The 144,179-nt window shown below is 40.3% G+C and overlaps 2 protein-coding genes across 10 annotated transcripts; one reads left to right on the forward strand and one right to left on the reverse strand.

Moving 5' to 3' along the window:
* Positions 1–13,853: 13,853 nt before the first annotated feature.
* Positions 13,854–23,758, reverse strand: LOC124615280 (homocysteine-responsive endoplasmic reticulum-resident ubiquitin-like domain member 2 protein). Of its 6 annotated transcripts, none has more exons than XM_047143036.1 (7): positions 23,580–23,758; positions 17,652–17,837; positions 17,341–17,539; positions 16,755–17,082; positions 15,610–15,761; positions 15,284–15,431; positions 13,854–15,126 (listed from the first exon to the last, which is right to left on the reverse strand). In XM_047143036.1, exons 2-7 carry the CDS (start codon positions 17,790–17,792, stop codon positions 14,826–14,828), a joined length of 1,269 nt encoding a protein of 422 aa, XP_046998992.1. In that variant the 5' UTR covers positions 17,793–17,837; positions 23,580–23,758; the 3' UTR covers positions 13,854–14,825. The 6 variants fall into 6 exon arrangements, with proteins under 6 accessions (XP_046998992.1, XP_046998996.1, XP_046998990.1 ...); XM_047143040.1 differs by lacking the exon at positions 23,580–23,758 and adding an exon at positions 22,618–22,941 and having other exon boundaries at positions 15,622–15,761; XM_047143034.1 differs by lacking the exon at positions 23,580–23,758 and adding an exon at positions 22,618–22,931.
* LOC124615281 (acyl-coenzyme A diphosphatase NUDT19) lies at positions 23,209–107,468 on the forward strand. Of its 4 annotated transcripts, none has more exons than XM_047143043.1 (7): positions 23,239–23,298; positions 32,398–32,457; positions 41,750–41,976; positions 72,578–73,212; positions 73,307–73,514; positions 106,441–106,642; positions 107,097–107,468. In XM_047143043.1, the coding sequence occupies exons 4-7, from the start codon at positions 72,580–72,582 to the stop codon at positions 107,107–107,109; spliced, it is 1,056 nt and encodes a 351-aa protein (XP_046998999.1). In that variant the 5' UTR covers positions 23,239–23,298; positions 32,398–32,457; positions 41,750–41,976; positions 72,578–72,579; the 3' UTR covers positions 107,110–107,468. The 4 variants fall into 4 exon arrangements, with proteins under 4 accessions (XP_046998997.1, XP_046998999.1, XP_046999000.1 ...); XM_047143044.1 differs by lacking the exon at positions 23,239–23,298 and adding an exon at positions 23,540–23,688; XM_047143041.1 differs by lacking the exon at positions 41,750–41,976 and having other exon boundaries at positions 23,209–23,298.
* Positions 107,469–144,179: the final 36,711 nt, after the last annotated feature.

The raw sequence follows: 144,179 nt of genomic DNA on the forward strand, positions 1-144,179 counted from the left end.
TCTGAGGTTCATCTTCAATTTCTACTGGTTGTACAGTCGGAGTAGAATGTAGGGCTCTCTGAATGTGCCACTTTGTGTAGCTGTTCTTCTGGAACACCATTCTCAAGTGGTGATGTTCTTGGTTGAGACTCTCATTGTTGGAGATGGTGCAAGCCTAGAGACTCTCATTGTTGGAGATGGTGCAAGCGTAACATGTGTCGTCTTACAGTACATGCTGTGGCCTAATGCTTTCTTTTTACCAAAACATCCAGAAAGGGGCACACTCCATCCACTTCCATAGTAAAATCAATGTTCTATTGTGTGGAACTGGGATGAGCAACATTTCCAAATACATAAAGTGAAGATGGTCTTCTGCCCACTAGCTAAAACACAGGCACTGCTTGGTAATGTCAAGTATGACCTTGAACTTCTGAAGTCTGAGGTCTATCAGATCCCCTGTCAAAGTGACATGACATACAAAGGTCGGAGAGTGCAGACTGTCAAAGATCACTGCCAAGAACACCAATGGCACACCACACTGCACCAGCCCAACAAGTCAGCAGTAGTGGAACATTGCCTATCAGAATTACACACAATGGATTACCACTATACTGAGGATCAGACACAGATGTCTAACATCTGGGATTGTCATTAAAAAATCTATCGAGATTTGAGTACGATAACTGCTCAACAATAATGATAGTGGCCACATCCTTAATAAGGCCTGGGAACCTACACTTAGTCTGGTTAAGAAGAAGAAAAAGGAGATATCCCACAATGAATTGACTTCAGGGGCAAGCAGAGCAACAGCAGAGATGCTAACAGCACTCGTCTATGGGTGCGAACCGTGGATGATGCAATGTGTCAGTAGGAGATGCTGGACACAAACTGCACCAGGGCATGGACCATGGACAAAGTGCCAAATCGGATTGAGGAAGGAGGGTGGGGTGGGCGGGGGGGGGGGGGGGGGGGGGGGGGGGGGGCTATGAGGTAAAAGCCCTGCATGAGCTCCTAGGCAATCAATTCTTAAGTGCACCCGAAAATGGCAACATGGTCACTTGCCAAACTACTGTGCTGTTGGATACTGACATCTGGCCATTCACCAGTCAACTACCTGCTTGACTGTAAGGAACAGACACACTGTTGGACAGGAATAATCACAAGCAATGATGGGTGACATGAAAATCAGTAAGTATGTAATAAAGGTGGAGCAGTTTACTTATATTGAAAAATGGTGAAGCCTTCACCACATGGGAAAGAAAGTATTAAAAATAAATAACGTTCATGTTCGATACAGGTCAGATAGCTAATATAAAGGTCTATATTGGGCTCTCAATATGGAATACTCCCTCCTCAGGCACTAATGCACATTTTACACTTGTTATTTATGCTAGCTACCAAACTGTTGAGAAGTCTTTTGGGGACAGTGTCCCATTCCTCTCTCGGGGTGGTTTTCAGTTCTTGCACAGTTTGGGGAGCGAGTGTTTGTTGAGAAACATGTCTGATGAGAGCATCTCAGGCATGACCTATAGGGTTTAGGTCCGGGGAGTACACAGGCTATTCCGTACGTTCAATATCTTCACTTAGGAGCGTGTCTGACACCTCAGTTGGCTGTGTGGGTGGGCATTCTCATCCACAGACAGAATGTTTGGGCCTACCACACCCCTAAACAGGTGTACATGATCCAGAATAATCTCCCTGCAATACCGCTGTGCTGTAATGGTACCTCACACAAAGATAAGCAGTTGTGTTCAGTTGTTGTGGATAATGCCTGCCCACACCATAATGGAGACGTTCATGAACATTCTGTGATATTTAATGTGTTCCCCTCTCTCCACACTAGCCGCTGGCCAGATTCAGTTGCCATAGTGAAACAACATTTGTCAGAGAACATCATTGTGGATCACTGTTGTTGACCCCAACCAATATGCTCCCTACACCAATGATCTCATACTCAATGATTTGGTTGAAGTGAGGTGCATTTAACAGTCCTATATCCATACAAACCAGCCTGATTTACTGCTGTGAAATAGTTCTGGTAGAGGCACATGTACCAGTAGTGGTTCCAAGGTCTCTAGCGACCTGCCTGGGACTGAGAAGTCTGCCCCTTTTCGCCACTGGGGCTATGTATTGATCCTCTTGCAGTGTGGCGGGCCATTTATGCCCAACGGCTTGCTTTTGCACAGCATACCCAACTTCAGCAGCGTCTTTTAACCACAAGGTGGAACTTTTGGACACATCCATTACTGTGGCCACAGTGGTGACACTCTGACAAGCTTCGAGCCGTCCAACTGCTTGTTCATGATCGTAAGCACATGTTGCCATACCACATGGAATGTCGCACTAATCAGTTCCACATCTGTCATCAAACAACATACTGCATGAACTGTCAAATGCATACAGGGCATTTGTGCACAGGTTTCTCTGCAATCGACATACTGCCCTCTACATTTCCTTTTATTATCACTGGTCGGGCATTCCATAGCAGTTGCTGATTGTTCCGGAGCAACAAAGGGAGAAGTTGAAGTATCACAGTTTACATTCTGCCTGTGTACTACACAACACACTCCAATTGTTCTCTTTCTAAGGAAGTGGCACTGCTGAGGTATGTGCCGCAGAGGGAATCAGTTTTGCTTCTGCCTCTTTTGAACATTTGTATACTCTATTGCTTGTTAAACAGGGTGGCCCATGAGAAACCAGCCCTGTGTACCAGGCTGCTCATTGTCACCCACCAATTGTCATCTACTGTTTGAAGCTATTGCAACTATGGTTTGTGTTGTCAGTATCAAAGTCTAATTATTATGTGTTTTTCAATTTTTTGCTGTTGTTGTTGCTGTTGTTGTATCTGCTTGTGGCGGGCAACAATTTGTGTGTAATTGGTGAGCAGCCTGTGCTCAGGACTGGTTTTTGATGCATCACCATATATACAGTAGAGCCCTTCTATTTCAAGGTTCCACATAATTTGAACTGGTCTTAAGAAAATTAAAATTTTACATAAAACTAGAGTAAAAACCCATTTTCATATGTTATCTGTTTGTACATTTTGTGCACTTTCAAATGTGTTACATTTTAAATTTTCTTTCAATTTCCCATGCACAATACAGGTAAAGCTGTCCCACTTAGGGTTTTCGTTCATAATGCTCAGAAATAACCTTAGCTTCAGACTACTAATGCATTCCTATTCCACAGGGACAGGTGTTTCGAGGAGGTGTGCACGTGTTCTTTCTTGTCGGCCCTTCACTAATCGGGACGACTGACAATCAGTTGTAGATTGTTACCCCTATTGTTGTGGCTACTCAGCAACAGTGGTCATTAAAATACAGTATTCCTAAGTAACAATACAGTGCACATTTTACAACATTGGCTGTCCACTGTTTTATGTACTGTAGTTGCTTGTTTAGTTACATCTGTGCTGTAGTGAGCCCACCGGTGTTACATTAATTTTGAAGTGTTTTATGTATGTATAGTGTACTGTACATTACTTAACTCTGTGTTTCTTAATGTTTTAATTAAAATGTTACAATGAGTGGTAGGAGTAGAGAAAATTTGTGGCATTCAATGTGAAACTGGAGGCTTTGAAAAGACTGGACAAAGGAGAAACATTAAAAAAAAAAGCTTGCTGCTGAGAATGGAGTGCATGAAGTGAGAGTTGGAGAGTGGCATAAAAACAGAGACAAAATTGAAAAGTTTTCATTAACAAGTGTTCTGTTTCATCCTTTGAACAGAAGCCAGTGAAGAAATCTGACTATGAAATAAGGAGTGAAGCTTCCTTTGGTTTAGTCAACAAAGACAAAAAGGAAATCCAATTTCAGGGCCTATTCTGCAATAAAAAGCTGTATTTTTTAGAAATGAGTTACAGGAAGGTGAGGACAATTTTACTGCAAGTTCAGGATGATTGGGTAGGTGGAAGGAGCGGTACAGTGTAAGGCAGCTTGAAATTTGTGATGAAAAACTTTCCGCTGTTTCTCAAGTTGTAACACACTTTTGTGAGAAATTAAAAAAAAATTATACAAAAAGAAAATCTTACTCCTGATCAGCTGTATAACTGTGATGAAACAGGGCTAAATTATGAGGCTGGTTTGAAAAGTTCTCGGAATCACCACGAGAGGTCAGCACTAGCGAAACAAGTTGTTCCCGTGGTATTCATTGCACTGTTGCCTGTAAACAGGTGCCACGTCACTCCTCTTGGAAGAGAGCTTTGGCAGTGACTGGCTCTTTTGTTGTTTCCGCGTAGTGATTTGCGAAAATGGTGGGGGGGAATCGAGATTTGAGCACTGATTACGTACTTTGTAAAGAAAGGTATGAAAGCAAAGGACTTTCATGCTGATTCCCAGAATACACTGGGGGACTCTGCTCCTTCATATTCAACTATTGCCAAGTGGACAAATGAATTTAAATTTGGTCGGGACAGCTAAGATGATGATCCACACAGTGGTCGGTCAAGATGTGTCACTGCTCCAGAAATCATTGCAAAAGTGCACAAAATGGTCATGGAGGATTGCTGATTGAAAGTGCATGAAATTGCTCATGCTTGCCTGGCATCATATCGCAGGGTAAATCACTTTTTAACCGAAGAATTGGAAATGAAAAAACTATCTGCAAGATGGGTGCCCCGACTCTTGACGCTGGATCAGAGACGTACAAGAATGGACATATCGGGACAATGTTTGGCCCGTTTTAGAAGAAACAAACAAGATTTTTTGCACCGGTTTGTGACCACAGATGAAACTTTGGTGCACTACTATGCTCCAAAGACAAAACAACAGTCAAAGCACTAGAAACATGCCGATTCTCTGCCACCAAAGAATGCAAAGAAAATTCCTTAAGTGGGAAAGGTCATGGCACGAGTGTTCTGGGATGTGAAGGGGATTCTGTTTGTAGATTATCTCCCCACTGGGCAAACAATTACTGGAGAATACTATGCTAACCTCTAAACAAATTGCAACAAAAGATACGCGAAAAAAGGCCAGGTTTAGCATGGAACAAAGTCATCTTCCATCAAGATGACGCGCGCCCGCACACGTGCCGTCGCCATGGCAAAATTACAAGAACTAAAGTATGAATTGTTGCCACTACCACCTTATTCATCTGATATGGCTTGGTCAGACTTCCATCTCTTCCCAACTGAAAATTTTTCTTGGTGGGTGAGATTCACTTCAAACGAAGAACTGATAGCCGGAGTTGACAACTATTTTGCAGGCCTGGAGGAAACTCATTTTCGAGATGGGATCAAGGCATTGGAACATTGTTGGACCAAGTGCATTAATCTACAAGGTGACTAAAATGAAAAATAAAGAGTTTCACTGATGTAAGTACTTTTTTTCTATTCTGTTCCGAGAACCCTTCAAACCACCCTAGTATAAGATGCTTTCTCCTAAAACTCTAGCGTCAAAAGAAGAAATGGCTGCCCCAGGCTGCAAAAAACTTAAAGAGAGGTTAACAGTTCTTGCAAGTGGAGATCTGCTTCTTGAAAAAAATCTGCTTGAATGGACAAAAAAGTAGTAGTAGTTATTTGAAGATTTTGTTGCAGACACCAAAAGATACCTAACGAAAAAATGCTTCCAAAGCAATCTTAACGCTTGACAACGCAATTGCAATGTGCTGGTATTCCCGCAACGCCAAATCTGAAAAGTTCAATATAGTCTATGGACCAAAGAGTTTTACAATGCTAGTAAGAAAAAAGGGTATTGTTTGCTTCAGATGGTTCTACAAACATTTGATTCAGATGCTTCTGAAATCAACAGAAAGTGAAGGAACCATTAAAGAGTTTCTAAAAAGAACTACAATAAAAAGATGTAGCTTACTGGATAGCCAATTCATAGTCTGAAATAAAGCTGGAGACACTAAAAAAGTTTTTGGACCAGATTTCACAGAATGAAACGGATGCCTACAGTACACACAAAGATGACCTACATTGGCAGAACTGTGGAAAATTGTTGCTGGATGTGAAAAAGTGAATGCGAGTGATGTTCCAGAATGGATGAACAGTTTGAAGTGACTGGTCTTGCAATTGTTGAAATGGTTCGTGAAACTGCTAAAGACAGTGACAATGAGGAATTGGCTGAAAAAATTGTACTAATGATCACTCACACCGAGGGTTCGGCAGTGCTAGGTGCGGCGTTGCATTATATCAAGCAGCAAGTGGTAGCTACTCCAGCTGACACTACGCTTCTTAGAAGACAATATGACATTGCTGCTAAAAAATTAGGTTATATTTTGAAACAAAGGACTATGGACAATGTCTTTAAAATGTATTTAAATTTTTGTAACTTGGAAATGTCTGCCCATGTATGAAAATATAACACAGGTATGTACTATATTTTTTTATTTGTTTTTAAATCATTATTGTGCTGATTGAACATTTAATCATGATTTACCCATTGATTCAGTGATATTTCCATATTATCCGAGTTTTTTTGTAATTCGAGGTAGCCTCAGCCACAGTTAGCTTGAATACTGGGGCTCTACTGTAATATTTGTTGTGTGTACTTTATTAGCAACATGAACATTGAAAAAGCGAAAGAGCTGACACTGTACATACACTAATGTGAAATATCATTAAATGTTTGATACACACCTCATACTTAGTAATACAGACAGATATCGTAGGATGCTGCTATGGTGCATTACAGGGGGCTCTGTCTCTCGCTGCTGTATGTCTAGCCATCGGCCACCTTCTTACCTACTGTGTACTCTTCTAGATGTTCTTCCTTGGCCAGTTTGAGAACAATATTCCAGACAAATAACTGGTCATTTGGCACTCCCCCCTTCTACACCCCCCCCCCCCTCTCTCCTCTATATATGTTCACCTGTGGCAGTTTTTGCTACTCATTGTGACACACACTGTATATAATCTTGCACTTGGATGCCCCTCTCAGCTTGGCACCCCAGTTGGCTGCAATTTTTGTGATAGATACTGTATAGAAATTGTACACCTGTGGTACCTCTGGTGCCCCTCTCAGCTTGGCACCCCAAGCAGTGGTATGTGTCACTTAGGCCTTAAACCAGCCCTGGTTGTGTCCAATTAAAATCTCATACGAAGTGCGAATAATATTATTTAGCATTTATTGAGAGCAGCTGGTTTTACTAGACAGCTGCAACAAAAATGTATTTGTTATTTGTTTACAACACATTTTAACTCAAGGTCCTAGAACTGCCCTTCCATTGTACATTTTTAATTTAGGATCCCAACCACCAGTAGACTGTGAGACCAGGATTAAATGACACATCTGGACATTCTATATAAAAGGTAGATTGATACTTGCCATAAACATGACATGTTTAGCTGCAGACAGGAACAACAAAAACACTGTTACACATTGACCTTAAAGTGATGTATTGTATTTTCTGCCAAGTACAGTATACAGTAATAAACTAAGTTGAGCCTCACTGGTCACAGAAATATCTGTTTGGAAATAATATAATATTTGAAAATAGAAACTGAACTCTGTAGAAGGCTTTCCGAGTCTGTTGATCTATCAGTGCTTCAAATGAGCAGTCCTGTCAAACAGCCTAACCTCTGACACAACCATAATAGTGACTATATCAGTGACAAGTTGCATACAATGAGTATTCTCTGTGCTTTCATTACTTAGAAACATTTATTCCTCCTCACTTCACCTGTTTCTATATGACCTAGTCAACACTTTTCGTACACCCCTTACTTTGGCAGCAATTCATTTCTGGACTATGATCTATGTTGATGATCTTCGTATTCTATGTGACGGAACATCCCTTTTAATCATTTTCCTCACTTGGCAACTGACTCTGCACTTTTTCGTTTATTACACATTACCTTCTTTAAGATCAGATCACCGTCATCCCCAATGATCCATAAAAGCTTACACTGAAAAGTGACACTCATCTTGTGTTTAACGGCTCAGAAGTAACTTCAGGTGTGCCCCAAAAAGTGTGTTTGGACCCTCGCAGCTCATGTTGTATATTAATGACCTCAAACTTTTTGCAGAGGACACAATTGTCTATAGTGAAGTAATGTCTGAAAGAAGCTGGATGAATATTCAGTCAGATTTTAATAAGATTTCAGAGTGGCGAAAAGATTGGAAATTTGCTTTAAAGTTAATAAATGTAAATTTGCGCACGTCAAAAAAGGAAAAAAAGATAGTATCCTATGACTCTACTATCAGAGTGTCTCTGTTGGATTCAGCCAAGTCTTACAAATACCAGGGCATAACAATTTGTAGGGATATGAAACGGAACGATCACATCAGTTTATTGGTAGAACACTGGGAAAATGCAATTATTCTAAAAGGAATTGCTTACAAATCACTTGTGCAACCCATTCTGTAATATTGTTCAAGTGTGTGGGACCCGTGCTAAATAAAGACTAACAGAGGTTATTGAAAATATAGAGAAAGCCAGCACAAACCGTCACTGGTTTGTTCAACCGATGGAAGATTGTCACAGAGATGCTGAAGAAACTGAACTGGCAGGTTCTTGAAGATAGATAAAGGAAGCCTATTACAAAGTTCCAAAAAAAATGCCTTTGAATTATGACTAAGAACATACTGCAACCCATAATTATCACTCACATAGGAATCACAAATACATGATTAGATTAATTACAACATACTCACAGAAGTATTTAATCAATCATTCTTCCCACATTCCATATGTGACTGGAATGGGATGAAACCCTAATAACTGTACAATGGAACATACCCTTTGCCATTCAGTTCACAGTGGTTTGCAGAGTACAGAGGTAAATGCAAATAAATATGTGAAATGGGCAGTTCGCACTTAGCTGATTTAGCAACAACTTGTGCACAAGTACACCAAGGATGAAAACTGTAGCATTGGTTTATCCTGTTCAAAACAGTGAGCTGCAAAGGTACTAAACAAGTTAAATTATGTTACTGAAAAAAGTTAAGTTTAACACTGGTTAAATTTTGTTTCTTTTCCTTTACTGGAAACACTAAGTTTCCTTAGAACATAACAGAGCTTGTCTTCACCTCCACATTATGAAAATAAGTCTAGGTTGAAGCAGAAATACTTTCAAAGGAAAGTAAACAATACCATGAACTCTCTTATCTAAAAGCGTACTTAATGCAATATTTTCCAGTTACATTATACTACCATCAGTGGTGTCCCATATTACCCAGCCTGTTGGCATGGTGTCATTGTTTGGTTCATTTGATCACCTTACTTGCCAACTCGTTTTGAATCCACACGGGCACTCATCGCGTGTTGCCAGTCTGTGTTAGCCTATCCGTCTCAGCCAGACTGGTCCGCATAGTAGGACTAGTCTGACCTGATGTTGCCACATCTCACTCTCCCTGCCCTGCTGGGCTCTGCTGTAATGGACTGGGCTGTCAATACCTCACATATTGTAGTCCAGGATGAACTCACCAATCGGGCCTCTAGCCTACAAAGCAACAGTAACCATCACCTCCAAATGGCGTGATCTTTAACAAGTGTACTGGATCGTAGTGTCATTTGGCTCAAATTTATAAGAAATACAAATAACTGATAATCAAAAATTGTTTTCTTTGTTTCTTTATTATAATCTGTTATCACACTTTTTTTTTTCTTGCAGTTTCTTATGACAAAGAAGATGTGGCGATCCAGTGAGTATTTCATTGTGTGTGTCATCTCTAAGTGAAACACATGCGAGATTCTTATTAAATGCATCCACTTTTTCCATCAGATCAGAAATAAGCTGCTTCTCACCTTGCAAAGTCTTATTGAGAGCATTCAAGTGTGCAGTCAGATCAACTAAAAAGGCAAGGTCTGCAATCCATTTCAGATCTTCTAATTTTGGCTCTGCCTTTCCTTTTTCCTTCAGGAACTCAACTATAACGCGTCTTAAATTGAAAAATCTTTCGAGGCATGCACCTCGACTTAACCAACATATTTTGCAGTGGTAAATAACATCTCCGTACTCTTCATTCAGTTTCATGAGAAACTGTTGAAACTGACGGTGTACTAAGCCATGAGACTTCAAAAAATTTACTATGGTGACTACCAACTTCATCACGTGCTCCAAATTTGCATATTTAGCACAAAGAGATTCTTGGTGTACAAAACAATGAATTCCGTACAAATCTTCTGTCAATTATCCTAGTTTTTTACGCAACAATGCTAGAAGCCCATTTTGGGCCCCTCGCATTGCTGGCACTCCATCCGTGGTGACTGAAACCAACATTTTCCAATTCAGGCCAATGGCTATCAACTGCCTCTTCAACTGCTTTTAGCAAGTCGGTACCCCTCGTTGTGTCTTTCATTGGTACTAAATCTAACAGTTCTTCCGTCACGTGCAAATTTATGTGGACTCCACGAACATAAATCACTAGTTTTGCCGTGTCCGAAATGTCGGTCGACTCGTCCAAAGCAATCGAGAATGCAATAAACTTGCAGGCACTATCAATTAACCGCCTGTAGACATCCGCTACCATACCAGCTATGCAGTGAGCTATTGTCTGTCTGGAAAGACTAATTTCACTAAACTTCTTTACTTCCAGTGGCGTCAAGAGTTCTGCCACCACAACAATACACTCCTTGATGAAATCACCATCACTGAAAGACTTATTCGCTCTTACAATTTTGAGCGCTATTTTGTAGCTTGCTCTTAAAGACAGGTCGCTATGTTCGGTTGCAGGCTAAAAAAAGGAAACAAAAACTGAGTGAATCTAAATTCGAATTCTAATAACAAATATGTACAAATACAAACATCAGAAACACAAAGATTTGTAAGGGGTACTCACATTCGGTCCGTCTTGCTGCATAACACTATGTCTTCTTAATTTCGCCAACTTGTTTGATCTATCAGCCCCAACTACATCATTAAGTTCTTTGTGTGTGGTGTTATAATTCCATTCTATTGCAAATTTGTGGTGCCTGGCGAGTATGAGACTGCATTCTAGACATTGAGAATTATCATCCTTCTCTTCGAAAAAATATTGCAATTCCCATTCACCTCTGAAAGCTCATGACGTTGTGTCACTACCCCGCCTCTTTGTGAGCGTGTGTTCCATTGCAACAGCCACTGTACAGTACTTATAAACTTCCTACGAATGCCTAACAAATAGCGAGGAATAAACACCGCTGCCACTGCGAATCAACTAACACACCATATGCCGGATGAAAAGATGTCACATCGCACAGCTAGTCTAAGGTCGCGCCGTGCCGAGCAGTGTCACGAAAGACTGAGGAAAGCAGAGTAGAAACTCAGTGCAGACTTCAATGTGAGAAGCTTAAACTGGTTTCACGAATTACTGCAACCAAACACCATTTTTTCTTCAATTTTTATTTATTCATGATCGGTTTTGAATCGCCTGGCGATTCATCATCAGATGATACATTTAGTTTGGAGCATTGTGGAGGTTGTGCATTGTTTTTATTCTTGTGGCAGGCACTACTCTGGAAAACATAATGTGCGCTTACCAGTATTGTTAAATATCAAGTGAAACAGGCACTTTTCCACTGATAGCGACTCCCACATACTTTACAAAATATAAACAAACCAGAGTGTCTTTGGTATGTTTATATTTTGTAACATCCAGATCAGTGCCTGCCACAAGAATAAGAACAATGCACAACCTCCACAATACTCCAAACAAAATTGTATCATCTGATGATGAATCGCCAGGCGATTCGAAACTGGTCATGAAAAAAATAAAAATTGAAGAAAAAACGGCGACAGGTTGCAGTAATTCCCGAAACCTTTAACAAGACAGTCGCAGTGTTCAAAATCCAGAATGGATAAAAGGCTTACAATGGTTTCCACAACGAAACCCTGTCTCAAAATCTGATAATCTCGAGAGAGATTCTGGTCAAATGTAAATTATAACAATGGCAAGACACAGTCAATACCATCACTGCAAGATAGCAATTCTACCGATAACAGCACCATAAAGTGGAGCTACTAAACACAGTTTTCCAAACTTTCTTGACCAAAGACAATGCAGAAAGTATTTCAGAATTCGAATCAAGAAGAGCTGCCAAAGTAAGTACTTTGGAAGTAGATACCCTTAGTGGAGTGAAGCAACATAATTTACTTAATATTGTTAAGTCTTCTGTTCCAGATTGGGTTCCTTTCAGAGTATGCAGATGAAATAGCTCCATTTTGAGCAATTATATACAATCACTTGATAGAAAAAAAAACCTACATCTAAAGACTGCACAGGTCACACTAAAGTAAAAGTAATATGTTGAAATACGGAACCATACCAGTGACATCAAATTGCAACATAAACTGTGTTCCAAAATTATGAAATACGTCGAAGAAACTGCTCTACTGACAAATAACCAGTATGGATTCAGAAAATATCATTCTTGGTAAACACAACTGGCTCTTTATCCATATGAGGTAATGAAAGCTATCAACTGGGGATTCAAAATTGATTCCACAGTTCTAGATTACTGGAAGGCTTTTGACACTTTTCCTCACAAGCAACTTCTAATCATATTGTGTGCATATGGTGCATTGTCTCAGTTGTGAGACTAGATTCATGATTGTCAGAAAGGTAACAGTTTGTCATCTAATGAAATCCAAGTAATGTATAGGGTTTCTCAAGGAAATCTTATAGATCCTCTGCTATTCTTAATCTATGCAAACTATTTAGCACACAATTCGAAGAGGCTTCAAGATATCTGCATGGTGTGAAAAGTAGCAACTGACGATAAGCAATTAAAAAAAAAAAGAGAGGTCCTCAACATCAGTACTAAAAAAATTCCTAAGTCTGGTTACGCAATAAATTACACAAATTGAAAGATAGCAGATTCAACTAAATACGGAGGTACTGCAATTACAAACAAGTGAAACTGGGATCATCACATGGAAACTGTTGTGATAAGAGGTGAACTAGAGACAGCATATTATTGGCAGGATTAGCACAAATCTACTAAAGAGACTGCCTCAACTACATCTGTCAGTCTTCTCCTGGAATGTTGCTGAATGGTATGGAATCCTTGCTCGAGAAGACAGGGAATACATCGAAAAAGCTCAAAACAAGAGCAGCTCGTTTTGTACTGTTGCTAAAGAGGTGCAAGAAATGAACATAAGGTAAATGATTTGGGGTGTCAATTGTTAAAACTAAGGTGTTTTTGTTGAGGCAAGATCTTTTTCACAAAATTTAAATCACCAACTTCCTCCTCTGAATATTTTGTGTTGCCTACTACTTACACAAGGAGAACGATCATTGTAATAAAGTAAGAGAAATCACAACTCCCATGTGCTATTTGAGAGTGCAATAGTTGAGAAACAATCATAACACGATTCCGTGAACCCTCTACCAAACACATAAGTATGAACTGCAGAGTAATCCTGTACACATAATGCCTCGGCAGAACGTGATTTCAGTTGTGCACGATTTGTTGATTCAGTGAAAATTGGTGCTCAAAAATCAAATGACATTTTAATTACACATAATTATTTGGCAAATTTACCATAAAACTGCATTGTTTTCTTTCGTTTAAGTACAGGATGAATATTCTCTCTTTTTTTCCCCCCCAGACTGAATAATACGCAGAGCGCTTACAATAAACAAGAGTTTCCTGCTTCTTGAGACAGTTACCTATAATGGATTTTTTACTGTATTTTGTTAAATCTCTTCTACGGAAATGTAAAAGTACACATGTAAAATATTTCTTCTGTGTTTTAATTTACATTCATTCTCTCCAAATTGGTATTTATTTCAGTTGCAGTCAGTTTATTAATTCTGATCAGCTCCACCTGTCATTCTGAATAAGCACAAAGTGAGCGATTCTGTGTGCCATGGTCAGATTGTTGTTTTATTGATTCCCAGAACTGAGAACATACTTGTAAAACAGTAAGACAGATTTGAGAAAAGAAGTTTCTTGTTGTGTCAGAATGACTTCAATTTAAAAAGGCAAATAACAATGAGAAAAGCCACAAATTTCAATAATAAGATAAGTATATATTTATAAACAATGTATATGTTGTACAAATATCAACATTTAAAGGCCTGATAAACCTATTTACGTCACTATGTATGTATGTACGTACAAAGATGTATCCTGGCACAATTTCAACAGCCCTACATCTTGTTAGGAGAAAAAAAATTGTTGCATGTATGCATATTCATACATTGGGTTTTAAATCTGTTGGTTTCTCAACACAAGTCGCTAAAGGAACAGAAATTTCAAATGGATTAAGGATACTGTGGCAGATATTGTCAGAAGCACTGTTATTAAATGCAACGACAGACTGGACAACGTAAATCTCCATTTAAGAGCTAGTAGCTTACAGTTTATTATACCAGGTATGTATCATAAAAATGAATGACTAAAGTTCGTCTTTCTACCACATGCATGAAGCAAAGTATCACACATATAAAATACTCTTTGGTTGAGTGGTATAATCACAATTAGATCTTCTTCAAACAGCATACTATCTTTCACAGTGTAAGCCAAGGAAAGGTGTAAAATCCCCATTAAAGGCATGGCTATTTGAAATTGCAATGAATTTAAGACATTGCAGTTTCACCATAATAGATCATTACCTTTCTTGCATATCTATGTATTACAAATTTCCTAGGTATGTACACCATGCATAAATTTCATTTGTACACAATTTCACTGTGATTTCCTGCATCATTTCAACGTGGGATTTAAATCCATCCCCTGGGGTTCTATCAGTAGACATTCTACAATCACAGATCAAGATACAGTGGAACATGTCTAAAGTGACTGCCCACATACACACAAATATGAAGCCAGTATTCATGTGTAATTCTTATCTTTTCAAGCCACGAAGTCACACCGACTCCTTAATAATTAAAGTTTTCATCATATAGAATCATTCTATATGCGCAATAGTACACCGGGTTAGGTCAGGTCACCGCAGAAAGGATCTGATTAGGACTGCCTCACAGAGGTCCAGGCTGTTCAGGTATAAGGGAGGCAAAGAAGCTTGAGAAGAATGTCCATGTGATGGCAAGGAGAGACGGCCTCTCGGGTTCTTGAACAGCACGCTCGTCTGTGTCGCTATCCCCATCCCTTTGAGGAGCAGGGGCTGCAGCTTCTTCTCCAAACTGGTGGACATTCCCATGCCTCACTATATCACGCCCTGCATGCACTACATTGTTATTCTCAGGTACGGGTGCTGGTGGTGGCGCTGGCTGTGGTATCGCTGCAGGAGCTTGTACACGAAAGAATCCAATCTGGTAGCTGCACACACACACACAAGACATAAAATTTTACAAACCAACAGATCCTGGAATGTAATTTAAATTAGATTAATTAAAAATATTTCTGGTGTGCGCTAATCTCTCAAGGACATTGAATTATTATACATATTGCTGTTAATTATGGAGCTCATACTCACAGGTACATTATTATTCCCAATGCAGACACTATGATGAATCTAGTGGGCGAGGAATAGAAATAAACTATGCTAAAGAGGACCATCACTCTACTCAAGAAATATATCCAATATAACCAGTCTCTGTTTGCTCTGTCATCATCATCACCACCTGGAATGCACAAGGATGCAAATAAAGTGAGCAGCGAGAAATGGAAGATAATTAACAGCTTCTAGATGAAATATTAATACCAATAGTCAAATATAATTTTTCTGCACTTGATGGGAAACAAATATACTTTTTGGTACATCTGAAGAAGTCAGTTTAAGTATAAAAACAATGCTTCTACCTATCAGATTACCGTCGATGGCTTGCTCCTGTTGGTTATTGGGCACTGCTGCTGCTGCTGGCTCTTCCGCAACAGGTTGTGTGTAAGCGTCAGTCTGTATTCCGTTAGGAGCCTGCCCATAATTATTCTGTACAGCAGGACCAGACGCCAGCCTACAGATGAACACAAAATTTATTGCATTTAGTACAAACAATATTTTTTTTTCCAATTCGTCATTTTCATGGTCATCTGTTACCCAGAAATGGCTAGTGGAATCTCAGTTTAGACAGAATCCCTTTCACGACTCAAATAATTGTTAGTGTGTTAAAGACACACGCAGAAGAAGAGAGAGGCACACAGTCAGTAGTGTAACCAATGAGAACATTGAACACAGGAGCAGTGCTAATTCGACTTTTCAGACAAATTCCAGTTCTGTGTACTGCATCAAAACCAATGTACCTGTTTGTAATGACTCCGAGGAGAACAAGTGTTGCCAGATTACATTTGTCATCATCATATGGGCCCAGCAACTGGTGTGATGGTATGGGGTGCCATTAGGTATACAACACAACCACCTCTGGCTCACATTGCAGATATTTTGGACAGCAGGTGTAACAGTTCAAAGGTGTTATGGTCTGTAGCTGTTCTGCACCTTCGAGATCACCATGATGTTACCTTTTAGCAAGACAAAGTGTTGCCATGCAGTCCTGACCACCCCCTCCCCCCTTGCAACAGAGGGTGTTATTCCATTGCCTTCACCAGCATGTCTTACAGATCCCTCATTCATTGGAAACATCTGGTCACTGGTTGCTGTGAGCCTGGCACATTACCACCTACCATCCACTCTGATTAATGAACTCCGTCAGAGTTAAAGCAGATATCCTTGCTACTTTACTGTATATGCACAAAAAACAATGTTTCCTTATCTTTCCTGGTGTTGCAATTTTACTCTATTTGTCTGACTTTTGCAGAAGTAGCATACTCCATACAATAACATTCTCCGTACGTATTAACTACAGAATATGCAACTGAATAGAGAAACTACCACTCTTCTGCACCTTCATCACGTGTTTGCCCTTACCTCTGGAACCAATTTGGAATAAATCATTAATGTAAATAATAATAATAATAATAATTCCTACCAGTTTTTGTTCACGGATACTTACATCTGCATGTACTGACTCATGTAGTACGCATATGCCTGCTGTACCCAAGCCATCTGTTGAACCATATTATTAGGGTCAAGTGCACCACCTGTTGCACTGAATGGAGCTGTACTGACATAAGGTTGTGCCATGGCAGCAGCCCAAGCAGCACGTGGATCCGGTGTTGGAATTTGAACATGACCCCTGTCATGCGCTGCTAGACCTGAGTTGCTTGAAGAGGTAGCAGCTTGAGGCAACGAAGTGTTAGACGCGGATCCAACTGATCTCTGCCTTAAGCCATCTGGTTCTACCATGGTACTGCTCGCACTGGTTCTCACATCTTCAGAACCTATAATTGGATGAAAGAAGATACAAATCCTAAATTTAATACTTTCTTATTGCCCCTTTCAATAGCATATTATCTGTTGGCTGTCTCAAGGATTGTATGTGCTTAACAGTACGCCAGCAGCATTTAAAATCTGATCGAGAGGGGGGGGGGGGGGGGGGGAGGGAAGAAGAAGAAGAAGAAGACAGGGAGAATCTTTGAAAGAAAATATTAACTGGTCTCTTAATAATTCACAATCATTTTTTTCTAATGTTTATTTACCTGAACTAGGAACAGTTGCTTGTTTACTACCACAATCACTCATTTTAGATTGTGTTTTACTATTCTGTTCTTTTGATGGGGTACACACTAAGTGAACTGTATGAGCTTCTTGTCCCTCATACCATCTAAGGATGTCCCTCAAGACAACACTATCAGACAGCAGCTGGCCCGAATAGATTAGTTTCTGGTCTTCAGTTCGCTAAAAATATAACATCATCATTATAGTCACCATAGTCAATTCATAAGCCTGACGTTTAATTACTGGTCGATATTATCTGGCTATGAGACTTATTTTTGATTACCATACTTACTGGTTTACTAGGGTAAACTTCTGAAAGATAGCCTTTCAATCGTTTTATTGTCCAAGTTGGTTCGCACTTTATTGTCTGATCTTCTATCTGCTGATTGGGTGCTTTAACTATCAATGTGACTGGCATATCAAGCATGTCCATCGCTGTTCAACTGCTCCGACAGCTGAAGTTATCTGGTAGAGCCACCTGAAATGTTTTTCAGTTGTTTGTAACAATGATCATATAATACAGGTAGGTATAGACATTATCACTGTATAGGATTGACTAATAGGCCCTCCCACTGTCCTAAACAAACTACAGCCCTCCAGAATTTTATATTTTACAACAAGGCAACCAGTTGCACTCCAAAACAGAAGTCTGGATGTCTACTATCCCCACTAATGAAACTCTCTGTAGCATCCAAAGAATTTCAGTCAAATGGACCTTTAAGGAAGAAGAAGCACATATAATAATAATAATTATAATAATAATAATAATAGTAATAATAATAAGACAACATTTGTTTTGCAGTGTGAGTTCATTAATTTTTTTTTACATATTAACAATAAGGTACTGGAAACCTGAAGCCTCATACCATAACGTTTTCATTTTAGCACAATGACAATAAAATTTATCCACTGAAACATTGCTCCAGTGTCTAGTGAAATATTAAATATCTCTACAACGTAAGAGAGAGAGAGTTTGGAGAAAATGCAGCTACAAGTAATAATACACAACTGAATGTTATCCACACTGCAGTTACTTTTTACTTACCTTCATATTTTTATAACTCTCCATTTTCACTCAGTCCATTTATTTTGCCTACTCAAAAAGATAATAACTGTTCTTGGAGTTAACTGACAATATTTTCAACTCTTATTAGACTATTATGTCCATAAGACTAGCATGCAATTAAAATCTGTTTTTACTCTCATCACTATCATACTGTTAAACCCCTTTCGTTTTTTAATTACAAGGCTCCATTTTACTTCATTAATTTTGACAACCTAGAATGAGAAGAAGAAACCAATAAATCTTAGCTTTTCTTAGTCTGGTGTTGGTGGTATATAAACATTGCAAAGTTAGGTGAAAGGAAAAATCACCACTTGAAAATTTTATCTCCGGCTATTTATACAAAGTTCTCACTGACTACAAAATCATTCTATTCTTACAGAGAGAAAACTCTCGCAGCAGCTATTTCTAAGAGTGTCATAACTATAAATAATTTAGGAGTAGAGGAGACCGCCTATCAAAAGAAGCATTGAGTCACACACACACACACACACACACACACACACACACACACACACACACACACACAGATATATATATATATATATATTTCTCTTCTGTGTGCACCTGTCGACAACTCAATGCTCCCACAAATTTCGTGAGGGGTCTGCTTTACTTCTATATTATTTACATTATGCCAGAACTTTCCTTACTAAATCGTACAATGAATTTCATGATGAACTTGTATCTGACTTGACTATAAAATCCATGTTTTAGTTATGATGTGAGTAATCCAACCAGTAGGAAAACAAATGAAAATCTGAGATTCCTAACTCAGCCCATTATTTTTTCAGGACATTTCTCTCAATGTGTCTCGAGAGAACTGAGCACTGGAAGGGCAGGTTTTGGGGAACAACTCATTTATACTTTAAAACCTGGAATTAAAATGACTAAAGTGAACTTTAATCAACTGGTTGTAGTGATAAGTTAAAACTGTGAAGTAGAAACAGACTTTAACTAGTACCATTGCCTTTAGGGGGTAGTACACTATCAGTTCTATTATGCGGCACTGCTAATGGGAAAGCTTCAACCTGTCACAGTCTTCTGCTCATTCACTCTTCTCTTTAAACAATAGTGTCAAAATGACAATCCAGACCTGACTAGCAATAGTTACAGCAATTTACTTGCTTAGTTCCATTTACAGATAGCGTATGTGATGTAAATACAGATGAAAAGCAATCCAGCAAGCATTGAAAGATAGTGTTGCAGATTACCCATATGTTGTGCATTCAATACCTCTTTAGTCTGATACTTGGTAAAATTATGAGAGTTAACCAGTTCTTACATTAACATATCACCATCATTATTGTCATCCTCGTTGATGGGGAAAGGGCTCCTCCACACATCGTCTGTTTCAGCATGGTTTCCCCCCACCCATGACCAGGACACTGTCTTGGTCTTTCTTAATCTCTTGGAATATAAGAAATAGCCTCCTCATTCTATTTCTCGGCTTACTTAATTTCCAAAATGTAGTATGGGATCATTTCTTTGGAGTAACTTATCTAGGCAACCTAAACTTTTCAGAGTCCAATAGTGTGTAACATGAATTATTTTTGCGGGATTCCAACTAAGTCCTGTAGAGGCCTGTTCAAGGAATTGTGGATACTAATTTCAAATGTTTACATACCACCGGCTCATGTGATGGAATTAACAATAAATTGATCCTCCCAAAGATTTTAAGTCACTTACTATGGTACGGAAAGGTATCCATCACACAGAAACACACGTTTTCAATAACTTCCCAGCAGCCAAAAAATTTTAACAACTTATACTAGTAAAGTTCACTTTAAGAGGAGATTAAACCATCTATTGGCAAATATTCCTGCTAAATTAATCAATTCTAAAACAAGATACTTGTCACTTCTCCCGTATTCCCTGACTTCTCTCAACTGGCTTAAATCTCTATCTGGAGAGGTAATCTTTCTCCACTCATTCTTTCAAGATTTCCATTCCAGTTTCTCCTATTTTCTTATGTTTTATTGAGGATATTAAATACATTTCTGAATCTGTTGACTCTTGTGCATCCCTTTACTACTCTTAAAAACCTCATCTCTGTTGCCTGCATGTGACTTTCTTGATGTTTACTTACATCCATAATTCACTTCATAAGCAAATTCTGGAATGTCATTATCTTATAAAATCTTTTTTTTTTTGTTTCCTCGTTTTGTTTTTCATTTTCAGATATCTGTTTTTTGTTCACCAAATAATCTCAAATTATCATCAATAAATATCATATACAGTTAATGTTTAAAAAAAAATCTGACTTCTGCAGATCATCTGTGCAGTGATGTGATCAATGTAAATAACTTTTCAACAGGTTTGTCTCTGATGATGTATGGCTTCAATAGCCTAAGAATCATGACAATATTATGAAAAGGATAGATTGCTGTTCACTGTATACAAGAGACAGTGAGCATTAGACAGACACAAAAAAACGGACTGCTATGCATGTAAGCTTTCAGCCTTTTGGTTGACAGCTCAAGTACAGCAAACTTTTTGTAGTGCTCGCCTGCGACTCAGCGTCTCCTCTATACGATGAGTAGCAATCAATCCCTTTCATAATATTATCGTTATTCTGTTGTTGTTGTTGTTGTTGTTATCGTCTATCTCTATCCTGTGCAAGCTGCTTCATCTCCCCGTAGCAACCTACAGCCTTCTGAATCTGCTTAGTGTATTCATATCTTTGTCTCCCTCTACGATTTTTACGCTCCACGCTGCCCTCCAATACTAAATTGGTGATCCCTTGATGCCTCACAACATGTCCTGCCAACCGATCCTATCTTCTAGTCCAGTTGTGCCACAAACTCCTGTTCTCCCCAATTCTATTCAATACCTCCTCATTAGTTATGCGATTTACCCATCTAATCTTCAGCATTATCGTTATTCTATCCTGGATTTTTCACTGTTTGATATAGCTTGAGAATTATTATGTGCACTCAGTTTATTGTACATTTGTGTGTTTGGTGACAAGTTTGTTATCACCTCTTAAATGAAACTATGTTTTATTATCATTCAACTTACACTATATTCATGAGGATAGTTTCACTTGGGGTTTGTGACAATCCAGTTTATTCCCTAGTCCATTTTTTTTCCCTCTCTCCCCTCGTACTAAATAAATTTATCTTTCAATTGCTCCTGACAAACCCTAAACTTCTGAATCTTTCGTACTGAATTCAAAACTGATAACACACACAGGTTGTACATCCTTTGCTCCATACACATCATAACTTGAATCCCAATTTAGCTTCCCGAAAGCACTTGAGGCAAGTTTTCCACTTGTTTATTCATTTTGCTATCCACTCATTTGTTTGAGTCTTAAACACAGAACTTCTACTATACTTCATTGTAAATTTTTACAATTTTCTGTGCATGTCGATCATGCATTATTTTGCACTTCTTATAAACGATTTAACAGTCTACTTTTAAAATAAATTTGTTAAGCAGTTCTACTTGTGCTTGACATCTACTGCAGTAGGGGCAACTAGTACAGTGTCAGGAAATCAAAGTGATTCATGTATCTACAGATAAATAGTCTACACACCGTACAAAGTGTGGTACGAGATAAAACGTAACTGCAGGTATTTTTATCAGGCGTTAATGCAATGTAAAAATAGGATCTAAATTCCTGAATTTGGGACAGTGACCCTATAGGACGCCTTTGGAATTAAATTACTAACCATGTACCTTGGCACAAATGAAACTGCAGGGCTGGTCTGAAAGCTGTCACTTACCACAACAAAGACATCAGATGACGACTTGACAAACACTGTCGGTGACGGATGATGAAAGGTTGTTTTAAACAAACTCGAGCTGTACGCTTAACTACGCACAGCAAAGATAGCCACTACGTGATGCTACTATCTCAAGATTAGGCAGTTAGTTTTACAAATATTCATTAATGAGTAAAAAATCTGTTTCTTCGACGGGCTAGAACCAAACAGCAAACGTTTTCTACAATACAATAACTTTGAGTTGTTTACTATTTACCGTCACTTACTTTAAAACATCAACAATCAGGCAAATTACGGTAGGCAATTGTAATCAGACGGCAGTGGTTTCCTGGATATGTAATCACGACAATCACTGAATAGCTTCATATGAGAAAATGTGCAGAAAGTTAAACCGATAATAATTACTATTGCAAAAGGCAAATGGGGGTCTCATTAACTGAAGTTCTTCCGTGAGATTAACTTACCACAAAAGATGAAATTTTCTTCCTTATGGGAACTCGCTATTGATGCCAGTTTTCATGTCAAATCACAGTATCGATGAAATACCAGAACTGTCAAGCTCACTCGCAAATTTATACACCAAATACGACGTACTACTTGATAGTCTCTCTCCAACTATTTGGCGGTATTTCATTGGCTGCTGCACAACACTTCTTCACTTGCTATTGGTTGATATGTAGGAACAGCTGACTGACGTAAATAATAGTAGGTTGTACTAGAGAGAAACAGAACAATTCGTGTGCAAGAGGCGAGAAAGAAGCGGTTCCAAAGTTTTAATATTCAGGGTGCATATTATTGGCACATGAACTTGTCGGTTTCTCTCTTTGATTTATAGACAATCCTAAGATCGTCCCATCTGATAAGCTATTTGGTATTATAATTAATACGAATTTACATGAAAGCTATTGTCTATTGCCAAGGTCAAATGTGTTACATGACAGAAATTTCATCAGCTTGATGTAATATGGGCAATTTAAAAATGTCAAAAGAATAATCTGCATAGAAGAACGAATAAAAATATGACTTTGTTCGTTACTAACACGTTTATCCGCTTAACTTCCCTATCTCGACATTGAAATGATTGGTGTCATCTGCTGAGTAAGATGCAGATTAATTTATTCTAGTTCAGAAGTTAGGACTTATTGGTAGGTATCATATGGATTTATCAAAATCTGATATTTCCGAGCAAATGCCAATTCCTTTAACCTTTAATGCCAGTTATATGTAAAGGAAATGCATAAAACTATGAAATTTTATCATATTGTAACGTTACACAAGAGCGATACGCTGGTCGGAAACTTAAGACCTAACCTTTTTATTGCAGCATGAATGGAACAGAATATAGAAACTGCTATTGTAACATTTATCGTATTGACGAAAGCAGTGTTGTTCAGACTTACGAAATACGTTAAAAAATGTAACTTACTACTTTTTCCAGCGCAAAGTACATGCTACTGACGAGGCTACTCCGTTTCAGAATTTATGAACTCTTATGCGAGGGACAGCACCAATATTCCATTTAGCAAAGCAGCTATGTAAGTTATTTGCCCCAGTTAATAACTTGAGACTTTTAATCCACTTTTATTCTTTTGATTACATTAGGTTTCCCCCCCTAGACAACTTATAAGCCCTGGACTTCATAAATCGGAAAAAATGACACTCACTCACTCTCTCTCTCTCTCTCTCTCTCTCCCTCTCTCTCTCTAGAACTTAACGCGTCAGGTGCTCCGCTTTCCACCTTGTAGACAATTTTTTCCTCGTAAATCAGTTAAGACGAATGATCAAATGTTACTTTAGAAAGGGCACGGCCCATTTACCGCACATCATTGGCAATCTGCGCTTGTAATGACTTTGATGTTAAATTGATTTTTTTTATCCCAAACTTAAAATGTACTATCTGCTTTAATATCACTGCCCAATAAAACATCCACCGCTTTGCAATCATCCATTCTCTCCATCAAACCACGTTAGCAGCATTCTAGCCATATGGTGAAGCACATCTAACTACAGACACACCGGTTATCAGTCCATCCCCTTAACTAATCTGCAATCTATTGCAATCCTACGATCTGTTTAAGGGAATTGGGCAGTCCAACTATTGCTTCACAGTATATGTAAAGTTTGTTGTAAATAATCCACTACCCTTCGAAAGAAACAATGATAACTTAATTACAATAACAGAATGGAAAATTACATTCATTACTCCACATTAAGGTTGTCTTCAACACAAAAAGGGGTGCATAATGCTTCAACAAAAATTTTTGATCACCTATGCAGTGATATAAAATTTGTGTCTGACAGGAAAGTAAAATTTGAAAACAAACTGAGAATGTTTCTCCTTGACAATTCCTTCTTTCCATAGTAGGAATTTTTATTACTGCAATTTTTAAAAGGAGGCGTGAATTGCTAACTCGAATCTATATGGTTTTTTTTGTAACATAAAAAAACAGAGAAATGCTCAGAATGTAACCATATGTACAAGTTAACCTGTGATGTGAATACAAAATGACTCATTTCACACCATCATGATCTATTGTGCAATATGAGCCATGGAACATGTAAATAACTAACTCCTTATTGGCCATACTGTTCCTTAACATAGTCTCCAACAATTGTAACAGCCACCTCTAAAGCATCCACATACACAATTTTTCCCACAGATCAGCACCCATATATCAACACTGCCCCTATTTCACCCACGCACAATCAACACATTGAGTTTGCAACACATTTCCAACAATTTTACTGGCTTTCATGTGGTGACCAATGTTTGCAACTTGTTGAAAACAGATTTTGAAACACAGACATACTATATGCGGAGAAATTATGTTGAAACCATGTGTATCATTGTCGGCAACAGCACTGCAGGCAGCACCACCACTACCACAACAGAGGAACAAAATATAATATGAAATAAAGAAGGTTTCAACATACTCTGCCATATAGCTTAAATGATATGCAGAATAGTTATTGAAACAGCGTTCTTCCACACTGTAGAGTAACATGTTTTGTATGTGGTAGCACACTAACTGAATAATTTGGAGGAAACAGAAGGGATTTTACAGTTTAGCACATAATCAACTATGGAACACAAAAATTAAAGGTATAACTCTACATTATGAATCTGGTAACACCATGTAAACATTGAGGAGGAGCATTTACTGCAAGTGGCAACTCGCAAAACATTTAACTATTATTTTTCTAACTACCCATCACAATGAGCTTTGCAAAGTGAGATGATATGAGAGATTATGTTCTTTGCTTAATAGGTAGTAATGTTTTCAAAACCAATTATCCTGTTTCATCCTCAAGACCATATGGTACTGTGCTGAGTTCTTGCCATAAGGACAAATATCCATAAAAAAGGAGTGTGAATACAAAAATGTACAAAATAATTAAATTCAGTAAAGCTCAAGCATGCGCTTGTTACAGTACACAGTTTGATAGTTTATTATGTTCTCTGCCAGACAGAAAGATGAGATTATTAATTTGTAATGATTTTAATTTAAATTTTTAATTTAAATTTAAACAAGTAGAAGTTTAAATACATGTCTAATGGATTGTAAGATCGCAATGCACAGTTAGTCACAATATGTAACTTAGTTCCATAAACAGTTCAAAAATACTCAAATAAAACAGTTAGGTCTATTAATGAAAAAAAAAAACACTGAAGATTTTAAAGACAATTCTAGCCTAATGCTAGATTGATATTCAACAATTTGTTTGTATCCAATTTTTAAAGCAATATTTTTAAGAAGGTAATTTAATTCAATACTCAGAAGAACCTGGAATTGCTATAAGTATCAGACAGTCTTCTCAAAAAAAAAAAAAAAAAAAAAAAAAAAAAAAAAAAAAAAAAAAAACCACCCTCACATGGAATATTGTAAAAAAAAAAGGAGAGAGAGAGAGAGAGGTGAGAAAATTAGAACAAATAATTTCAGAAGATAAAACAGTACACCAAAGAAGGGATACAGAGGACATTTAGTGAAATAAAAATTAATCTCCTTGTCTGAAATAAGGAAGATCATTAAATATTATATTATGAAATGAGTAATATCTCCAGTAAACCTGCCCAGGTAGCTGAGTACGTTAAGTTACGGCGTTCACTTCTGCAATGTGGGAGGTGCACTAGCCCTGGATTGAACTCACCTTGCAACCTCTTGCATGCTGCATCCGTCGAAGAGCCCATGGGCATCTGTCGTTCATCTTGTCAAGAAGTAGGAAGACTCCTAGCATGATTACTGGGCATTAAATGCTCCAACCATACCTGACCAGTACCTGGTACCATTCCTACGCAGCTACAACAATGCACTGGCTGGAGCTACAGTATCTAGGATGATCGAATGTGCCAAGTCTTTCACCCAGAGTCCTGTCACAGCTGAGGACATCCAGAAGACTACCATCATCACATGATTCAGCATGAGAGTGGCTTTATCTACGTCTACATGCATGCTCTGCAAACCACTGTGAAGTGCATGGCAGAAAGTACATCCCATTGCACCAGTTGTTAGGGCTTTTTTCCATTCCTTTCACTTATGGAGTACTGGAAGGATGATTGTTTAACTGCCTCTGTGCGCGCCATATTTAGTCCAATCTTGTCCTCACAATTCCTGTGGAAGCGATATGTATGGGGTCGTAGTACAGGGTTATTACAAATTATTGAAGCGATTTCACAGCTCTACAATAACTTTATTATTTGAGATATTTTCACAATGCTGTGCACACACATACAAAAACTCAAAAAGTTTTTTTAGGCATTCACAAATGTTCGATATGTGCCCCTTTAGTGATTCGGCAGACATCAAGCCGATAATCAAGTTCCTCCCACACTCGGCACAGCATGTCCCCACCAATGAGTTCGAAAGCATCGTTGATGCGAGCTCACAGTTCTGACACGTTTGTTGGTAGAGGAGGTTTAAACACTGAATCTTTCACATAACCCCACAGAAAGAAATCGCATGGGGTTAAGTCGGGAGAGCGTGGAGGCCATGACATGAATTGTTGATCATGATCTCCACCACGACCGATCCATCGGTTTTCCAATTTCTTGTTTAAGAAATGCTTCTGCTTTAGCCTTTTCCATAAGATTTTCCAAACCGTCGGCTGTGGTACGTTTAGCTCCCTGCTTGCTTTATTTGTCGACTTCCGCGGCTACGCGTGAAACTTGCCCGCACGCGTTCAACCGTTTCTTCGCTCACTGCAGGCCGACCCGTTGATTTCCCCTTACAGAGGCATCCAGAAGCTTTAAACTGTGCATGCCATCGCCGAATGGAGTTAGCAGTTGGTGGATCTTTGTTGAACTTCGTCCTGAAGTGTCGTTGCACTGTTATGACTGACTGATGTGAGTGCATTTCAAGCACGACATACGCTTTCTCGGCTCCTGTCGCCATTTTGTCTCACTGCGCTCTCGAGCGCTCTGGCGACAGAAACCTGAAGTGCGGCTTCAGCCGAACAAAACTTTATGAGTTTTTCTACGTATCTGTAGTGTGTCGTGACCATATGTCAATGAATGGAGCTACAGTGAATTTATGAAATCGCTTCAATCATTTGTAATAGCCCTGTATATTCCTAGAGTCATTGTTCAATCCCGGTCCCTGAAACTTTGTAAGCAAGCTTTCTCATGATAGTGTACATCTATCTTCAAGAGTCTACCAGCTCGGTTCTTTCAGCATCTTTGTGACTCTCCTGAATACAAACAAACGTGACCATTCATGCTACCCTTCACTGTATACGTTCAGTATCCGCAGTCAGTCCTATCTGGTATGGGTTTCACATACTTGAGCAATATTCTAAAATGAGTCATACGAGTGACTTTTAAGCAACCTTCTTTATAGACTGATTGCATTTCCCTAATATTTTACCAATACACCAAAGTCTGTTACTTACTTCACCCACGACTAAGCCTATGTGATTGTTCAATTTCATGTCCATACAAAATGTTACCCCCAGCTATTTGTATGAGTTTACTAATTCCAGTTGTGTCTCACTGATATTATAGTCATAGGATATAATACTTTTTATGTTTTGTGAAGTGCGCAATTTAACATTTCTGAAATTTAAAGCATGTTTCCAATATTGGCACCACTTTGAAATCTTATCGAGATCTGACTGAATATTTGTGGGAGTTCCTTTCAAATTGTACTTTATTATGCATGATGTTCATTTTAAATTGAGATGACAAAGTATCTCAAAAATGACTCATTGTAGGAAAAAAATGTGTTTTAGGTGAAAAGTTAATATTAGTCTGTGCTACAACTGGCCAACTCCTAACCATCCCTCCTGCATTGTATTTTCAAATGGAAACCCCACCATTTTTACTGCATATTTGGATTTTGCGCCAAAAACTGCATATGATAAACTCAAACCATTGTTTTCTGTTCCTGGTAGATGGTACTGTAGTCAGAAAGTATCAAGTGTGCCTGTTTTTGCAATTAAGAACCGACACATTTGATTCTACATTTCATTTATGATGTAATTGTAAACCTTTGATATTCATGTTTGAAGTTTACTTGAGTGTTGCAAATCTGATTTTACTGTACAATATGATTAACTGTTTTAATGTCTGGTTAGAAACTATGTTTAGCATGATCCAGATACAACGGAATGGAGGTAATAGTTTTCTGCTCCCATTTGGATGCTCGATATTGGTGGCTACCCTTGCCTCTTACCATTGAGGTACTTGAATTTGGTGATTCCTTTTGCCTCTCAGCATTGGGGTGCCTGATTTCAGTGAGCATGCAAGTGTTTACAGGATTTGTGCGTATATCTGTGGCAGGTGTGCCTGCAACTATCACTACATGGAAATTTTATTTTATTATTACAAGAGTTGTGGTTTGTATTCTGCCTGTAGCCACATAGAAGCCAGTGCAAGGGGTACAGTGGTTGGATGAAACACATCCTGAAGCAACCCAGCATGTGCGCTACCTCCACACTGGTAATGTGACAATTCGTTTGGCCAGGTATTCAGAGGGACTGCAAGACCTGGGTCTGCACATGCCTCAACTGTTGGTGTGCCAAGATTGGCTGCCATATACATGCCCCTGTCACCCCTGTCACCATCTTCCAGATGTCAGGTATTGCTTCACCTACATTCACGTGGACATTGTTGGCTCTCTACCATACTCTGACATCTGCCACTATCTTCTCACCATTGTGGACAGGTTCACCTACTGGCCTGAGACAATGTCAACAACTGACATCACTGCCACCACAGTAGCCATTGTCTTCGTCTCCAAGTGGATTTCCCATTTTAGTTGTCCATACCCTGTCACAATGGACTGTGGGCACCAATTTACATCTGCCCTCCTTCACACATTGACATGCCTCTATGGGGTTGACCTGCACTTGACATTGATGTACCATCCAGTTGCAAACGGTGTGGTGGAACAACTCCACCATATCTTGAAGGCCACCATCACCTGCCCCAACAACAGGTGGACCACTGTCCTGCCTCTGGTACTTTTCGGCCTCAGTGTCCCTCACGAGGCTGATCTGGATGTTGGCTGATGACCTTGTCTAAAGCCAGCCACTTGCTGTACTGAGCAACTTCCTGGAACCCGCTGACCCTCCCGCATGATGTCATGCTCGAGTTTGTTGCTGGCTTGCAGGCCTGCACGGCTCTCCTGCAACATCCTCCCTTTGCCCCCCTGCCCCCTCCCTCCATCCCATCCCTCCCCCCAGCAACATGGCATATGCAGGACATTCTTCGACCTCACTTCATGCACTCATGTCATACTTCGTATCAACATTCAATCAACCCCTGCTTTGCCAGCACTACTCTATCCCCCACTCGGACCTTCACCCTACATCTTTACAACACCCTTACCAGCATATTGATCGATAGGATGAGGCCCACATATATGGTGCCTGACTACACACCATGTAGCCCAACCACCATCCTTGTCAACATCACACAGGCGCCCGTGACTGGTGAAGCTGGCGCCACTGCTACATCGCTTGAAGCACTCCACAGCCAACTCCCCTGAGACACCAGCCAGCCACACCAATGCTGAGGACACCTCCAGAAACTCACCAAAGTACCCAGGTGCTGCACCCGATGCTTCCCCTGCACCATCAGCTGCCAACAACACAGGTTCCAGTATCCCAGAGGTCTGGGATGCTCACACCCCTGCCCCTCTACCTCTCCTGCAGCATATGCCCAATGGAACAAATTAACCTCCATTGCTCCAATAACCGATTAAACCCTGAAGTTGCACCACTACTTGATGCCTTCACCATATCTGCAGTGTGCTATTTCACAGCAGTTTGCCCCAGACCTGCCACCACCAATCCTCACACCAGAGACACCAGTGATTCACTCTCACACTGTCCAGAGCATGCATTTTCAGTTGTCAGATATAGCCATTTGGCTCCTGCCTCTGCTGCACTGCACTGGCAAACTCACCCAGAAACTGCTCACTGTGTGCACAGCCCCAGACACATGCCGCACTCCAGCCACCTTACCCTTGTTGCATTGCACCAGCTGATCTGGCTCTGCATCCATCACCCAGTGCACTGTCGGCTGACACATTGCGTGCACTCACTGCCAGCATCTCGCTGACCTACCTTGTCATGCAATGGCTTGGCACAACTGATAGTCATCCGCCTCACATCACTCACTTCCTTGACCAGTAACCGCAATGTCGATGCCACTGCACTCAGCGTCACTGCTGATGCAACACGTTCTTCCACCAGTATCAGCCTCCGTTATCACAACCTGGCTCCTCCTCCGCTTTTGTGGGAATTTGATCCTGTGAATGCACCGTAATGGATATACCACATGGCTACGGACTTCAAGTCTCAAATAGTGCTATAAATTGGACCAAGTCCATCCTCAAAAGCAGCATGTTACATAAAACAGTGCTCCACACTGCAAGACATTCTCTACGACTGTCTAGTGCATATGCTCATGTGGATACTAGTGAGATTCGAGCTCCTGCCCATCACGGCCAGTATGCTCATGTGAAGAATGTTTATCATTCTATTGAATCCCGGTTTAGTCTCTTCCCCATGAGAGGCATTAACCAGAATTTGTGTCAGTTCTGGCAGACACTGAGTGACTAATTAGGAATCGCCTCCAACATGATTTGTAAAGCTCCTATTTCAAACTCCTATAAGAGACATGATATTTTTTCTCTGCACTTCATGGTATGAAAACATTTGGGAGGGTGACCGCTCAGATCAACCTCTGGTCATCGAGATTTAGGTTTTCCATGATTTTCCTAAATTGCTAAAAGTAAATGGCAGGCTGGTTCCTGTAACAGGGCTCGGCCAATTTCCTTCCCTAATCTGAGTTTGTTCTCCATCTCTAATGACCTCATTAGTGGGGCATTAAATCCTTATGTTCCTTACTTCTTTTGAGAAGCCAGTTTACTCCAGGGCCATCACCCACCTGTGCAGCTACGGGATACTTAGTCAATTACAGTGTGGATTTCAAAAGGCCACTCTACTGAGACAGCTGTTTATACATTTACTGAGCACTAACAACATCTTGAAATGATAAAATAACACCTATTGAGATCTCTTGTGGCTTATGGAAGGCATTTGATTGTGTCAGTCATATTATTCTATTAAGGTAGTTAAGGTTTTTAAAGAATTTGCAGTTCAGCACATCCCTGGCTTAGTTTTTATTTAAGAAACAGAATGCAGAAAGTTACCCTTGGCCATTTGAGTAATGCAAAGGAGGATGCCACATCATCTGCTTGGGGAAAAACTACAAGGGGAGCCTCACACTTTGACAAATAAATAAAAAGGGTAGAAAGTTCTAAGCTCAAAGTGTGCATATTGATGAAAAATTAAACTGGAAAAACCATTTAATAGAAGAGCTAAAATATTTAGGTTTAGATACATTTGCCATAAGAAATAATTGCCAACTTTGGTGTTCTAGAAGTCAATAAGTTAACATATTTTACATATTTTCATTTACCGATACCTTGCGAGATAATATTCTGAGGGAATACCTCACATAAGTGACAGTATTTTCTGCACATTTATTTTGGATTTTGGACATATTTTAAACTTACTTCATATCTTTGTGGGCACAACTACAAATAATGAAAACAACACTATATTTATATTTGATATGTTCTTCAGATGCATCTACACGGTGCATAACAGTCGGCTACAGGTGAGTGATTGCCTTTCATAAATTTTGTTTATTGTTTTCATCCAGGAATTTCCAGTAGTGAAATATTGTGAAAAATTTTGCAGCTGTTTCATAAAGCCTTAAATATTTTCTGTTTCAGGTTGCACACTTGCAGAACCACTCGTTTGTTGCATTTTAAACTGACGGAAATTAGACAAAGGTTTGTGCAATTATTTATCTGTTAGAAAGGAGCAGCTTGTTATTCATTCTGCTTTTATACAATCATTTATCCCCACCTTAATGATCTTGACATTGGAGGTAGTGTTTGAATCCCTCTACCGCACCCTGTTTTAAGTTTTTTGTGAATTCTCCAAATCTCTACAGATGAATGCAAAAAAAGAAGAAACTATGACTGATTCCTTCTTTCTGTCCTCTCCAACTGAGCTGGTGCTCCATTGCTGGTGGCTTGATAGTCAGTGAGATGTTAAAATACAAACTGCCAACTTTCCTCATATTTCAGCTTTTTAATGTATTATAAGCTTGACTGTTAATGATTTAAGTATATATTTTCAAGTTACACGAATTCCAAATGATGCTCTTTTCATTCATTCACCTTGTTCTGTAGATCACAACAAGAAAGAGGACCTTCAAGGATGTGGAACCAGTCAATGTATACTTTAACAAAGAGGAGCAAACCTTAAAAACATAATTTGTTTAATGTAATGACAATAAACTATCTTTACATCACTTTTGCTATTCATGCTTACGTCAGCAAAACTGAATCAAGTAAATTAGAAAGGAATCTGATACTTTAAAAAACTGCTGCCTCCTCAGTTTACGAAGTACCTGGCTATTGCCTCCTATTGGTAGCTTAACATTTACTTTGTTGGGACATTTGTCCTAGAGTGACCAAACATATATGTCACGAGCAGTGTGGACACTCTTTGGGGCAGTAGAATGAGACTTAAGTGCTTATCTGGACAGTGCGATTGACTAGATGCTTTTTGCTGATTCTCCGTTTTAAGAGGATTCTTGTCATTCAAGTGTTCATCTCTATCGGTAGCTTACTACCATCATAGTGTCCCACTTCCTCCATTGGTGACCCCACATCAACCATGAATATGTGCAAATTTGTCTCCGAACTCAGTTGTGAATTTGTCTCCGAACTCAGTTGTGCTTGCTATGTTCTGACAATGTAGCTGTTGTACATCACATCACATCACATCACCAGGCACCATACCCACACCAATGGATGCCACCCACACGAATGCAGTGCAGGAGCAATATGGACAGTGTGTGAATCCGACTGTGAAAACTGAGTGTGCGAATAATCTGTTTTCATTATGGCTAGCAAGCAGTGGCATGGCACTGCAGCAACAATGGTGGCATATGATGAACCTGTTAATTGACTTAAATCCAGTGAATTTGACAGACTCCTTAGAGTACCTTCTCAATTGTAATCATCTCTCAACACCATGTTTGCATCACCCATGGCTTCCATGACTCACAATTTATTTCAACGTTTGCAATTTGTCACGCGACAACCAACTTAGCATGAACAATTGGCAGCCATCTTGCCTCACACACTTCACAGAAACAGTGCGACCATCAGTAAATTGACATGTTTGGGTGGCACTCAGCTCAAACTGCCACTCTTCAATTCCAAGAATCCGAGCTTGTGGTTCACAATCATTGAGTGCATTTTTCAGACAATGAGCATTTTTGACGAGCAACCATCAGACGCCTGGTGGGCCACTTGGAACTAATTTATGATATCATCAAGTTTCCTCTGGCGGAATATAGACAGTCACATCTCTGGCAGCACCTTCACACCCCTGCTGATCCAGCTCTTATATCAGATGCCATGTAGTTGATCAAGCTACCAACAGACCTACAGCTCACCATGATTGTGAATAAGACAGAGCCAATTGGATGGGGCTTGGTTATGGCTGACAGAATATTCACTCTCATTCGCCACAGCAAAAAGTAACAGTGTCCCAAGATTCGACTCAGTGACGCATGTGGCAGATCCCACACCTTGCACTGCATGAATGCAGCCAGCTGGACATAAAGAGACACAATCACTACAAACCACAGTGCTCCCTGCTGCCTACGCAGCAATGTTCACCAGCACCTGAAGTTATAAACGTAAAAGTGTCATGCATTCTGCACTGACTCCAGGTCCTGCTGTCTGCTGGTATCATATGCAATTTGGCAATGCTGCACACAAATATCAGGACCCTTGCGGGTACCAAAATTCCATGAGCAGGTCGCAATAAGCACTCCGACCCACAACACCTCACCAAATCACTTTCAGCCCATCAGAATATCTAACACACACATGCCTGTCTCAGCTGCTGCTCTTGGATATCTTCTCGGATAAAGCATCAAACCAGCATACACCATGCCAACACAGATGGCACCAACCACTGAACAGCCACCCCAAGGTCAGACAACTGCAGTGTGAAACTTCCTGGCAGATTAAAACTGTGTGCCCGACCGAGACTCGAACTCGGGACCTTTGCCTTTCGCGGGCAAGTGCTCTACCAACTGAGCTACCGAAGCATGACTCACGCTCGGTACTCACAGCTTTACTTCTGCCAGTACCTCGTCTCCTACCTTCCAAACTTTACAGAAGCACACTCCGCTGCAGAGTGAAAATCTCATTCTGGGAACTGCAGTGTGCTGTGTCTATTAACAATGCTCGTGACCTCGCCACCCTCATGCATACATGCATGCACATCTGTGCTGTTTGTGACAGAAAAATGCATCTCATAGCAACCACAGATGGACCCCAGTTAAAAAAAACCATGACAGTTAGCCACTGTAGATCTAAAACTTCCCAAATCTGTAGTTAATGAATTCCTTCAAATGGAATTGTTTGCCCTTCAGATTATCCCTGGGCCTCCAGAAATCAAGCTTATTCCTAGGAAGATGGTTCTACCAGATTGTGTGGTGGTTCAGGTTCTCACTTCTCAAACAGCTCATGACAGCTACCCCCTTCTCAAGGCACAGGATCTCATGCACACCCTCACAGCACTACAATTTTCAGCACAGTCGATTTCAAGCATGCCTACCCACAAATACCGATTCACCCCAATGACATCCAAAAGACTGCCATTATAACTCTGTTTGCACTATTGGGCATCTCTTTATGCCATATGGGCATAAAAAATGTTGCGCAGACTTAGCAGTGGTTCATTGATTGTCTCCTCTTCTGCTTCCCCTTCTGCTATAGTTATCTTGATGACATACTCACTTTTCACATTCCGGAGTTCTTATCACGCTGTAGAAGGGTGAAGTGGTCATTAATGAGCTGAGATAACAACTTCAGCAGATGGAAGTCATCATTCTCAGGCACACTCTTTAACACTCCTGGTATCAAACTGACAACTAAATGTATGCTGGTTGTGCCAGACCTTCCTTGCCTGGAAACATACCACAACCTATGGTGAGTCCTTGGGATTCTCAACTTTTACTGCCAACACCTCCCACTGGCAGCCAAGTTGCAGATCCCAGTAATAAATGTTTCGAAAAGCAGTGATAAACACGAGAAAAGGAAATTACCTTGGACCCCAGAAATGATGGAAACGTTTCGCCACTCTGATAATTGCCTCATTCAAGCTGTTGTATTGGCACACCGACAAATGACTGCACAACTGATACTTGAAATGATATGAGTGCACTGCAATTGGAGCAGTTCTTCAACAGATTGTTAATAGTGTGCCACAATCACTTTACTTTTCCTTCAAGAAACTATCAGCCATGCAATGGAAATAGTCAGAATTAATCCGTAAGCTGCTCATAATTTACTCAACTGTGGGTTTTTTCAATGAAGTCACTGAAGGCTGCCAGGTAACAATATTTACAGATCATAAGCCCTTGATCAATGCCATTTGTAACTCACAACAGACACCAGCCCCTGATGTTTCCATCATTTCAATCTTACCGGCCAATACACAACTGACAAATTAAACATGCATGGTGGTGGTAATACCATTGCCTATTATTTCTCATGTGGTTCTGCAATCTCCCTACAATATGAATATTAATATATAGCACAAGAATAAACAAATGATCCTGCCATCACTCAGCTACTCACTGATGGAAGTACTTTGCCTTCGACAACCACCATATTACTGTGTGACGTCCGTCCCTGTGGGGAAACTATGACCATCGGTCTCCCTCAACATGCGACACGTGGTATTTGGTGGATTTCACAACTTTAGTCACCCTGATGCCAGGGCAAGAAATGGCTGATTACAGACTGTTTTGTGTGGCATAGTAAAACAGGACTGTTGACTCTAGGCATGATGCTGTTTACCCTGCGAACAGAACAAAGCAGGGCGTAATGCTTAACCTCTATTAGGTAACTTTCTCATGTCAACAGGACATTACAAACATGTCCACATTGACATTGTCAGGCAACTCCCGAATTAAAAGGAGTTCGTTACATTCTCTTTACCATTGATAGAAAGACTCACTGGGGGAGGTGGCCTCCTCCTATGATATCAGGGCAGACATCCTCGCAGAGACTTTTGTCAGACAATAGATTGTATGCTTTTGTGTACCTGACCATATTATGACTGAGCAGGACAGACAGTTTGAGTCAGCCCTTTTCAACACTCTTTGCTGCCTCTGTGGTATCGACCATATGCACACCACTGCTTACCACTCATAAAGCAATGGCCTGGTGCAGAGCTGGCATAGAGCAATGAAAGCAGCTTCATGTGCCATAGGGTCTCATGGACTGAGGCACTTCCATGGCTCCTAATAGGCATGTGGGCTGCATATGAAGAAGACCTTCAGGTTTCGCTTGACAAAGCAGTGTATGGAGAACCCTTGTACTCCTTGCAGATTATACTCTGCGCACAGCTGACATCAGCGAGTTTAGTATTTCACAATGGGTAAGTGCATCAAAAATCACATCCACACAAACAGATCGCCCTGTTGATGCCACATTCTGCACTAAAGATAGTCATCAAAGAGATCTCAAACACTGTGACTGGGTGATCTTGCCTAATGACACAATACGTCCCATATTGCAACCTCCTTACTTGGGACCATAAAAAGTGCTCAAATCTGGAATGTATACCTCTGACATTTTGATTAGCATGAAACTTACCATTGTCCTCCTTGACTGCCTCAGACTGGCACAGATACTGGAAGATGGACCTCCTGCATTGTCGCTGGATGATGATGATCCTCACCTCAGCAACCACTACACCAACACATACTACACAACACTTCAGCTGCCACAAGAGTTATGAAATGCTGTTGCATCTCCACACAAGCTGACTGACCCATCCATACCTCCAATGTCATGGTACTGTTGCACCAGATGACCACCACAACACCTCATCTCCTGTCACCTGTACAGCATCTGCTGCGCTACTTCTTCCTCTGTGAGAAATGGTCCGATCATGCCAAGCTCAAGCACTAGCCACGATGTGATTGGTCACATATATTCCTGCATGCTCCATGACAAATGGACCGGTCAGGCCCTCTGCAGACATTACAAATAGCCCGACTGGTCCCACACATCTGTGCTACTGTAAACAACAGTAGTACACAGTCCTCCCATTCCTATTGATCCCCTTTGCGGCTCTCCTGCATCCTGTCAAAGAGGCTCACTCTTGGCGGATGTCTTCAACCATCTCAATCTTGTCTGCCTCAATACCGGCGCCCCGACTTTCCTCTCGGACTCTACTCATACCTACTCCCACTTGGACCTCTCGATCTGTTCTACCACTCTTGCCCGTCGGTTCGAGTGGTATGTCCTTTCTGACACCTATTCGAGCGACCACTTCCCCTGTGTCGTTCGTCTCCTGCACCACACCCCATCCCCACGTCCTTCGCGCTGGAACATACTGAAAGCTGACTGGGGACTTTACTCCTCCCTGGCGACCTTTCCGGACCACGATTTTCCCAGTTGTGACAGTCAGGTCGAATACCTCACGGCTGTTATTATCCATGCTGCCGAACGTTCCATACCTCGTACTACTTCTTCTTCTTCACGTCGCGTTTCCGTCCCCTGGTGGAACGAGGCTTGTAGGGACGCTATCCATGCTCGACGACGTGCTTTACGCACCTTTCGCCGCCATCCTACGTTGGCGAATTGTATTGAATACAAACGACTCCGAGCGCAATGCCGTAGAGTCATCAAAGACAGCAAAAAAGCTTGCTGGGCCTCTTTCACGAGCTCCTTTACCAGTTTTACTCCCTCTTCCGTTGTTTGGGGTAGCCTGCGCCGGCTGTCGGGCATTAAGGCCCACTCCTCAGTACCTGGCCTGACCTCAGGTAATGAGGTCCTTGTTGATCCTGTGGCTGTCTCCAACGCCTTTGGCCGCTTTTTCGCGGAGGTTTCAAGCTCCGCCCATTACCATCCTGCCTTCCTTCCCAGGAAAGAGGCAGACGAGGCTCGGCGACCTTCCTTCCACTCGCTGAATCTGGAAACTTACAATGCCCCCTTTACTATGCGGGAACTCGAACGTGCGCTTGCACTGTCCCGGTCCTCTGCTCCGGGGCCAGATGCCATTCACGTTCAGATGCTGGCACACCTTTCTCCGGCGGGCAAAAGCTTCCTTCTTCGTACCTACAATCACGTCTGGACCGAAGGTCAGGTCCCCATGCGTTGGCGTGACGCCGTTGTTGTTCCTATACCCAAACCCGGGAATGATAGACACCTTCCTTCTAGTTACCGCCCCATTTCTCTTACAAGCTGTGTCTGTAAGGTGATGGAGCGCATGGTTAATGCTCGGTTAGTTTGGATTCTTGAATCTCGACGACTACTTACTAATGTCCAATGCGGCTTTCGTCGCCGCCGCTCCGCTGTTGACCACCTTGTGACCTTGTCGACATTCATCATGAGCAACTTTTTGCGAAGGCGCCAAACGGTAGCCGTGTTCTTCGACTTGGAGAAGGCTTATGATACCTGTTGGAGAGGAGGTATCCTCCGCACTATGCACAAGTGGGGCCTACGCGGTCGTCTGCCCCTTTTTATTGATTCCTTTTTAACGGATCGAAAGTTTAGGGTACGTGTGGGTTCCGTATTGTCCGACGTCTTCCTCCAGGAGAACGGAGTGCCTCAGGGCTCCGTCTTGAGCGTAGCCCTTTTTGCCATCGCGATCAATCCAATTATGGATTGCATTCCACCTAATGTCTCAGGCTCTCTCTTTGTCGATGACTTCGCGATCTACTGCAGTGCCCAGAGAACATGCCTCCTGGAGCGCTGCCTTCAGCATTGTCTAGACAGCCTCTACTCATGGAGCGTGGCAAATGGCTTCCGGTTCTCTGAAGAGAAGACGGTTTGTATCAACTTTTGGCGATATAAAGCGTTCCTTCCGCCATCCTTACATCTCGGTCCCGTCGTTCTCCCATTCGTGGACACAACTAAGTTTCTAGGGCTCACGTTGGACCGGAAACTGTGTTGGTCTCCACATGTCTCTTATTTGGCGGCCCGTTGTACACGTTCCCTTAATGTCCTCAGAGTTCTTAGCGGTTCATCTTGGGGAGCGGATCGCACTGTCCTGCTTCGCTTGTATCGGTCCATAGTCCGATCGAAGCTGGATTATGGGAGCTTCGTCTACTCGTCCGCTCGGCCATCCCTCTTACGCCGGCTCAACTCCATCCACCATCGGGGGATACGTCTTGCGACCGGAGCCTTCTACACTAGTCCTGTCGAGAGTCTTTATGCTGAAGCTGCCGAGTTACCATTGACCTACCGGCACGACATACTGCTGTGTCGGTATGCCTGCCGGCTGTTTCTATGCCCGAACACCCCTCTTACAAGTCCTTCTTCGCCGATTCTCTCGACCGTCAGTACGGGTTGTATGTGTCTGCCCTGCTGCCCCCCGGAGTCCGCTTCCGTCGCCTGCTTCGACAATTGGATTTTGCCCTCCCTACCACCTTCAGAGAGGGTGAGAGCCCGACACCACCTTGGCTCCAGGCTCCGGTTCGTATTTATCTCGACCTCAGCTCACTCCCGAAGGAGGGTACTCCGGCTGCAGTGTATTGCTCACGGTTTGTCGAACTTCGTGCTCGACTTGCTGGTCACACCTTTATTTACACCGATGGCTCCAAAACTGACGATGGTGTCGGCTGTGCCTTTGTCATCGGGACCGCCACCTTTAAATACCGGCTCCTTGACCAATGTTCCAGCTTTACGGCCGAGCTTTTTGCTCTCCATCAGGCCATTCAGTATGCCCGCCGCCACCGCCATTCATCGTATGTACTCTGCACTGACTCACTCAGTGCTCTTCAGAGCCTTGGGGCTCCCTATCCGGTCCATCCCTTGATTCAACGAATACAGCAGTCCCTCCATTCTTTCGCTGATAATGGCGGTTCTGTCAGCTTTCTGTGGGTCCCCGGACATGTAGGAGTGCCTGGGAATGAGGCTGCGGATGCTGCAGCCAAGGCTGCAGTCCTCCAGCCTCGGCCAGCCTCCCATTGTGTCCCGTCATCTGACGTTTGTGGGGATGTATGTAAGAGGCTTGTGTCCTTGTGGTGGGATGCTTGGTCATCCCTCCAAGGAAACAAGCTCCAGGCAGTAAAACCGCTCCCAACTGCTTGGACAACTTCCTCCCGACCATCTCGGCGCGAGGAGGTCCTTCTGACCAGGTTGCGGATTGGGCATTGCCGGTTTAGCCACCGCTACCTGCTCTCTGGTGACCCAGCCCCGCAGTGCCCTTGTGGTCAGGCATTAACGGTGCGCCATGTTTTATTGTCGTGTCCCCGTTTTAGCCAATTTCGTGTTGTCCTGTCCCTGCCATCTACCTTACCGGATGTTTTAGCTGATGACGCTCGAGCAGCTGCTCGTCTTCTGCGTTTTATAACTTTAACTGGCTTGACCAAAGACATTTAACCTTTTTACTTATTTAATCTGCATCTTTGTCAGGTCCTTTTGATGTCCCCCCATCCCCTTGAGTTTTAGCAGGTTCCTTGTGCTCTAACACCAGTGACTGGGCGCTAATGACCTCAGCAGTTGAGCGCCCTTAAACCCTACCAAAAAAAAAAAAAACATTCCTATTGATGCAAACTGTCCACCACACCTCACTGTGCTCCATACTTCCAGTGGACTCTCTGTGTGGACATTTGTCCAATAGCGATCAAACATCTCTGGCAGTGTGAGAGTCTTTGTAACAGTGCTACATGACTTCAGTGCAAGCTGGACACACAGTTGACTAGATGCTCTGTACTAGTGCTCTGTTTAATGAGGAGTGTTCTTTTGATCAAAGTGTGTCATCTCTATTAGTGGTTTACTACCAGTGTAGTGCAACACTTCCTACAACTTGATTATACTAGAATTTTTCAGAGCATATAGCTATCTGCTTCTGTATGCAGTACATTACTGCTAGTCATACAGCTTTTCTTGCCACGCATCTAACAGAACTTTTTATTCCTTGAATCTAACTGAATGGTTAATCTGTAGAAAAATGGCTCTTGTTGTATGTTTTAATTTTTTTTGGAAAGGTTGGGATTGACAGTTTCTTAATTTATGTTGTGCTTGGAAGAAAATTCAAGAGACAAATCCAGAATACAAATGGGGCAAAGTCTCTTTGAAGGAGCAGTGAAGAAGGAATTGTCAGTGAGATAAGAAACATGATTTGAATGGCAAGACACTTGTACAAAATCTTCCAGAAGCTTCCAGGATTATAAAAAGAGGCATTATATACAGACGGTCAGAAAGCAAAATGTACATGGCAAGAATAAATTCCAGTATCAAGCAGCATTGCAATAGGTAAGGATCTGTATCCAGAGACCCTGATAAATTCTTAAGTAGTAAATGGAGAAAGTAGTAATGGAGAAAGAGGATTTACATCCTAAGAGATTTGGTTCCAAAACACGTAGCAAAATGTTCGTTTCAGACTAGATAAAATGTCTCAATGCTCCACAAAATAAAAGGGTGTCAGAAACAGAGGTAGGGAATATTATATTAACACCGAAAAACACAAATTCTGCAGGTTGGGGTGGGATGCCCAAAAAAGTCTCAAGTTTGTGCTTAAAATAATAGGAAACCCACAATTTATAATAATAAACCATTCTTTTGAACGTGGACATTTCCCAGAGGTGCTATACTGCTGTTCAAATAAGAGTCAAGAGAGGACATGGAAATTGTTGTCCCTCATCTGTTCTTCCAGTCCTGTCAAAAGTATTCAAAAAAGCTCTGCCATCCAGATTCAAAATTTTATTGAAAAATATGGGATTATTTTGAAGAATCAATTTGGCTTCCAATATAGAAAAAACTCTATAGATTCAATTAATAAGTTTGTTGACAAGATTAGTACATCATTAGACAATCAGAATGGAGTTGCAGGGATATTTTGTGACCTCGCAAAAGCCTTTGACTCAGTAAATCATGCACTTCATAACCATAAACTTGACAGTCATAGAATTAGTGGCAGTGTTCTGTATTGATTTACTGTGTACCTGCACAATAGGAAACATAGAGTGGTGTCTCTGCAAATGCAGGAAATTATTCTTCTAAATAGAAGACAGTAACACAATATGTCCTTCAAGGTTCTGTGCTAGGACCTATATTGTTTCTGTTCTAAATTAATGACCTGTCAATCAATATAAATGCCCCACTGGTTTTATCTGCAGATGAAACACCTGTATTGATTGAGGAGCATGAACCAGAAACTATCCTGTGTGCGTCATTAGTACAATAGATCATTTAGAAATATATTAACCCAGAACATCCCAAAACCCATGTGATCCATTTCAGAACAAAACAGTCAACACCCCAGGAAATTAAAAGAAACATAAAAATCAAATTCTAGAAGAAGTGGATTCTATGAAACTTTTAGGATTAAACCTAGACAAGAATTTAAATTGAAGTAAACATGTGAGATGTCTAGTTAAAACATGGCCATAGGGAAAATAGCACACTAGTCAATTATAAGGTACAATATAGTTTTTTAATGAAGTTTGAACAGCTTAATGCACATACTGAAATTATAGAAAAGAATTATTAGAAACATGTGTGCTGTGTATCCATTAAAAATCTTAAATTATTAACACTGCCCTCCCTGTATATCTATGATATTATCATTTTTTTAGGTAGGAATTTAGAATTATGCAACGAGAACTGCTTTGATCACATACACAATACAAGAAATAAAGAAAATTTTATGCTCTTGCTTGTTGTTTAAACTTATAGCCTCAGGCTCTCCAGTATATAGGAATGAAAATTTACAACAAACTAAAAGCAAAGAACATTCTAAGTCTGAACCTATATTCACTTTAATGAAAGCTACATAATATGCTACTTCAGCAATGCTAATATTCAGTTGAAGATTTCATGAAACATTATCTGAAATTTGAGGAGGATGTAGTTTATCAATTGTCTTGTTATGTAAATATGTAAAGGTATCTTTTCAAAAAAAAGTTGCTTAATGTTTAAATACTGCTCCATCTCATCACTATAATCTCACTAATCAGTGAAATTGTATTAACCATATTTTGACAAGTCTTCTGTACTCTAATTAAATGATTAGCATATGCTTGTTATGAGATGAATAAACCACAATTCACAATGTGTTAAATGCAATATTGTTGACTACCTTTCCATCACTCTGAATCCTAAACAAGGAGGCAACATCCACATGAAAATTATTGTTATTTAATTGTATTGTGGTTGTGTAGTCAACTACAGATCAGTGACAAAAATCATCAAATTGTATATGTGTTGAGAAGTGTGCTTAAGAATCCCAAGAGCCTTAAAGATGCTTATGTGAGATGTAAAGTTATATACAGTACACAATATTCTCACAGTTCATTTCAAATGAATGAACACTTTATTTACTTTATTGCACTGTCCCAGAAGATCATTCTAAATGACAAGGAGTGAAAATACGCAGAATAAGCTAACACTCTTGTCTTTAAGTCAGAAAAATGAGAGATGCTTCTAAGAGCTAAAAATACTGAACTGTATTCTTGATTAGCTTATATTGGTATTGACTGCATTTCAACTTACTGTCTAGTTAGATCTCAAAAGGAGTTTATACACAGCATACCATTAATGTCTACTTCTGGCACTATCAGGTCTGTGTAGCCATTATCAGAGTTGTTCGGAATGAATCTTTCATCCTGTAGTAGCGTGTGAATTGTTTTGAAACTTCACAGAAGCTACCAGAAGTTTTAAAACGTGGCACATTCCCACACCGAGTGAAAAATTCTTATTAGAAAAAAAATCTTTTAGGTTGTGGCTAAGCCATTCCTCTATAGTATCCTTTCTTCCAGGAGTGTTAGTCCAGTAAGGTATGCAGGAGAGCTTCTGTGAAATTTGGGAGGCAAGAGAGGAGGTACTGTTGTAGTAGAGCTGTGAGGGCAGGTCATGTCTGTGTAGTTCTGTCAGTCAGGGCAACTGTGAAAGGCAAGTTGGTGAATTTGAGTACCAGTTCAACAGCCATTTTTAATCTGCTAGGAAGTCTTTGGCAAGGTTGAGTTTGAACCCTTGTTCCATCAGCAAATATTAAAATTATTGAACTGTCTTTTAAAGTCACTGGAAGAAGAGTAGACCCAGTATTGATCCCACATACTTTGTTCCCCCATGTTGTAGTTGTATGTATGTATTGAACTGGGGACCTAGCAATGATGGAGAGGCTTTGTGCCCACTGTAGCCCTCAGTGGTATACAACCCCACAACAGTCTACAGCAGTCCACTCACCCCATCGCCGCCCCACACCGAACACAGGGTTATTGTGTAGTTCGGACCCCAGTGGACAGCCCCCCCCCCCCCCCCCCCCAAGGAAGGAACATCTCATTCCAGATGGGTGTAACCCCAGTGTCAGTGTTTGCTTGGTAGAGTAATTATAGTGTACGCTTACATGGAGACAGTGTTTGCGCAGCAATCGCCGACTTAGTATAACTAAGGCAGAATAAGGGGACCCAGCCCACATTTGTGAAGGCAGATGGAAAACCACTTTAAAAACCATCCACAGGCTGGCCGGCACACTGACTGGACCTCGACAGAAATCCGCCAGGTGGATTCGTGCTGGGGACCGGCATGCCTTCCCACTCAGGAAGCAGCGCGTTAGACCGCACTTCTAGCTGGGCGTGCATGTTGAGGTTACTTTCATACCTGTCAAACAGTCTGACAGTGAGACCATATACTTTCTGTTATGAAGGTATGACTCCATCCATGCAGGAGGGTTGCCATTAATGCCATTGTTTGCAAAGTAGAATTTTGTGGTCCACACAGTCGAAGGCTTTGGTGAGTGACAAAATACACTAGTAGGATAATTTTTGTTGTTTAAGTGTGCCAGGACTACATTTGTGAAGTTTTGTACTGCTTTCTCTGTGGAGAATTCCTTATGAAAACCAATCTGAGAGGCAGTTGACAAAGTCAGCTAAATTTCCTGTCTGGTATGCTCCACACCCATGAAAATCATCTCATTTTTGGGTATATGGAACAAAAACTGATTCTAATTTAATCTAAATGCATCAGTGTTACTTCATAGACCATATTCTCAAGTGCTTGTGACACAACTGGAAAGAATGGAGTAGTTCTGTAACTATAAATGGTTTGTTTACTTCAATTTTATAGATCGGTGTTACTACAGCATATTTAAGAGTGTCAGGAAATATGAATGGTAGGTTCCATGTGGTTCCCAAGTTGTGCAGTGACCATAAACCATAAAATTACCAAATAAGCAGCAATCAGTTGCAAAATCATGTTTTATTTATTCACTTTTGCAAATCGATTTCAACTGATTAACAGCCATCATTGGTGCTTTCAACCAATATGTGCCCTGAGTAGTAATACTGTCTTAAGCAGAGGTCAAACATGATTTGCAAAAGTGAATAAATAAAACATGATTTTGTGACTGATTGCTGCATATTTGGTAATTTAATGTCAGGAAATATGGCCCGAGTCATCGATTGGTTACAAAGATAGCTTAAGGATAATGGTATCAAGTCAGCACACGTTTTAAATATTCTACTAGAAACAACCAGCAGAATGTTTTGTTACCTGATGAAGTTTGTAATCTCCTTAGGGCAGGCTGTTCCAGCTCAAGTAACCACCTGTGGGCATTCAAATGCCTGCAGACACAGACAAACAGCTGACATGAGGGCAGTCAATGAACCAAGCTGTAGCCTGTGTGATCCTATTGCCCTGGCTAAGTGCCCACAGGCAGAGGAGACCAAGTGGCTTGTGCACAACAGAACATAGTGAAACCAGACTATGTGATGGGTAGCCTAGCCCACCTGCACCTGTCCATGGGAGAGCTGATGAGCATTTGTGGGCACCTGTATCCCATGGGACAGCACTGGACAGCCTGCCCAGGGGGTTGTATTTTGCAAACTAATATTGATAGTGCATGTAGTGTTTGCACAACTAAATCTAATGCATCTGTATTTAGTTGTTTATTAATGGATGCAACATTTGCTGCCATTGTGAGGAAGTGGCCAATAATCTGAAAGTGCCACAATTTCAACTAGAGCTATTTTCTGGGGTCCAGTTTCATTTGGGTTGCTATTTTTATTTGTTTCTTATTTAACAATGTTTCAAATTGTTTTTGTCTTACTATTTGAGTGTTTTGGATGTGTAGTCACTCCCTACCTCCTTGGGCTGGTTCAGCTTGTATCTGTGGAGACATACTCTGTTCTGTTAGAAATACTAAATGTACCAGTCTGAAATTTCACAGCATTGCAATGGGATTAACAATTCGCCCTTTTTACTTATGAGAGTTTTTGTATCTCTTCATTTAATACACTAAAAGAATAGTTATCTATACTTCCAGTATGGACCAAACTGAACAGTATTTGAATCATATTTGTACTAACTGATTCTGTAAGTATCCTGCTACTGTGCCTCTAATTTCAGACGCATTACACTCCTTCCAATCTTTTCAAAATGTTCTAAGAAAGTAGGCTAAGATGAAATACTGACCAACTTTTTCACATGAATTTGTTAACTCCCTCTCGCATTAGATTTTGTAAAGTTTTAACTACAGAGAAAGACATGCAATATCTCATAAACAGAATCCTAGTGGAGCTAAACTGATGATATATTTTGTAACATTACCTAAGCCTTTAATTGGCTAGACCACAAAACTGTAAATGGCAAACTAAAGGTTTCGTTATTAATAACATCTGTCTTGCATGGGTGAAATCTTACTTTCTTAACAGGAAGCAGTGCATCTTATTGAAAAACTGTCATGAAAATAACATCAAATCTGGGTGGAGGGGGGGAGTTGAAAGGCTTTGGAGGGGGATGGAAGGGGTCAAGACATTAGAGAGAAGAATGACTAATGGTTCCACTCTTGTTCTTCACTTATGTTAATGATTATCCAATGATTGCGAAGGGAGTTAAAAAACTGTAGTGTTCGCTGATCAGATACAGCTCAGATGATAACTGAACAAGCCTATAAGTGGTCCACAGCTAACAGTTAACATCTTAATCTCATAACAACTCTTAGTATATGATTTGAAATGAACAAAACTGAGGGCTAGCATCAGAAGCAGACACTAATGGCCACATACTAAATGAAACACTGTGTGTTAAATGTCTTGAGGTTTAAACCGGTAACAAGTTAAAATGGAGTCAACATGAATTTAAACTAATAGAGAAGCTCAGTTCAACATGTTTTGCCCTTAGAAGCATCTCTCATTTTGTTGAACCAAAGACAAGAGTGTTGATTTATTTTGTATATTTTCACAAGTTTTTGTCCCATGGAATGATATTCTGAGGCAGTGAAACTAAAATAAATAAAGTGTTTGTACAGCAGAAGTAAGATGTAAAAAAACCTGTGTAAAAAAGGATAATCATAAACCTTGCAAATGCCTTTTCAAGCAGCTTCAAATTCTTATACTCACTTCACAGTATATTTTCTCATTAAGGGGAGTTGGATGGTTCTATCTCGGCCATGTTAAATTATATGATTGTAGGAACATTTTTCTCTCTAACCAACTGACATACTACATGATTTGTTTTGTTGTGTTCCTTATATCTTTATCTTCATTTTAAACTGATAAGTCTTAAAAATAGCAAAAATTTATATTTAAAAAAAATGTTTTTTTAAAGTAGCCATAAAAACTGCAATTTTTTTTACTTTAATTAAATTTATACCATAGTTCTTTAAAAGATATTCATATTTCCTCAATTTAAATCAACAACTAACAAATAAGGAACAATTTTTAAAAAATCATGTTGATAACATTAATAGTAGCCAAGAAAAATGTTCCTAACCATTGAAAAACACAGTTGTCGGGGAAATGCAAATAAAGATAAGACTATTAAACAATGATTTTATTCTTACTTTATTGCATTCCAGCTTCGTATGAAGGTCTACCTGGATCTTCTAGTTCTTCAGACTGGTCCTCAATCTTTCTTCTTGCTTGCTGTGTGGCCTGGCAACACTTTTTCTCAATTTCTGTGACAGATTTGTCCGCTTTTTTAATCCGAAGTTCGTCTTCCTTTTTCAAATACTTGACACAGTTCTTGCCTGGAGATATGTCTAGATGACTCAAAATTTTACACTTTGCTAAATTTCTTTCATTGAAACTTGTAATAGCTTTGTACACTCCCAACTGAAATGTAGTCATCAAAATAAAAGTTGCTTTTGGTAGCCCTGACCATACAACATTGTTGAACGACTCTGACGGATTTTGCTTTCCACCATGTAGGCACTTTCTCAAGAGGTCAGGATGGGCCAAGTCTCTAAATATGGTTTTTATTTGTTCCATGACAGCGAAAGGAAGATGAGTGTGGTCATTGTGGTCATAAGGCTCATTTTTCTCTTGGGCTTTTTGGAATTTGCATCTACTTGTCTCACCTGTGAGGCATAGTCTGTGTCCAGATGTGTCTTCGTTGGTAGCCATCAAATAAAAAAATTCTGCCCAGACCGCTGCTTTCATGTCCTTTAGAGTTTTTGTAGCATTCCTTCTTATAGCTAGGCCATAATATAGTTGTATTTGATTTATAGCCTCACCAGTAAGGCAGCCACGACCCCCGATGGTTTTGCCATTCAGAAGTTTTGTTTTCCCAAGTTTCTGTTTCAATTTCCTGAGGCGACTACCAATCCGCTACTGGACGTGACCATAACATTCCAATTTCTCAATTGAGAAGTTGTGACCATATGGTTTGGCCTCACAAACCTTGGGGTAAGAAGCACTGTCCCTGTCTCCTAAATAATACTTGTACCGCACTCCGTATTTCGGCAGCGATTATTGGAACATTTCCACAATCCTTTTACCTCCATTCCTCCACTTACTCCAGAGTAGTTAGCTAGGCAATCAGCATCATGATTGTTGGTCATTCTATTTTCGCATCTGCAATACTTGGATAAAATTTAAACACCAATTACCTTGCCTGTATTTTCTGCTGTTGCAGTTACAATTCCATTGAGTGAAGTGTGGCCCCTACATTGCCACGGTCCATCAAATATTGCTGTCAAGTCTCTATTACCATTGTTTTCACCAACACTTTCTTCAACAGCAGCCTTCATACTCTCTTCACAGACCTCCTTTGCAGCATCTCAAAGCATCTTATTGTAATATTTGAAAGCTGGCGGAGTCGGAAAGTTCATTACACCGCAGAAAGTTTTCGCCGCTTCTTCACCTTTTCCAATATATCAGGATGTGTAGGCTAATCGAACACTCACTTCTGATTGTTTAGTGTCTGGTAAGCATGGAGAAATAGTAGTGGACACTTCGAAAGAACAGTCACTGCACATTATTACTATTGGTACTTGTAAGCCTAGCCTGGTTCCAGTAGAGACGGTAAGGGATCCTTTACATTTTACGCACACCGCAATTTGGCTAACTAGGCTACCTAATCTGTTGATATTAAAGATATCATAGCAACCTTCTTCTTTTCCATATATCACATATTTAGCCAAGTTATGGGTAAGCTTCTTAGAAGAAGAGCTTGTTTTAGAAGCACAAGCAGCTTCAGTACTAGTACTAGGCCTAGGCTCACCTTCACAATGAACTTCCACTTCAGATTCACCACGATGCAAAAACTGTTTTTGGCTACATCTCCCCCCACCAAAAACTGTATTTGGTTACATCTCCCCCCCACCCACCCCCACTGAACTCACGTTTTCTTTTCTTGTTTTGTATTCATGGCATTTTTACATAATATAAACTTATTTGCTGGGATCTAAACACTGAAATATGAATATCGTAAACAAACTTCACGAAACAAAGAACTGAAAACAGCAAAGTAGACTGGCAGCTGTTTTCATCATTGTTGCCAACAGTATTTAATCAGTGTTACCAACTATGATTTCAAACAGCTGTACTATAACAAGTAGTCACTAGCAAGTAAAAAGAAGGTTGAGTTTATGAAAAGTGTGTGTTGTAGGGCGTTACTAAAATGCTTGTAAAATGAAACCACTCAACATAAATTAATAAATTTGGTATCAATTTAAACCCAAATATATGTGTAACAAAAAAGGTGCAAAAAATAAAAATCAAAAATTTTGAACCCAACAACCATCTGACTCCCCTTAATGGTTTATGTAAATGACAATAAAAATCAGTTTCAAATCATCTGTGATCTATATAACCACAGTGTAAGGCGTAAAAATAATTTTCTAGTAGCCTTTGCCTCCTCCTCTTGGTACAGAGTAGAGGTATGCACTCTGGTACAAATGTATTTGTCAGGTTCTTGATGTAAAACAAAAGAAAACTGGGATTACCAACTAATTTAGAAGAAAATAAAAAACACTCTCTGTTAACTGCTCTTTCCAAAAATTATCTGAATACATAGATTCAAGGATTGAAAAGTTCTTTTAACTACATGGTAAGTAGTGGATTTTGTTGTGTAGTTAACACTCACTATTTACAAGTGAAGTTACCTATTTTGTGTAATCAAGTAACTATTAAGTTACCAACAGCAGATAAACAGCAACAATTTAAGATAACTGAAGATGCAGCAGCATTTGTCAAAATATCGTTTTCTGTACTTGCTTAATATTACCCAATATGTGTGAATAGCATTAAGGAGAATAGTGATAGCTTACTTTTAATACAGTGAATAGATTAAGTTTCTATGACTGCATTGTCTTTTGTTAATGTATAGCTTGAGTCATTTTACATCCCTGAAGGTTCATCTTCATGTTGGGGTCCATGGTACATGGTGAACAGTTGAATAAATATGTCTGCCTAACTGTCTGTCATAACTGTTAATACTACTCTCAAACTAAAGGAAAAGCAATGTTTTAAACTATGTTGAGCACTCCCACATGAACACAGTATTATTCCTGAAAGAGGACGTATTTACTTCAAATTGCTCTTGATAGGAATGTTACAATATTATAATATTGTTCCTGAAACAGAACACTTATATACACTTACACATGCTATTAATACCTCTGCCACCCTGATTATAGTATTGTTCCCAAAGCAAACCACATATACTTGCAGTTGATTTTTTAATACTTCTACCATGTTTATATTATTATTCCTGAAATAGAACGCACTAAAATTAAAGTCTGGCACAAGCCTGACCGGGCTGTTGGCTTGAGTGTAAGTAATGTGTACAGCCTTTCTTTGCCACAGCACTAGAAGGGGATAGGGTGTAAGTCCAGTGGCCCGACTGCCTTTTACCCTCAGGAAAGATCCCTGGTGCTCATTTGATACAGGTTGAGTGGACTTGGGCAGTCCTATCTGGGATTGAACTCAGGATCTCCAGGGCTGGAGTCTAGTGCTCTGCCCACCAAATATTGTTCGTGAAAGTGTTCTACTGATTACTGTCTTCTTTTTATAACCCTCTATGCAACTGTTCATAATACTGTGGCAGGCGAGTGGAATTTTCCTTTGCTTTCCACATAAATGATGACCGAGTTTCCTGTCTCAAAAATAATTTCATTACTTGATTGTGACAGCCTTTGCTTGAACTGTTACTTGTTCACTTGTGTCAACTCCATGCCCAGGAATTGGATTGGTACTCTGTTTCTCAAAAAAAATTTGTCTATGTAACTCATTACCCATACTTCTGAACAAGATCTAGAAATCTTTACAATATCTTCAGGGGCAGAACATTAATCACAATCACAGTGCCGGATCCCATCAACTAATAACTGAAAAATTGTTCATGTAAAATTTTTCATCTGCATTTCTTTGCTGTTAGTTTGCTCTGTTTTCTAACTCATCTAGTTTGTGCCTATAACCATTAGTTGTCACACCATGTGTTCTTTAGGAAGCCTCAACTTCATCTCAATAATGTTCCAGTTTTAATTATCTGCAACACCATGAACACAACATGCAACAAACATCAAGCTGACATGAAGTGTACTACATGTTTGTATAAGCAAATATGTTTCATAGCAACAACACAAGGTAGATAGGAATTACATCACTTACGTTCTGTGTATAGGAACAATTATGCTTTGTTGTTGTTGTTGTTGTTGTTGTTGTGGTCTTCAGTCCTGAGACTGGTTTGGTGCAGCTCTCCATGCTACTCTATCCTGTGCAAGCTTCTTCATCTCCCAGTACTTACTGCAACCTACATCCTTCTGAATCTGCTTAGTGTATTCATCTCTTGGTCTCCCTCTACGATTTTTACCTTCCACGCTGCCCTCCAATGCTAAATTTGTGATTCCTTGATGCCTCAAAACATGTCCTACCAACCGATCCCTTCTTCTACTCAAGTTGTGCCACAAACTTCTCTTCTCCCCAATCCTATTCAATACCTCCTCATTAGTTACGTGATCTACCCATCTAATCTTCAGCATTCTTCTGTAGCACCACATTTCGAAAGCTTCTATTCTCTTCTTGTCTAAACTATTTATCGTCCATGTTTCACCTCCATACATGGCTACACTCCATACAAATACTTTCAGAAACGACTTCCTGACACTTAAATCTATACTCGATGTTAACAAATTTCTCTTCTTCAGAAATGCTTTCTTTCCCATTGCCAGTCTACATTTTATATCCTCTCTACTTCGACCATCATCAGTTATTTTACTCCCTAAATAGCAAAACTCCTTTACTACTTTAAGTGTCTCATTTCCTAATCTAATTCCCTCAGCATCACCCGATTTAATTTGACTACATTCCATTATCCTTGTTTTGCTTTTGTTGATGTTCATCTTATATCCTCCTTTCAAGACACTGTCCATTCCGTTCAACAGCTCTTCCAAGTCCTTTGCTGTCTCTGTCAGAATTACAATGTCATCGGCGAACCTCAAAGTTTTTACTTCTTCTCCATGAATTTTAATACCTACTCCAAATTTTTCTTTTGTTTCCTTTACTGCCTGCTCTATATACAGATTGAATAACATCGGGGAGAGGCTACAACCCTGTCTCACTCCTTTCCCAACCACTGCTTCCCTTTCATGCCCCTCGACTCTTATAACTGCCATCTGGTTTCTGTACAAATTGTAAATAGCCTTTTGCTCCCTGTATTTTACCCCTGCCACCTTCAGAATTTGAAAGAGAGTATTCCAGTCAACATTGTCAAAAGCTTTCTCTAAGTCTACAAATGCTAGAAACGTAGGTTTGCCTTTTCTTAATCTTTCTTCTAAGATAAGTCGTAAGGTTAGTATTGCCTCACGTGTTCCAACATTTCTACGGAATCCAAACTGATCTTCCCCGAGGTCCGCTTCTACCAGTTTTTCCATTCGTCGGTAAAGAATTCGCGTTAGTATTTTGCAGCTGTGACTTATTAAACTGATAGTTCGGTAATTTTCACATCTGTCAACACCTGCTTTCTTTGGGATTGGAATTATTATATTCTTCTTGAAGTCTGAGGGTAGTCCGCCTGTCTCATACATCTTGCTCACCAGATGGTAGAGTTTTGTCATGACTGGCTCTCCCAAGGCCATCAGTAGTTCTAATGGAATGTTGTCTACTCCCTAGGTGTTGTGACTCATAATTCACAAGTTGTGAGTATGTTTTACAATCACTTTGTAAAAGTAGCAGCAAAAATAGGATTAAATTGTTTAGCTGTAGGAGCAAGAGAATGTATTAAAAATGCTATTCCCTGAAATTTTAAGCTACAGTAAGTAGAACTAACATCCTTTTTAATAGAATTATTATTATTATTATTTTTTAAAAAAAAGCTCGTGTGGTACTGATGAAATTTCTTACAGAATTCTGCAAAGTTGTTCTGCCTTAATAAGTAATGTTCTTAGTGTTGTATGTAATGCATCACTGGCATGAGGTATTTTTCTGGATAGATAACCATATGTAATAAGGTTACAAGAATGACTTAAATTTTCAATTTTTCACCCTTAAATAACACTTACAGACTATTATTAGTCAGTTTTATTACATTGAAAAATAACTAAAGATAACTGAGCACAGAATAACACTGGCAGCACCTTTTTTTTTATCTTTTATCTATTTTACGTAAATCATAGATATAATTATTGAAATTGCACTCTCAGTACCCTTCCTCAATTCAGAGTTTTACATTTAACATTAACAAATATTCATATTGACCCAACAAGTTTCTCAAAGCAATGAGTCTAGGAGCTGGTAAGCCTTTAGTAAAGATGTCTGCAATCCTGTCCTCCAAACATAAATGCTCGGCAGTGATTATTTTGTGGTGGTGAAGCTGATGCACAAAGTTATATTTAACATTGACTTGCCTCAGCCGATGATGTTTCCATTTCTTCAGTAAGCGCATAGAGGACTGACTGTCCTCGAATATATGAACTTGTACCTGCAGAGTGGAATTTGAATATCCTGCAGCAAATATTTCAGCCCAAGTGACACAGCAGCAGCTATTGCCAGAGCTACATTTTCTGCCTCTGTAGAAGACAATGCAATACTAGTCTGTCTTTTCATTGCCCAACAGACAGTATTTCTAAACAATTGTAACAGATAACCAGAGGTAGATCTTGGGTCTTCCTTTTTGTTCCAGTTTGTTTCAACATAGGCCAGTAGAGCTTCTTGATTCCCTTTTTGATAATGCAGTTTCATATCAGTGGTTCCTTTGATAAATCTCAAAACTCTTTTCAAGCATCCCAGAGTTCTTCTGATGGATTGTTTTGGTGTCTACTTAAGAAGTTGACCACAGCATTCTCCTAGGTCCTTTACTTTAAACTCTTCTTTAACTTAAATTTCACTCTGTTCATTACATCTCTGTTATTTCCTCCTATCAGAATGTCATCAACATAGAACATAACATAAATGACAACTTCCTTTAAAATCATGTAATAAAGACATTTATCTGCTTCTGACTGAGTGAATCTTATAGAGATAAGAAATATATGAATAGTGGTGCTTACTTTAAGCCATATAAAGACTTTTGTGACCTGCAAACCAAACCAGCTGTATCTTTCAATTCTTCAGGAATAGCTATTCCTTCAGCAATAACTACCTATATTTCTTCCTTGAGTAATCCATGAAGAAAAGCTCTGGCAACATTAAATTTTTCCAGACCCAGTCCTTGTTAGATTGCAATAACTAGCATTATTCTAACAGTTGCAAGTCAAGCCACTGGTGCATATGCTTCTTCGTAGTCAGATCCTTTTGTCTGTGAACGTCCTTTAGTCCGAAGTCTAGCCTTGTATCTTATGATATTTCCATTCTTGTCCTCCTTCAATTTGAATACTGACTTACTGCTGATGGCCTTCCTTCCAGGGGGTAATTTAACAAAAATCCAAGTCTTGTTTGCCTTTATAGAGTCAGTTTCATCCAGCACAGCTTTATACCAGTATTCCTTATCCTCAAGAGTTGCAATTTCCTTGTAGCTTATCAGTGTATTATTGACAAATGATTCAGCATTCAGTGCGAGAACAGCATAGTCATATATGTATTTGGGAGGGTTGCCCTTCCTGGTAGGATGTCAAACAGCTTCATTTTCAGTTTCCACTTCATCACTGGTCAATTCTGCTATGATAATTCTTTCATGACCTCCATCATTTGATTTAACATTGTCTTCAGTGAGTTCTTCTTCATTATCATCTTTGTGTTCCTTCTCTGATGATTCCTGTGCAGATTCCGGAATCCAGTCCTCAATTGGTATATGTTCAAAGTCAAATCTTCCTTTGTAGGAAACAATGTTCCTCCCTGTGATTATTTTGCCTTCCTCTGCACACCGAAGTCTGTAGCCTAATGGCTACAGTAGCCAGTGAAGTAGCACTTCAAAGATTTTCTGTCAAACTACCCTGTTCTCAATTCCTTTTGTACCAGTAGATAAGCAATACATCCAAATACTCTCAGCTTACTCAAGTTAGGTTTCTCATTGTAACACAAAGCTGTTCCTTCCAAAGCTGCAGTAGAACTTCTATATAGTAGGTACACAGCAGTACGAGCAGCTTCTGACCAGAAAGTTTCATTAAATTTACATTGAAGTACCATACAATGAGCTTTCTCAATATGAGTTCTGTTCAATCGCTCCAAGACACCATTTTGCTGTGGAGTATACCTAATTGTAAACTCAAACTGGATTCTGTCTTCTTCAAAAAATTAGTTCAACTCTTTCGACGCGTATTCATGACTATTATCATGCTGCAACATGCTGATCTTCAAGTTGAAATGAGCTGTGCCATGATGTGAAACATCTTGAGGTAGTGAATTATCTCTGATTTTGATTCCAGTGCATAGGTCACTGTGAAACGTGTAAAGTCATTGACGAACATGAGCACATACTGGTAAGATTGGCTCATACAGGTCACTGTGGGTCAACTCACATGGTCTGGTGGCGTGTTTCCTAGTGTGATTATAAGGCAGCTATAATTGTTTTCTTTTGACACATTCTGAGCATCTGTGGAGATTGTTGCAGTGTCCAGTCCTAACCATCAGCTTGTGACTGACGGCATTTAACACTATCGTAACTCAAATGGCCTAATCTGCTGTGCTACAGCATCACATTAGCTTCAGTTGAAGCTGCTGACAGGGCTTTATGTTGCAAAAAATTTAAAACATATAGCTGAGATTCATTCCTATTTGCAGTGGCAATGATTTATTTTCCCTTTTTAATTAAACCTTGAGCTGTTCAAATGTGATACTAAAACCATTCATTTCCAATTTTCCAACTGACAGCAAATTATATTTAAGATCAGGCACAGATAAAAAATTTTTGATCATTGTCTGAATTTCCTTTCCTTTTACAACTCTAGTGACTTTAATTTCTCCTTTTACTTTAGCCTCATGAAAAATGCCTGACTTAGTTATTCTAACTTTAATCGGTGGTTCCAGTTTCTTTAAATCAGTGAGAGGTGTCTTACTGTAAATGAAATGTTCTGTTGCTCCAGAGTCCAAGGACCAGTTCAAGTTGTTCACTGATTGAGCTTCACTTGCTGCTGCAAAACAAAAACCACCTTCATCTGTGACATTAGCCACAACCTCTGAATTTCTGGTTTCCAAGTTCCTGTTTGGAAATTTAATTTTGTAGTTAGCCCTTTTTTATGACCAGGCTTTCCACACTAATGACAAGTAAAATTGAATGAATTCCTGGAAGTACTTGCTGATTTCTTGTTTTACTGGTGTCTGAAGAACCTTTTTTCTGATACCATTTAGTTTGGAAAGCTGTAGGAGGCGATGTATCTTCATTTGTGTTTTTCCTGATGACTCCCTTCCACTTTGACTCTTCATCCAGTAACCTGTTTTTCACAAAGTCCAGCTTCAAGTCTTTCATTGAGAGTGTTTTGATTGCAGCGACCACTACATTGTATTCTGCAGGCATTGTTAAAAGTAGATGGCATACAATGCCAGTTTCTTCGACAGTAACTCCAGTCGAAAGTAAATCTCTAATCAGTTCATCAAACTTAAGAAAGTGATAAACTAACATATCATTTGTTGCATTGAATTTCATACTTAACAACTGTTTTCTCAGTGGAAGTTGTCTCTCAAATGTATTGCCCAGAGATGTCCCTAAATCAAAAGAGGTTACCTTATCTGTTGCATATTTCAAGTGACTGTTGGCTATCTGTTGAATAAGGTGAGACTTACATTTCCAATCTTATTTAGTCAATTCAGCCAGTCGTGTTTCCTTTGCGACATGCTGTGTATCTGCCTCACCGCCCACTTTGTGAGATAATTTGCTTGAACAAACAGTAAAAGTTCCCATTCCTCAGGAAGAGTTTCCATCATGAATTCTCAGTTGTTGAAATTTGTTCCCTCAAATAAAGGAATATGATATTTCACCACTTCAGCTGCCATCTTGAAAAGTTTACATGAGCGTCCACTCATAGCCAGGTATTTTATTACAAATTCCATTTTAAAACAAACCTGGGCCCACAACCTGATAAATTTTCAGTTTCTCACCCTTAAATAACACTCACAAAATGTTAAAGACTATTATTAGTTAGTTTTATTAAATTAAAAAATAACTGAAGACAGCTGAGTACAGAATAATGACAGCAGCAGATGTGCTTTTTCTATCTTTGAAGTTATTTTACGTGAATCATAGATATAATCATTTAAATTGCACACTCAACAATTATTATCCATAATCTTTCTTCAAAATATTTGAAAAAGTAATGTACTTACGACTAGTCTCACATTTAAGTAGAAGCAATTTACTTAGCATACCACACTTAGATTCCAGAAGGGTTGCTTGACTGAGATTGCTATTTATACATTTACTCACCAAATATTACAAGCCTTAAATAATAAAATATTGCCAGCTGGTATTTTTGGGATCTTTCAAAGGCATTTGATTGCATGGTCATGCTACTCTTTTAGAAGAACTTAAGTTTTATGGAACTAATGGCTTTACACACAATTGGTTTAACTCATACATAACAAACAGAATGTGAAACATTATGGTGAATAATTCAAACAATGTTGAAAAGAGAGAAAATTTTAGCAACTGAGGAGAAATCATGAAGGAAGTCCTAGAGTGTTCAATTTTGGATCTTCTACTATTCCTTATATATGTTAATGACTTTCCAGTTAAAATTCATCAAACAGAAATGGTACTTTTTGCAGATGACGTTGTTGTTGTGGTCTTCAGTCCAGAGACTGGTTTGATGCAGCTCTCCATGCTACTCCATCCTGTGCAACCTTCTTCATCTCTGAGTAACTACTGCAACCTACATCCTTCTGAATCTGTTTAGTGTATTCATGCCTTGGTCTCCCTCTATGATTTTTACCCTCTTTGCTTCCCTTCATTACTAAATTGATGATCCCTTGATGCCTCAGAATGTGTCCTACCGACCGATACCTTCTTCTAGTCAAGTTGTGCCACAAATTCCTGTTTTCTGCAATTATATTTAGTACCTCCTCATTAGTTATGTGCTCTACTCATCTAATCTTCAGCATTCTTCTGTCGCACCATATTTTGAAAGCTTCTGCTCTCTTCTTGTCTAAACTAGTTATCGCTCATGTTTCACTTCCATACATAGCTACACTGCATACAAATACTTTCAGAAAAGACTTCCTGACTTTGATGTTAACAAATCTCTCTTCTTCAGAAATGCTTTCCTTGCCATTGCCAGTCTACATTTTAGTTCCTCTCTACTTCAACCATCATCAATTATTTTGCTCCCCAAACAGCAAAATTCATTTACTACTTTAAGTGTCTCATTTCCTAATCTAATTCCCTCAGCATCACCTGATTTATTTAGAATACATTCCACTATCCTCGTTTTGCTTTTGTTGATGCTCATCTTATATCCTCCTTTCAAGACACTGTCGATTCTGTTCAACTGCTCTTCCAGGTCCTTTGCTGTCTTTGACAGAATTACAATGTCATCGGCAAACCTCAAAGTTTTTATTTCTTCTCCATGGATTTTAATTCCTACTACAAATTTTTCTTTTGTTTCCTTTAGTCCTTATTCAATATACAGATTGAATAACTTTGGAGATAGGCTACAACCCTGTCTCACTCCCCTCTCAAACACTGTTTCCCTTTCATGCCCTTCGACTCTTATAACTGCCATCTGGTTTCTGTACAAATTGTAAATACCCTTTTGCTCCCTGTATTTGACCCCTGCCAACTTCAGAATTTGAAAGTGAGTATTCCAGTCAACATTGTCAAAAGCTTTCTCTAAGTCTACAAATGCTAGAAACATAGGTTTGCCTTTCCTCAGTCTATCTTCTAAGGTAATTTGGAGGGTCAGTTTTGCCTCACGTGTTTCTACGGAATAAACTGATCTTCCTTGAGGTCGGCTTCTACCAGTTTTTCCATTCGTCTGTAAAGAATTTGTGTTAGTATTTTGCAGGTGTAACTTATTAAATGTGTGATATTAGTGCTATAATAAATCCCATTAAAGAGAAAGCAGCAGAAGACATTGTTGCTGACATTTTTCAAGGCATTATTAAGTTCTCTTAAAATGATTTCTCTCAAAATTTTGAGACGACACACTATATTCAGTTCTGTATATAAATGTATAGCACATGAACAGAAGTCAGTACACATTGTTGAATGCTCCAAATTTTTGGGTGTACCTACTGATGAAAGCTTTAATTGGAAAACATGTTACTGAGCTGCTCAATCAGTTAAGTTTAACTACTTTTGCTCTTCGCATAATTGATAGTTTTGGAAAGAAATGAATCAACCTTCTGACATATTTTACATATTTCCACTCAGTAATGTCTAATGAAATAATTTTCTGGGGCAGCTTGTCACTTAGAAAGCACAGATTGCAAAAACGCAAACAGTATTGACCTGCTGCACCAGCACATTACATGCATTTGTAATAATATTCTATATAAGGAATGTCTGCCCCCAGTAGCTCACTGGTTAGTGCGACAGAATGTCAATCCTAAGGCCTCAGGTTTGATTCCCGTCTGGGTCAGAGATTTTCTCCACTCAGGTACTGGGTGTTGTGTTGTCCTAATCATCGTCATTTCATCCACATCGACGCGCAAGTCGCTGAAGTGGCATCAAATCCAAAGACTTGTACCTGGCGAACGGTCTACCCAACGGGAGGCCCTAGTCACACGACAAATTTTTACCATAAGGAATCCATAATACTTTGAAAAGAATAGTGATGTCCACATGTACAACTCTAGAGGAAAAAAGGCCTGTATTACACATTACTGAAGCTGTCAATGAGTCAGAAAGGGGTTCAATATGCACCAACAAAAGTTTTTGATTATTTGACCAGTAACCTAAAATGTCTCGCAGGTAGCAAAACAAGTGTTAAATCTAATCTAAAATCACTTCTCCAGGGCAACTCCTCCTAATCCATGGATGAATTTTTATTTAAAAACTTGTAGCCTGTAAAAATTTAGTTTTTAATGAAAAGTTCAGTGTTACGTTTGATATACCATTTGTGAAATACATTTTTGGTCACTATTGTTAATTTACTCTGGCTGAATGTATTGCATTTCACCAACAAAATTAACCTTCAATTTTACCATGTATCTTCAGACTCCCTCTGTTGCAACTTTTTTGAGAAACCAAGTTCTACCAAATGGTATCAGTTCTTGTTTCTAAATAAGGTATGCATAAAGTATGCTTTTGAATACAACACAGAATCACACCATATATTATACATTTACAGAACTTTCTTTGATGGTGCTCATCTGTACAAATCATCTGCCTCAATACATAGTTGTCAGACTTAACCAAACAAACATCATCTACACTGATCAGCCACAACATTATGACTTCATATCTAGTAGCCAGTATGTCCATATTGGCACAGGTAATGGCAGTCACGCATCATGGTATGGAAGCAGTGAGGCCTTGGTAGGGCACTGGAGGGAGTTGACATCTGCACACACAAGTCACCTAATGCCCGTAAATTGCTGGGACAGGCTGAAGAGGTCAGGTGCTACGTTCAATCACATCCGAGATGTGTTCAATCAGATTCAGATCTGGAGAGTTGGGGAATCAGCACATCAATTGGAACTTGCCACTGCATTCCTTGTCCAATAATAGTCATGTGACCATTTCAGTCATAGTTGCCGATGTCGTGGTGTTAACATTGGCACATGCATGGGTCATCGGCTGCGCAGGCCGATCATTAGGAGTGTTGGTTCACTGTGTGTTGAGACACACTTTTACTCTGCCCACACTTTTACTCTGCGCAGGATTAAAGTCTAATTGTAGTTCCGCCACAGTTCACCACCTGTCCTGTTTTACCAGTGTGCCCAGCCTGTGATGTCAAACATAAGTAATGAGGGGTTGCTACCCAACCCCACGACATCTGGACATGGGTTCACCAAGTGTTGAAGACACTCACCACAGCACTCCTCAAACACCAGCTAAGTCATGCAGTTTCTGAAATGCTTGCGCTGAGCCTCCAGGTCATGAAAATCTGCCCTCGGTCAAACTTGGATTGATTGCCCGCCTTCCCTATTCTACACACATTCTACACTTATTGATACTAAACGCACAACGCACGTGTCTCACTAGCAATCATTCCTCGCCACGTGACGTTGCTATTGTCTGGATGGGTTTATATTGATAGGTCAGTGGTCATAATTTTCTGCCTGATAAGTGTATTCTGGCTACATAATGAGGTATCTTGAACAGAATGACATCCTCAGTGCCAATGAGCATGGATTTCAAAAACATCAATCATATGAAACCCAACTCACATTTTTCTCACATGACATACTGAAAGCTTTGGATCAATGCAGCCAGTTATGTGCAGTATTTTATGATTTCTGAAAAGCATTTGACTCAGTGCTGCACCTATGTTTAGTGTCAAAAGTACGATCATATGGGGTATCAAGTGAAATTTGTGACTGGATTGAGGACTTTTTGGCAGGGAGGACACAGCATGTTATCTTGGATGGGGAGCCATCATCAGCTGCAGAAGTAACTTCGAGTGTGCTCCAGGGAAGTGTGTTGGGACCCTTGCTGTTCATATCGTATATTAATGACCTTGCAGACAATATTAACAGTAATATCAGGCTCTTTGGGGATGATGCATTTATCTATAATGAAATATTATCTGAAAGAAGCTGCATAAATAATCTTTAACATCTTGATGAGATGTCAACATAGCGCAGAGATTGGCAATTTGCTTTACATGTTCAGAAATGTAAAATTTTGCACGTCACAAAATGAAAAAAAAAGAAAAAAAATATTAGCCTATGACCATAATATTAATGAGTCACTATTTGAATTGGCCAGCTCATGCAAATACCTGGTTGTAACACTTTGTAAGGATGTGAAATGGAATGATCACATAGGTTCAATCACTGGTAAAGCAGATGGTAGACTTCAGTGTATTGGTACAATAATGGGGAAGCACAACCAGTCTACAAAGGAGATTGCTTACAAATCACTTGTGTGACCAATTCTAGAACATTGCTCATGTGTGTGGGATCTGTACCAGATAGGATTAACTGGGGATATCGAACATATACAGAGGAGGATAGCATGAATGTTAATAAGCTTGTTTACTCTGTAGGAGAGTCTCACAGAGATACTGAAAGGACTGAACTGGAAAATTCTTGAAGATAGAAAACAACTATTCTCAGAAAGTCTACTAATAAAGTTTCAAGAACCTCCTTTAAATGATTACTCTAGGAATATACCGCAACACCCTACATATCACTCACATAGGGATTGCAAGGATAAGATAAGAATAATTACTGCACACACAGAGGCATTCAAACAATCATTCTTACTGCACTCCGCATATGAATGGAAAAGGAAGAAACCCTAATAACAGGTACAATGAGACATACCCCTGCCATGCACCTCACGGTGGTTTGCAGAGTACAGATGTAGACGTACAAGATGTCATGATTTTCTCTTCTATGGCCTGCAGTGCACTTCTACACAGGATGACGGTGCTATTGAGCAACTGCCAAATAAGCAAGTGCTGCAACTGATGGAAGGACTGCCATCATCACCCAATCTGGCATATACGCTATGCCCATATTCCAATTTGTGGACAAGCACATAGAAATAAAAATTCTTCCCACAATATGTAGACTGCAGTTGGCTACTTAACTAACATGCAGATTCCCCCAAAGGTCACAATCATAATTCATTGCTCATATAGCCATGATGCAACACATCACTTTCCCTGAAGCGTTGTTACACCACATCAAATGTAGTTGCATGAGTAGGACGTGAAATAATATGTTAATTAATGTTGACACTAATCATGCTTACATATTGTATAAACTGATTCATTACACATCATTTCAGTAAATGTATCATTCAACTAATCTATGGAGATGCTCAGCTGACACCAGTGGCTGATGTGCAAGAGAGATGTTCTGCATAATGTTGTGGTCTGCTGTTAAAAGTTCTGCTAGAAGAGTCAGCAAATATATTGCTTCAAACCAAAGAATATCCCACAAAAGAACCATCAAGATAAAATTAGCCTTACCAGCAGTTATTCTTCCCCCAAAACATATGCAACTGAAACAACAAAATTGGGATGTATCAGTGTTGCACAAAGTACCCTCCATTACACACTGCAGAGTATAGATGTAGATGGAACATGAAAGAATAACCAACTAAATGTATTCAGATGATAACACAATGCTTGATACAATGTGTTGAGTAATACCTTAAAATCTGTGTATCGCATACTCCTACATGAAATTTAAGACTTACATTACAAACTGCAAGTTTGATCACTTTGAGGTGTATACTTTTAATTCATTAATTGACAGATCATGGCCTGAACAAGTCACCTCTTTGTGCTTAAACGCATTTGTCAACTTGCAACTAAAAATTATGCATTTCAAGTCTCTCCAGGAATTTGGCCAGTCTCATATTGGGCTCTTCTAGTGACAATTGTGTGTCACCACACCATTAAGATAATTGAACAGTTATCTGTCTGCAGATCTGTCAGAACCAAGCTGATGAGCTTTTTAAACATGATCAGTGCTGACTTTCATGCAATTGACATTCTTTTGTACCCTTAATGTCTGTTGAACTTGCTTGAAGCTGACTTTTCTCAGTCCTTCTCATCTAAGTGGCACTTGTAACAGCTCTTGTATAAATCCAAGGTAAGGAATATTTTGCTTTCTGAAAGTCATCTGAGACCTCATCTAACTGTGGCAAAGGGTAAACTGAATTAAGGGAGAGTTCATTTAGGCAATGGTATGTGCTACTTCATTCTGCTGCTAGCATCCATTTTCATGAGAATGATTAATAGTGGAAAGTTCCTTTCGTTTGTATTTGTTACTATAACATGATCTTCTAATGTGTCTAATTTACGTTGCAGGACTGATTTCTGTTTGTATGGAATCCAATTGGGCCATGAACAAATTGCTCATCCCTCTGATTTCAGTAACAATTTTATTTCAGGCATTAAACTATGAGTGTGTCATAGTTTATATCCTGGCAGATGGAACGTGTCACTATGTTGTTGTTGTGGTATTCAGTCCAGAGACTGGTTTGATGCAGCTCTCCATGCTACTCCTCCATCCTGTTCAAGCTTCATCATCTCCCAGTACTTACTGCAACCTACATCCTTCTGAATCTGTTTAGTGTACTCATCTCTTGGTCTCCCTCTACGATTTTTACCCTCCACGCTGCCATCCGATACTAAATTGGTGATCCCTTGATGCCTCAGAATATGTCCTACCAAGTGATCCCTTCTTCTAGTCAAGTTGTGCCACAAATTTCTCTTCTCCCCAATTCTGTTCAATACCTCCTCATTTGTTTGTGATCTACCCATCTAATTTTCAGCATTCTTCTGTAGCACCACATTTCAAAAGCTTCTATTCTCTTCTTGTTTAAACTACTTATCATCCACATTTCACTTCCATACATAGCTACACTCCATACAAATATTTTCAGAAAAGAATTCCTGACACTTAAATCTATACTCGATGTTAACAAATTTCTCTTCTTCAGAAACGCTTTCCTTGCCACTGCCCGTCTACATTTTATATCCTCTCTACTTTGATCATCATCAGTTATTTTGCTCCCCAAATAGCAAAACTCATTTACTACTTTAAGCGTCTCATTTCCTAATCCAATTCCCTCAGCATCACCTGATTTAATTTGACTACATTCCATGCTCCTTTCAAGACACTGTCCATTCCGTTCAGCTGCTCTTCCAGGTACTTTGCTGCCTCTAACAGATTTACAATGTCATTGGCGAACCTCAAAGTTTTTATTTCTTCTCCATGAATTTTAATACCTACTCCAAATTTTTCTTTTGTTTCCTTTACTGCTTGCTCAATACACAGATTGAATAACATCGGGAATAGGCTACAACCCTGTCTCACACCCTCCCAACCACTGCTTCCCTTTCAAGCCCCTCTTCTCTTATAATTGCCATCTGGTTTCTGTACAAATTGTAAATAGCCTTTCGCTCCCTGTATTTTACCCCTGCCACCTTCAGAATTTGAAAGACAGTATTCCAGTCAACATTGTCAAAAGCTTTCTCTAAGTCTACAAATGCTAGAAACGTGGGTTTGCCTTTCCTTAATCTATTTTCTAAGATAAGTCATAGGGTCAGTATTGCCTCACGTGTTCCACCATTTCTACGGAATCCAAATTAATGTTCCCCGAGGTCGGCTACCAGTTTTTCCATTTGTCTGTAAAGAATTCGTATTTTGCAGCCGTGGCTTATTAAACTGATAGTTCGGTAATTTTCACATCTGTCAGCACCTGCTTTCTTTGGGATTGGAATCATTATATTCTTCTTGAAGTTTAAGGGTATTTCACCTATCTCATATATCTTGCTCACCAGATGAAAGAGTTTTGTCAGGGCTGGCTCTCCAAAGGCTATCAGTAGTTCTAATGGAATGTTGTCTACTCCTGGGGCCTTGTTTCGACTTAGGTCTTTCAGTGCTCTGTCAAACTCTTTACGCAGTATCATATCTCCCATTTCATCTTTATCTACATCCTCTTCCATTTCCATAATACTGTCCTCAAGAACATCACCCTTGTATAGACCCTCTATATACTCCTTCCACCTTTCTGCTTTCCCATCTTTGCTTAGAACTGGGCTTTCATTTTCAGCTCTTAATACTCATGCAAGTGGTTCTCTTTTCTCCAAAGGTCTCTTTAATTTTCCTGTAGGCAGTATCTATCTTACCCCTAGTGATATACATCTCTACATGCTTACATTTGTCCTCTAGCCATCCCTTCTTAGCCATTTTGCACTTCCTGTCAATCTCATTTTTGATACGTTTGTATTCCTTTTTGCCTGCTTCATTTACCGCATTTTTATATTTTCTCCTTTCATCAATTAAATTCAATATCTCTTTTGTTATCTAAGGATTTCTATTGGCCTTCATCTTTTTACCCACTTGATCCTGTGCTGCCTTCACTATTTCATCTCTCAAAGCTACCCATTCTTGTTCTACTGTATTTCTTTCCCCCATTCTTGTCAATCGTTCCCTAATGCTCTCCCTGAAACTCTCTACAACCTCTGGTTCTGTCAGTTTATCCAGGTCCCATCTCCTTAAATTCCCACCTTTTTGCAATTTCTTCAGTTTTAATCTACAGTTCATAACCAATAGACTGTGGTCAGAATCCACATCTGCCCCTGGAAATTTCTTACAATTTAAAACCTGGTCCCTAAATCTCTGTCTTACCATTATATAATCTATCTGAAACCTTCCAGTATTTCCAGGCTTCTTCCATGTGTACAACCTTCTTTCATGATTTTTGAACCAGGTGTTAGCTATGATTAAGTTATGCTCTGTGCAAAATGCTACCAGGCGGTTTCCTCTTTCATTCTTTACCACCATTCCATATTCACATAACATGTTTCCTTCTCTTCTTTTCCCTACAATTAAATTCCAATCACCCATAACTATTAAATTTTCGTCTCCCTTCATTATCTGAATAATTTATTTTATCTCATCATATATTTTGTTATAACCTTTAATCCTAATAAATTGCGTGGATATACGACGTAGAGCAATAGCGAGTTACATGCTTCCAACTCCGAATCTGTCATTCAACTGCCGTGCTGTGACATGCGGCCGGCGCCGTTCATAGCCAGGTGGCGCTCCCGCGCTCGGCCGAGCTGCGGAGCGCCTCTATAGCCGTGTTCGCGTACTGACGTAGCGGCACTTTTAAATCTCGTGGCACTGTCACAACATATTTCATCAATCTCTTTGTCATCTGTGGAGCTAATTGGCATATAAACTTGTACTACTGTGGTAGGCGTGGGCTTCATATCTATCTTGGCCACAGTAATGTGTTCACTATGCTGTTTGTAGTAGCTTACCCACATTCCTATTTTGTTATTCATTATTAAACCTTCTTCAGCATTACCCCTATTTGATTTTCCATTTATAACCCTGTATTCACCTGATCAGAAGTCTTGTTCCTCTTGCCACCGAACTTCACTAATTCCACTATATCTAACTTTAACCTATCCATTTCCCTTTTAAAATTTTCTAACCTACCTGCCTGATTACGGGATCTGACATTCCACGCTCCGACCCGTAGAATATCATTTTTCTTTTTCCTGAAAACAACATTCTGCTGAGTAGTCCTCACCCCGAGATCTGAATGGTATACTATTTTACCTCCATAATATTTTATCCAAGAGGACACCATCATCATTTAACCATACAGTAAAGCTGCATGGCCTCAGGAAAAATCATGGCTGTAGTTTCCCCTTGCTTTCAGCTATTCACAGTACCAGCACAGCAAGGTCGTTTTGGTTAGTGTAACATGGCCAGATCAGTCAATCATCCAGACTGTTGCCCCTGCAACTACTGATAAGGCTCCTGCCCCTCTTCAGGAACCACACGTTTGTCTGGCCTCTCAACAGATGCCCCTCCATTGTGGTTACATCTACAGTATGCAAGTCTCCCCATCAACGGCAAGGTCCATGGTTCGTGGGCGGGGGTCACTACATATCACATATAAAATTCAAATGTCTCATCTGGAAATTCTCTTTTAATTTACTCTCTTTAAATTTATAATTTTCTCTTTTAATTTACAGATTGACCTCTGGCGATGCAACATAATGAGGAAAAAAGTTTGCACAAATATTTCTGTGTCTTTCAGAAATGAGAATGAAAAATGACATAATAGGATGTATGATCCATAGGAAAACTTGTATGTGGCAAGTCGAGGACAGAACAGCCTGTTCCAGAGTATGTTAATTGCACGTTACTGGCATCAGCCTCACCTCTACTGTAAGCATCAGGCAGTCCATGGAAATAAACTTGCTCATTGTATTTGACATGCTCATTACACACATTCTCTGTTCTGTAGTCACCAAGCTTTGTCTCAATTCCTGTCTTGGTACTATAACCTCTTTTAGATCTTTAGCATCAACTTTTACTTGTAGTGTTCTTTATTGATGAGAGTCTGTTCTGATTCTCAGCATCTTTACTTCTTTTACAATTCCTGGACTGTTCTGTTTTGACTTGCCACATACAGATTTTCCTGTGAACCCTACAGCTTACTCTGTACCTTTTCACTTTTGTTTCAGAAAGACTCAAAAATATTTGTGCAACCTTTTTTCTCAATCTGTTTGTATGGAAGTACACTTATCCTTTATCATTATAAATCAATAGCGTAATTTATCACAGCTCTGTGTTTTGTGAAGAATTCATGACCAACCAAACTGTCAAACAAAAGATCTAAAGGTCTCCTGATAATGTGGAACCATTGCCAAACTCGCAAATTCTTAATGATTTGCATCAAAATGGTCACTATCTTCTCTGTTTTTCAATTGCCCAAGTCCTAATACTTTCTGATGGATTGCATTTTCATGGATTCTTTTGAATTCCCAGTCAAGTCAGACTTATTAGCTTGCCACTTTCTATTGAGGCTGCATTGTATTCCATTTTCGTTCTTGGCTCCTGTATTTGATACACTCATTTTTAATCTTGTGGTCATCTTTCCAAATCTTTCCCTCTGAGACATAATGCAACTGCCTGATTACGCATCAGCTTAGTCTCCCACTGCATTACTCGAGTGCTATGCCAGCAACTTGCACTCATTGTAGTCTATAATGTAATGCCCAGCAACTTGCATTTGAAAAATGTCACCACTTTACTCTGCCTGCAGGGTCCTCTGTGTACCACTAGATTACACACTGTACAATTTCAATTTGCAAGCCATGACCAACCTGTCTCTACATCTTCCTTAAAAATTGCTGTGTTGTATTTCCATAGTTTTTATTGACTTTCTTGGTATGGAATTGAACTTGCTGACTTCTAACATTTTTTCATTCTTATTGACACTCATGCTATAATGTTGTATTTCCATTTTTAATAGCATCTTTTCCTTGCAGAAACTGTGACACTCTCTTCTTCTACAGCCATCTCTATAATTTTGGCTAACATTAATTATTTACCCTGAGAGTGAACTATCATTTCTGTTCTGCCATCAGAGAGATCCCTGAATAAATATTGCACTGCTTAATTTTCATAACATGCTGTCAGTTCTGTTATTATATCCCATATTGCTATCCCAGAATGATGCTTAAGAGTTCCATTCCACAATGAGCTTGTCTTACTCCTGCTGGCCTTTGAAATCTTGCGTGTTATTTTAGCTTCACAATTGTCAACTAAAATTGCCCATCCATTCTTCTAAGTAGGCAACAAATCCATCACTAGTAATATACTGCAGGCTGAAGCCAATACTCTAGTCTTCACAAACTTGAGTGGTGTCTCCTGCTGTACTGAAGCAACAAATTTAAAGGCAGTTTCACAGTTATGTAGAAATTCACTTACATGTGCTTTATTACTACCAAAAGCTGGCTTATAAACTGATGTGCTGCCTACTGGTGATGATTACTGTGCATTGCTGCTACCCATAGTACCTTCCATTTCAGTTTTATTTGCTGCTTCTTTCTCCTTCACTCTGCTGCAGTTGCTGCCCTGCCTCATTGGTTGCCAACCCCATTCTGTCCACAACATTGCTACCTTGGCCAGCTGCAGACATGTCAGATTTCATCTGACTTGTGTGGTGGCCTGTTTGCTGTTCCATTTGACTTGTGTGAGCCTGTTTGCCTTCTTCCCCATTCTTCTTGTCTCTCTCTCTCTCTCTCTCTCTCTCTCTCTCTCTCTCTCTCTCTCTCTCCCTCCCTCCCTCCCTCCCCTTCTTGTTCGTCTAGTGTCTTGCAGAAGGAATGTCAAAGATGTGCCATTACAGCTTCACATCAGATTCAATAAGTCCTAAGTTCAGGGGCTCTGCACTTTTTCTGCTATTCAAATTAGTGACACCAAGATAATTTGTACCTCACGCCTGGCACAAAAATTTAATAACTGACTGTTGTGTCTGTAGGTAGTCTGGACGTTAAGTAACAGAACTGTGGTGGCTGTTCATATCAGAGGATAATGGGAAAGCTAACTGACTGCCATTTCTTTCTTTTTTAAAATGTGGAACTTGGTGACTTACAAATTCTGATAAAATTAGTAAAGAATAACTCCTCACTTCTGTGATGCTAAGAAAACTATGTGACCAGAAGTCAGCACTATGTCTGACAGTATACAAAAACTAAGAAGACTACAAGACATCTCCGAGTGTGTTCAGAAACTAAGTACACAGTTGAGCAGATGGTTTGCAGACTAACTTCAAGAGTTACAGCTGCCTTGGATTTCCTTTTCTGGTTAAATTAAACTGTCATGCTTGTCATACATCTGGTACTAACTGAACAGTGTCTCACTGCCCTAGCATTCACACAGTGTATACTGGGCCAAAACACACAAGCAACCCCAATATTATCTTTGTCTACTGTGTATGTGTGTGAACATAACAAGATTTAGATAATGATAATAATATAATAGTCACTGTCAATAATTTTTTGACCCTTTCGTATATTAAATATACCATTCTACCCATTTTTAATTAGCAGTATTTCTGTGTATATAATCAACAACACTTTTCCACTAAAAGCCATGACATTTATAGAATCTAAGCAGTTTCAGTTTTGTTGCTGTACAAACATTGTGGTCTTCTTTTTAATGCAATTGAAAAATATTCTCTCTACATCAGCCAACTGTAACATATTTATATTATGGGCTCTCTCACTCATTATTGATAATGTGCTTATACTAAGCAATTAACATAGAAAATTCTCATAATCGTGGTGAGTGAAGTATCATGCAGATCACATCTTTAATGCTTAGAAATGTTTCCAATCTGCCAACTAGTAACTGCAGTCATTCAACACTCATAATACCCAAATTAACATGTTTAATCAAACAATGGAAAATCTGCGCTGGAATGACGACAAAATTATGAAAAGGAAAGATTGCTACTCCTCATATGGAGGAGATACTGAATCACAGACATATAACAATGAAAAGAATGCCATACATTTTTTGGTCAAAACATCTCTTTTTATAAAGTAGACAACACACACATTCATGCAAGCACAAGTCAAAGACAAAGACAAAGACAGTGGTCATATGTGTGTGAGTTGTACTTGTGTGAATGTGTGTTTATGTTGTCTACTATAGAAAAAGGGCTTTTGGCCAAAACCTCAACTTGTATGGCCATCCTTTTGTTGTGTCTATCTGCGACTCAACATCTCATCTATATGGAAATTAACAGGTCTTTATATGTTATGATATAGTTTATATAAAGAAAATCCTGATTTCTCTTTTTTCTCACCGTGTTCCAGAGATGTCTACAAAAAGCTGGAGAGAAGCAGCAAGTATTATGATAGCTGCACGAACTTCATTCCAGCAAATCCCTAAATCCACTGCCAACTACAAGATCCTTATGCTAAAAAGGGGTAAGACCAGTCCTTTCATGCCAGGAAGTTATGTGTTTCCTGGTGGAGTAGCAGAGTCTTCAGATGGTTCTAAGGAGTGGTTGCAGTTGTATAAAGACAATGGATACACCATCACAGAAGAAAACGCAGGAGGTAGAACACAAAACATGAACATTTCACAATATATCCCAGAGATTCTGCCACTAAAGATTGCAGCTATCAGAGAAACATTTGAAGAAGCAGGAATTCTTTTGTGCAAAAATAAGCATGTCCATTTTCAGTCTCCAGTGTCATACTGGGCTTCATATATTTCAAGCTATGAAACAGAAACCTGGCAGAATAAGGTGAAAAAAGATCCAAGTCAGTTTTTGGACCTGTGTAAACATTTTGAATGTGTTCCAGATATTTGGGCACTTCATCTGTGGAGCAACTGGCTCACACCAACACACAATACACGAAGATTTAATACAACCTTTCTCTTAGCAGTCTTAGACCAGATGCCTCCAGCAATATGTGATAAAACTGAAATGGACGAAATGCAGGTATTTTATATAAATTTTTTACTGCTGTAACTTATAGTGTCTGAATTTATTTCCAAAGAGCAGCATAAAGTATTTGCATGTTCTTTATTACCAGTGGTCATCTGTGAGTGAGTTGCTGTCTATGAGCAACATCTGCAAAATATGGTTGCCACCCCCTCAGGTTTATGAACTAGCTAGACTATACAATTTTAATGATGTGGAAACTTTAGTTAATTTTGCACACGAAAGAGTCAAATCTGGATGTCCTTTCTGGATGCCTGTGCACATGAAAACAACAGATGGACTACTCTTCATACTTCCAGGTACTTGTTTTTACATTTTATCTTCAACTGTACTTCCCACATTTGCTAAAACAAATATGTAGCAAGACAGCAATATGAGAACTAGAACAGGTAGAAAAGAAAAGTTACATTTTAGAAAGTTATAAGGTTGTTGATGTAGCCAGCTAAATGTAGAAAACTGCCAGACAGGCCTCATTTGTAAGAAATTATAACTTTCTATACCACTAGCTGCAGTTTTGTAGATATAATTTGTAACACTTTAAAAAACATTTTTTTTCCTGTGTGTGATTATTGAAAGCAAACCATCAGCAGCTTCTGGAGGATATAAATACTTACTGCTTTTGTTTTCAGTAAGATATTCACTTCTTTGGAGCAGGGTGGCAAAATCCTTTACTTTTTTCCTTGTGCATGGATACCTTTTAAGCCTGTCGTACTTACAGCGAGATGGGTCATTGCATGGATAAGGAATCTCACCATTTTATTGTACAATAATATTGCTCCATATTTTTATATAGCTTCAGCACTATTCTACCTTGACCAGTAAATGAAATTAAATTTATCAGGGAGAAAATTGGTTCTTTCACAGTCTAGAAACTGGAGTTTATTTCAGAGGACTGAGCTTAAACTTTCATTCCAGCCACCTTACTTATATGTCATATTAAAAAAAAATAATGGAAATTCTAGGTTGGAAATCAATAATATTATGAAAAGGATAAATTGCTACTCACCATAAAGGTAACATGTTGAGTCGCAGACAAGCACAACAAAAACACTGTTATACATCGAGCCAGGGCCTTCTTCAGAAAAAAAAAGAAACACACTCACATTCGTGCAAGTAAACACATCTCATGTGCACATTATTGCTATCTCCAGCCACTGCACCCAGAATGCAGCTTTTGAAATTAAATCATTCTGCTTCTTGCTGTTAAAACATTATTTGTTGCAACTGCAGTTTCAACATGTGGTCTTTTTCAAGCATTCTGAAAACAAAATTTTTAGGTTACTGATGTGGAATGTTGTAACCCTTCCAATAATATACAGGTGTGACATGCTGTGTATGAGCAGTTGCATGTGAATGTATTCTTACTTTGGTGTTATGAAATCTTTCAGAGACAGATCTGCTATGTGGTAGGGATAAATATTTAGTTTTAGCTTCTTCCTCTTTCTGCAGCATTATGTCATCAGTAGCACTGTGACAGCATAATTTTGCACCAAACATTTTGTCAATCATTTGTGCAGGAATTATTGTGGATGACATTTTCAGTGGAAATGGGCTTACAATAGATGCCAAATCTATGAGCACCATTGTTGTTTTTTATAGTCAGTGTTCATAGTGTGTTGTTTTTCTAACTCCATAGTTGAAATTAATGTTAGTGTGCATACTACTGTGTTGTGCTAACATGATGTCAGTACCACTGAGTGATCCTGTAAACAGTACTAATGTGTCATCCATGTATCTATTATAGAATTAAATTTTATTAACTGTGGTGGGTAATTTCTTAAAGAATTGACTTTCAAGGTGGTTAACAAAAATGTCAGCTAGTGCACTCATTATACAACTACCCATAGTGATGCCCTTCAGTTGTGAAAAAATTTCATCATTGAACTTGGAATAGTTATAGGAGAGTATTAGACATAATAAGCTAATGATCTTATTAATTTCTTGTACACTGACTTTCTGGTGTTTGAGAAGATTCTGTTCAATGAGATCAATATTGTCTTCAATCAGAATGTTAGTAAATAAATTATCTATATCAAAAGATACAAATTTAGCATTAGTAGGAAAGGAGATGTCTTTAATTTTGGCTGTTAGTTCAACTGAAGTTTTAACAGTATAGTTTTCTTTAAAATGTAATATTCTTTATATAGTATATCTAATTTTTACTGACTTTACAGGCAAGGCTATCTATATAATTGACAATTGTACAAATCAGGATACCACTTTTATGGATCTTGGGTTGAGTATGTAAGACACAGACGCACAGGTTCATAACAGAAATTTGTTGTACATCTTTTTGAGAAAATATGAAATCACACTTTTTTACTGTTTTTCTAATTAAGGTATTAAATTTGTTACTTGGATCATTATTTAAATTTACAGTACCATTGGCAGAAAAAAATCATGTACTTTGTTAATGTAATTGTCTCGATTGATAAAAACCAAACTGTTCCCTTTATCTACCTTGAAAGCGATGGCATTGTTCTCAATTAATGTCTTGTTAATTTTGTGAGCTGTCTGGTTTTTTGAGCTTGTGTGGTTGTTATTCTCTCTCTCTCTCTCTCTCGGTTTATATGAGCACCAATAATCTTTGCAACTTTAACTGTGGCTCTAGTCTGTTATAAGAGAGGTAACTAGGCCATGTATATGGCAGATTGACTGGCATTGTTTTTACCAAAAGTGAGATGGAGACTTTAAATATGGATTTACAATGTCTAAGGCAATTTTACAGTTGACAGTTACATTCCTAAACATGCTACCTTTCATATTGTAGGTTAGATTATATTTTAAACCTGAGGATTTTGGTGAAAAGTTTATCAACAGTATTCTGGGATTGTTTTGGCTCTGGATTTAGTGGAGTATTGGAAGGGAGTTTCGGGGGCTGTGGCCAATTGAAAAAGCCAGCTAGGTAAGGCCTGGGTGCTATGAGGTGTTGGCACAGTGGAACACTGTGGGAAGTAGGGACTGGACAATGGTGCCCCAAGGCAATTGTAAGACGTCAGCAGATTATATAACTTATGGAGGTTGTGTCTGGTAAGCTCTTCCACTTGCTGAAGGGAAAGGGATTCAGTTTCAGAAATGTTATGTTTGTTGCAGGGAGTGCACAATAACAGTATCTTGTGGAGGGTACAGAGTTGGTTCTGTGATACCTCTGTGATGGAGATGTGTTTTAGCAGTACGAGGTTTGTGAGGGACAGGGTCTGGCAGAATCTGAAGAGGTGATGGTGTGATCCAGAGAAAGGAATTTTAGTGAGAAGGGAGGGAGGAGGGAGGGGGGATAGATTCCATGTTTTAGGCAGCATTTAAGGAGTAGGATGTGGGACAGGGTTTCAGCCAGGGAAAGAAATACTTTTTTGAACTGGTGCAGAAAGATGGAGCAGGATTCTAATTATGCAAAGGTGGCTTTGGGGAAACAGGAAATCATGCAGGAAATTGGCAAATGAAAGCATTAGGTGATTGTGAGGGGAGCTGGATAATAGAAAAGGAAGTGTAAAAAGACATACATACATGCAAAAATACACACAAATATGTAAAATTGCACAAATACTTTAAAATATGTAAAATTACACACAAACATGCACAAACAGGTAAAAAATGTACCAAAATGTTGGAAAAAAGAATAAAACAAATGAGGTATGGGAGTATGTGTTTGTTGGGATAAGTGATGAGAGAGAGAAGGAAGCGGAGGTGGTCAAGGTTCACAAGTTAATGTGGTACAGGGAGGTGTGGAAAATAATGAGTGAAAATATGCGAGAATAAGGAAGGAAATGTGATTGATAGGAATAATTACATTATCAGTGGGAAGAATTTGGGGTATGAGATGCTGCAGCAACAATACGCACAGGCACATAGCTCTGTGTTGTGCATGGATGCGACCACTGATACAGTCACTCTGACTGTTGACACCACTACCCTACACACCAACATCCCTCATGCCCATGATCTTCCTTGCATAGAACACTACTTCCCCCAACATCTTTCAGACTCCAAACCCACAACCTTATTCCTTAGGCACCTTATTAAACTTATACTAGCACTAAACTACCGCTCCTTTGAAGGGAAAGTATGCAAACAAATCCACAGAACAGCCATGAGCACCTGCATGGTAGCCTTCTTTGCCAACCTGTTTATGAGTTATCTAGAGACCTTCCTAGCCTCACAAAACCCCAAACCCCTGGTTGGATTTAGTTTCACTGATGATATCTTCATGATCTGGACTCAGGGACAAAACACCTTATCATCATTCCTTCAAAACCTTCTCTTGCATCCATTTCACCTGGTCCTCCACAGTGTAACGTGCCACCTTTCTGGATGTTGACTTCCTCTTCTCTGACACCTCTGTCCACATTAAACCCACCCATCATTAACATTACATGCATTTTGATGGCTGCTATCACTTCCACACCAAAAAATCCCTCCAAGGGATAGTGAATTTGCAGTGACAAGAAGTTCCTCACCCCATATGCTGAAGGTCTCACAAAGGCCTTCAAGATGGGCACTACCCCCCAGACTTAGTCAGCGGACAGATTTCCTGTGCAGTATACTCCCCCCCCCTTCCCCCTCCCCCCCCCCCCCCCCCAATCCTTCCAACACCCCCAAGAACCAGCTACAAAGGAGTATCCCCCTTCATCACCAAATACCACCCCAAACTAGAACATCTAAAGTACATCCTTTGTGAAGACTTTGATTATCTATCACCATTACATGTAATGAAGAATTATCCTACCCAAATTCATTCCACCACCCCCCCTCCTAAAGTGGTCTTTCATTGCCCACCGAACCTCCATGACATCCCAGTCCATCTCTATGCCACTTACAATTGCAATGGCTTGCCACAGGAATCATATCCCTGTGCAAGATTGGGATGCAAGACCTACTAGTCCATCCATCCAGCACTTCCTGTTCCAGTCTGGCCTGTCACAGGATTAACCTAATCAATCAGAGACCAGGCCACATGTGAAAGCAGCTGTGTCGTATACCAGTTCTGCTGTAATCATTCCATAGCTTTTTATGTTGTTACAACTACGACCCAGCTGTCCATGAGGATGAACAGCCACTGTCGTACTGTGACCAAAAGCAAAGTGGACCATCCTGTGGCACAATATGTAACTGAATATAACATGCTTTATTTCAATGGCTGATTCACAGACTAGATCATCTGGATCCTCCCTTCCACTACCAGCTTTTTGGAACTGTGCAGATGAAAGTTATCCTTACAACACATTCTCCACATCTGAAATTACCCCGGTCTCTACATACTGTCCCCACACCCTCCACCCAACAGTTTCTGCCCCTCCTCCCAGTTCATGTCTCCTCCCTCTTACTGTGCCCCACTGTCTGCCAATGCACCCACTGGTCCTTTTCCTTTCTCTGCTCCTCTCCTTTTGCGCTCCATGTTTCCTCTACCCCTTCCCTCCCTCACAGATTCCCAATGTTGCACCTGGCAGTCTTGTCCTGCCATCATCTAATCCCTGCACACTCCATCAGACAGTGCTCTTCTCTGCTCCCATCTGTACCTTGCTGTCCGTCTCTCTTCCCTACCTCACTCTGGACTGCTGCTTTCATTCAATGTGATAGCTGCATTCTGGATGCAGCGGCCGGAAACAGTGGCCATGTTTGTGTGAAGTGTGCTTGTTTGTGTGAATGTGTGTGTGTGGTGTTATTTCTGAAGATGGCTTTGGCTGGAAGCTCAGTGTGTAACAGAGTTTTTGTTGTGCTTGTCTGCAACCCAGAGTGTCATCTTTATGCTGAGTATCAATCTATTATTTTCATAATATTATTCATATTAAAAGCACATTGTTAGTGGTCCCCATTTATTGACATACTTATCAGAGAACATTTTGGAAAATGTGGAATGAATGCTATAGTTTGCTGTTTATTTATTGACAATGGTTTCAAGTTTTCAATTATTTATCACAGTGCTTCAAAATATCTACAGGTTACAGTGTGTCTGATGTTGGTACTTAAGTGTCTAGTTTCTGGAAAAATAATCTTGATGAAGGAAATATATCATAAGCTGAGAAAAAGAAAGAAAGAAAGAAAGAAAGAAAAGGAAATATCAAGTTAATGTTTATCATTTGTTCTTCTGACACAAAGATTTTATGTGGTATAGTGTATGACATTATGGAATATCAATATGAATTAGGACAGATTGCCATTGACCACATAGAGAAGGAGATGTGTATTGTGTTTCTTCCTCTGATGATGGAGTTTGTCTGATAGCTAAATAACATCCCACACTTCTACTTTTAAATGTGCCTGTCCATCATTCCATGCCTTCTCTATGTGGTGAGTAGCAATCTATCCAAATTCATATTGTTGTTGTTATTTCATCCCAGATTTTTAATTTTTAATTTAATCTCTGTTGTAGTGTCACTAATTCTATTCTTAGCATGCCAAGTGAGAAACAGTTGATAGACTTGTGCCAGTACAGTGTGTTTCCTGACTTAATATTGGTGTTTGCCTTTCGACAGAAAGACCTTTACTGCTTTATTCATGGAGCTTATCAAATGAAATACAGGGTGTGGCCAATAATGGCCTTGCCATAGTAGTAACACCGGTTCCTGTTATATCACCAAAGTGAAGGCTGTCTGGCTTGGGTAGCATTTGGATGGGTGGCCATCCAGTCTACCAAGTGCTGTTGGCAAGTTGGGTGCACTCAGCCCTTGAGAGGCAAATTGAGGAGCTACTTGACTGAGAAATAGTGGCTCTGGTCTTGTAAACTGACAATGGCTGGGAGATCAGTGTGCTGAGCACACACTCCTCCATATCTGCATCCAGTGATGCCTATAGGTTGAGGATGACATGGCGGTCAGTCAGTACTGTTGGGCCTTCCGAGGCCCATTTGGATGGAGTTTTGTTTAGTTTTATATAGGGTTGTAATGGGTATAAGTACAGATATTTTTATATGTGATATCTTAATATGTACACACATCAGTCTCCCCACAAACACGTCAAAAACGTAATGACTTGATGTTTTCTGCATGTCCGTAACTTCACCACTAAGTGGACTGTGCCTGTCAACATAGACTAATCATATTGTGTCCCTGCATTCATACTTCAACACCTGACCTGCTGCTCAGAGGAAAATAAGCATTAACAACTTTCTCTGTCACGTACTTGGAGGTACTAACCAGCCTAAAAACACACAGCTCGTAAGAGCTATAATTATTAATCTGAAAATGATGTAAATATTCAGCTCAGCATCCTCAGTCACAAACAGAAATATATATGCTTATAGCAGTTACACCCTGTATATGCTACGTAAACACTATTCCAAACTTCTTTATACTCTGACATGAGAATTAACAGTCAGCAATACAGTTAAGTTCAAAGTATTATGTGAAGAAGCCTATTGTGTGTGGGGGGTGGGATACCAGATATTACTGCATAGTAGTTAGCTTTATGCAACTGCAGGTGCACCCTATATTTAACGTTTTTCCATCTGTTGTTTGTAAGGTAATGAAAGACATTAGAATCAAGGTAAGTATAAACATGGAAACCAACAAAATAATCAATTCACCTAAACAGATGCAATCAGTTAATCTTTGGAATTATTAAAAGATGGTAGGTTATATCTAATACAACATTCTTAGCCCATAAGCTATGTGAAATTAAAACCCAAGCTTTTGAGTATCACAACGAGCGTGTCTATGGCTATTGAACGCTAGAGCTTTAACTTTAATATAATTTAGACACCACAAACTTTCTACTATTAATACGTAAACCTGTCATCAACCCAAAAGTTGGTTTGAACACAATGGTTCTTTACTAGGCAAAAAAGTGCTGTGAGGTGGTATGTTGTTGCCTTCGTCTGACCCTTTGAACCATATTAAACTACAGTTTAATATGGACCCCAGATGGTGGTGCAGTTCAGTATTTTTCACATAAAAAAAATTAGCAGAAGCGAAGTGATAGATAAAAATCATACAATTAGCCAGGGATTGAACCTGAGGCCTTTGGATCCATGCTCTGGGACTTTATCAATGAAGGACTGAAGCTCATTTATTAATAGTAACTATTGTGGAATACCCTGTTAACATATCTACCTTTTATATAGACAAGGAATCAGATGAGCATACAGTGCTGAAATTTAGAAGAAACAGTTAGCATACAAACTATTAATCACCAACAGAACCATGAGAACAAAATCATATAATAAATCAAGAGTAAGGACAGAGTTGCCTCAGACTGCAATTATATGATCTTCAGTTTTACTTCAACATGACTGATTTCAAGATTTCTAGCCTCATCTTCAGCTGTACCTGAAACAAATACAAGGTATCCGTAATTAAAATTCCAGTTTCAAAATGCTATAGAAAGAGAACCACTGCTCAGAATGACACCAGATTTGAACAGCATATTATTGATGCAAGGGGGAAATACCAAGCAACAAAAAAGTTTTACAAAAATTTTACCAGTCAATGGCACTGTAAATGTCAGAATATGCACACCAATAGATGCACAGCACATGGCTGTTCCTCAGTTTGCATCTGAGATGCCCAAAATGATTGTCTCCACGAAGGATCACACACAGCTAGTAAAACTCTTTAACAAGAACAGTGACCATGTGCTAGTAGCCCTGCAGAAGTTCTAGACACTCGAGGATATGAAGAAAGGCATTGGTCGAATGTCTGCTAAGGGTATGGAAAAGATGATTGCAAAATTTGAAAATGCAGTTCCTTTTGAAGTGCTATGTGACTGTGAGAGGAAAACAGTAGATCTCACATTGCAGGAGGTATCAATCAGCGATGTGCTCACATGCAATGCACAGGAAATTTCCAGAACATTGGACATGCTTGTGAGCACAGTGCATAAAATCCTGTGAAACACCCTGCATTGCTATCGATACCACCCATGTTAAGGAGTTGCTTCCTGCTGACCTGCCAGCAAGACAATAGTTCGCTCTGGAATTTCTTGCTTACATGGAAGTGGACAATGAATGGCCCATAAGCAACATTCTGCAGACAGACAGAGCCCATTTACATCTCCAAGGACATATCAATGTGCAGAATTGCAGAATATGAGCAATGGAAAATCTGCACTGACATCAACTGATACCACTTCATTCTGCAAAGGTGACTTGTGGTGCAGGTTAATGGCATCCTTTATCATAGGCCCATATTTTTTCGTGGAGGTGACTCCTTTGGGTCCTGTTATCTGTACGTCACTGTGTACAAAATCCAGTGTCAATGTGGGAAAGCTTACGTTGGCCGTTCTATTCGTACAGTGCATGATAGGTATGTGGAACATCGCCGTCACATGAGGCTACAACAGCCGGAAAAATCGGTGGTAGCAGAACGCTGCCTAAATGAGGGACACAAAATGAAATTTCAGGAAACTGTTGTGGTTGCCAACATTTTCGGTTTTTGGAACAGTGTCTATAAAGAGGTGATTGAAATTAGGTTGGCTGATAATTTAATCAACAGAGACAATGGGTTTCCTCTTAGCAAAACATGGAATCCTGTATTATCTCACATCAAAACTGAACGTTCTTCGGTGCGGCCTTGATTGCGATATATCGTTGTCAGCAGTGTTTCACTAAGGGTGGCGCCACCTCCCTGTTTTGGAAGGCAGAAACCATGATGGGCGGCGCATGCGCCGTGTACTGAACGGTGGCCTATATAGGACGTTGATTTGCAACCTGGCGTCAGTTCTCAGCAGGACTCATCAGCAGAAGCAGCATTTCCTGAAGATGGTGAACAGTTGGATCGCCAAAATATCGAGTCAAGTTGATTTTAGGATCCGGCAGCAAACCCGAAGAGACTTTCAAGACAGATATTTGTTAATAGCTACAATTTCATAGCAGATGCTTGTATTTACAATAGCAAATGAGAGTTGTGTATGCCACTGGATATGTGAGTCTAGCCATGCAGTGCTCAGATTAAAGTGCAAACTGGTGTGGAATATCTTTACAAACATTATAAATTGGGGTACAGCAATGCGTGAGCTCACACGGCGATTTGAAAGCTAACAAATTCCAACTCCATCATAATCAATGCACAAATTGTTTCAGTTGTATCCAAATCAAAGTCCTCATCCACAAAGTGGTAATCAACACAGCACTATAATGGTGTGTGAAGGAGTGCTCCATGCACAATATGTGAATTGTTTCTCAGCCACATTGAGCACTTTTTTAAAGTGGCCGAGAAACCAAAGGGTTTGCCCATCTATGTAGTGCCTCCTGCTATCCTCTGGTGCTGTGTGGCTCAATGTCCATGTGCTGCCCTCTATGGAGGTGACTAACTGATTCCACCTATATGTTGAAGTCCACTGGTGGGATATCCTTGTCACTACTATGCAGATATACAATAAAAAAATGTACCCTTCTTGCCTGATGAGATCATAAATTACTGATTTCATGTTTAGGCATTACCTTTGCACAGTCACTCAATCCACTGACATTTGCTGCTACTTTTTCTGTGCAACAGACATTTCCCCTTTATCTAAGAATATAAATTTTGCTTTGACAAATATTCTTTGTACTTTGCTTCAAAAAATATTTATTAACTTTCACTAGCAGATAAACAGTACATAAATGAACAGTAGGAAAATCAGCTTCTTTTAAAATTCGAAATTGTGAGAAAATAGAATATTTGAGATTAAGATACTGTTACAATGAAATCTTTAGAGACAGACCTTTGCAGAAAAATGGGAAAGAAATCAGATGTGACCTTGTTAACAAACTGTTCAAGCATTTTAAAGTGATAGCACATAAAACCTAAATCACTATGGCTACACAAATATAACTACTAGTTGGATCAAAAAGTGGAAGGGATACACAAAATAAGTTGTAGGAAATCAGATGCCAGGTTCATTGAAAAGGTTGTGCAGATACAGCTTAAACGTAATTAATACTGTTTCTAAAACTTGGAAATAATGTTCAGACACGCGGGATCCATCTCAAATTGGATGAAAGAAAAGGATTAAAAAGATAATACACTCTTAAGTCTGTAATTAAATAATTTAATATTTGCAATAATATAACTTTTTTTTTTCAGTGCACAAAATTGAACAGAGCAAAAGATTTTAAGAGCACATACCTCAGAAAACATCCGAAACAATTCTGTCACCTCCACTGTATTTTCCCTTACCTTAGGAAATAAAGTTCAGTGTAGATAGTCTTACTAGAAAGTAATACATACAGATGTTTGAGACTAACAATGAATTTGCTGCAATTAAGTGATCTTCCATTTTATTTTATTTTAACGATATTATTGAGTCAACTCATCAACCAGCATTACTGCTCTCTTCAAGTACTGCTATTTATGGAATAGTACAAAAATTTCATCCATTACTAGACACTTCTGAGCTACATTTCTCTAACATCAGCAATTTGTTGTCCGCACATTATGCACAACAAATGCACGTCTTAGAGACTTGACTGCAGCTAAATCAGTGTCAAAAATACCCTGATCAATCTTAAGCAGCCTAAATTGCAGATGTGCAGAGCCTCAGTGGAAAATGCCAGCTCGTGTGTCCCAGCTGTAAGGTTTCATATGCATGTGTTGATTCAAGACTTTTAGTGCAGCTCTGGATGAAGACATATGCACTGAAGCTTTAAGCGTTTTAGATCCCATTTGTTAACATCTTTTCATACTGGCCATCAACACAACAGGCATCTGATGGTGAGGTTTGTGGGGTGAATAGTTTCTGTTGCAGGTTGCAGATAGCTGAGGACAGTCACTCCCTGTCTTCCAAATGTAAAAAAAGACCCACATTGTTAGTTGCTGTTCCAATTAAGGAGTGGGTAGAACAACATTGCTCCCATTCTAGCCAGTGAACATTAACTCAAAGTCATCAACATTACCATCAAAGACCTGTAGTTTAAGTGAAACAAGTCATGTGCTAAATGCCACATGTAGCTCAGCAGATGCATTGGGACAAGCTGTAGTATACACAAAATAAGTCAGGCTGCCTGGCAGCAGTCTACGTGAGCCATTGGTCTGCAGCCCCAGGTGGCAACACACCGGTTCTTGCCATATCACTGAGGGCTGTACCAACATGAAATTCACCAAACAAGCTGTGCATATGGTGTGTTTATGCTGTTCAAAATTGACATTGTGGTGTCACCGCCAGACACCACACTTGCTAGGTGGTAGCCTTTAAATCGGCCGCGGTCCACTAGTATACGTCGGACCCGCGTGTTGCCACTATCAGTGATTGCAGACCGAGCACCGCCACACGGAAGGTCTAGAGAGACTTCCTAGCACTCACCCCAGTTGTACAACCGACTTTGCTAGCGATGGTTCATTGACAAATTACGCTCTCATTTACCGAGACGGTAGTTTAACATAGCCTTCAGCTACATCACTTGCTACGACCTAGTAAGGCGCCATTGCCAGTTACTATGGATCTTTTGAATCATGTACCGTCAGACCAATGTTCACCATTAATGGATTAAAGTTAAGTATTCCACCAACTACGTCCATTTTTATAAATTCTAATTTCCTTGTCCTGTTCCAGACCTCACGCCAGCCTGCGTGAGCTAAAACGCGTGCCTTTCGGCCTCCTCTAGTAACACGGTGTTGGCTCTCCTGCCAACCAAAACAGACATCAAGGCTGTGGTGTTACCGATAGATAGGGACACCTACAGGCATATTGGGGTGCTACTGCTGCAACTTTTCCAGCAGCAGGCTGTCATGCATAGTAAAGAAGTCATACCACTATGGATGTAGGCAACACTTCAAGTGAGGAACAAAAATGTAGCTTGTGTTCTAACATTTTTAGCAGTATCATCATTGAGAGCTACTAACAGTTTTGGTCTTGATATGTTCACTAGTTATGAGTTCATTATCCAAGACAATATTACCCTGTTGTTTTAAAGCACTCGATATAGGGAGTTGGAACAATTGTGCAAGAACTATAGCAATTATTTGAACTAGGATTAGGTTGGATAACTGACTTCCATGCACACATCTTGCTCAAGCAATAGGCAAGTCTACATTTTAGCAGAACTTGTCCAATCATGTTTGCCACAAAAGAAGTGATAAAATCACAACATGACAATTTACAGGAGTCAGGGTTAGTCACTCCAATCACATCAAGTTAATGGGCCATGGCAATTATCATTGTTGGTTAACCCTCTGGAGCCATAAGTATATATCAAAATTTGAAGGTCACCATTAACTGCTCAGTATCCTATATCACACCTGGTTGGACTACTGGTAAATTTAGCAGGTGGTCACTGTTTTTTCTAAAATAGACCTTTCTGATTCATACCAGACCCTTAGATGTCAGAACAGCAGGTATGCTAGTGATAAACATGTGTGTTAGATTAAATCATTACAACTGATTACCATTCAGCATCGCAAGTGCGTGTATGATTTTCCAACAGTATTTGCAACATCACGTGCACATTATTCCATGATGCATTAACTACTTACAAGGGAAATTACCTACCACACAACCCTCAGATTTAGTGGTAAAATGACCCAACAGATAGCCTGTCAAAAACTGAACACAGATCAAGCGTGAAAAAAGGAAGAAGGTGTACTGAACTGTCAAAAAAGAAGCAAAATAAAAACAGTGATTGGTCCAAGCTCATGATGTGCAACACTGAGTGCATTGCAAGAATCACGGTGTTGTGGTTGTGTGGTCACAGTGTTGGATTGCAAAGCAGGAGATATGTGTTCATATCCCCCTCATGGCCCTCCACCCCCACCCCTTTTCTTCACAAAATTATGAGTTTTCTATCTGATCACTGACCTGTCTGTTCTCCTTCTGTAATCTTGGCAATTGTCATACTGCACATTGGTTATAGAATATGAGTCTTGTGGTAAGAATATATTACCATCACAAGTAAAGGTGATGAATAGTGGGAGCAGGCGAGATGCCGCATAGACCTCTCACAGAAATAAAAGCAACAAATAAAAGGGTGTGAACTATGTTACAACAAAGGAATTCATGAGTCAAAACTTCCAAAATGGAATGCGAATGAGGGCGATTTGAACATGGATCTCCTCTTCGCAGTCCAACACCATGACCACATAATCACCATGCCTTTGTTACTCAAGCTTGTGCAATGTTGCACATCATGAGCTTGGACCATTCACTGTTTTGATTTTGTTTTCTTTTTCACAGTTCAGTTCAGTTCACCTTCTTCCTGTTTTTATGCTTGATGTGTGCTCAGTTTTTGACGGGCTATCCTCTGGGTTATCTTACCACTCAATCTGAGGATGTTGTGATGGGGAGTTTATCTTGTTAGGTGACATAATCATGATAAAAGCCATCAAGGGGCAACACCTTGCCAAAGTATATGAATTGGTTGATAGGCTCCAGAATGGCTGCATTTAGGGGAGGGCAACTGGGGCTACAGCCCAGGGGCCTGCACAAGAGAGGACCCCCCCACAACACACACATATTCTAATGAAAAAAAAAAAAAAAAACCTCTTTATTCATTTGACCTACACCACTGCATTAATACTACAGCTACTTCATCAATTTTTATATTAATACGACTAATAAAGTTTTATTTTACAAACTGTGTAAAGAAAAGATAAATTGCTATTTACCAAAAAGATGACACGTTAAGTTGCAGACAGGCACAACTAAAAAGACACTTACACATAGCTTTTAGCCACAGCCTTTGTCAGAAAAGGAAACACACACCAGATCCCAGTCCGAGCTGCTGGAGATGACAGTTGTGTGCATGACGTGTGCTTGCTTGTGTGTGTGTGTGTGTGTGTGTGTGTGTGTGTGTGTGTGTGTGTGTTACCTTATCTGATGAAGGCTGTGGCCAAAGCTAATGTGTAAGTGTCTTTTAGTTGTGCTTTTCTGTAACTTAACGTGTCATCTTTATGGTAAGTAGCAATCTATTTTTTCCTTACATTATTGATATACCAACCTGGAATTTCCATTGTTTGGTTTTTCATTTTATAGTTTATTGTAAGTGTGACTCAGATCAGATGAAAAAACAATTTAACTACAGTTGTCTAACTAATGTACTCCATAAACCTTTAGTATGCCAAGTAGCCCTGATAAGCAGGCACCATTTTCCACTGACATTTCCATGAGTATGCCAGTGGCAAATTGGTATAGCACTCTACTCCCAGCTCGAAGGTATTGTTGAAAGGAATATGAATCTACTTTGTAGATATGCAAATAATTATTTTTTTGAACCAATTGAATTCAAACCATTATTCACGTATCTTACTGCATAAAATAAATACAAAATAAATTATTTCTTTAATAATCCAAGAATATCAGTTGATCAAATATTATTATTTATAAGTGTCCATCATTTTATAATGAGAGAAAAAAATCACAATGAGGAATCAAACACTGAATGCCTGTCTACACCTGCTTTTCGCCATTTATGCCTGTACGTTCAGTTGTGGCATTAAGTGTCTGCCTTGTGGTGTGCTTGTAGCAGTGAATACCCAAAATCTGAGACCTTCACATTGCATTGTTTTAAGTCTAAGAGTCTATGAACATTGTGCAACCAATCACATCCTTCTAAATTTGTATGGACACACTTAAGTGTTTTCATATTCATATTGTGGTCTCTAATATAAATCCCATAATGGAACAGGTTTTAGTACACAGCTTTTCTATTCTTCTCATTTTCTATGTGCACTCATAACACCTTTGTGTGTTCTCACAATCTCATATATCATCTTGTTTAATTTTGCTAATTTTTGGTTTCTGCTCAGTTATTGATTTTCCCCAACTATTTCTGTACTGGTTAATGGCTTTCCTTTTGCATTTGCATGTTTTCTTAATGGCCAATATTAATCTTTGTTTTATGGTGGAATCATGGGTGATCATTGCTAAACTCTTGAGTATTCACTAGTGGTTCCCAGAAGAGGAAATTGCAGGCAGCATGTGAGAAGAAAACTGAAGAAACTTTAGATAAAATACCCAAATTTACCAATTATTTTATCGTGTCAACCAAGCAAGAAGTCCATAAGATCCTAAAAACATGAGAGGACATTAGACAGTAAATGGGGATTTGGTGTATAGTATTCAATATAATGCAGCTTTTGCATCAGGTGGCATCACAGAATTATTGAAAATTTGTAATAAGAATCAAGAGCAAGCAGAATTATTGCAGGAAAAAAAAGACAGACAGTTTTATGCATTGAAAAAGCTTAGCAGTATTGCTGGTCTTGTCAAGCTGTGAAAGCCATGGTCAATGGTTATTCTGAAATCAAAGCAGCTCTAATAAGCATATCTTCCAATATAGAGCAAAAAGGCATTGTGATAAGTGAAGCAATACATTTTTTTTTGGAAATATGACTGGCCTCAAAACTACTTTATTTGCCATTTTTTGGAGCAATTCAATGCTACAAACAAGAGTTGCAGGACTCGAAAATGATTGTAGAATCTCTCAGCTGTACATTGTGATCATTGAAACCATTCATTGATTACAAGAGAGACAAGTTTGCTAAATACAAAGCAGCAGCTAAAGGATTATCAAATACTGACCAGTACATAAAATAATGCAGCAGAACAAGAAATGTGAGGTTGAATCTGCTCAATAATATGAAAGCAAATGAGGCTAATGCTACCCTGTCACCAGAAGAGATATTTAAAGTGTCATGGTTTAGCCCAATGATTGATCTGCTATGTGTTTCTCTCACTGAAAGATTTCATGCATACAGTGTTGTCCATTCAAGATTTGGATTTCTGAATCATTTAGAGGTCATGGATGCTGCAAATTTGTATGCTGCTGCAGAAGAATGGGTAAAAGTTTACAAAGACAATTTAGAACATCGTCAATATATTTTTATGAAAAGGAGTATCAAAAAGACCAATTTAAAGAGCTGTTCTACTATCAAATTCTTGACAGTCAATATTTCAGAGCTACATTCCCAAACACTGAAATTACACAGAGAACATACTTGGTTTTGATGGGCTCAAATTGCACTGGAGAATGTTCATTTTCAAACATGAAAATTGTATAAAATGGGCTGAGAACAACAATGAAGCAAAACTGCATATCAGAATTGTCACTACTCAGCATTGAGAGTGTTTTACTACAGAAGGTGGATTTCAGTAAAATCACCAATAATTTTTCATTGAAAAAAGCTCAGTATGTCATATCAGAAGGTGGATTTCAGTAAAATCACTAATAATTTTTCATTGAAAAAAGCTCAGTATGTCATAATTTGATTTATTTCTTGTATTTTATTTTGTACATTTTATTATTTTTTCTCATAATAAATTATTGAAACAGTCAAGAGACAAAATTATTTAATTGAAACAAATGATTGTAGCTCCATCATAAGTTGCATTAAGAAATATCTTTTTTATTTCCTGGTGGTGACTAGTTCTGGACACCTATGTCCATTCAGTGTCTTTCCTACATGGTCTGTTTACTGTTGTTGAGTCGACAATAGTGCCACTTTGATCATCACTGTGGGGGCAAACTCTTTACATAGGCTTTCATCTGTATTGTCACACTTACAATATGGATGTATCTAAAAACAAAGATGATGTGACTTACCAAATGAAAGTGCTGGCAGGTCGACGGACACACAAATAAACACAAACATACACACAAAATTCAAGCTTTCGCAACAAACTGTTGCCTCATCAGGAAAGAAGGAAGGAGAGGGAAAGACAAAAGGATGTGGGTATCAGGAAAGAACGAAGGAAGGAGAGGGAAAGACGAAAGGATGTGGATTCCGATACAGAGAGCTATTAACAGATTCAATTCTATTGGGTTCTAGATATACGTGTTGATCAGTTCTCAGTAAAAGTTCTTTAGTGCTTCACCCTACGTAAAAGACTTGTCTTTGCTCTACAGCAAGGTTTTTTTTTTTTTTGTTTTTTTTTTTTTTTGTAAAACCCACATCCTTTCGTCTTTCCCTCTCCTTCCTTCTTTCCTGATGAGGCAACAGTTTGTTGCGAGAGCTTGAATTTTGTGTGTATGTTTGTGTTTGTTTGTGTGTCTGTCGACCTGCCAGCACTTTCATTTGGTAAGTCACATCATCTTTGTTTTTAGATATATTTTTCCTACGTGGAATGTTTCCCTCTATTATTACAATATGGATGGTTTGAAAATGGCGATAGGTGTCCAAAACTAGTCACCATCAAGAAATAAAAAAAGATTTTCTTAATGCTACTTATGACAGAGTTATAATCATTTATTTCAATTATAAAACAAGTCGTGGACCTATTTTTCCCCTGCAGCATGCTACAAGTTCATAAAAATTATTTAACCTATTTAAAAAATGATAAGGGTCTCCATTCCTTTGTTGGCCCAGCACCTCCACACCTCTAAATCGGGCCCTGGGTTCCAGGCTGATGGTATTAAATGCACTTTCTTTGAACCTACTGTCAAATACTTGGGACATGTATTAAACAAAGATGATCTTCGACCAATGGCAGTTCCCTGGAACCTTGAATAACTCCAAGCTATTCTCAGGAAAACTGATTAAATAAAATTCATACTCATAGCAGTCCACATATGTCATCCACTAAATCATTTGCTAAACAAAGGGCACTAAATCTGTATGTTCTCAAGTCTGTCCAAGAAGCCTTTACTACTTTAAGACTGCTTCAAATCCACTCTATGTTATAGACTTTTATACCCCAAAAATGAATTATATAGGCCTCAGAGACACTGCAGTATGATACTGATGTTGTGCTGTCACACAGACACTGATGGGACAGAGCATCCTATAACATTCATGTCCGAAATTTTCTCCCTGGTGCAGAGCAGCTATTAAACTGTTCACATATAGAGAAAGAAACCTTTGCCATAATTTATGGGATAATAAAGTCCCACATATTTCAGTGTAGTACCATGTTCCATTTACTATCAGTCCACAGGCTGCTGATCACCCTGTTTCATCTAAAATCAAAACTCCAGCGTGAACAGCACAGTGGCTTCAGAGATGGCTCGTTCTGAGCAGTTGTAATTATGACATTCGTTACAGGCCCATCTCATGATGTGCCAACTATGATACCTTATTCTGTCTGCTGATGGAGCCCAGTGTGGATTTCAATAAGGAGGAGGTTGTTTACTTTGTCTTCAATGAAAACATAAGGCATATCCTTAGTGAGAGCAACACACACAGATCTGCTTCTTTGCAGGGTGTAATTACCAGTTCAGCTGAGTTGCCCAGATCATACTTTCAGAGGCTCAGACACTGCTTTTAAAACTTATTTCTCCTTGCCTTACTGCTGCTGCTGCCAATGAAGCAGAGCGCAGAGTCGTCAAGCCACACGTTTTGAGTTCATATCCCCTGCCTGCTGCATTGTTAGTACTGGCAAATGACTCATATGAATGGTGTGTAAAAACATCATGTTTACTAGCTGCAGATAGATGCACAGCTAAAATGGACAGTCTAACACTGTAGTGCATGCCTGCAAAATCAGTCTGTCCAAGCACAGTGTTTGCTGCCACGGCCCACTCCGGAACACCCATGAGAAGAGGCACATCTAGACTTTGCCAGACTGTTCAAAGGCATAATACGGCTTCTGATGGTAGACCCTATCTACATTTTTCTCTTGTGGCCTGGATATCATCCACAACCACTGCTGCAACAATCTGGGCTCAGTCTAATACTTTTGAAATAAAATATGTGCCACATAGGATAGTCTCCAACTATGGTCTTGAGTTTGGAACATCAGGATTCCACCAGTTTTGAGAACATAACTGAACTGATCATCTCACCATCACTCCCTAACATCTGGCATCAAACTTGGAAATTCAGCTCCTGGTAGGGACTCTCAAACTTCAGGTGCAAACACCATGCTAACAGCACTCTCCGAGGGGGCCATTTCCTGTTTCCTGGCATCTTATAGGTCCACTCTGATTGGCAGTCAATGCCTGGCTGTATTATGACATGGGTGATGAGCATGAGCATTAATGACCTGTCGCACCCAGCATCATGAACTCAACCTGACCAAGTGCACCCTTATTATCGCTCAGGCTCCCTTGTCTGAACTCACAAATTCAGTAGAAAACCAGGGTGGATGGCAGGCATTATTGTTAGCCGTAATGGGCATCACATGTATGATGTCATGGTCGGAGCAAATGAGCTGTGTTGTCATAAAAATCAGCTTTGGCTGAACCAGTACAGTGCCATGGCCCCCTGCTATGCCAACTCTGCGAAAATGTAGCTCTGGATTTGGTCCCATACCCAATACCACACTGAGTCATCAACAGAGGCCTTATGGGTCATTTAAAGGGCAGAGGAGTACTGTATTTCCACCAAGTAGTGAGAAGGATATCCCACCAGCAGGCAGTGAAGGTGGAAGTGGCATCAATTAGTTGCCTCAACAGGGTGAAGAGCATGGATACTGAGATGAGCAGCAGCAGGAGGTATGATGTAGATGAGAAATTCCTTTGGTTTCTGGCCACTTAAAATAAGTGTGCAATGCAACCGAGAAACCATTCCGCATACTGTATATGAAACACTCCTGCATGCACCATTATAATATTGTGTTGACTACCACACTACAGACTTGAATTTTGATTAGGATATAACTGAAATTATTTGTACGTAATCTACAATGGACTTGGCATCTTTTCTAGAATTTATCAGCTTGCAACTTCCTGGGTGAACTAATGCCTTTGCCTAGCTTGTACTGTTTGTGAAAGTGTTCCACATCAGTTTGAACTTCACTCTGACTATCAAATAACAGAACTTGTCTATCATGCACATAAAGAACAATATGTGTTTGTATCCAGTGTGTCGCAAAACTCTTCATTTGTTATTGCACAACAAAGAAGATTGCTGACATCTGCCGTAAACTTGTGGCTGTTTAAAGTGATGTGATATAACATCAAAAAATGGTAAATTAGTGTATATTGGTTACAGAGGAGGATATAAAATGTAGACTGGCAATGGCAAGGAATGCGTTTCTGAAGAAGAGAAATTTGTTAACACTGAGTATAGATTTAAGTCTCGGGAATTCTTCTCTGATAGTATTTGTATGAAGTGTAGCCATGTATGGAAGTGAAACATGGATGATAAATAGTTCAGACAAAAAGAGAATGGAAGCTTTCGAAATGTGGTGCTACAGAAGAATGCTGAAGATTACATGGGTAGATCACATAACTAATGAGGAGGTATTGAATAGAATTGGGGAGAAGAGAAGTTTGTGGCACAACTTGACTAGAAGAAGGGATCAGTTGGTAGGACATGTTCTGAGGCATCAAGGGATCACCAATTTAGTACTGGAGGGCAGCATGGAGGGTAAAAATCATAGAGGGAGACCAAGAGATGAATACACTAAGCCGATTCAGAAGGATGTAGGGTGGAGTAGTTACTTGTAAATGAAGAAGCTTGCACAAGTTAGAGTAGCATGAAGAGATGCATCAAACCAGTCTCTGGACTGAAGACAACAACAACAGGTTACAGATTGTGGAAAAACAACCTAGATGAATGGACAAGTGTGAGACTATAAGTTGTGACTGTTTGTGAACAAACTAGTTGATTCATGAACAGTGCTATATGTCAATGAATGAACTGTGTAAAATGTGTCTACAAAATCAGCCAAACTTTATTTTATGCACAGTTAACTGCTCTGAATTTCTGTTGTTGTTTGGTGCTGATAATGTGATAAGCACAAAATAAGTTGCATTCAGTCATCTGGGAGTGTGAGACTGTCAATTGTGACTAAAGTGCTCACAGAGAAACTCAAATGGATGATTGATAAAGACTGTCCTTCAACTGTTAATGTCTAAAATATGTCCAGAAGATGGTCAACAGTTAAACTGTGCTGTATGCAAGGATAACTGAACAATTGCATTTCTGGAAATTCCGCAGTTGGTGGTTGCTGAAAACGCCAGCCAATGATGAGCAAAAAATAAACTGTGTTCAGCCAATTTGGGGATTTGTAATGGGGGATAAAATCTGGATGGTCCATTATGCACTGGAATCAAACAGACAATCAGTGTATTGGCAGCAGTCAATTGTAAAAAATATTCAAAATGCAACAGTTTATGGCATCCTCAAAATGTCGAATTCATCAACAGTTTTCATTGGGGTATTCTGAACCAACTCGCCTGCTGTCCTACCTAGCATTACACAGTTCTGAAAGAACAGGTGAGCAGAGGAAAACTGTTTTCAGTAGACCACGAGGTGAAGGTTGCCATGTATGAATGGTCATGATATCGGTGGTAGGAACATGTGCAACAGACCAACTGAATTTCAAGTCTCATTTCACCATATATGGGCACATATTGTGAGTGTGCAGAATTCTTATTAAGATTAAAGTTGCATGTACTTTAACAGCACATGTAGTAAATATGTTTAGGTTGTTATTTAATGACTTAATCAAGGACAAGAATAGATAGCTACAAGTTTTTGTATCCCTACATTAATGAAACTATTTGTTTGTTACATTTGAGGGTTCCACAGTCCAGGGGGCACTGCAGCAGCAAACAATCAGTGGCAGGTGCTCTGGTTGTGACACTAACTAATGCCCAAACTCCAAGGGTTCCCATACAATAGTTTATAAAGGGGGGAGGGGGGGAGTGCCTGGACCTGGGGTTATTGTTTATCTTTAATGCTTTGGAAGATGAATGGCAACCTGTAAGTAGCCATAGAAAAAGTTACAGTTCCAACCCTGTTAAAAACCTGCATAATACTAACTTTTAAGGAAGCACCATTCACAATGAATTCAGAGTAAAAGAGACATTAACTGACCCTAGAAGCATACCTCATAGTGCAGAAATGTAATTAACAAGGAATTCTGCTTAGCTGAGCTGAGTTGGCCGTGAGTTGTATCTTGGAGTGGTTCATGAGTGATCATATATGAGTCTAAATATCGAACCTGTCAATTCAACAATTTATGAAACAGTGACATTCAGTTCCTTAATATAAAGTCACTGATGATCATTTGACTAATCATTTACTTTCTTATTAATTAAATTAATGAAGGAGTCAAAGTAAAGTGCACATCTATCTAAAAAAAAAAAAAAAAAAAAAAAAAAAAAAAAAAAAAAAAAAAATTAATATTTTGAAAAATACCTGTTAAAAGAGAAGAAAGCATTCTATGAATGAAATAGTTGACATTTTTAGTGAAAGGGTTAAAGGAAAAACAGTAGGTAAGACTATCTGTAAATCAACAGTGAAGTTCTAATAGCAGTTGAGATTTGAAAATTTTTGAAGTGGGTGAGATGACAGTTGACAAATCAGAGGTAGGATATCAACAAAAATAATCAGTTTTTGAAAATATTATGTAAATGGATAGGTAAATGATCTACTCACCAAGTGGTGGCAGGAGAAAACAACATATATAAAGCTTAAGAGAGTGTGCAAGCTTTCAGAGTCAAGGGCAAGACCTCTTACAGTGTAGTACCAAACAATCAGTCCTTCCTTATCATCCTGTCTGGTGAAGTCTCCCCTGACCTGGGATTTTGGGCAACTTTTTTGAACTCTAGTCCTTTTCCTTCATCCTTCTTCCTTCCCCTTCAACCCTTCTGCCAGAAGGAGCCACTGTCTCTAAAAGCTTGCACATTTTCTTAATCTTTGTATATGTTTTCTCTTACTGGTGCTGGGTGAGTAGATATCTATTCAATTACATTGTAAATCAGAGGTAAGGGAAGACTGGATTGGAATAGAAGAAGGGATTGGCAAGAGCCTAGAGAAGAAAAGAAAATAAGAATTGCAACAAGACAAAAATAACAAACAAAAAATGAAGGGAAACAGCTACTTACCTGCTCATCAATGATGGGGGTGACACACTGGCACTCACAGCTGCTGGAGGGAGAGAGAGAGAGAGAGAGAGAGAGAGAGAGAGAGAGAGAGAGAGAGTCATTCATCAGGCACAAAGCTGCCCTTGTCTGTCTGATGAAAACTCTTCATATTGCAAAACCCCAACAAATTCTGGTCAGCCTATCAGTCATCTGAATTTTCTAATTCAAGCTGTCAAGAATCTCCCACTATGGAGTATCTGAGACATCACTGGAGCACCAGATTTGAAGCGATGTTTATCAGTGTAACTTTAGAACACAAGGCTGTGGCAGATTTACAACTTGGTTATTAACAAGACAAGAATTATTTTTAGGTTTCTGTGACTATAAATTAAATCATGTCTTCTGTACTTAAAATGATGTTTTTACCATACTTCAAATCTGCAGGAAGTTTTGTACTTCAGATGTCGCTTATAAACAAAAATGTTGTTTTAAGTATGACTACAAGTGGCTGCTTTGTTTAGTCAGGTTTTATGGTGCATTTTCCAATAGCATCCACTGTGCATTTGATTAAAATTCTGACAGCACTGCAATAAATATAATATGACCAATGAGTTCGAGTTATTCGTGTGCTGTAGTTGCAGCTTCCAGATTCTTCAGGCCCTTTACTTGATATTTCTGCTACTACACCAAGGTCTACACTCTATAGAGTACACGTCCATGTATAATGGAGCAGCTGAAGCTCTAAGCAAAAATACTTGTAAGTTATACTCTTGCCATTTTGCGGAGTGTGAGAAGAGCATTCAATGATCTGACGTCAAATGAGTCAGCAGGAATCACTGATGCACCTTCAGAGCAACTGGAATCTGTAAGAGTTATAGGAAAGACATTAATTCAGCAAGTATAAAAATTATTGGGCAAGTTGCTTGGTAATCTGATATGGCATTCATGAAAACTAACTTGCTGCCAGAGGGAGCAATAGAGGGTAAAAATTGTAGGGGACAGACAAACAATAGAATATGTGAAACAGATTAAAGGAGATGCCAGATGCAGTACATACCCAGTGATGAAAAGAACAGCAGAAAACAGAAAGCAAATAACAGCATAAAACATTCCAGACATTGAGACCAAATGAAGTCGCATACCCTAGTATGCTCTTGTCCCATGAGATGGGGATACATTTCTCTGACACAAAGGCTAATGCATGTAACAAATGCACTTATGATAGTGTACTGTTCATGAACACAAATGCACTCACATACAACGAGCAGTTATAGTGGTGAGTGTTCTTATTGCAAGTATCTATCCATCATTATTTCCTAAATAATTATCTGACAGCTAGTACATATTTTGTAATGTTACGCCTCTTCATGTGTAAACCCTTGTAGATACCTGCAATTGTGGTGATAACCAGCAAATTGTTTGTGGAGTTTCTGGTAACTAAGGAGCACTTTTGTCAAATGGAAACTTCTGTTCTCTCCAACAATATCAATGTTTTTACTACAATCAACTTCACTTTTCACCACAAACATTTTCATCTCCTTAGTACTTGCAGGAATCAAGAAACCAGTGGTTCAGTCCCTGTCTTGTCCTAATGAAACTTGGCATTGAACATCTTCTGCCATTACGTTTTAAACTTAAAGTCACTGCCTGAATTTCATTTCCAGCAATCATTATTTCATTTATGCTTACCTTTACAAAGATCTATCACACATCATAAATCAATGCAAATGTCAAATACTCTTAATAAAAATAGCATCCTTTCAGCAATTGATGTGCAATGTAGTAGTCGTGCAATGGTCTTATCGCCAATCATAAATATACCTTACTTCTAGGATAACATATTACATTTACATGTTTTTTACTTTTTATAGTATACTAGGTGTGTCTGAAAATTTTGGCGAGGGATCACAAAAAATAAATAAACAAGGGTTACAAAAGAAAATCTTTATTAGCCTTCAAAGTAATCACTATTAGCTACAACACACTTCTGAAATTTGTTGCAAAGCTGTTAAAAACATCCTCAGACACTTCTTGTGGAAGGAATTGCTCCAAGTATCGTTGTCATACATTGTTGGATTTCTGCAATGTCTGTAAAGCATAGGCCTTTTAGATGTCTGCAAAGCATAGGCCTTTTAGATAATTTAAAGGTGGGGGAATGGAACGGAACAAAAAAAGAAGAAGAAGAGGAAGTCCGTGAGTGCCAAATCTGGAGAATAAGGAGGGTGCTGATAAACTGTCATCTTGCAATGAGTGAGAATGTTGAGCATGTGGATTGCAGTGTGCAAATGGTCATTATCATGGAGGAAATTCCACTGTTTGCACCAGTACAATTATGGCCAAAACTGCCAGATGCATTGTAGCAGTCATTTCAAAACTCTCTCGTAAACTTCTGTGCTGACAGCTTGACCCTCAGTTTGGAATTCCTGATGGATCACACCTCTGCAATTGGAAAAAGGCAATCAACATTGTTTTAGTCTTGAATTTTTGTCAACTGATTTGTTTTGGGAGGCAGGAATGGCGACAATCACCATGCCATTGACTGTTTGATTGGTCTCCAGATAGTATCAGTGGCACTAGGTCTCATCTTCTGTAGTGATGGTTTACAAAAATTGCAGATTCCAGTAGGACATGTTAATGAAATCTCCATTCATTTCCTCCAAATTTGCTTATGCTCATCTTGTCAGTGTGTGCGGTACAAACCGGGTATAATTCTTCTGCTTTTTCTACTGTTCATATACAGTAGTGCTTACATTGTCCTCTGCTATCATTCTCAAAGCAACTATCAGTTAGCCACAAGCTCCTGTCACACTCATCTCATGTTGTCTAGGATTGTACTTGTTGACAGCTTATTTGAATGCAGGGCATCCTTGATACTTTTTTTCCATATCTAAAGCATTTAAACCCCTCAACCATGCACTTTCTACTCACAGCTTCAACACTGTACACTTGTGCTAACATTCCATGAGTCTCTGTCACCATTTTACCTAATTTGAACTAAAGCTTAATGTTAACACATTGCTCAATTTTGCAATGACACGAGTTCTCATATTTACTAGTTAGCTTCATTTCAGAAGCACAGTAGGGTGTGCTCTTTGAGATGTTTCTCAATGTGTTTGTGAGGGTGCCTTATCGTAACCCACACAGTTTTTAGTATATTGGACCATCCACCAAACTTTTCAGATGCACTTGCATTATTAGGGAAAGAAAAGCCAAGGTGAAAGAGAATATGCAAATGAAGTTATCTCAGTACTCGCCAAACAGTAGAGGTGTTAAGCAGTCATCATATAAGTAGGATGAAAGTGGTTACATGTGTTTTTTTGTTAACTCTGAAGGACTTTGTCCAAAAGGTATACAGTATTCCATAACTTATATGTGCCTGCTTGCTAATCAGCATCTCCTCTGCTTGGTGGTTGGTGACCTAATTCTCATATACATGTGATATGAATGGACCATTTATCTTATCAAATATAATATATACAAGGAGGTCCATTGATCATGACTGGGCCAAATATCTCATGAAATAAGCATCAAACGAAAAAACTACAAAGAACGAAACTTGTCTAGCTTGAAGGGGGAAACCAGATGGTGCTATGGTTGGCCCGCTAGATGGCGCTGCCATAGGTAAAACGGATATCAACTACGTTTTTTTAAAAATAGGAACCCCCATTTTTTATTACATATTCATGTAGTACATAAAGAAATATTTGTTTTAGTTGGACCACTTTTTTCGCTTTGTGATAGATGGCGCTGTAATAGTCACAAACATATGACTCACAATTTTAGACGAACAGTTGGTAACAGGTAGGTTTTTTAAATTAAAATACTGAACGTAGGTATGTTTGAACATTTTATTTCGGTTGTTCCAATGTGATACATGTACCTTTGTGAACTTATCATTTCTGAGAACACATGCTGTTACAGCGTGATTACCTGTAAATACCACATTAATGCAATAAATGCTCAAAATGATGTCCGTCAACCTCAAAGCATTTGGCAATACATGTAACGACATTCCTCTCAACAGCGAGTAGTTCGCCTTCCATAATGTTTGCACATGCATTGACAATGCGTATGGTGCTTCAATGACCAATCCACATGTCATGAAATATGCTATTCAATACCGCTTCAACCGCATGTGAGTTATGTGCGGGACATCCATCATGTTGGAAGTACATCACCATACTGTCATGCAGTGAAACATCTTGTAGTACATCGGTAAAACATTACGTAGGAAATGAGCATACATTGCACCATTTAGATTGCCATCGATTAAATGGGGGCCAATTATCCTTCCTCCCATAATGCCGCACCATACATTAACCCACCAAGGTCGCTGATGTTCCATTTGTCGCAGCCATTGTGGATTTTCCGTTGCACAATAGTGCATATTATGCTGGTTTATGTTACCGCTGTTGGTGAATGACGCTTTGTCGCTAAATAGAATGCATGCAAAAAATCTGTCAGTCCCCCGTAATTTTCCTTGTGCCCAGTGGCAGAACTGTACACAACGTTCAAAGTCATCGCCATGCAATTCCTGGCGCATAGAAATATGATACGGGTGCAATCGATGTTGATGTAGCATTCTCAACACCAACGTTTTTGAGATTCCTGATTCTTGCGCAGTTTGTCTACTACTGATGTGCGGCAGGTCGCGATTGATGTTTCATATGTGGGTGAACGCTTCTTGTTTCCTTAAATAACGTAACTATCCAGCAAACGGTCCAGACACTTGGATGATGTCGTCCAGGATACCAAGCAGCATACATAGCACATGCCCATTGGGCATTTTGATCACAATAGCCATACATCAACACGGTATCGACCTTTTCCGCAATTGGTAAACGGTCCATTTTAACATGAGTAATGTATCGCATCCTACTCCCATGAACCATGGGCCTTGCCGTTGGTGGGAAGGCTTCTGTGCCTCAGCGATACAGATGGCCGTACCGTAGGTGCAACCACAACGGGGGGAGGGGGGGGGGGGTGATATCTGTTGAGAGGCCAGACAAACGTGTGGTTCCTGAAGAGGGGCAGCAGCCTTTTCAGTAGTTGCAGGGGCAACAGTCTGGATGATTAACTGATCTGGCCTTGCAACACTAACCAAAACGGCCTTGCTGTGCTGGTACTGCAAACGGCTGAAAGCAAGCGGAAACTACAGCCGTAATTTTTCCCGAGGGCATGCAGCTTTACTGTATGGTTAAATGATGATGGCTTCCTCTTGGGTAAAATATTCCGGAGGTAAAATAGTCCCCCATTTGGATCTCCGGGCGGGGACTACTCAAGAGGACGTCGTTATCAGGAGAAAGAGAACTGGTGTTCTATGGATTGGAGCGTGGAATGTCAGATCCCTTAATTGGGCAGGTAGGTTAGAAAATTTAAAAAGGGAAATGGATAGGTTGAAGTTAGATATAGTGGGAATTAGTGAAGTTCGGTGGCAGGAGGAACAAGACTTTTGGTCAGGTGAATACAGGGTTATAAATACAAAATAAAATAGGGGTAATGCAGGAGTAGGTTTTGTAGTGACTTGGCAAGACAGCCAAGCCACTCGGAGGTAGCCGAAAGGCACGCGTTAAAGCTCACGCAGACTGGCCTGAGGTCTGGAACAGGACAATGACTTGAGAATTGCACATAAAGTACAAAGATCTTGGAATACTTAACTTTAATCCATAATTGGAGAACATCGCTCTTGATACATAATTACAATCTCAATATAAACTGGTAATGGTGCCTTGCTAGGTCGTAGCAAACGACGTAGCTGAAGGCTAAGCTAACTATCGTCTCGACAAATGAGAGCGTATTTGTCAGTGTAGCATCGCTAGCAAAGTCGGCTGTACAACTGGGGCAAGTGCTAGGACGTCTCTCTAGACCTGCCGTGTGGTGGCGCTCGGTCTGCAATCACTGACAGTGGCGACACACGGGTCCGACGTATACTAAAGGACCGCGGCCGATTTAAAGGCTACCACCTAGCAAGTGTGGTGTCTGGCGGTGACACCACAGGTTTAATAATGAATAAAAAAATAGAAGTGCGGGTAAGCTACTACCAACAGCATAGTGAATGCATTACTGTGGCCAAGATAGACACGAAGCCCATGCCTACTACAGTAGTACAAGTTTATATGCCAACTAGCTCTGCAGATGATGAAGAAATTGATGAAATGTATGATGAGATAAAAGAAATTATTCAGGTAGTGAAGGGAGACGAAAATTTAATAGTCATGGGTGACTGGAATTCGGTAGTAGGAAAAGGGAGAGAAGGAAACATAGTGGGTGAATATGGATTGGGGGAAAGAAATGAAAGAGGAAGCCGTCTGGTAGAATTTTGCACAGAGCATAACTTAATCATAGCTGACACTTGGTTCAAGAATCATAAAAGAAGGTTGTATACATGGAAGAACCCTGGAGATACCAAAAGGTTTCAGATAATTAGGTAATGGTAAGATAGAGATTTAGGAACCACGTTTTAAATTGTAAGACATTTCCAGGGGCAGACGTGGACTCTGACCACAATCTATTGGTTATGAACTGTAGATTAAAACTGAAGAAACTGCAAAAAGGTGGGAATTTAAGGAGATGGGACCTGGATAAACTGAAAGAACCAGAGGTTGTACAGAGTTTCAGGGAGAGCATAAGGGAACAATTGACAGGAATGGGGGAAAGAAATACAGTAGAAGAAGAATGGGTAGCTCTGAGGGATGAAGTAGTGAAGGCAGCAGAGGATCAATACTGAACTTAATTGATGAAAGGAGAAAATATAAAAATGCAGTAAATGAAGCAGGCAAAAATGAATACAAACGTCTCAGAAATGAGATCAACAGGAAGTGCAAAATGGCTAAGCAGGGATGGCTAGAGTACAAATGTAAAGATGTAGAGGCTTATCTGACTAGGGGTAAGATAGATACTGCCTACAGGAAAATTAAAGAGACCTTTGGAGAAAAGAGAACCACTTGTATGAATATCAAGAGCTCAGACGGAAACCCAGTTCTAAGCAAAGCAGGGAAAGCAGAAAGGCAGAAGGAGTATATAGAGGGTCTATACAAGGGCGATGTACTTGAGGACAGTATTATGGAAATGGAATAGGATGTAGATAGAGATGAAATGGGAGATACGTGAAGAGTTTGACAGAGCACTGAAAGACCTGAGTCGAAACAAGGTGCCAGGAGTAGACAACATTCCATTAGAACTACTGACAGCCTTGGGAGAGCCAGTCCTGACAAAACTCTACCATCTGGTGAGCAAGATGTATGAGACAGGCGAAATACCCTCAGACTTCAAGAAGAATATAATAATTCCAATCCCAAAGAAAGCAGGTGTTGACAGATGTGAAAATTACCGAACTATCAGTTTAATAAGTCACAGCTGCAAAATACTAACGCGAATTCTTTACAGACGAATGGAAAAACTGGTAGAAGCCAACATCAGCGAAGATCAGTTTGGATTCCGCAGAAATGTTGGAACACGTGAGGCAATACTGACCCTACGACGTATCTTAGAAAATAGATTAAGGAAAGGCAAGCCTATGTTTTTAGCATTTGTAGACTTAGAGAAAGGTTTTGACAATGTTGACTGGAATACTCTCTTTCAAATTTTAAAGGTGGCAGGGGTAAAATACAGAGAGCGAAAGGCTATTTACAATTTGTACAGAAAGCAGATGGCAGTTATAAGAGTCGAGGGGTATGAAAGGGAAGCAGTGGTTGGGAAGGCAGTGAGACAGGGTTGTAGCCTGTCCCCGATGTTATTCAATCTGTATATTGAGCAAGCAGTGAAGGAAACAAAAGAAAAATTCGGAGTAGGTATTAAAGTCCATGGAGAATAAATAAAAACGTTGTGGTTCGCCGATGACATTGTAATTCTGTCAGAGACATCAAAGGACTTGGAAGAGGTGTTGAATGGAATGGACAGTATCTTGAAAGGAGGATATAAGATGCACATCAACAAAAGCAAAACGAGGATAATGGAATGTAGTCGAATTAAGTCGGGTGATGCTGAGGGAATTAGATTAGGAAATGAGACACTTAAAGTAGTAAAGGAGTTTTGCTATTTGGGGAGCAAAATAACTGATGATGGTCGAAGTAGAGAGGATATAAAATGTAGACGGGCAGTGGCAAGGAAGGCGTTTCTGAAGAAGAGAAATTTGTTAACATCGAGTACAGATTTAAGTGTCAGGAAGTCGTTTCTGAAAGTATTTGTATGGAGTGTAGCCATGTATGGAAGTGAAACATGGGCGATAAATAGTTTGGACAAGAAGAGAATAGAAGCTTTCGAAATGTGGTGCTACAGAAGAATGCTGAAGATTAGATGGGTAGATCACATAACTAATGAGGAGGTATTGAATAGAATTGGGGAGAAGAGGAGTTTGTGGCACAACTTGACAAGAAGAAGGGACCGGTTGGTAGGACACGTTCTGAGGCATCAAGGGATCACAAATTTAGCATTGGAGGGCAGCGTGGAGCATAAAAATCGTAGAGGGAGACAAAGAGATGAATACACTAAGCAGATTCAGAAGGATGTAGGTTGCAGTAAGTACTGGGAGATGATGAAGCTTGCACAGAATAGAGTAGCATGGAGAGCTGCATCAAACCAGTCTCAGGACTGAAGACAACAACAAACAAACAACAATGTATCGCATAGCAAATACCGTCCACACTGGCGGAATGTTACGTGATACCATGTACTTATACGTTTGTGACGATTACAGCACCATCCATCACAAAGCTAAACAAGTGGTTCAACTAAAACATTCATATTTCTTTACGTACTACATGAATATGTGATAAAAAATGGGGGTTCCTATTTTTAAAAAATGCTGTTGATATCCATTTGACCTATGGCAGCGCCATTTAGCGGGTCAACCATAGCGCCAACTGGTTTCCCCCTTCAAGCTAGACGAGTTTTGTTCTTTGTAGTTTTTTCGTTTGATGCTTATTTTGTGAGATATTTGGCCTAGTCACTATCAATGGACCACCCTGTATATAATATAAACTCTGTCTTCAGGTCACAAGTGGCCCATCGGGACCATCCGACCACTGTGTCAGCCACAGCTGAGGATGTGGATAGGAGGAGTGTGCGGTCAGCACATCACTCTCTTGGTCGTTATGATGGTTTTCTTTGACTGGAGCCACTACTATTTAGTCAATTAGCTCCTCAATTGGCATCATGAGAAAAATGGCAACAGCGCATGGTGGCCCGGATGGTCACCCACCCAAGTGCCAGCCATGCCCAACAGTGCTCGTCTTCGGTGATCTCATGGGAACCGCTGTATCCACTGCGGCAAGGCTGTTGCTATCTTGTCAAATGCTAGTGACTAATAGGCTAAGTCTCAGCAATATTTTTGTTACCTTTAAAAACAAATGCTTATTATAATTACACATAAGTGATAAAAAAAGGTCTTGTACAATTTCTGTAGATTACACAAGCTGAACATTTTATTAGGTTCACAGTTAGTTCTTATACTAAACGTGAACAAATGAAGAGAAGCAGTTGACTTGAAAGCGATCTGCACATGGCACTGAGCCAACAATTGATTGTGATTAATCTGAAAATTTGAATACAGGGGTTATCATTTTTCTGGTGTGATGGTCTAAAAGCAAATAACTAATGTAATTAATTAATACTAAACTTCTTAACAGGTGATGATCTATACCCAGAAAAGCCAGATATATTTCAGGTTGGTACAAAACTTTCTGAGGTACAAAAGACAGCAGAAGAAATGCGGACTGGATGTGATAATCTGCACCGTATTGAATACATTGAAAATGCTAAAACTAACATTGTTCTTCGAAACATACTTCCTAGTTATGGACACAAATTGCCACTGCTCTTATTTGACAGGTAAGCTAAAGATCTATTGGATATGAGGAAAGTAACTTTTGTAATAATTGATTTTTTATACTTTTGTCACATATTTTACATTATTAAGTAGTTCCCAAAAAATGAATCAGTGATCTTCCTCCCTCCTCCTTAACCAGTTTTTCTTCCTTCTTTGAAGGAGGTATTTATTTTCTGAAAACTATGAGTACAGTGTTCCATTTTGAGGTTTCTAATACCACTGCTGGAATTTTTGCTTCCTACTTGCCAGCCTTCCTTTTTTTTCTTTTTTTTTTTAATATATAATTTTTCTCAGCATATAAGATGGAGCATTTGCCCAACTTAAATTATCGAGACCGGGCATCATCATCATTAAAATGATCCAATAATACAGTTTAAAGGTGAAATTAGTAAGACAAACTTGTTTCCAAGTGATTTCAATATTCCTAAAGCACCTTGTTATGTCCAATTTTTTCAGGAACAACCTGTGATTGGAAAAGAAGGGACTGTACAATATTTGAAACGGACAAAAACAACACCTATAAATGAAACATACAGATGCTACAGGACAAAACTGCCTGTGACAGTGGTATCCTGTTTTAAAAGGCATTAATAATGGACAATTTTTGGATTCCAGCTGACTGCAATTCATTCATGTGATATGCTTTTTATCTTCCATAAATTGACAATTTAACAAAGGATGAAGTGGAATATCAAGAGTTTAGCATTGTGTCAACAAGGATTTAGAGACAAGATGATTCCACAAAGTAGATAATGTGTCACTGTTATTTATAACGCACTGTTTTTGTAATGAAAATTTTTTAATCAGATATGGATTCTAAAGTTTTAATGGGTTATTTTTTATTAATCTGCCATACCTATGACAATAAAGGGCACATGTGATGATGTGTACTGAGCAAGGTGACACAGTGCTGAGACAATGGACTCGTACTAAAGAGTACACAGGTTCAAATCTCCATCTGTCCATCTCCTTAATTTCTCTAAATTGCTTAAAGAAAATGCTGGGATGGTTCCTTTAAAATAACACAGGCAGCTTCTCTCGCCAATCTGAGATTGTGCTTTGTCTCTTATGATCTCACCATCACTGGGATGTTAAATTCAAATCTTCCTTTCCTTCCTTTGTTATTGCACAGAACACAGCTGCTGTGTCAAACAGTATAGAGTGCCACTAACATCTGTCACAGCATCACTAATGGATATTCATATGCACTGTTTAGCACTTTCTAACAATAAAAAGTCCAGTAGAGAATAATGATGACATGGAAAGAATAGATTGCTATTCACCACATAGAAGAGGTGTTGAGTCACAAACATGCACACTTAAAAAAAAAGTACAAAACATTTAAGCTTTTTTGCAAAAAAGTCCTTCTTCCAAAATAGAAAACGCACACACACTCACACAAACACAATTGACATACGCAAGGCCACTGTCTCCAGGTGCTGAAGATTGATTGTGGACTGCATCTGCATCTGACATGAGCAGCAATCTGCTGGGGGAGGTTGTGGTGGTAAGGACGTGGCATGGGCTGGGGTGAAGGGATAGCAGGGGAGGGGTAGAGGAAGATGATGCCTGTGGGAGCATGCAGGGCTGTTATGGGTACAGGATAGGGCTTCTAGGTGCAGTTTCGGGAGGTTTGCTGCAGTCCTGGGAGGTTGTGCTGGGCAGAAGGGGGGGGGGGGGGGGGGGGGGAGCAGAGAAGTGGAGAAGGGGAAATGACTATGTAGGTGTGTTGGTGGGAAAGTGTAGTATATAGTCCTGGAGTGGGAGCAGGGAAGAGGATAGGTAGGTGGAGAACAGGGACTAGTGAAGGTTGATGCCAGGGGGTTCTGGCAAAGAAGTACATGTAGGGAGAGTTCCCATCTATGCAGTTCAGAAAACCTATTGTTGATGGGAAGAATCCATATGGCACACACTGTGAAGCAGTCATTAAAGTAAACATTGTGTTGGGTGGCATGTTCATCAGCTTGACCTCAGTTTGTTGGTGGATATTCATGCAGACAGACAGCTTGTTAGTTGTCATGTCCACATAGAAAGTGAGGCAGTGGTTACAGTTTATTTTGTAGATCACATGGTTGCTTTTACAGGTGGCCCTGCCTTTGAAGAGTTGCCTGTGATGGGATTGGAGTACAGTAGGAGCATGTATGGGTCAGGAATTGCATATATGTCTATTGCAGGGATATGAGCCATGAGGCAAGGGGTTGAGAAAAGTGGTGGAGTAGTGATGGACAAGGATATTGTGTAGTTACTGTGGGTGGCAGAATACAGCTGTAGGATGGATGGGGAAGATATCCCTCATTTCAGAACACAATGAAAGGTATTGGAAATGCTGGCTGATAATGTGATTCAGTTTATCCAGTTCCAGGTAGTGCTAAGTAATGAGAGGAGTGCTCCTTTGTGGCTGGACATTGGGTATGTGGGAGGTGACTGGTGACTGGAAAGACAAGGCACAGGACATCTGTTTCTTGTCAAGGTTGGGAGGGCAATTTCTGTCTGTGAAGGTGAGACCCTTGATATAATTGGAGAGGGACTGCTTGTCACTACAGATGTGCAACCATGGGTGATTAGGCTGTATGGAAGGGACTTCTCGGTACGGAATGGGAGGCAGCTGTTGAAAGCCCACATCACGAAGATGTCATCAATGAGTCTGAATCAGGTTTATTTATCGTTCGGTGACAACAACAAGTATTCAGAAATACTCACATTTTACAATTATACATTTAAGGATTTAGGCACAAAGCTAATATGTTCAAATTCTTAAAATTAATAATCGAATAATTCTAAGAGAAGGACATTTAAACCATAAAATTAGGACTATTACATGAGCCAGGTCAGAGGTTTGGGACTCTGAGTGGTTAAGAAGGATCCTCTAAGTGGCCCATCAATAGGCTGGCGTGGCCCATTGCTGTATTTGGATTTGCTTGTACATAATCTCTTTAAAGGAGAAGTAATTGTGGGTAATAATGTCGTTGGCCATGGTGACCAGGAAGGAGGTTGTAGATTAGATTAGGTTAGATTAATACTTGTTCCATAGATCATGAATACAACACTTCGTAATGATGTGGAACATGTCAGGTTAATAAAAGATGTCTGTACAAGATATTACATTACACAAAATGTTGCATGACACTAATGTTTAAGTTGTTGTTGCTGTCCACACCCCCCCCCCTCCGGCCCTTAATTTATATCTAAAAATTCAGCCAATGAGTAGAAGGAGTTGTCATCTAGAAATTCTTTTAATTTACTTTTAAATGTTAGTTGGTTATCTGTCAGGCTTTTGATCCTGTTTGGTAGGTGACCAAAGACTTTTGTGGCAGCATAATTTACCCCTTTCTGTGCCAAAGTCAGATTTAACCCTGCATAGTGAAGATCATCCTTTCTCCTGGTGTTATAGCTATGCACACTGCTATTACTTTTGAACTGGGTTGGATTATTAACAACAAATTTCATAAGTGAATATATATACTGTGAGGTTACTGTGAGGATCCCTAGATCCTTAAATAGATGTCTGTGGGATGACTGTGGGTGGGCTCCAGCAGTTATTCTGATTACATGTTTTTGAGCAATGAATACTTTTCTACTCAACAATGAATTACCCCAGAATATGATGCCATACGAAAGCAGTGAATGGAAGTAGGCGTAGTAAGCTAATTTACTGAAGATTCTTATAACCCTAATAGCATACGTAGCTGAACTCAGACGTCTCAGCAGACCATCAATGTGTTGCTTCCAGTTTAACCTCTCATCAATGGACACACCTAAAAATTTTGAAAATTCTACCTTAGCTACAGACTTCTGTTCAAAGTCTATATTTATTACTGGAGCATGCTTAGAAACAGTTTAGGCCAAATTTTTACAGTGTATAAATACTGAAAATTCTAATTAAATTGACTATAAAGAGCAAATTCTTTAACAACTTCCTCCTTCCAACTCACATCCCCTCACCCTCGCTATGCACTGCTTTCTGACAATGCACCCACTGATCTTTTCCCATTCTCTGCTCCTCTCCTTTCTGCTTCCTCTTTTTTCCCTTCCTTCCCTCCCCATCAGCCTCCCAGTGCTACACCAGGCAGCCTTGTCTGCCAACTATAGTCCTCATATGCTTTGCCAGGCAGCACTGTTCCCTCTTCACCACTCCATTATGGATTTGTGGCACCGATGAGGTTGACACCAGCATCGATATAAGGTTTGTCTCTAGACTCTGAGCATCGATTTTGGACGCTGAGCATTGTCTTTGGGCTGTTCCGCCATGTCAGTTCTTTGTGAGCCTTTGATGTGTTTAGGTGAATAAATGAACTACTGTTAAATGGGTGTTGTTTGGTGTAACTAACCCGAACACCCACCTCACTGGTGACCCTGAATTGTAACATCTTTCATTTTCACCGCTTTACTGTGTCCGCAACCCGCAACCTCCGCGTCAGTTATTTCCGCATGTATTACATCGACACAGCATTCGAACATGGCTTCGGCCCAGCGCCTAACGCCGGATTTTGTGATCGACATGCATCATGTTGCAGGCAATGTACACCTGCCAGGACTGCAACATGATGCCTCTCACTCAACGATTACGCTGATTTCGCTGGACGTTTTTGAGTCTGCAACAATAAGTGAGGTTAGGAGTGTGCATGACTCCGGATATCAGACGCCTTTGTTCCCACCACATGTGCCCTCCCTCATCGATGGTGCAGTTACCTCTTATGGATCTCCGTGCAGTGCGGGACCAATGCTGATTTCTGAAAATGCTTCGTTGGACAACCTACCACCACCAGGACAATGATTTGCCATGCCGCAATCCGTGCAGTACCACGCGGATTCCTGCCACTTGGCCGGAACTGCTTCGTTCACAGTTCAACCTCCTCAGCATCGGACCACGCCCGCCCCTGCCTCAGTTCAGCATCAGCACATGCCTTCCTACTTCAATACCTCGGCCTGCAACAGGAACAATAACTTGTTATCTGTGCCTGACCTCCATCTCTGTCCCACTGCTACGCCTCAGTGTTTTGTGCCACGACATTCACATTATCCGCACACCGTTTTGAGTGGAGTGACTATGAACAGTGAGCATTGACACATTCCGTCCCACGTTCGACATCATTTCCAACACTATGCTTCTGGACAGCCCGCACCTCCGCAGCCTCCCTGCAACACAGGTGACCCCGGCTCTGATCATATGTCGAGCATTCCGTGGACTAACATGCGTTCTCAAACTTTGAACTTTTTCTCACCTGTCGCCCCCGCACCAGCTCCAGTTGAGCTTCCGCTACCATTCTCGGCACATCTCGGTGCCCCATCCGCGTCAGTCTTCTGTGCCGTGTCAATGTGAACACACCCGCAACATGTTGAGCTTCTGCAACTGCAATCGACACATTACGGTGTCTCACCCGCGTCGGCCTTCTATGTCGTGACGGATCGCTCTCAACCACAACACATCACCTTCACGCTGCCATCGAACAGCCATCATCGCCACATCCCCTGGATGCACACTTTCCTGGAATACTAAAGCAACAAAGCTCGTTTCAGGCAGTGCCCTGATGAACTCAACTCAACCTGTTCTTACGAACGTTCTACAACGCTTACCGATGCTGCCGCCGTTTAATCCCGACAGAGCAACAACCTGGTTCAAAATTGTGGACGAAGTGTTCAACCATTACAAACTTGATGAGTCAACCAGGTTTCTGTGCCTAATCACCCACCTGCACGACCTGGTCGACGCCCCAGACTCAGCTACCTGGTACACTCAAGCCAAAAAGGCAGTTCTATGTCGGCTTGCACGCTCAACTGAGGCAGCAATACGGCAAGTGCTCCATGTTGAGCAACTAGGCAACGACAAACCTTCGCAGCTCTGGAGACGGCTACATGCCCTGGCCAGCGTCGATCTACTCTCTGACACAGCTCTCCTCGCCATCTGGTCAGATAAACTATCTCCTCACATCCGCTTTGCTCTGGCTCAGAGGTCTCCCAAGCCTGTCGAGCAAAGAATGACAATTGCTGACAAGCTACATGATGCATCACTGCTCTATTTCGCCAGCCACTGCCTACCTGACAAGTCTCAGGTTCAAGCTCATCGTCCTGTGGCCGGACGTGGCTGGAGCCGCACAGTACCGACTGTTCCGCTCGCTCCGGGAAGCAGTAAACAAGCAACTGGGATGTCACCGGCTCCACTCACGGTCATGCTCCCTCCTGCAACCGAACATGCTGCAGCCACCGAACCTCGGCCACTGCCTCTGGCAACGAACTTCCCACATGAAATGCAACTGCACTACCCATACTGTTACTTCCACACACGGTTTGGTGAGGCAGCACGGAACTGCAGACCACCCTGCTACTTCCCAAACGCCAATCGCAGGTAGGTCCTGGTGCCGCCTCCTGTGCACAACATGACAGGCACCCCCCAGTGCTCCATTCTGTCCAGGAACGACCGGATAATTGCGGACAACTTTATATTAAAGACATTTCGTCGGGATACTTTTTCCTAGTGGACACAGGTGCCAATGTTTCGCTGCTGCCTACGTCCTTAGTGTCGTTGAACATCTGCCCTCATCTTACTTCACTGCAAGCTGTGAAGTCAACTAAACTACAATGCCCGGGTTCAACTTCCCACTTCATCTCACTCTCCGCAAACTGCAAACTCTAGTGGACTTTTTTAATGTGCGAAATTAATGAACCTATACTAGGCACTGACTTCTTGAGACACCACAAACTTTCACCGAACCTAGTGCGAAACACCGTGTTTCATCACCCGTCCAAGACTCACGTCCCCTGAGATCCGTCAAGCAACCTCTCCCCCGTGACACATCGGTCCGGGCTCATCTCATCCGTACATGCTCGTCTCTGTTGATGACATTACAAGAAACAATGGACAAGTGCCTTATCGAGCTTAAAACATTGCTTGCCTACACAAGGAAAACTTCGAGCTCTCCCTCCAGCTCCACGAAACTCAGCTTCAGCTCTCTGATGCAGCAAAGGAATTACAGACACTACAGCAAGGTCAGTAAGTGCACCGAATCTGCTTGCAGTCCCAGCAATTGAGCCTCCATGTGTTTACCTCCTGCTACCCCTCGCAACTGTGCTATCAAGACTGCCATAACATGTACTGACAGCTCCGCAGGGCCACACCCTCCTAACATGGCAGCGTTTGACACTCGGCCGGACACAAGTGTGCATGCGTGACGAGCATCATGTGTTCCCGAACTGACGGCTCCTACCGCGGCCCTCGTGGACAGCACCTCAAACTATGCAACTTTGGCTCCTGTGTGCCGCTGTGCGACTGCCACTGACAACACAAACAGTGCACTTGCGCCAAGCGTTTCGCCCGCAACCGTGCTGCCACAGGACGCGCCCTCGGACAATGGACTCACTAATGGCTCACGAGCTCACCCAACCACAGTGCCACTGCTTCGGGCCGGCGGCCATCTTATCACGTTAACTCCTGGGACACTTTGTCGCCTCGGCTCCCATTCGATTGGCCGAGTGGCTCTGAACACCATGACCACACCTTGCCTGCCCCACCCATCGCACATTGTAAACAGACCGCCTCCCGCACTGCTGGCAACATTTCCATCGTCACCAATGGCACGGTTCACAAGCTTCGCCTCATGCCAGGTCCCCGGATCTCCAGTAAACCACGTCGACTTTGTCCCGAGCGCCTCTCCGACCTTAAAAATCAGATTTCTGATCTACTGAGCTCCGGCGTCACTGAACCCTCTGCCAGTAGATGGTCTACGCCCATACATATGACACCCAAGAAAGACGGGTCCTGGCGCATATGCGGAGGCTACCGTCGACTAAATGCAATAACAATTATGGATACCTATCCCATAACCAACATTGCCGACTTTACCAGTTCCGTCGCAGGTGCGACCACGTTCTCTGTCATTGATTGCAAACGGGCCTACCACCAGATCCCATGGCACCTGAAGACATTAAGACAGCAATCACCACCCGGATCGGGTTATTTTAGTTTCGATTCATGCCCTTCGGTCTGAAAAACGCAACCTAGGCCTGGCAACGCCTCATCAACGAAGTGCTATTCGACCTAAAATTTTGCTTTGCGTATCTTGATGACATTCTTGTGTTCAGCTCCTCCGTCAAAGACAACATTCGACATGTGCAAACTGTTATGAACACTCTCGCGGCAGCAGGCATTGAAACCAACCAGGACAAATTCAGCTACATCAACCCGCTGTCACTTTTCTTGGTTTTTGGATCTCTGCCGACGGCATTTCGCCGCCCCCTGAGAAAGTACAAACAATACTAAATCTACCCAGACCTTTGTCATTCAAAGAGCTCCGGTGCTTTCTGGGGACGGTTAATTACTATCGTCGACATATACCTCGGGCTGCGGAGATTCAGGCTCCACTGACGGGCACCTTGGCAGGCACCAACACTTCTGGATCTCGGCCCGTTCCATGGACCCCTGCTATGACTGAATCTGTGACTGCCCTCAAAAATCTTCTTGCCGAGGCGTGCATCATTGCGCATCCTCATCCCAATGCGCAGCTTTTCATCACCACAGATGCGAGCGATACTGCCATTGATGCTGTCCATAGCCAGACGATCGGTGGCCAGACTTCGCCTCTGCAGTTCTTCTCGCGCAAGCTCACCAATGCACAATGGAAATATTCTGCGTTTGACAGGGAGTTGCTCACGGTCTACGAAGCGATCAAGCATTTTAAGACTGACGTTGAGGGACACCTTTTCTATTTTTAACAGACCACAAACTCCTGGCTGCGGCCATTACAAACCCGCCAGATGACCCACCTCCTCACCGCTTCAGATACATGGACTTCATATCTCAGTTCACCACCGATGTCAGACACATAAAGGGTGCTGACAATGTAGTTGCTGATTTCCTTTCACGAGTCGACGCCGTCCATTCGTTGTTAGACCTCTTTGAACTGCCTAACCTCCAACCCGCCGATGAGGAAACACAAAACCTGATTTCAGACTCTACCTCTTCACTACACTTTGTCCGCACCACCTTCCCTGGCATTTCTGGTGAGATCTGGTGTGACGACAGTACAGGCATGTTACGCCCCCTCATCCCAACCACGCTCCATCGAGCTGTCTTCAATGCATTGTGTAATTTAATTTAGCCCACCCCGGTGTTCGTGCGTCCGCCCGCCTCGTAGTGGAGTGCTTTGTGTGGAGAAATGTCAACAAGGACTGCCAGCAATGGGCACGCTCCTGCGTCGCGTGCCAACGCTGCAAAGTACACAAGCACACTTCACCCCCCTCGGCGCCTTTTCGATCCCTCCTGGGCGTTTCCAGCATATTCATATTGACATTGTCGGCTCTCTCCCCCCCTCTAATGGCTTTCGTTATGCTGGGTCGAGGCTGTCACAGTCTCTCTCAGCAGACTTAAGCCTGCTTATGTCAAGCCTTCTTCTACTCCCCTTCCAGCCACGACAGCGCCATTCACTGTCGTGGCGCACGACGCTCCGACCAGTCCCTCCACATCGGACTTAACACACTCAGTCGAGTGACTTCCAGCTTCAATCGTCGAGCTCTCCTCCGACCTTGCCCCCCTACTCCAGTCTCACGCACTTCGTCGAGTGACCACATGCTCCCCACGTCGAACTTACCTATGATCATGCCCTCGCTGCCAGGCCCTTCGACCTCTCCACCGTTGCCTGCCTCGCCATGTCGAGGTTTCTCACGCCCCCCATCTTGAACGTGCCCTCACTTGAGGTGTTTGTGCCTGTCCCCCCGGACATAATACACGACATCTCAATAATACTACGTGATTATACACTGTTCGTCGTGTTTTTCCCTTCATCCAGTGCTCATGACACAACCTCCGCCATTCCCTGCCACCTGGTGAAACGTGTTCCCCTCTCGCCCGACGTTGACCTGGACATGCTTCGTGTGTTCGCGACGCCCACCGGAGACATCGTCGTCGTCGCTCCGTTCCACCCGCAAACTGCTGGCCTACCTGTCGCTGCACGACCAGCACGACACCCGGCGCGCTTCAACGACTTCCAGGTTCGGTGGCCGAACCTTCCTTCACGACATCTACCCACGCAGCTCCCCGACGATGCTGTCGAGCTGACCATGGTCCGGTTCCCACCTTGCCGACACCTTAGTCACCCCCCACCCCCCGCCCCCGCCTCTCAAGAGTACTCCGTACTGTGGGGGGGCTATGTGGCGCCGATGAGGTCGACACCAGCATCAATATATGTATGTCTCTAGACTCCGAGCATCGTCTTTGGATGCTGAGCATTGTCTTTGGGCTGTTCCGCCATGTCAGTTCTTTGTGAGCCTTTGTGTTTAGGTGAATAAACGAACTGCTGTTAAATGGGTGTTGTTTGGTGTAACTAACCTGAACATCCACCTCAGATTGTTTCTCCCATTTGACGCGTTCAGTTTCAGTCTGGTCAGGGCAGCCAGAAATAGTGATTGTATGTGTGAGGTGTACCTGCTTATGTGAATGCATGTGTGTTTTTCTTTTCTGATGAAGGTTTTGGCCGAAAGCATAATGTGTGATAGTCTTTTTGTTGTGTCTGTCAGCAACTCAATGTGTCATCTTTATAGTGAGCAGCAATCTATTCATTCCATAATTCTTGATATTTCAACCTGGACTTTCCAATGTTTGTTTTCTTTTAATATATGTTCTTAATAAATTACTTCTCCAGCCAAGAAGTATAAAAATGTTATTGCTGCTTTGTTTAGTTATGTTTCAATGCTCTGAACTGCGTAAACAGGTAATTTCACTGAAAAAAGTGTACAGGAGATCAGTGAGGGAATCAGACTCACTGTCCCAGAACAGTAGAGGACACACTACGATGATGTAAGTCCATGAAAGAGGTATCTGTATCATTGAGGCAAAGTTAAAGAAAATGTAGAAAAAACAACATATGATTATGATGGAGGCTGTGAACTGATAGCTAGTACCAATGTAAGGGGAAAGAGAACCTGCACTGTTAGTTTTACCTAGGATTCTGAACCCAGATTTTACTAGCTGTTAGGATTGAGTGGAGAGGAACCTGTGTTAGAAGCAGTCTAAGGAAACATGTAGCAGACTGCTTCTATATAATTAGGAGGAACAAAGTAGAAAAAGTGTTAGGAAGCAGACTGCACTATTTCTAGGTACAACTTCAGTTCCAAGAAGTGCTACACACAGTGTACCAGCATAGTGTAGTGTGGTGTGGGGCACTGCCACGTGACAGAGAACTTAGGGGCTTTATGTAAGGAATTAATAAATGACAGCTGTATGATAGTACATGCAGTGGTAACAGTCTGTAAAGGCACAGGTGGACTTGATAACTTCTAAACCAGCAAATGGGAATTTTCTTTGAGATAATTGAAGAAGTAATAATAGTTGGTTAGGTAATGATAGGAAAGGAAGCCTCTTCAAAGAAACCATTCCAGAATTCACCCGAAGTAATCTAAGGAAACCATGGAAAACTTAAATCCAAGTGACTAGACTGTGATCCAAAAAGTTTCCTTCAAGAATGTGAATCCACTACTGTTATAGCCTCTGTGTCACCTACTTGGCTTGCTGCATCAATATGCACTTTTAGAACTTTTCTAATGTTGATGAGCAGCCACATTATAATGATGCTGTGAAACATGTCCTGGAGATGCCACTGATACTGGATGTTGGATCTGATAACTATTAAGACCCCTTCATAGGGTTTCACTAAGCAGGAGTGGAAAATCATTTGTTACATTTTGAGTCATAGGTCAGCAGAAACACTAAGCATGACAACATCAAGTCCAAATATAACACTCAGCAGTACCATCAGCAACTGGTTACCTGCTAAGCAAGAGATGAATGGACCAACGGCCACATTTTAATGATGTTATACTTTGGTAAACACTATACGTGCAACAGAGCCTATAGATGCCTTAATCTAATTATGCCAAATGTACACAGCTCAAAAAGCAAACTGTGTGCATCTACATTATGCTCTCAAGGAAGATTCACTATCATGAATCAATGAATATTGTCTTAAGATATACTGCTAGAATTACAGATTTTGATATGGCATGTTGCTTCTGTACACAAAACTTATATCTCAGGTGGAGTTAGTATTTCTTGGAATAGGTTTTAAATACATTTCTTTACATGTATCTATGAGTATACACAAACTGCTATGAGCAGGAAAAAATATTATATGAAATGGTTAGCAGAAATAGATAAGTAGGACTGATTGCATATTGCAAGGAAATACTGTGCTGTCATAAGGAGAGTGGCTAAAAGTACTTATAAAAAAACAATGTATAATACTGAAATTAATAATTCAGATAATAAAATTAAATCTACATGGAAAATAATTAAAAAGGGAAACTGGGAAAAGAGTTATGGAGTATGAGTGTTTTGTAATCAAAGGAAATAGTAAAACAATACATTATAGCAGTTAAGCAGCTAACCTATTTAATAATCATTTCCGGTAAAAAAGCTCCGCTGCTGCAATCCTGTGTTGCAAGCCTTTGACGATCTGTGATAGGGGTGGAACATAAACACTATCCTTGATGTAACCCCATAAGAAAAAAAATTGCAAGGTTGCAAATCTGGCAACTGTGGTGACCATGTGAATAGCACCAAAACAGCGGGCACAATACGGCCTTTCCAGCAATGTGGCAACATTCCATTCAGGTAAACTCATACACAAGTGTGGAAGTGTTCAGGAGCACCTCCTTTTTGAAAGATGAAATCTCTGTCATTTTTGAGTTGTGGCATGAGCCATGACTGCTAGGTGATACTATTGATAGTTCCCTCAGTGAAGAAAAAGTGTCCATGGACTGTCTTGTTGGACATGTCACAGAACACAATAACTTTCCAGAATCCCAGGTGTGTTCGACAGGTGCATATGGATTCATGTCCTTCATATACGGATGTTGTGACAGTTGATCTTTCCCAAGAAATGAAAAGTGTCTTCATTGTTGCAGATTTATTATATGCAAAAATAGTGCAATTTGTCCTCATGGCGTATGGCTAGAAGGAGCTGCAATTTCTATGGCTTCACACGCAATTGTTTACAAAGGCTGAGGGACGTCCAATTCTGCACAAGCTCAATGATTAGATTAGATTCAGTTTTCATTCCACAGACCCAAAAAATGAGATGATTCTCGTGGGTTTGGAACATGTCAGAAAGTATGACATAAAAATATAAAACATTTGAATATAATACTTACTACCCCGATCATTTGTCAGGAGATAGTCGAAAATAAGCTAATACAATGCAGTAAACTGGGACAGCTAATATTTACAGAATTAACACACTGTCAGAATGAAACACTGTTATCCACTATTAATAAATTTATCATATGTAAAATACCTAATCTTGACTGTTGTGACGAAGTGTTGTCAAAACTGAAATCTAACAGATATTTTTACTTAAGCTGACTTAACAGTCTCTGTTAAGATATTCAACTATGGAGTAGAAGGAGTTGCCTATTAAAAAGTCTTTCAAATTCTGTTTAAACCGTGCTTTATCTGAAACCAAGTTTTTAATGGTTGCTGGCAATTTATTAAAAATGTGTGCTCCTGAATGTTGGACCCCTTTTTGGACCAAGGTAAGCGATTTTAGGCATTAATGTAGATTCTTCTTATTCCTAGTATTGATACTGTAAACTGAGCTATTGATTGGAAATAGAGATGTATTACTTGCAACAAATTGCATTAAGGAATAAATATACTGAGAAGCAGTGATTAGAATACAAAGTTCCTTGAACAGGTTTCTACAAGATGTTCTTGAATTTACACCACAAATGATTCGTATCACATGCTCGGTTTGATGAGTTGTCCCAGAATATGAACCCATATGACATAATAGAATGAAAGTAAGCAAAGAATGCAAGTTTTTTTATATTTATATCTCCTACATCTGACATCATTTACACAGCAAATACAGACTTGTTTAGGTGCTTAATTACACATGTAATTAATTCCCAGTCAGATGAAGACTGACTGCTTACCGCACAGGTATTTCGCAACAACACCCTTTGTTTCCTGTTAGATAAGTAAGACTTAAACCATTTCGTAGCATGGCCGGTGACACCATAATACTCTAATTTACTTAGGAGAATGCTGTGGTTCACACAGTCAAAGGCTTTTGACAGGTCACAGAAAATGCCAGTAGCCTGTAATTTATTATCTAATGAATTAAGTACATTCTCACTGCAAGTGTAAATAGCTTTCTCTATATCAGAACCCTTCAGAAATCCAAACTGTGACTTGGACAATATATCATTTCCAGTCAGATGCTTAAGGAGACACTTGAACACAATCTTTTCAAATATTTTTGACTTTGTGGGACTTCACAACAACACATTCCTCACACAGTCTGCTGTCTGTTATGGCACAAACAATCATCCCAAATATTTTCCATCACACAACCAAACATCTTCAAATTTCTTTTACCATTTCACTACATTGTTGTAATGATGATGCCTTGTGATCCTGCTGTGGAAAGCTCTTTCCAACCCACTACCAATTGGCAAGAGCCAAATTGTAGCACACAAAATGCTTTCTCTGTCTGGTTTACTGCTATTTCCAACAACTACAGCTGGTGTTGCCCCTGTCAGGGTTTTTTCAAACTAATTTTTCAGCAGCATTAAAAAAAAATGTTTTTCATATTAGGTGCATTGTGCTGCCACATACTGCCAGTAGTCATTAGACATCATGAGAGAGCAGAATAGGGCGTTCTGCGGAACTCACGGACTACGAATGTGGTGAGGTGATTGGGTGTCCCTTGTGTCAAACATCTGTATGTGAGATTTTCACACTCCCAAACATCCCTAGTTCCACTGTTTCCAATTTGATAGTGAAGTGGAAATGTGCAGGGACACATACAGCATAGAAACTTACAGGCCGACCTTGCCTGCTGATAGTTGAAGAGGGTCATAATGAATAATAGGCAGACATGTGTCTGGACCATCACACAGGAATTCCACTGCAAGTACTATGACAGTTAGGTGGGATGTGAGAAAACTTGGATTTCATGGTTGAGCAGCTGCTCATAAGCCACACATCATGCCGGTAAATGCCAAACGACACCTCGCTTGGTGTAAGGAACATAAACATTGGACAACTGAACAGTGGAAAAACATTGTGAGGAGTGACAAATTACGATTCACAATGTGGTGATCTGACGGCAGGGTATGGCGAATGCCCAGTGAACGTCATCTGCTGGTGTGTGTAGCGCCAACAGTAAAATTCGGAGGTGGTGGTGTTATGGAGTGGTCTTGTGTTTCATGGAAGGGGCTTGCACCCCTTGTTTTGTGTGGCTCTATCACAGCACATGCCTACAGTGACATTTTAAGCACCTTCTTGCTTCCCACTGTTGAAGAGCCATTCAGGGATGGCAGTTACATCTTTCAACACTATCGAGCACCTGTTCATAATGCATGGCCTGTGGTGGAGTGCTTACATGACAATAACATCTCTGTAATGGACTGGCCTGCACAGAGTCCTGACCTGAATCCTACAGAACACCTCTGGGATGTTTTGGAACACCGACTTTGTGCCAGGCCTCCCAAACGACATCGATATCTCTCCTTAGTGCAGCTCTTCATGAAGCATGGGCTGCCATTTCCCAACAAACCTTCCAGCACCTGATTGAACATATGCCTGCAAGAGTGGAAGCTGTCATCAAGGCTAAGTGTGGGCCGACACCATATTGAATTCCAGCATTACTGATGGAAGGCGCCACAGACTTTTAAGTAGCTGTCAGCCAGGTGGCCAGATACTTTTGATCACATAATGCATGTATTTAATGTTCTGTATCATTCATTATGTATGTTTTGCCATTTACCTATAGTGATTTTTTAAAATGTTTTGTGGAATTATACTTACCCTGTACATGCAGTAAGCAACGTCAAAACAACATATGTGCAGCCAAATCCAATTACTCCATACTATGACAAAGAGATTAAGAATGTAATTAAATCCCTCAAAAGCAAAATGTCTCACTGGGATGATAATATGTCAAGTAAATTACTACAGTCCTGTTCTTCTCATATATGCAGTGTATTCAGTCATACATGTGAGACACCACTATCACAAGATGTATTGTCAGGCAGACTGAAATGTCATTGTGTGACCCATTTATAAAAAAGTGGTACGAGAGATATTAATAACACACCTATCCCAAAATAATTTTATGTGACTTATCAAAGGTATCTGATTGTGCAGTACCCCTAGAGTAGTACAAATATAGTAGTATTCAAAAACTTGCTGATTACTGGTCCTCATCCTTTCCAACCAAACAGATGCAGAACGTCACAGAGAGAGAGAGAGAGAGAGAGAGAGAGAGAGAGAGAGAGAGAGAGAGGAGTGTACACAATGAAACATCATCTTCAGAAGGGGAATAATCACTAAGGGTATACCACAAGGATCAAATCAACACTGGGTCTACTCAAATTTTGTTATATGTAAAAGATCACCAACACCACAGTGGTGTCAACAATGACAATTAGAGATCTAGGAGATGCAGGGGCAGGGATGGTGGAAGGAGATGGAGGGGCAGGGATGGTGGAGAGTCGGTGAAGGAAGTGGTTGGTATATTTAATGTGGGAGGCCAAATTGTGGGCAGTTGGTTGGAGATGCTGATCAATGAGGGCCGAAATTCTTTCGGTGGGGGCACAATAAGCAGCTACAATGGGGTGTCCAGGATTGCTGGGTTTGTGCATTTTGGAAAGCATGAAGAAGGTGGGTATGCAGAGTGTTGAAGGGAAATGGATACAGGGGAGAGGTTCTGCAAAGGCTAAAGACTTAAGCAGGGATTAAAGGTTATCTTGGACTTCTGAAATGGGATAACTCTGTCAGAGTCTGTAGGTGGAGGAGTCAGACAATTGGCAGAGGACTTCTGCCAAGCAGTCACTACAATTCACAATGAGAACATTAGAACCTTTGTCTGCAGGTAGGATGATTAGTTCAGGATTGGTTTTGAGGCTGTGTGTGGCCACTCTGTCATCAGCTGAAAGGTTGACATTCTTAAGAATGCACTTGGGGAAGGATGGTGAGACCTGGTTGGAAGTAAGAAATTCCTGGAAGGTGACCAATGTATAGTTAGGTGGGTGAGGGTTGTGGTTGGATGGTGGTGTGAACTGCAAGAGGCAGGATTCAATGTTGCGATTAGGTTGGATTTGTTTGGAGGGATTTGTGGCAAACAAGTGTATCCCTTGCAAGGATTGAGAGAGGCAGAGTAGGTCTTCAACAAGTCCAACATTGTAAAATTTGGATGTAGGGCTGAAGGTGAGGCCTTTGGACAGGACTGAAACTTCTGCAGCACAGAGGATTTTGGTGAAAGGTTAACAACAGTGTTCAATGAATGTTTCAGCTCTGTGTTTAATGGAGTGTTGGTAGGAAGTTTGGGGGAAGTGGGAAGTTGAAAAGGTGTCTGGGTGCTGTGAGGGGTTGACAAGGAGGAACACTGTGGGTAGGATAAGGGGTTGGATAGTGGTGCTCCAAGGCAGCAGTAGGACGTTAGCAGGTTGGGTAACTTATGGAGGTGGTGTCGAGAATCCTCTTCCAACTGCTGGAGAACAAGGGATTCAATTTGAGAGATGTAATGTATGTAACAGGGATTGCACAATACCATTAATACATCCACTTGTACTTGTTTCCTGGCAGATACTTGACGTTACCAAAGAATATAAAATGAACTATCTTAGAAGTATTGCATTATTTTGTATGAAAGTAAATGACACTTGGTAAATTATTGTCATCATGAGGGCAGTATAAATGACATTCCCACGGAAGATTTAATTATGTTTAGAAATCTTAGATTACATTTTCAGATTACAACAAACAAGGCAAACAGGGAACTGCAGTTGTTTGAAATCAATTGGCATATTGGTGTCAATGAAGGGAGTACATAGAATTAGCACATCTGCTTCTTTTGACTTGACATTCAGAACAGTCACTTCAATGATGTTTGGCATCAGTTTCTTGATGGTGAACCTAGGTTCATTGCACATTCTTGTCACACTACCATCTCGGAACATTCAGCCATAGGAGTGCTAGGGATATCTTAATGTCACACTAAATTTGTTTTAGATAGCAAATGATGCTCCTATGCCAATTTTGGTAGATTCCTTCAGATGTTACAGAACTATATGCCGATATGTTACTGTTTTTGTGCCGCTCCCCCCCCCCCCCCCCCCTGCACACACACACACACACACACACACACACACACACACACACACACAAATCTAGGAGCTGAAATGTTATTGTGACTGTCAGTAATAAGTCTAGTGACTTCAAAACTATGAATTTGATAGTAATATGGATTGTTACAAGATTTTTTACATGCCATGTCATGTCTTCTCATCCCCATTCCAAGGGACGGTTGGGGTATACTCACCACACAATATTTTTATACAGATGATAACACAAATAATGTATCACATATATACAAAATTTAATTGAAATCGCTCCATAAATTCCTGAATTAAGCTTCAATATCACCACCTTTTTCATCTACATCTACATCTACATCTACACTGATACTCCGCAAGCCACCCAACGGTGTGTGGCGGAGGGCACTTTACGTGCCACTGTCATTACCTCCCTTTCCTGTTCCAGTCGCGTATGGTTCGCGGGAAGAACGACTGTCTGAAAGCCTCCGTGCGCGCTCTAATCTCTCTAATTTTACATTCGTGATCTCCTCGGGAAGTATAAGTAGGGGGAAGCAATATATTCGATACCTCATCCAGAAACGCACCCTCTCGAAACCTGGCAAGCAAGCTACACCGCGACGCAGAGCACCTCTCTTGCAGAGTCTGCCACTTGAGCTTATTAAACATCTCCGTAACGCTATCACGGTTACCAAATAACCCAGTGACGAAACGCGCCGCTCTTCTTTGGATCTTCTCTATCTCCTCCGTCAACCCGACCTGGTACGGATCCCACACTGATGAGCAATACTCAAGTATAGGTCGAACGAGTGTTTTGTAAGCCACCTCCTTTGTTGATGGACTACATTTTCTAAGCACTCTCCCAATGAATCTCAACCTGGTACCCGCCTTACCAACAATTAGTTTTATATGATCATTCCACTTCAAATCGTTCCGTACGCATACTCCCAGATATTTTACAGAAGTAACTGCTACCAGTGTTTGTTCCGCTATGATATAATCATACAATAAAGGATCCTTCTTTCTATGTATTCGCAATACATTACATTTGTCTATGTTAAGGGTCAGTTGCCACTCCCTGCACCAAGTGCCTATCCGCTGCAGATCTTCCTGTATTTCGCTACAATTTTCTAATGCAGCAACTTCTCTGTATACTACAGCATCATCCGCGAAAAGCCAGCCCTATGCGTGGTAGGAGATTCTTATCTTCATCGAAACCTATATGGGTGTGCGCATGAACAAATACTCTTTTCTATACATTAGAATGCTTGAATTTTTTGTAATGCATGATAAATTATCCAAACTTTGCCTTGGAAGCTCTCTAACACTAGTGCTTTTAACTGTACGTCAGGTATGTGAGAAGAGGGACACAACAAAGAAACTACTCATAGAATATCATTTCTGCTTTACTGCAAGTCAGTCGAGAGAGAGAGAGAGAGAGAGAGAGAGAGAGAGAGAGAGAGAGAGAGAGAGAGAGGGGGGGGGGATGTCAGAATATTTTGTAGACATGACAACTGAAGAAAATTTCTCGTGAAAGCAAAGTAAGTTCTGGAGGATTATATAGGTAATATCGAGGATGCACACATCACCAGAATTAATGCCAAATTTACTTCAGCTCTGTGAAGTTGCCCTTTGAACCATTCTAATGTTTATTTCCTGTCTGAAGAGTTCAGTACATTGATTATTCAACACCTTCATTTTTGGCAAAATAAAGAAGTTTGTAAAATATCTTTGAAGCTTACGCAGTGCTATCCACATCCTCAAATTAGCAGATGTGTTATAACCCAATGGTGGTAACAATATATTACATAATTGAAAGATAATATTCTAGTCATAAGTGTTCTTGTGATATCAGGTTCACATATAAGTCCGGTAGGTTTTTGTTTATTCCCATACAATGTGTTCTTGTGCTACTGTTTACTACCTGCCAAATGTATTTGGGGTACTTGAGACGAACGCTGAAGTCAAGCTATTTACGAAACAATTGAACATACAGGTTGGAATATCAACAATATTATGAAAAGGAAAAATTGCTACTCACCTTTTAGATGACACATCGAGTTGCAGAAAGGCACAACAAAAAGACTGTTATACATTGACTTTTGGACAAAGCCTTCTTCAGAAAAGAAACCACCACAACGTGCGCGCGCGACCACACACACACACACACACACACACACACACACACACACACAAGCAAGAACACCTCATGCACACATGATTGGCCATAACGCAACTGTGTCATATCTAAAGAAAGCAGCAATCCAGAGTGGAGTGGAGTGAAGGAAGGAGGGGGATAACAGGCTATGGGTGAAGGGGAGGAAGAGAAATTAGCACTGTCTGGTGGAGCATGCAGGGACTGGACGGTGACAGGACAAGGCTCCCAGGCGCAGTGTCAGGAGGCTGTGGTGAAGGGAGGGAGTGAGGGAAACAGGGAGCAGAAAAAGAGAGGAACGGTGGATGTGTCAGCAGAGAGCACCGCACAATGAGGCCAACGGAACATGAACTAAGAGGACGTGATAGGGCATAGATAGCAGAAGCTTTTGGGCAGAGGGTGGAGGAATTGTAAGTTACCATAGATAAGGCTGGGGTACTTTTGAGAGAAGAGAATGTGTTGTAAGAATAACTCTCATCTGTGCAGTACAGGGAAGCTGGTGGCAAAGTGGAGGATCCAGCTGGCTTGGGTTGTGAAGCAGCCATTGAAATCTAGCATGTTACGTTCAGCTGCATGTTGTGTCACAGTTTGGTCATTACCATTCATCCTGGTAGACAGCTCGTTGATGGTCATACCAATATGAAAAGCTTTTGCAATGATTTCAGCAGAGCTAGTATATGACATGGAGTAGGATGTGCTGGGTGGGTGGATTGGCCAGGTCTTGCACCTATGTCTTTCACAATGATATTAGCCCTGTGGCAAGGAAATGGGTTGGGACTGGAAGCAGCAGACAGATGAACTAGGATGATGTGGAGGTTGGGTGGATGATGGAACACCAATTTAGCAGGGGTGAGTAGGATCTTGGGTGGGATGTCAAGCTATTTATGAGCTACATATACCACTGACAATGGTGTTATTCTTGTTGATCTTAATATAGGACCAGAGGGAGTTCAAATACATAAATGCCATTTATGAGAATGCACGTGTTCGGAGGCACAAGATAATGGTTTCACTATTTTGTTGAGTTGAAGTGAGCAGCAATTTGTCATAGTTAAGAAGTCTATGGAAAATGATGTCAATCTAAAAATTGGTACCTGTGATTACCCGTGACCAGTAAATCGTCATGTGATATCTGCCTCCCATTACCAAGGTTTAAAAAATCTGTAAGTGGGCACTTCATGCCTTTAAGTGAAAATTACAAAACTCGTTGGGTAACACCACTTGTGATTCTGTGCTCAATTATTGTGAATCAACTCATTAAAAACATTGGCCAATGGCTGGGCTCTAATTTATTAGAAGACCAGAGATCATCAGTAGGTAGTGTCCACAATTTTTGTAACTAGAGATTCGGCTCACTGTTACTGGGGAACCTGCAGTAATCTAAGCCATAGTATGATACATATGCAAATACTAAAGGCTGTTTCTTATATTTAAATATTGGCAGCTCAGAACAAAGTTGCACCAAAGGACTAACATCTATTGAATGTTTATGAAGTCACAGAAGTCAATGTTTTGATTCATTAGTTTGACTGTGGGTGAAAGCAAACAATAGTGGGTTTGAAACTCATAAATACTGCCAGTTTTTAATGAATGATGCATCTTATTTTTCAAATATGCCACATACAATGTGATCTTCACATATAAAAAGCATTACTGAAGGTGAAATTTTGTGAACTGCCAGAATCCTACAAAAGTTTTCTTTGCTCCACACATGTTGACATGCATGGGATAGACCAAACAAAGTATTGTGCATGAAGAAATGGCTATCTGTAACAACTGACATTTATTGCAGAAATACTCCAACACCTTTGCAGGTATTGAAGATGAAAATCAATGACCGAGAAGAAATGTATCATGTGTTGATGCAATAATACACTACTGCAAACTGCTAACACATGGACAAGGGGAAAAAAAAAAGATCCCGGATTTTTCCAGATTTCCCAGTTAAAAATACACTTTCTCCCTGGTGAAAACACACTTCTTCCGTGTTAAGTGACAGTATACTTTTCCTCGTAACTGTAAAACTTATCAGTCATTTGAATGGTTATGGTTTTATACACTGATGTAGAATTTCCTGGCACTTTAGAAAACAAAACTCAGGGAAAAATACACATTTTGGAAAGATGTCTGATGTGCAGCAACATGTATACTGCATATTTTTGTATTACGAAAGTATAAATTCGAATTCCACAAAACACCTCATGTTACTTTCCAAAGCATTGAAATCGAGATTGTGATGCGCTTTTATAAGCCAGTCATAGCCCATGTCATATGATCTTGCCAGCCGACGACAGCAGATACTCAAAGCAAAATCACTGTTAGGTAGCGTGGACACACAAATAGGAAAAGCTAATGGTTTAAATTAATATACATGATGTTGAGACAAGAAAAGAATAGCTTTCACATATAATATTGGTCTCAAAGATTAATAAACTGCAAGAGAAGCTAAGTTTTCACATATAATGTTGATTTTTTTTGTGTGTGTTACACTATAAGTTACATCACACAAATGTAACAGTAAAATTTTTAACAATGACATAACGATCTTCTGGGCTCGAAATTCTTCAAAATGGTCCTCCTCAAAGAGTTGATTTTTAAATGAGAGTCAAACGCTCTGTGATTTAAGTAATTCATTGTGCATTCTCGCACATAGTCCATCCTGCGTAAAAGGAAATTTACTATGAAAGTAACGCTTTTCAAACAACTATTCACATTATTTTTCAGCAACCTGTTAGAAATAGGTTTGTTTCAGCAGGTGCCAGAGAGCGCCAGACAACAGATGTCACCACGCTTGCACACTACGACGACACAGGAAGCCCATACGTTCGTACTTGTAAAACATTAAAAGCTCTTACATTGTCATAAAAGAAACAAGACATTAGAGGATACCCAAGAGAACTGGAATTTTGTGAACCGTACTAAAATGCATAATTTGGTGTAAAGTGCACATTCGTATGTCCAGATTTGGATGTAAATTTTCTTGGGAATACTAGTACTGTATTACTTCATGTTTGGTTCTTTATTATGGCATAACACCATATGTGCTAGAAGATGAAAACGTGGACTTGAAATGCAGCAAACAGTTGAAACTAGCCAATAGTGTGGAATTAAACACTTCGTTTCAAATAAATTGACTGCCTCAGCGGAAACGATTAATAAAAGCCAAATTTATTTAGCAAACCAACAAAAATAACTTCATTGTTCTGCAGGGCGATTAATGCTCGACTTTCAGAAAGGTGGAAATAAAATCAAAACTGAGACTGATAACATATTTTAGCCTTATGTTATTACGTGAATGTGTTTTTTCACTGATAGCTCCTGGACACAGAAATCCATTTTGTTTTCATTTGACACGAGAGCAATAAATGAAGAGGAAACAGTGAAATATGGAGACTGCCCACCTCCCCACTATAACTCTGACTGCTCTGTGCATCAGCTCCGGACAATATTTCTCCAGTCAAGCATTATTACGTGTTCGTACAAGGCATTTTCTGCGATCCTCCCAGAACAACTTTAGCGGCTGCTAGCTGCGGACTGTACAACTGGCCCTGGCCAAAACTTTTCTGTCAAAATTTCATTTACTTGGATATACCGAGAAGATAATACGTAATATTTCTTACCTGTTATTCCTGTAAGTCGTTTGTTTCCACTCTGGTAGTCTGAATCTATTGATTTTGCTAGTAATTATAACAAAAACTGATCATTCGCAAACCCAGTAAACCACATAAACAACTGGCATTCACCCATTTGGCTTAACTCCACTCAGCTCGTATAGCCCCATCCCCTTTTGTCTGCAGGGAAGCTTATTTCTAGATGCGACAGGGATTCCTCTGGCAGAGACATCAAGTACACTATGCACGCATTCAAAAATCAAATTAAGGTTCATTGAGAAATCAACTTAGAACTTGTTCAAAAACCAACAATGATGCATTTCAAAATCATATGAATAGTCGATAGACCAACTTGCGCTGGATGCAAGGTGCTTAGTGAAACAAGGTTTTTTTCCTCAAGGATTTGAATTTGGCACCCCCTTCCACTCCTGAAATTACTGCCTGGGGCAGATAACTCAGTTTGCAGCCTGCCCCCTCGATGCAGGCCTGTTGTGCAGGCATGAATCTGGCAGCTTAGGCATGCCAGTAAAATTTTTCTGGATAACATCCGACTACTTGCTGCTATTGCTTATACAGCTAACTGCCACACTTCTGTCGCCAGAAGCATGAGAAGGTATTATTCATACACGACTCAGCTGCGCATGCGCATGAGCTTGCTCGCAACTGCTCAAATGAATCTAATCAGACAGCTGTGACGTCATGCTCATCGGAAGCAATCTGTTGTTATGAAGCTTTGCATAGTCTTCATAAAGCCTTAGACATATTTTGCTGTTGGCAGACACTTGTATGAGCACTGTGTTTTTTTTCACATTTCCTTTGGAACTTAAGTTTTATTTTCATTTTTTTCCTCTCATTCATGTTTTATTGCTGCAGTATTATTCTGCAGTTGAGACATATAGTAACATCCTTTGTCAGAGTATTGGTTCTTACCAGCCAAAGTTTAAAAATTTAACTGAAAACTAAAAAAAAGAAAAATTCCTAGAATTCTAAAAAAAAGACCCGTTTTTCCCAGTTTTCACCCTTATGAAAAAATTACCGGGATTTTCCCGGGTCATATACACCCTGTAACACAACAAAAGTGACTACACATAAGTCTTATTGTGAGGTGATTTCATATCACCCAGGTTTGTCTAATCTTGCACAATTTTCCCAATCTTGCACATTCAGGCATCAGACCTTTTCCTTTTTTCTATCCAGCAACTTTTGAATGAACGCCTACAATAATAAGTCCACTTTTCAAATTTTACTTGATAAATCTAACTTCAAACCAGAAATTTATCAAACTTGAAATCTGGAAACCGCCTCACTTTTCAAAGTTATTAATGGACAATGAAGAAAAATGTATTACTTATTGATTTTTGCATACTACTAGTTACAAATAAGAACCTTTAAAATGACTGAAAAAGCTAATAATTAATTGCTTGGTAACTGCAAGAAAATATTATTTCTCTATACCATGGTTACTGTGGCGCCCTAGTCATCAGGCACCAACAGCATCTGGCACAACTCCTAAGTTGTTTGCATTGCTTCGAGCTCTGGCCATATGGAGCAGACACAATGGGAAATCTGAACTCAGACGGTGACAACAGCGTTCTGGCCAGGTCACCATGTGGCCTGCACGAGGACGGTAGAAGTTGTTGATGTACCACACATTTCCCTGCATCCAAAGGATCATGTGCTGAAAATAGGCCCACATCGATCCTTCTGGCACCATCTTCCACGATAGCATACTAACTCCTATGTCCCAACTTAATGACCGGCAACATGCTAGCTGGGACAGGGCATAATTTCTACAAGTTGTTTCTACACTGACAACATAGTGCCAAGATTTACCTTTGCATGTCTATCCTTGCCATACTCAGAAATTTTTCTAGACTGCCCGACTATCAATGCTCCTCCTGTGAAGTACTACAGTTAGCTATTGTGAAACTGTTTTTCATTAGTTACAAACAGTCTTCAGATTATCTAATAGGAATGTATTTCATGACTGTAGCGGTTATCTCAGGAGTGTTGCTTTCAGTGTGCCAATGGCCTGCGCAAGCAGTCTTATGCATCCTTTCTCATCAGAGAAATGGTGTTGGTCCACTCCTTGGATGAGATTTAACACTACAATTTACTTAAGCTCAAAGAGTCGTCCTTTTTGAGGCATATCTCCCCATTATCTGTGCGTTTGAACAATCTTTGCCTTCTCTGGCAACACTGCAAGATCCAGCATTTGTCTTTGTCTCCTGCGCATTCTGTGGTGGCCTTTCCCCATTCAAGCAAGCCTGAAAGCTGGGCTAAGCTCAGCCGGATCCCTGCCATTTTCACTAACTTCCATCATCTACCCAGTGTTTTATTAGTCACCAATGACAACAATATCAGCATCACCGAGGGAAATGCACAGCATGCAGTAAATCTGGACACAAATTTGAGGTTTGTCATCCCTCTCTGATCATGGCCACTGACTGGATTATACGGACTCTCAAGAGCTGTATGTTGCAGTCGAGGAATCACTCAATATGTCATTTGTCCAATCAGTGCTCCCACATAACAAGAAATTGGTGTCAGTCATGGTGACAACTGACCGGGTACCTGTTGACCTGCAAACTGATATGTGCTATTCCACTACTATTATTGACTGGCCCAAATATCAAAAGATGGGAGTGCCTCTACTCCGTTTGACACACCCCTCTGTAGCTTCACCAATGATCTCATAGCAGTCACGGACACCTTCTCAACTTGGATCCACTACAGGTCAACATTCCTCACTGACAATATCCTTGTGGTAGCTGCCCCCAGAGCTTCAAAGTTGCTTGGCCTCTACCTCTTCAGTGCCTTGAGGGTTGAAAATTCATGATGGGGCCACCACTGTCATCACCTTGGCTCATATATCTCTTTTTCTAAGTTCACATCAGTATTTTCTTAGCCTTCCAACATGGTCACAATCTTTGACACACATGATGCCCTGCTGCCCACAGCTGTCCCTGTTGTTGTTGTTGTTGTTGTGGTCTTCAGTCCTGAGACTGGTTTGATGCAGCTCTCCATCTACTCTATCCTGTGCAAGCTTTTTCATCTCCCAGTACCTACTGCAACCTACATCCTTCTGAATCTGCTTAGTGTATTCATCTCTTGGTCTCCCTCTACGATTTTTAGCCTCCACACTGCCCTCCAATACTAAATTGGTGATCCCTTGATGCCTCAGAACATGTCCTACCAACCGATCCCTTCTTCTGGTCAAGTTGTGCCACAAACTTCTCTTCTCCCCAATCCTATTCAATACTTCCTCATTAGTTATGTGATCTACCCATTTAATCTTCAGCATTCTTCTGTAGCACCACATTTCGAAAGCTTCTATTCTCTTCTTGTCCAAACTATTTATCGTCCATGTTTCACTTCCATACATGGCTACACTCCATACAAATACTTTCAGAAACGACTTCCTGACACTTAAATCTGTACTCAATGTTAACAAATTTCTCTTCTTCAGAAACGCTTTCCTTGCCATTGCCAGTCTACATTTTATATCCTCTCTACTTCGACCATCATCAGTTATTTTGCTCCCCAAATAGCAAAACTCCTTTACTACTTTAAGTGCCTCATTTCCTAATCTAATTCCCTCAGCATCACCCGACTTAATTAGACTACATTCCATTATCCTTGTTTTGCTTTTGTTGATGTTCATCTTATATCCTCCTTTCAAGACACTGTCCATTCCATTCAACTGCTCTTCCAAGTCCTTTGCTGTCTCTGACAGAATTACAATGTCATCGGCGAACCTCAAAGTTTTTATTTCTTCTCCATGAATTTTAATACTTACTCCGAATTTTTCTTTTGTTTCCTTTACTGCTTGCTCAATATACAGATTGAACAACATCGGGGAGAGGCTACAACCCTGTCTTACTCCCTTCCCAACCACTGCTTCCCTTTCATGTCCCTCAACTCTTATAACTGCCATCTGGTTTCTGTACAAATTGTAAATAGCCTTTCGCTCCCTGTATTTTACCCCTGCCACCTTTAGAATTTGAAAGAAAGTATTCCAGTCAACATTGTCAAAAGCTATCTCTAAGTCTACAAATGCTAGAAACGTAGGTTTGCCTTTCCTTAATCTTTCTTCTAAGATAAGTCGTAAGGTCAGTATTGCCTCACGTGTTCCAGTGTTTCTACGGAATCCAAACTGATCTTCCCCGAGGTTGGCTTCTACTAGTTTTTCCATTCGTCTGTAAAGAATTCGTGTTAGTATTTTGCAGCTGTGACTTATTAAACTGATACTTCGGTAATTTTCACATCTGTCAACATCTGCTTTCTTTGGGATTGGAATAATTATATTCTTCTTGAAGTCTGAGAGTATTTCGCCTGTTTCATACATCTTGCTCACCAGATGGTAGAGTTTTGTCAGGACTGGCTCTCCCACGGCCGTCAGTAGTTCCAATGGAATATTGTCTACTCCGGGGGCCTTGTTTCGACTCAGGTCTTTCAGTGCTCTGTCAAACTCTTCACGCAGTATCATATCTCCCATTTCATCTTCATCTGCATCCTCTTCCATTTCCATAATATTGTCCTCAAGTACATCGCCCTTGTATAGACCCTCTATATACTCCTTCCACCTTTCTGCTTTCCCTTCTTTGCTTAGAACTGGGTTTCCATCTGAGATCTTGATATTCATACAAGTCGATCTCTTATCTCCAAAGGTCTCTTTAATTTTCCTGTAGGTGGTATCTATCTTACCCCTAGTGAGATAGGCCTCTACATCCTTACATTTGTCCTCCAGCCATCCCTGCTTAGCCATTTTGCACTTCCTGTCGATCTCATTTTTGAGACGTTTGTATTCCTTTTTGCCTGTTTCACTTACTGCATTTTTATATTTTCTCCTTTCATCAATTAAATTCAATATTTCTTCTGTTACCCAAGGATTTCTACTAGCCCTCGTCTTTTTACCTACTTGATCCTCTGCAGCCTTGACTACTTCATGCCTCAAAGCTACCCATTCTTCTTCTACTGTATTTATTTCCCCCATTCCTGTCAATTGCTCCCTTATGCTCTCCCTGAATCTCTGTACAACCTCTGGTTCTTTTAGTTTATCCAGGTCCCATCTCCTTAAATTCCCACCTTTTTGCAGTTTCTTCAGTTTTAATCTACAGGTCATAACCAATAGATTGTGGTCAGAGTCCACATCTGCCCCTGGAAATGTCTTACAATTTAAAACCCGGTTCCTAAATCTCTGTCTTACCATTATATAATCTATCTGATACCTTTTAGTATCTCCAGGGTTCTTCCATGTATACAACCTTCTTTCATGATTCTTAAACCAAGTGTTAGTTATGATTATGTTGTGCTCTGTGCAAAATTCTACCAGGCGGCTTCCTCTTTCATTTCTTAGCCCCAATCCATATTCACCTACTATGTTTCCTTCTCTCCCTTTTCCTACACTCGAATTCCAGTCACCCATGACTATTAAATTTTCGTCTCCCTTCACAATCTGAATAATTTCTTTTATTTCATCATACATTTCTTCAATTTCTTCGTCATCTGCAGAGCTAGTTGGCATATAAACTTGTACTACTGTAGTAGGTGTGGGCTTCGTATCTATCTTGGCCACAATAATGTGTTCACTATGCTGTTTGTAGTAGCTTACCCGCATTCCTATTTTCCTATTCATTATTAAACCTACTCCTGCATTACTCCTATTTGATTTTGTGTTTATAACCCTGTAGTCACCTGACCAGAAGTCTTGTTCCTCCTGCCACCGAACTTCACTAATTCCCACTATATCTAACTTCAACCTATCCATTTCCCTTTTTAAATTTTCTAACCTACCTGCCCGATTAAGGGATCTGACATTCCACGCTCCGATCCGTAGAACGCCAGTTTTCTTTCTCCTGATAACAACATCTTCTTGAGTAGTCCCCGCCCGGAGATCCGAATGGGGGACTATTTTACCTCCGGAATATTTTACCCAAGAGGACGCCATCATCATGTAATCATACAGTAAAGCTGCATGCCCTCGGGATAAATTACGGCTGTAGTTTCCCCTTGCTTTCAGCCGTTTGCAGTACCAGCACAGCAAGGCCGTTTTGGTTATTGTTACAAGGCCAGATCAGTCAATCATCCAGACTGTTGCCCTTGCAACTACTGAAAAGGCTGCTGCCCCTCTTCAGGAACCACACGTTTGTCTGGCCTCTCAACAGATACCCCTCCGTTGTGGTTGCACCTACGGTACGGCTATCTGTATCGCTGAGGCACACAAGCCTCCCCACCAACAGCAAGGTCCATGGTTCATGGGGGTGGGGGAGCTGTCCCTACATTTTGTAAAGCACAGAGGGTGCCGTTTGCTCTTCAAGATGGGGATCTTGATGCCTGTCTCCAACACACATTGTCATGGTTGAAAATCCCAATAACACACTCATATTTGTAGCACCTTAGACATCTGGCACCGACAGCACCCTGCACAACTTCTAAGCCATTTGGGTTGCTGTGAGTTCTGCCTTTATGGAGCAAATGCTATGGGAACTCTTGAACTTGGTGGCCAGACCAGCAGATGATGACAAAAGTTTTCTAGCTATACCTCACTCTGGACTTTGCCATTATCACCCAGGACAGTACACTGCCTCTTCCATCTCAACTTAATGAGTAGCAACGTGCTAGCTGGGACTTGGTATAACTTTTAATGTTTGTTTTCTTATCTGACAGGATAATGCTAAGACTTTACTTTGCCAATCTATCCTTGGGTGGACTCAAAAAGTTTTCAAAACTGTGTGACCGTCAATGCTCCTACTGTGACGTACTACAGTAAGATACTTTGAAAGTGTTTGTTTCCATGGCTTAAGCTAGGCTGTGGACTTTACAAAATCCAAGAAATGAGGAACTTGCTTCATGCTGAAGTTAACTTTATTCAGAATTCAAGATACTAAATTCCATGTGTTGAGGAACTTAATTTTTTGTTTTTGGGAATCAGACACTTAAAGTCTGTTTGTCACAGAAGAACTATTATTTCTTTGTTCCCTTTTGGAATAATTTTGTTTGATTTCAGAGTTAAAGAATTTTACGTCCGTAATACATTGAGGATTTTGTTCACGTTGTGGATCTCTTTAGTGGATGTCTCCGTGGAACTGGATACATTAATATTGCTTGTCACAGTGTGGTTTTTCCAGAGCTGAAGCTTTTGCACCATTTCAATTGGAGCCCTAGAGTAGCTCTGGCTGAACGGGGAGTGACATAATTTCAGAGTCCCTGCCTCTGTAGTCCCAAAATAGCATCACTTCCTAAAATCCCACCATATAGGGTGTGGGATCTGTTTCACTTAAAATACTTTTTGATATGTTAAGATACTGGTGTTCTGTTTTCATTTTGATGAATAGTCAATATTGCCTTGTAAAATACTGTATTACTGTAACCTTACAAACCACAGAGATGCAAGTATCAAATTCATTTTTTCAAATGACAATATACTTTCATTGGTACCAGAATCGTAATTGTAGACGAGTTCTGCTGCTCTTTACGCATTCTCCATTAAGTTAGTACACTGCCAGCTAATTAGTCATTAATAAAAATCATTTACACATCAATAACATTATGATACTTAAATTTCTTATGAGCAACATAAATTAAATGAACAATTATGTCTCAATATGACTGATATATGCAGACTTTGGTTCCATTCTACTTCAGTTATATCTTCAGAAGGACAATACACAATTAAATGAGTATTTACTATCTTCACAAAACATTTTAGCGTTGGGAGAAACTTAAATTTGTGGTGGATTTCAAGCCACTACAAGATAACTCTCCCCCTCTCACTCCACATTTCTTATGTTCATGCTATCCTTTTTGTACTTCAAGACTATCTTATCATTTGGCTCCTTATCGTTATAATAATCTTTGCAGATTGTTTTAAATTATTGTGAAGATTAAAGGAGCATCTGCTTGTACCACAGGACTGTCCAATCTAGATAAATGTACATTGTTTTTGGTCTCCTGTTGTTTTTAAAAACTGTCAAGCACCCTGTTTACATTTTGAAACATCTATAAAAATATTTATTTCCTAATTTATAATATTCTCAGATAAAGCACTTACGGAAGAAGAAGAAGAAGAAGAAGAAGAAGAAGAAGCTGTGAATCTATAAAAGCTTCAACATGCCTGCTTCTCTGCATGACACTGAAAGTATATTAAAACACATTGAGTCAATGACTGCCTGCTGTCTTTGGTTGCATTATCACTTCATTCATATCCTCCTCACTTCCTATGACAACACACTACGTCACTGCAGGGAACACACTATCCAGAAGCTAAGATTTACTCAACTGCTAAAGAGATCCAGTAACTAGCTACACTTTGGGCTAATGACGGCCCCATCCATTTGCTCTTCGGTTCCTATTGTACTACTGGAGGCAGACTGAAAGGGCTCAATACTCAGAACTTTGACTTACTTATCTTTTAACTGACCTCCTCTCCAGCTTTACTATACCACACATAACAAAAACAATACAGCCATACGGGAGCTAAGAGAAGATCCAGACATAGTAATATTACCTGCAGACAAGGGCAACGCAACAGTGATCCTACCCCGACAGGATTATGCTGAGAAGACGTGAGGCCTACTTGCTGACAGCGCATACCGCAAGATTGACACCGATCCTACCAAGAGGGTCGAGAGGAAGACTCTGGCGCTTCTCAAGGATTCCGGCTTCCCCGACGAGATCACTAAGAAGCTACGCCTGAGGGCTGCTGTTCCTCCTAGACTTTACGGACTGCCGAAAGTGCACAAGGAATTGATTCCGTTACATCCCATTGTCAGCAATATTGGTGCCCCAATGTACCTTCTCACCAAGCACCTCAAAAAACTGCTTAGCCCTTACATTGGGAGATGTACACACCATATCCGTAACTCCGTGGATTTGCTGGGATGCATCAACAACCTTGTGCTTAAGGAACCTGACATACTGGTGAGCTTTGACGTGGTATCTCTATTCTGTTACAAGAATCCTTGGAACTCATCAGCCAGAAATTTGATGAAGAGACCACCAACTTTTTCAGACATGTTCTGCAATCAACTTACTTCTTATTTGTGGTGAATACTATGAGCAGACAGAAGGAGTAGCCATGGGGAGTCCACTCTCACCCGTTGTTGCAAATATGTACATGGAACATTTCGAGGAGGAAGCTCTTGAATCAGCACATCTAAAACCCATCTGTTTCTTTAGATATGTGGATGATACCTTTGTTATCTGGCCACATGGAAGAGATAAACTGGCAGACTTCCTCACACATCTCAACTCCAGACACGAGAATATTAAGTTCACCATGGAGATCGAAACGGATGGGATGCTCCCTTTCCTAGATGTTTTGATTAGAAGACGAGCTGACAGCACTTTGGGCCACAGCGTTTATAGGAAGAAGACACACACCGATTTGTACCTACATGCGGATAGCTGCCACCACCCGGCACAAAAGAATGGCATGCTCAAAACTCTTGTACACAGAGCTCACATCATCTCCGACAGGGACAGTCTCCAACAAGAATTGGACCATCTGAAGACCGTGTTTCGAAGGAACAGTTACAAGGAAGGGAAAATTCGGAAGGCTCTACATCCCACATCTGCAGCACTGGCGGAAACTGAGGATGAACTTCAGGAGGAGGCGGCCTTGGATATTATTCCATTTTGTGGGGCCTTATCCGGAAAAATTACGTATTTTACGTAAACACCAAGTGAAAACCAACTTCCGTCCTCCAAGCAAAACCAAGAGCATTCTTGGTAGTGTCAAGGACAACCTTGGTCTACGTAAATCAGGTGTTTATCAGATACCTTGCCAATGCAGTTGTGTATACATAGGTCAAACCATTCGTACCATTGAGGACCAATGCCGAGAACATCAACGGCACACTAGACCGCAACAGCCCAGTAAGTCAGATTGCTGAGCATTGCCTGTTGGCACTCCACAGCATGGATTATGACGAAACCAAAGTCTTGAAATAGACTTCCAAATACTGGGACTGTATCATCAAAGAAGTCATAGAGATCAGAGTAAGGGAGCCACAACTAAATCGTGACAGCGGTTACATTCTTAGCAAGGCGTGGGAACCCACGATCACCTGGATTAAGAAGAAAAAGGATATTTTCCAGAGTGTACCGACTTCGGGGGAGGAGGGAAGAATAGCGAAAGCGGCCCCAGCAGACCCTCCTGAACGAGAAGACCTAGGACGCAGCACCCAGACGGTGGGAGAACGGACGCTGTACGTGGACCGCGTGCGGGGCGTGGACCACACCGACTCATAGGAAGTGCCTGAGGGAGGAGCAGGAGGGGAATTGCCCTATATATACCTGGCGCCAGCCCACTGCCGGTCAGTACATCAGTGCACATGATGATGGCAACGTGGTCGATTGCTGAAATATTGTGTCCTATGCACACTCGTACCAGGCTGTTCACCCGAGATTTATTTTGTCAAAATAAAAAGAATATTCCACAGCAAAGTGCTGCAATGAAGAAGTTTAATCCATTGGTGTATCTTGCGAAAGGAAAAGGGAAATATATGTGACAAAGTAGATGTAGAGATCCTGCAGTAGCTACACACTACAAAAACTACTCAAAATCATTATGAAAATTTATTAAAAACCAAGTAACATGTGCATTACGTCTGAAATCAGTAATTCTGACAATAGACTTAAGACTATATGGAATGTAGTGTAACAAGAGACAGGACAACAAGCCAGAGAGCAGGATAATATCACCGTTTGATTCAATGAAAGGGCTATAAATTACAAGTCACAGGTAGCAAATATGCTTAATGAAAGTTATTTATTCTCTCAAAAATAAAAGTTCATTTGGGTTTGATTATGTTTCTGACAGAGTACCGAAGATTTGTTCCCTTATAATAAGCCCTGTCTTATCTGAAATATGCAATGCAACACCAACAGAAGGCATTTTTTCAGTGTCTATATGTGGCCAATTGCCATGCCTTGTTGGCTTGAGACCAGCTAACTGCATCTATCCACTCCCATGAGTCAGGGGAGTGTGTCAACACCAACAACAAGTGGAGCGAGAAGAGTTCTCTTGATGTCTCATTGAGTTACTACGCCATATAGGAGACTAATTTGGGCCAGCACTAATGAAACTGTTTGAATTCGTGGTTACAATCACCAGTAATAGTCAATATCTTTATGGAGGCACTTGAGGAAGAGACCCTGGAGTCCGCAGTCTACAAGCCCTTGTGCGTTTTTAGACACGTGGATGATGTGTTTGTACTCTGGCACAGTGGGACACAGTGTTTACTGTAAACTGACACATACAAATTTGTACTTGCACACCTCCAACTGTCATGCTCCTGCACAATGGGAAAGTGTCATAAGCACATTAGTGAACAGAGCATGCGAGATATCAGACTACAGTCTAGGAGGTGAATTGCAGCACTTACAGGCTGTGAAACCTATGAATGGTTACAACAACCATCAGATACAACATGTCTTAAGACCAAAGAATCGAAGACCACAGCATGCTGAAGACTAAGATAAAACGGTTGCAATGGCGATTATTCTACATGCTATATCAGCAAAAATCAGAGGAATACTCTAGAAATGCAATGTCTAGTGTGTGTTCTGCCCACCAGCCAAGATATAAACCATACCACCAGCCAAGATATAAACCATATTGGGATCATGCAAGGATGATCTAGGGTTCTGGAAACTGAAGTCTACCACATCTGCTGTTAGTGTGGGAAAAGTGTACATAGGCCAGACGACCTGGACAGTAAAGAAGAGATACACTGACAATGTTCAGCCAACAAAGTCCGCTGTGGCAGAGCACTGCATCTCCCGTGGACATACCATGATTTACAATGGTACAAAGTTGTTTCAACACTGGAGCAACTTCTGGGATTGTACTCTCAAAGAAGCTGTAGAGATCTGACTGCTTGATGGACAGTAAATAAGGACAGTAGCTTTCAACTAAGCAAGGCCTTGGACCCAGCCTTGAGTGTGATTCCCAAGCACAGCGGCAGTCTACGTGGAGACCAACTCGTCATAACAACTGTAGAGGATGAAGAAGTATTTCGCCATGCCAGCAGAGATCTGCGCTAAACACTGACTGCAGCGCTACTAAGGGTGCTGGATCGATGCTGGATTGATGCCTGATGCCATGCTTCCGCCATCACTGCACCAGGTCTGTGCCTGAAGGTGACTGGCAGGAGACAGCAAGAGAGAGCAACAGGAAATAAAGGTGGCACTCAGCAGATGTCACTCACTCATCAGACAGGCCTGAAGATGACAAGAGGTCAGCATGCCACAATATCACACCTTTTAGATGATGCCACCTGGTTTCATACTCCAGAACTATTCAAGTTGCATGAGATGCTTGATAATCTATTGCAAACTAATTTCATGAATCACACAGAGTTAATGGGCGTAAGATGTCGCACCTGGACTTACGGTAATTTCCATTATTATTGGAAGCTAATGATTTCTATGAAGAGACCTTCATTAAGTTTCCAATGTGATGCAAAGTGGTGGAATAATTACATACTCAATTCTGATTACAAGCAGATTATTACCAAACATATGAGGGTTGAATGAAAAGTCATGACTCCACCTTCATTAATTGGGTTTGGATGGGAATATTTTAATAAATCAAACGCAGAAACAATCCTTAGAATGTGATCTTTAATTACCAATATTCACTTTGCCACATAATCACCAGCCAATTGGATACATTTCTGCCAATGATGAACAAGTTTTCTGAAGCTGTCATGGAAGAAGTCGACATCCTGTTTCCGCAACCAGTCTCACAGTTCTCTCAACATCTTCACCAGAAGCATAATGATGTCCCCGCAGATCGTCTTTCATTATTGGGAACAGATGGAAGTCAGACAGTGCTAAATTTTGACTGTTGTTGTTGTTTTTGGGGAAGGAGACCAGACAGCGTGGTCATCGGTCTCATCGGATTAGGGAAGGATGGGGAAGGAAGTCGGCCGTGCCCTTTCAGAGGAACCATCCCGGCATTTGCCTGGAGTGATTTAGGGAAATCACGGAAAACCTAAATCAGGATGGCCGGACGCGGGATTGAACCGTCGTCCTCCCGAATGCGAGTCCAGTGTCTAACCACTGCGCCACCTCGCTCGGTAAATTTTGACTGTACGGAGGATGCTGTACGGTGGTGAGATTCAGTCTCTGAAGTCCTGCTATGGTGGCATGTGAAGTGTGCGACTTGTCAAGCAAAGAAGTTTAATCCATTGGTGTATCTTGTGACCCACACATTCTTGTGAAATGCCAATTGTGCTTGCAGTTTCTCTCTGAGTGATACAACGACCATCCTGATTCACTCTGTCAACATTTTGCTTGTGAAACTCGGTGGTTGCTGTCAAAGGACGCCCATCTCTTTGTTTGTCACACAGGTCAGATGTTCCCGCCTCAATATCTGTAAACTTACTCGCCCGAAAGTGAACAGTACTCACATCAACACAATCACCATAAACTGCTTTCATTCTCTGATGAATCTCCTTTGGGGTGACACGTTCTGCTGTCACGAATTCAATGACTGCATGTTGCTTACATTGCATTGACAGACCATCTGCACAGGGTTCCATACTATACACTGTAACAACACAACCGTTCAATGCTAAGGCTTCCCACCAAACTGGAGTTGTAGAGAAGAGGCTATGCAGCAAGCCAGTACCTGCCGCATACCAATGCTGCCAAGTGCTGAAGAGTTATGAAGGT

Source organism: Schistocerca americana, chromosome 5, assembly GCF_021461395.2.
Source record: "Schistocerca americana isolate TAMUIC-IGC-003095 chromosome 5, iqSchAmer2.1, whole genome shotgun sequence".
In the NCBI taxonomy this organism is placed as follows: domain Eukaryota; kingdom Metazoa; phylum Arthropoda; class Insecta; order Orthoptera; family Acrididae; genus Schistocerca; species Schistocerca americana.

Excerpts from the sequence above, each read along its gene's own strand:
- LOC124615280 (XM_047143036.1), bottom strand. The coding sequence starts at position 17,792 with ATGGACATGCTTGATATGCCAGTCACATTGATAGTTAAAGCACCCAAT. Across the intron at positions 17,083-17,340 it reads AGCAACTGTTCCTAGTTCAG|GTTCTGAAGATGTGAGAACC; the intron begins GTAAATAAACAT and ends ATCCAATTATAG. Across the intron at positions 15,127-15,283 it reads TTGGGAATAATAATGTACCT|CTACCAGATTGGATTCTTTC; the intron begins GTGAGTATGAGC and ends GTGTGTGTGCAG.
- LOC124615281 (XM_047143041.1), top strand. The coding sequence starts at position 72,580 with ATGTCTACAAAAAGCTGGAGAGAAGCAGCAAGTATTATGATAGCTGCA. Across the intron at positions 73,213-73,306 it reads CTGAAATGGACGAAATGCAG|TGGTCATCTGTGAGTGAGTT; the intron begins GTATTTTATATA and ends CTTTATTACCAG. Across the intron at positions 73,515-106,440 it reads ACTACTCTTCATACTTCCAG|GTGATGATCTATACCCAGAA; the intron begins GTACTTGTTTTT and ends ACTTCTTAACAG.